Source organism: Malus domestica, chromosome 03 (assembly GCF_042453785.1).
Source record: "Malus domestica chromosome 03, GDT2T_hap1".
Taxonomy (NCBI): domain Eukaryota; kingdom Viridiplantae; phylum Streptophyta; class Magnoliopsida; order Rosales; family Rosaceae; genus Malus; species Malus domestica.
This window is the reverse complement of record NC_091663.1, coordinates 24,739,840-24,848,519: the sequence shown is the minus strand read 5'-3', so window position 1 is coordinate 24,848,519 and position 108,680 is coordinate 24,739,840. Positions and strand designations below refer to the sequence as shown.

At 37.4% G+C, this 108,680-nt stretch overlaps 10 protein-coding genes and 2 long non-coding RNA genes across 17 annotated transcripts; 3 read left to right on the top strand and 9 right to left on the bottom strand.

The window, feature by feature from the left end:
• Positions 1–9,917: 9,917 nt before the first annotated feature.
• On the bottom strand, positions 9,918–11,973 carry LOC139194488 (zinc transporter 11-like). The gene is made up of 3 exons (XM_070819190.1): positions 11,401–11,973; positions 10,819–10,859; positions 9,918–10,689 (listed from the first exon to the last, which is right to left on the bottom strand). Exons 1-3 carry the CDS (start codon positions 11,879–11,881, stop codon positions 10,180–10,182), a joined length of 1,032 nt encoding a protein of 343 aa, XP_070675291.1. The 5' UTR covers positions 11,882–11,973; the 3' UTR covers positions 9,918–10,179.
• Positions 11,974–29,473: 17,500 nt separating this feature from the next.
• On the bottom strand, positions 29,474–33,115 carry LOC139194487 (uncharacterized). 2 transcript variants are annotated; one of them, XR_011579379.1, is made up of 4 exons: positions 32,132–33,115; positions 31,359–32,049; positions 30,599–30,668; positions 29,474–29,866 (listed from the first exon to the last, which is right to left on the bottom strand). It is a non-coding gene; the product is annotated as an uncharacterized lncRNA (long non-coding RNA). The 2 variants fall into 2 exon arrangements; XR_011579378.1 differs by having other exon boundaries at positions 31,359–33,115.
• A 1,578-nt stretch (positions 33,116–34,693) lies between these two features.
• On the bottom strand, positions 34,694–37,532 carry LOC103427585 (zinc transporter 11). Its single transcript, XM_029100081.2, has 4 exons — positions 36,785–37,532; positions 36,205–36,245; positions 35,229–36,066; positions 34,694–35,019 (listed from the first exon to the last, which is right to left on the bottom strand). The coding sequence occupies exons 1-3, from the start codon at positions 37,263–37,265 to the stop codon at positions 35,551–35,553; spliced, it is 1,038 nt and encodes a 345-aa protein (XP_028955914.2). The 5' UTR covers positions 37,266–37,532; the 3' UTR covers positions 34,694–35,019; positions 35,229–35,550.
• Positions 37,533–53,410: 15,878 nt separating this feature from the next.
• On the bottom strand, positions 53,411–59,023 carry LOC103407919 (mitochondrial import inner membrane translocase subunit TIM50). The gene is made up of 10 exons (XM_008346794.4): positions 58,598–59,023; positions 58,116–58,207; positions 57,209–57,245; positions 56,080–56,141; positions 55,849–55,962; positions 55,368–55,472; positions 55,182–55,280; positions 54,690–54,846; positions 54,463–54,565; positions 53,411–53,687 (listed from the first exon to the last, which is right to left on the bottom strand). Exons 1-10 carry the CDS (start codon positions 58,872–58,874, stop codon positions 53,642–53,644), a joined length of 1,092 nt encoding a protein of 363 aa, XP_008345016.3. The 5' UTR covers positions 58,875–59,023; the 3' UTR covers positions 53,411–53,641.
• Positions 59,024–63,782: 4,759 nt separating this feature from the next.
• Positions 63,783–64,825, top strand: LOC103427693 (uncharacterized). Its single transcript, XM_008365769.4, has one exon. The coding sequence runs from the start codon at positions 63,906–63,908 to the stop codon at positions 64,629–64,631; it is 726 nt and encodes a 241-aa protein (XP_008363991.3). The 5' UTR covers positions 63,783–63,905; the 3' UTR covers positions 64,632–64,825.
• A 2,676-nt stretch (positions 64,826–67,501) lies between these two features.
• Positions 67,502–69,375, top strand: LOC139194246 (uncharacterized). The gene is made up of 3 exons (XR_011579004.1): positions 67,502–67,793; positions 67,894–67,995; positions 69,149–69,375. It is a non-coding gene; the product is annotated as an uncharacterized lncRNA (long non-coding RNA).
• Positions 69,376–73,990: 4,615 nt separating this feature from the next.
• Positions 73,991–75,236, bottom strand: LOC114824199 (heavy metal-associated isoprenylated plant protein 33). The gene is made up of 3 exons (XM_029100622.2): positions 75,086–75,236; positions 74,778–74,853; positions 73,991–74,684 (listed from the first exon to the last, which is right to left on the bottom strand). The coding sequence occupies exons 1-3, from the start codon at positions 75,107–75,109 to the stop codon at positions 74,146–74,148; spliced, it is 639 nt and encodes a 212-aa protein (XP_028956455.1). The 5' UTR covers positions 75,110–75,236; the 3' UTR covers positions 73,991–74,145.
• A 1,455-nt stretch (positions 75,237–76,691) lies between these two features.
• Positions 76,692–80,241, bottom strand: LOC103418968 (meiotic recombination protein SPO11-1). 4 transcript variants are annotated; one of them, XM_070819187.1, is made up of 12 exons: positions 80,106–80,241; positions 79,893–79,992; positions 79,648–79,721; positions 79,273–79,361; positions 78,915–78,988; positions 78,746–78,762; positions 78,054–78,101; positions 77,727–77,789; positions 77,533–77,638; positions 77,216–77,338; positions 77,076–77,142; positions 76,692–76,988 (listed from the first exon to the last, which is right to left on the bottom strand). In XM_070819187.1, the coding sequence occupies exons 4-12, from the start codon at positions 79,292–79,294 to the stop codon at positions 76,972–76,974; spliced, it is 537 nt and encodes a 178-aa protein (XP_070675288.1). In that variant the 5' UTR covers positions 79,295–79,361; positions 79,648–79,721; positions 79,893–79,992; positions 80,106–80,241; the 3' UTR covers positions 76,692–76,971. The 4 variants fall into 4 exon arrangements, with proteins under 4 accessions (XP_070675288.1, XP_070675286.1, XP_070675287.1 ...); XM_070819185.1 differs by having other exon boundaries at positions 77,224–77,338; XM_070819186.1 differs by lacking the exon at positions 78,915–78,988 and having other exon boundaries at positions 77,224–77,338.
• Positions 80,242–81,543: 1,302 nt separating this feature from the next.
• On the bottom strand, positions 81,544–82,828 carry LOC103427676 (uncharacterized). Its single transcript, XM_029100077.2, has one exon. It carries the CDS (start codon positions 82,303–82,305, stop codon positions 81,613–81,615), a length of 693 nt encoding a protein of 230 aa, XP_028955910.2. The 5' UTR covers positions 82,306–82,828; the 3' UTR covers positions 81,544–81,612.
• A 5,847-nt stretch (positions 82,829–88,675) lies between these two features.
• On the top strand, positions 88,676–90,979 carry LOC103427541 (uncharacterized). Its single transcript, XM_008365599.4, has 3 exons — positions 88,676–89,099; positions 90,322–90,422; positions 90,553–90,979. Exons 1-3 carry the CDS (start codon positions 89,045–89,047, stop codon positions 90,832–90,834), a joined length of 438 nt encoding a protein of 145 aa, XP_008363821.2. The 5' UTR covers positions 88,676–89,044; the 3' UTR covers positions 90,835–90,979.
• On the bottom strand, positions 90,963–93,747 carry LOC103427551 (cysteine synthase 2). Its single transcript, XM_008365611.4, has 6 exons — positions 93,423–93,747; positions 93,259–93,333; positions 92,714–92,857; positions 92,111–92,494; positions 91,785–92,020; positions 90,963–91,475 (listed from the first exon to the last, which is right to left on the bottom strand). Exons 1-6 carry the CDS (start codon positions 93,633–93,635, stop codon positions 91,253–91,255), a joined length of 1,275 nt encoding a protein of 424 aa, XP_008363833.3. The 5' UTR covers positions 93,636–93,747; the 3' UTR covers positions 90,963–91,252.
• A 660-nt stretch (positions 93,748–94,407) lies between these two features.
• Positions 94,408–98,827, bottom strand: LOC103427666 (WEB family protein At3g02930, chloroplastic-like). 2 transcript variants are annotated; one of them, XM_029100075.2, is made up of 2 exons: positions 98,578–98,827; positions 94,408–97,404 (listed from the first exon to the last, which is right to left on the bottom strand). In XM_029100075.2, exon 2 carries the CDS (start codon positions 97,365–97,367, stop codon positions 94,542–94,544), a length of 2,826 nt encoding a protein of 941 aa, XP_028955908.2. In that variant the 5' UTR covers positions 97,368–97,404; positions 98,578–98,827; the 3' UTR covers positions 94,408–94,541. The 2 variants fall into 2 exon arrangements, with proteins under 2 accessions (XP_028955908.2, XP_028955907.2); XM_029100074.2 differs by having other exon boundaries at positions 94,408–97,369.
• Between the last annotated feature and the right edge of the window lie 9,853 nt (positions 98,828–108,680).

Genomic DNA, 108,680 nt, shown 5'->3' with positions numbered 1-108,680 from the left:
TGATGATGATTTGGTTTTTAATTGCATGACTGTTAAAGAAAGTTACAAACATGGGTGGAAGTTTGATATGCTCTTTGGTTTATGCTTGGTTTTAGTTGTCGTTTACGAATTCACATGTAATCACAAAGAAAAAAAATCAGTTTTTGTAACATGCTTGAAGGAAGTAACTCAAACTAACGCTACAACCCTGTGAGACTTGAGCCTAAACATTCTTTGGAGAGTTAATAATCTGTGAATTTGTTGTTTTCTAAAGTCGTTGCATGATCTCATCATTCTTTGCTCGGTTGCTACTTAGAAGGCGTTTCATCATTATAGATCCAAATATTAGAACTCATACCCATTTCATTTAAAGCATAAAATTGATTAGCATAACATATAACAAGATGAAGTTGTTTAGTAGTTACCACCAGAGCCAAAAAGCCTTCATACCATGCATTTGTTTTGTAGGTTCACCCCTTTGAGCCTTATTTAGCCTATTTTTGTTGTTAGCCACATTATCCGTACCTAGCCTAGAGTAGGACTATCCATACCCTTGTTCTTAAAGGATAATAAAGCATGACTTAGAGGGAATTCCTTTTGATCAATGTGTGCAGAAACCTAAGTGTGGGGGAAGGAAAAGTTTGTGTGCCAAAAGAAGTAAGGAGGGCACGGGTTAGACAAAGAAAAACAAAAGAAAAGAAAAAAAAAGAAAGAAAATTCGTAGAAAAAGAAAGAAAAAAAGAAAAAAGTGTGAAAAGTATGAAAAGGAGTTGAAAGAGCATAAAATGAGCTCTAAGTTGTTGGTTGTTGAAGCAAGGGTCCAAAAAGTTGAATTAGACCCTAAGTGTTGCATGAATCTTCCCCTTGAGTTTAAACATTGTTTTCGCATGCAAAAGTGAATTCTAAGTATCAATTTCATTACTTTGCTTATTATTCTTTAAGAATATTTGTTTATCCTTACCTTTCTTTGTTAGCCAATACCTTAGCCCCGTTACAACCCTTTGCTTCTATCTTGATTGTTATGTGTTTCAATATGTGGAGTTTGGAGTTGGTATGAGCATATGATATCCCTGGATCTCGCATCTAAGTAGTAGCATTCCATTCATGAGATCGTATACATACATTCATAATTCCAGAAAATGCTTTTATTGTCATAACATATGTGAGCATTAGTTTTCATATTTACATCAATCTTCTCACATATAACTAGTGTAGGGTGTGTAGTCAGAAAATCTAAGTGAAAAAAGAGTGTATATCTAGTGAGGAATTGAGGGATTCTCTAAGGCATGTTACTACATTCAAAACATTGTTGTAATTGATTAAATGTGAGCTAGTAAGTGATGACTATGATTAAGTATGTGCTTAAGTGTAAAGATGGCTAAAATCTATGTGAGTAGTAATCTTTGGCGTGTCGTGTACCATTGGAAATCCCTGAGGCGATTGTTGGAAGGTTTAGGTTATGTTTTGTTTCGTTGTTTTGCTCGAGGACTAGCAAAAGCTAAGTGTGGGGGAATTTGATAGGAGCATATTTATGCGCCTTAGTTAGTTAGTTCTTATGCATTTATGTTGTGTTTTCTTAGTTAAGTTAGTCTTTTAAGCTATTTTCATGTGTTTTCAGGTTTTAGAGACAAAGTGAGCAAAAGGATGCAATTTGGAGCATTTTGGAGCAAAATTGGGCTAAAATGGAGTTCATGCACATGAAGCACAAGGGATGGACGAATTTGAGGAATTGGTGAAGCTAGGAAGGCGTTTCAAAGTTGAAGAATTGAAGATACAAAGTTTCCTAGTTGAAGAAGGAAATGACTTGAATGAAGGATTCCTAAATGAATTGGGATTCCTAATCACTAAAGGAGTCCTAATTGAAGGTGGATTCCTAGATATATGAAGTTTCCTACTCAAGCAAGGTTTCCTACATGAAGAAGAAGAATTAAAGCCAAAGAATCAGCTCAAGATAAGGAGTATTATCCAAAACCTCATCCATAACCTTATCTTAGCTTATCTTATCCAATCAAACCTTATCCTATCCTATCTTATCCTAATCCTAATCTACCTATATTTCAGCTACAAAAGGGATTTCTTTTCCTATTTGGAGACTTAAAACCTGATTTCTAGAAGCCTTATCCCTTCCTACAAAGGTGTCACACCTTATCCCTTGTTTTTTCTAGAAATCAGCCACAAAACAACCTTTCTAGAAGGCCTTATCCCTTGTCCTACAAAAGTGACGCCCCAAACCTTTCTAGAACTTCTAGAAACCTGATTATTCCTTTCCCCCTTGGTTTCTAAAAGCCTTAGCCTTTTCCTTCAAGGATTGTGTGTTATTATCCTATACAAATTAGGCCTTTAAATCCTTTTCCTTTGCTACATAGGGGCTGCGAATTTCAGCCTATAAATACCATCCCTTGCTGCACAAATCATTCACCACCCTCTACCATATTTTCACTACACCATTCACCAATCATCCCTCATTGTGCCGTGAATTTGCAAGGAGAAGAAGGAAGACAACTTGGAGCCGTGCATGCCATTCAAGACGTTGGATTGTCGGAGCGTTTCTAGGTGTTTTCTATCTTTGTTTCAATGTTTAAATTTATTTATCTTTGTTTGTTTGCGAACATGAGGAACTAATTTCTTTATAGTTAGAGGGGAATTCAAAGCCATGATCATATGTTTTATATGACTTGATTTCTTCCAATTATGATTTCATGAATCGTGAATGTGGTTTACTTATCTATTTGATTGATAACATGTTTATGTATGTTGATTGAGGGTCGACACTTAGTTTGCATGCATGAATTTGATGCTAGAGTATAAGGGAATTTCACCTAATCGTTATTAACTTATATTCATAAGTAGTAAAAGTCGCTAGTCACGATTGTGTTAAGTAAATCCTAGGCAAGAGTAACATGCGTATCCCATAGTTATGAATGCCTCGTCAATGCTTATGATTTCCATTGAACTTAATGATCTTTGATATGTGTCTCTATCATGCGTATTCCATAGTTAGGGTCCTTGATAAGAATAATTTGGTTGTAATGCGTATCCCATTCAATTCAATGAATCTAGGGAAATCTGAGAATTAATTGGTCAATCTAGTTAATTTGGGGCATTGTCATTTAAGGTTTATTGAAAGAGTAATTGGAAATCGAGTCGTATGCATATGTTTCATGTGTGGAGAAGGAACCCTCTAACTAGCCTTTCACCATCTTAATTTCCATCAAATCGTTTTTGTCAAGTTTGTTTTCAAAGTTTCTGTTTTAAAAGTTAAATTCGTCAAAACCTAACCCCTTGCTTTTAAATCTTGTTTTTAGAGTCAAAACTTGTTTCTTTTAAGTCTTTTGAGTCTTTGAAGTTCTATTTTCGTCCAAATCACTTGTTAGGTCTAGAATTGATCTTTTTGATTGTTTCTTGCTGTTTTTAGTGTTTTAAAGTTAGTTTTGAGTCTATAGAGTCTAGTTTAGTGTTTTTGAGTCTTATTTGTGTTGATTAGCATCCCTAGTTAATCCCCGGTCTAGAACGATCCCTACTTGCTTAAATACTACAATTGTCATCAATAGGGTTTAATTTGTGTGTCAATATAATTTTCACACCAATGGTTTATGGATACGTATATGAACACGTCGCATGCCAGACCTATCGAAACGGCGGAGATCCAATCCGCCTTCTACCTTGAGTCGTGCCCAACTCCAATACCAGTTGGACTGGAAGTGGAGGCAGAAAGCCATATGCCGGGCATGATAAGAATGGACGGTCCGGATTCATTGAACTTGAGGGTCACTGTCCTGCTTAGTATACATACGAAACCACAGAAAGTGTTGTTTGAATCAATCTGAAAAGTGCATGAGAGATGTTCCCAGAAAAATACCACTAGCAAACTGTGAACCTAGAACCAGAAACCCCTCATTCCACTTTAAGAAGTAGGGTGACATTCGGGCTGCAAATGTCCCCAAAAAGAAAACCGTGCATGAAATCTTTACGAGTATTAGAGGCTTGTTGCGAAGGCTGCGAATGCCATTGTTCTTGCTGGTTTCACTTCGATCATCGTCGTGGCTGCTGTATACCAATGTGGAGAAGGTGAGGAAGAGGAAGAGGAAGAGAGAGAGAGCTTGAGAAGATTGTAGCAAGCCATGTTCTAGTGGCGCATGAGAAAAAGTTAAAGGTTTGGATTGTAAGCATATAAAAACATAGCATAGGATCACAGTTATTGACATGCATCAAGAAGTGAATGAACACAATACTTAACTTGCAAATAAACCAGAAAAGAAAGCAAAGAAGTCAAGTTCATTTGGCCGAATCGAAGTCTTTCTCCTCACGCTTTCTACTAGGATAACAGCTTCCGCATTAACACCAAAAGCCGGAAATGCTATATCCCTTTGATCATGGTACTATTACAAGGGTGCAACCTCCGTGCCCATTCAGAGGTAGACATGATGTTAGAGATTAGAGAAGGCAGTCTTCTCCACACACAACTAATATATTCTTACTAGTGAATAGGGTTTTAGCACACGAAGAGAATGAATGTCGTGAGTGCAGGGACAACCTTAATATAGTGCTAGGGTTCCCTACTAATCTGCCTACATATTATAGATACCTAGGTTGAAATCTTCTTGTCGCAATATATTTTCAGTGGCCTTTCAATAGAATCAACAACCCTTAGACATTTGGTGAAATTATTGATCCAAAAGGCTTGCTTAGTGGAAAGTCTTGTTTGAATCGTTAAGAAAGTGCACGAGAACTGTTCCCAAAAATACACCCCCGGTGCAAACTACGTGCCAAGAACCAAGAACTCCTTGTTATTTTAAAGAAGTAGGGCGACATTCTGGCTACAAATGTCCAAACAAACACCAAAATCAAGCACCAAATCTTTAACAGTATCAGAATCTTAGAGGAAAGGGTGTGAACGTTGTCGTTCTTGTTGCTTTCATCGTCGTCTTGGGCACTGTTGGCCCAGGATGAGGCAGAGGAGGAGAGAGAGCTTGAACATATTATAGCAAGCCTTTTTGTGGTGCATGAAAAAATTGAAGGGTTCAAGGTGTTATTATACAACTTGTGTTTTGGACAGAATCCTAGGAATGAATCTAAAGATTCTAACAAATGAATCTTCATGATGCGAAAGATTCTGAGAAGTGAATCTTGTGCGAATCAAATAGAAGAAATAAAATACACAAGAAGATGGCATTTGGCTGTAGTTCAATGGCATTAGGATACGCTGCTTGACCTGGAAAGCCCGAGGGACTTGTCTTAAGTGGTTAAGGATGTTTACTCCTGCACCCTGTTAACTTTTCTAAAGAACAGAGAACAAAGAACAAAGAATAAAAGAAAGAGCTATCGAAGAGAAGAAGAGAGAAAGAATGAGATTTTTCATATATGTTTTTGTTAACCATCAATGGCTGTTTACATTTGGTTTTATAGAGCTAGATTGATGAGTTCAATTACACTAATACCCTCTAACAACTCTTAACCAATATTATCCTTATAACAACCTAACAAAACATTTCAACTACCTCTAACAACACTATCAAGAGATCAGCCATGTCATCACTAATGACTATGGTTAATACTCCCCCCTCAAGCTAAGCAGCTATAGCTTAGATTGCTTGACAGACATCTTCGAACACGTCTAAGTCTCGGAACTAGGTGTAGCAGCTTGAGAAAGAGCACCAAGATTGAGATTGTGACAATGTTTGCTGAAAATTGGACTGTGGAGGCCTTTAGTGAAAACATTAGCAACCTGTTCTTCAGTAGGATTGTACTGCACTGTGATATCTCATTTCTGTACTCGTTCTCGCACAAAATGATAATATGTGTCAAGGTGTTTAATTTCAAAGTGAAACACTGGATTCGAACACAATGCAAGTGTTGACAGATTATCACAATGTAAATGTGGTGGTACTGGAAGAAACTGAAAGAGGTCTTTTAGTAAAGAACGAATCCGAAACACATCAGCTATACAATGAGCTAATGCCTTATACTCGGCCTCTGTAGAACTTCTAGATACAGTGGATTGTCGTTTAGACTGCCATGAAATTAGATTAGCACCAATATAAACCACATAACCTGTTATAGACTGACGTGTATTGATGTCAGCCGCCCAATCCGAATCAAAGTAAGCTGAAATGATAAAGTCAGGTAACTTTGTATACTTTAAACCATAATGGATTGTACCCTTCAAATACCGCATAATTCTTTTGACTAAATGCATATGAAGGTCAGATGGTTGAGTCATACACTGACACGCAACATTAACAACATGAGCTATATCGGGTCGTGTGAAAGTCAGATACTGAAGTGCCCCCACGATGCTTCTGTAATGAGTGGGATCAGCCATAGGACTTCCTTCAAATATGAGAACTTGAGAATGAGGTTTGGAAGGGGTTGAAGTAAGTTTGCAAGACTCCATACCTGCTCTCTTTAATAACTCGGTGGTATACTTGGATTGATTGACAAATATAGACCCATCTACTTGATAATGAATCTGAAGGCCTAAAAAATATGTCAACTGCCCCATATCTTTTAAGTCAAATACTTCTGCAAGTTGAGAGATAACATATTCGACCTTTCTTGTACTTGACCCTGTCAATATTATGTCATCAACGTATAAGAGCATGATAACCACATCACCATCATCTTCTTTTACAAATAAACTTGTGTCAGCCATTGATGTTTTAAACCCCAAAGAAGGTAAGAAGCTAGTGAACTTTGAATTCCAAGCTCGTGGAGCTTGTTTAAGACGATAAAGAGATTTTACATGTCTGCAAACATGTGTTGGGTGTTTGGGATCCACAAAACCTTGTGGTTGTGTCATATAGACCTCCTCCTCCAATTCTCCATGTAAAAATGCATTTTTCACGTCTAACTGTCTTAAACTCCAATTATTTTGAACAGCCAGTGCAAGAATCAGTCGCACTGTAGTGTGTCGAACTACTGGACTGAAAGTCTCGGAATAATCCAAACCCTGTTCTTGACTATAACCTTGAGCAACCAACCTCGCTTTATACCGTGCAACTGTCCCATCCAGATTTCTTTTAACCTTATAGACCCATTTACTACCAATAACAGCCCGTTGATCAAGAGGTGGAACTAATCTCCAAGTTCCTTGAACTCGTAATGCATCAAACTCTTCTTGCATGGCATTCTGCCATTGCACCATTGTAGAAGCTGCCCTAAAATTCTTAGGTTCTGTCACTTCAGTTACATCAGCAATAAAAGAGAATCCACCACTTATACAATTGAAGTCTATAGAACCATACGAATCATGGAAATTTAATGATTGTAACTCTGGGAATGCAGCAACAAAAGATGAGTAATCCTTTCTTGTAATAGCTCCTGTCTTTAACCGAGTTTGAATACTATCATGTATATGTGGAAAGGTATTATGAGAATGAGGTGGAGAAATAGGAAGAATTACCTGGAGTTGTGCAGAATCAAGGACAGGAAGCAAAGAAGGTGTATCAGGTGAGGAGGAAAGAGTATAGCCTATTACAGGAGCTGAACCTTGAATCTGATCACTGATATCTTGATGAACTGTAGTTGGAGATTCAGCAGAATTAAGATGTGTGCTAGTAGATTCCTCAGTATGGACAGAAACACTACCAGGCTAACTATATGAAGAGGCTGAATGGGAATAGTCACTTGAAGTATCTACATTCTCATGATGATCACTTTGTAGTGGAACCGGAACTGGAACAATAACTGGCCTAATCATAGGAGAATGTACATCCACATCATAAGAAGAAGCATCATGTCTTTTGGAATCTTGACTGTAGGGAAAAACTATTTCATCAAATAAAACATGCCTTGAAATAACACATTTCCTGGTTTTAGGATTAAAGCAAATGACCCCTTTATATCCCAATGAATATCCCAAGAAAACATATCACTCAGACCGTGATTGAAGTTTATTGTTGTTATATGGTCGCAACCATGGATATACAGCAGTACCAAAAATCCGCAGAGACTTCAAATCAGGTGGTTTAGTATACAACACTTGATAAGGAGATTCAAAGGACAAATATTTACAAACCATCCTATTTATCAGAAAGACGGAGTGTGCACATGCATAATACCAGAATTCAGTAGATAACCCAGCAGCAATGAGCAAAGTAATACCTGTATCCACTACATGCCTGTGTTTCCTTTCAACTAATCCATTCTGATGTGGTGTGTATGGACAAGCAATCATGTGTTCTATCCCTTTGGAATCAAGAAACCCTTTAAAAGCAAAACTGGTGTATTCAACTCCTCCATTAGTTTGCAAACATTTAATTGCAGTGCCAAACTGAGTGTGAACAAAATTATAAAACCTCATAAACACAGCAAGTATATCAGATTTATTGCACAATGGGAAGATCCAAGTATACTTTGTATATTCATCAACAAACAGTACATAGTATCTATGCTCTTCAATGGATTTTACAGGAGATGGTCCCCAAATATCTGAGTGAACCTTTTGAAATGGCACAGAACACTTATCATTTCTAATCGAAAATGGAACTCTGGACATTTTTCCTTTTATACACTTAGAACATATACTATGTGTACTATCAGTATCTATACTAATATTTGCCTTTTTCAACATAACACCCAATATTTCATGTGTGGGATGCCCCAATCTCTGATGCCACAGATTTGACTTGACCAATTTTCCCAAGAAAGCTGAACTCTGCACTGTAGACTGTACTCCTTTTGCTCCTTTCACAACTGGAATTTGAAACAACTCCTTAGGCTTACTCTTTCCTTGATACAAAACCTCCTTTGTCTTCTTGTCCTGCACAAAGAACTCACTTTCATCACAAATAAACCAACTATGGTTATCAACATAGAGTTGTTTTAAAGACAGAAGATTTCTTGCAATTTTAGGGACATGTAATACATTATTAAGAATCAATTCATGAGATCTATGTTTAAGAGTAGTAGAGCCAATATTATCAATGGTTAAACCTGTTCCATTACCAATAGTAATTTTATCAGAACCAGCAAAGGGAGTGACGTGACTCAGGGCATTCACATCGACAGTGATATGGTGAGAAGCCCCGGTGTCAACAATCCAGGAATCTTGTTGACCATAGTGAGATGTTTGTTGTGCAGCCATAGTAGTCATTGGTGATGGTGGAGAAGCCCCTTGGAAAGCATAATTTGCCCTGTGAAAGCATTCAAGTGCCGAATGCCCTCTTTTCCCACAAATCTGACACTCAATCAAGAACCCTGTGGATGGTGTACTTGAATTTCGATGGAAACAATTGACAGCCGTATGACCCCTTTTATTGCAAATTTGACATTCTATAACCACAGTATGCCTGGTTTTAGTGTTACCGGTCCACCCATTCTGCCTTGAATTCCCAGACTGAAAACCAGAGGAACTACCTGAGTTATAATTTTTACCTCTATACCCACCATTTTGTTTTCTGGCATTTGAACCATTGAATGACTTCTGACCATAATTCTGTCGTGATCCTCCAGAGTTGGAACCATTCCCCATGAAACCAAAACCATAAGACTGTGACTCAAAATTTGGTGGCTGCAGGAACAAAGGTAATTGCTGCTGTTGATACTGAGACATAGGAAATTGTTGTTGTTGCTCTGATACCATGTTAACTTTTCTAAAGAACAGAGAACAAAGAACAAAGAATAAAAGAAAGAGCTATCGAAGAGAAGAAGAGAGAAAGAATGAGATTTTTCATATATGCTTTTGTTAACCATCAATGGCTGTTTACATTAGGTTTTATAGAGCTAGATTGATGAGTTCAATTACACTAATACCCTCTAACAACTCTTAACCAATCTTATCCTTATAACAACCTAACAACACATTTCAACTACCTCTAACAACATTATCAAGAGATCAGCCATGTCATCACTAATGACTATGGTTAATACACCCGAGGTACTGAGTTCGATCTTCTTCCCCAAATATTGCTTGTATATATAAACCGCAAAGCTATCTGTTTATAACTGTATCAATACACTTACACTTTTATATATTTGTATGTAAGATGATCATCATCCAGATGATTGCCAAGCCACATAAGCTATAAAAACATTCTTGGAGATCATTACAACACTGCTCTCTATCCTGAACTGATAACATATGATAGCAAATATCTAAATAAAACCAAAATCACATCTATCAATCCTTTGCCTTGCTACTTACAAATCTATACTTCCGAACGCAATCTTCCACAAACAAATCGTGCACGAACAATGACTTCAAGTGTCCCAAATCATCACAACAGCTATTACCCCAATACCCAACAAAACTGCCAGCAACTTGTACTGGGGTTTGTCGACTGAAACTGCTTTGTCGGGTGCATAACCCTTCCCCATTAAATGGTTTATTGCTACGTAGATGAACACTCCACATGCTAGACCCATTGAAATCGCAAATATCCAATCAGCCACAGCTCCTTGGGTTGTCGCATCTATTAGGATTCCAATTGCCACACCAATAGGACTTGAAATAGCAAATGCAAAAGCGCAGGCAGCGCATGACAAGAAGGGACGGTTAGGCATCATTCGAAGGAGAGCAATGCCCATGGCAATGGCAGCAAATACCTTGTGAAGAGAAATTGTCCATAAGGCTTTCCAAGCATCGGCTTTAGTCTCAGCGACTCCAATTGCAATGCCCTCAAACACAGAGTGGAAACACAAGGCTACTATCAACAAGATGCTGTCCCCAAGTGAAGTAGCGCTTGCAACCACAGTGTTTTGGGTATGGCTCTGTCAGGTCAATCGAAAATAAGTTTCGAGTCAGTCTCAGAACCACCACCGAGTAATCCCCCAATACGTATGGAAATCCTGATATGATTACCACCAGAAGATTATGAATTTAGCAAGTATATATCTTACCTGAGTGCCATATTGACCACCTTTTCCCTGCTCAATATTACCTGCAGTGATAATAAACTATCACTTGATTGCCCTAGTTTTACAGTCAACCTCAAGCCTAGTTTTGCTTCATAAATTATGGTTGCAATCACAACTCTCAGCAAAAACACACATACAGTCCGTTTAGTGGCACCCCCGTGTCCACTTATTTAAGTTTGAAAAGGTCCGAGTTCAAATCTCATAGACGACAATTGTCACTAAAGAAACAAAAATCCAACACCAAACAGTTGTTTATTCAAGGACTGAGATTTTCAACACACTTTTAGTCCCTTTATATTTTTATATTTTTGATCGTCGAACTGAATAAATAAAACGGAAACAGGTAGGAATGTGATTTTCACACACCCTTTTAGTTACTCACACAACCCTGTAATTTTTTTTATTTTTAGCTATAGGATTGAGTAAATCAAACAGAATGAACGAAAATGATTAAAAAGAAGTGTGTGTGAGGCTAAAAAGCATGTGTTTTTAATTTCCCATTCAAGGAATTTCACTCACTCAGCAAGCATAGAGAACAAAATCTAGAAGACCAAAAGCACTTACCCCGAACCTGAAGATCAGCAGCAGACACAACACTCTTGTTCTTGAGGAACACATAGGAAATGACACAATCAGCAAGCATTGTAAGCAAGAAGCCCCCACAAGCCAACATAAACGCAAAAGGGTATTTTTCTTGGGTCAAGTCCTTGAAAGTCTCAACGGAATCACTCAGAAAGTGCATCATAGCCGTACCCAAAAACACACCCCCAGCAAACTGGATACCCAAAACCAAGAACCCTTCATTCCACTTGAAGAAATAAGGCGAAACTCCGGGTACGAACGTCCCAAAAAATATTATGATGAGGCACCAAATCTTGACTAGTATTAGAGGCCTCGGACGAATGTCATGCGGGGTTTCTCTGTCGTTGGTGTCGGGTTCGGTTTCATCGTCGTGGTGGTGGCCACTGTGGGCTAAGGAGGGGATGGTGAGGCAGAGGAGGAGGAGAGAAGAGAGGAGGAGTAAGCGAGGGAGAGGTGGAGCCATAGTTGTTGACTTATGGGTTTGGAGAGAAGGGAGAGAGGGGCATTGGTTTTAACGGGTTTGGTTGTAGTACGTACTTTTTGGGGGGAAGAAAAACAGAGATAGTTTAATATGGGAATAGGATTGGTACTACAATTTACAATACAGTTGTATGATATTGATAGGATTTAATATGGTTATCTGAATTGTCGGATACTTCCAACTTTTAAACGCCAAGTTTTTAGTTAGAACGTATAAAAATTAAGATTTAACGACTATATTTCGGAGGACTATTAGAATATTTGATGACATAGAAGAAGAGAAAATGGGTGGTGGATTTTGGTTTTCAAACATCCATCGACGACTTACTTGGAGTGAAAGTACGCAATCGCTTTCTGTATTTTGTGTGGGGTTGTAGATTTGCCATGAATTATTTATTTTTAATTTTTTGGTTTTCTCAAAAGAATATTCCACAAACCCCATTTATTGTTAAGCATCAGTCTTTAATCAAGAAATGATGAAACTTAGAGAGAGAGAGGGAGCTCGGGGAGAGAAATGAAAGCTTTATGTAAATTATATTACTATGAGAACTATTATTAGCACTCCAAAAATCTTATTCTACACTCTTCATATGTGTAATTTTCTTTCTAATTATAGAAAGTTTGGAGTGCAAAATGAGATTTTTAGAGTACGAATAACAATTCTGATTACTATTACTGAACTAAGAAGTTATTACATCACAACTATTATTTATAGTAAAGCCATACATCATAACTGCTTTACCAACAATCGTAACTAACTACTCCTACATTGAGTTGACAAGTGGCACTATATCTACCATTATTCTACTCTAACATCCCCCCGCAATCTCATGTTTGGATAAGCCAAGCATGAGATTGTTACAATGAGTTTGATATAAAGGTGCACTGAGACCCTTAGTGAAGATATCTGCAAATTGTTCTCGAGAAGACACAAACTGAACTCCAAGCTGCTTTTGCAATCCTCTCCCTAACAAAGTGAACATCCATCTTGATATGTTTTGTCTTTTGATGCTAGATAGGATTAAAAGATAATGCTATAGCAGGCAAGTTGTCACAAAAGAGAACAGGATGAAAAGGTATTTTAACCTATAGAAATGCAAGAAGTTGTAATATCCAATCAATCTCAGCAGATGTAGTCGACATAGCCTTATACTCAGCCTTTGTGGAAGAATAAGGGACAATTTGCTATTTCTTGGAAGACCAAGACATAGGATTTGAACCAAGAAACAACACCAATCCAGTGGTTAACCTTCGATCTTTTGGATCGCCTGCCCAATCAGCATCACTAAAAGCTCTTATGGTCAGATCACTCTTTGGATAAGTAAGTCCAAGTTGCATTGTGCCTTTCAAATACCTTAATATTCTTTTCACTGCAGTAAAATGAGACACCATAGGATTCTACATAAATTGGCAAACTTGGTGCACATAAAATGAGATATCTGGACGGGTGAATGTAAGGTATTGTAAGGCACTCACAATACTTCGATAGGTAGTGGGATTGTTGTATGGAATGCCATCATCCTTCAAAAGTTTGTCATAAGGTAAGCAAGGAGTGTCACAAGGCTTGGATTCAAGCATTTCTATTTTTTGCAACAAGTCTTGAATATACTTGGACTGTCAGAAGTTGTTCTAGTGATTTGTATGCCAAGGAAATAATGCAAATCCCCAAGATCCTTAAGGTCAAACTCAAAAGTAAGAGAATGAATAACATGTTGAATCACAGCCATGAACTTCCAGTAATGATAATATCATCAACATATAATAATAGAATCACAACATCACTGCCAATTGTGTGTATGAATAAAGAAGTATCAGAATATGTTGATTTGAACCCAAGTTTTAGAAGAAATGCAATGAACTATTCATTCCATGCTCGAAAGGCCTATTTGAAGCCATAAAGAGACTTATGAAGTTTACAAACAAGATGTGGATGATTAGAATCTTCAAACCCCAAAGGCTGTGACATATAAGCCTCATCTTGCAAAAAAACCATGTAAAAAGGCATTATTCACATCTAATTGCCTAAGAGGCCAACCAAAATGAGCAACAAGGGACAAAACTAATCTAATTGTTGTTGGCTTAACCACAAGGCTAAAGGTCTCACCAAAGTCTAAACCAGGTTCTTGACTAAAACCTTTTACAACCAAACGAGTCTTGTGTCATGCAATTGAGCCATCAAAGTTCCTCTTGAGTTTAAAAACTCACTTGCAACCTACAAGGTTCTTCTGAGATGGTAATGATACTAATGACCAGGTCCCTTGAGAATGAAGAGCATCTATTTCCTCCTGCATAGCCTTGTACCAAACTAGAACCTTAAAAGCATTTTTATAACGTGTAGGTTTAATAACTGACAGATCCAATTCACTAGATTCAACCAAAGTAGTAAGTAATGCCTTTCTTTTGCTAATACCACTTTTGCTCCTAGTTTGCATAGGATGCAAATTAATGGGAGCAATAGGAAGAACCACTTGCAGATTCTCAGGACTAAATGATGAGCTCACAGAATCCTCAGGACTATGTATGGAATCCACAAGGAGTGTAGAGGAAGAATTGTTACTAGCAGTAATGGACTATGGTTGTGACTGTCGTTAAGAAACAATGGGACTTTGAGGGGAATGTGAAAAAGAAACTGCAGGAGAAATGGGGACAAGTGGCAAGGACTATTGAGTAACAGAGACAGGATGTGTATGGTGTGAAATAGAACCTCTAGATGATGAAGAAACCAAAATATTATCAAGTGTGGGAATTAATGTGTGGAAATTGTTGTTAGAGGGCACAGGTATAAAAGAATGATGACCCTGAGAAACCAACTCTTTATATGGAAAATCCAACTCATTGAATACCATATGCCTAGATATGTAATATTTACATCAAAACAAATATAACCCTTGCACTGAGAGGCATATCCAAGAAAGACACATTTGGTGGTCTTTGGTTGTAATTTAGATGCATTGTAAAGTCTGAGAAAAGGAAAGCATGAGTAGCCAAATATCTTAAGATGTGAAATTACAGGGGGTTTTCCATACAAAGCTTCAAAAAGGGATATATTTTGTAAAATAGGAGTAGGCATTTTGTTTATGAGATAAATAGCAGTTTGACAACCAAAAGACCAAAAATTGGATGGTAGAGAAGCATGTTGAAGTAATGTGATTATGGTTTCAATAATATGACTATGTTTACGCTCAGCCAAACCATTTGTTGAGGTGTATATGGGTAGGATTTATGGTGTATAATTCCTTGTTGTTGTAAAAAGGATTGCAATTTGTGAATAACCTACTCACCACCACCATCAGTTTGTAGTATCTTGACAGTAGTAGAAAATTGAGTATGTACATATGAACAGAAATGCACAAAAGTGGCGAAGAAATTTGATTTATTTATGAGAGGGAATATCCAACAAAACCGAGTACACTCATTAATAAGGGTGACATAGTATTTGAAACCATCTCTGGAAGTATAAGGCGCAGGACCCCAAAGGTCAATGTGTACAATTTCAAATGGAGTAGAAGATTGATGAGTTCTAGATGGAAAAGGTAACCTAGTAAAATTTCCCTCTAAACAGCTTTGGCACATAGTAGGAACAACATCTTTATCACAAGTAATACTAGCATTATTTAGCATCAATGAGGTGGTAGTATTAGAAGGATGACCTAAACGTTTGTGCCAAGCACTGGAATTGACAAGTTGTCCAAGACAAGCAATAGCTTGATGAATGTGAGATTGAGATTGAGCAAGAGTTGGTATGGGATAGAGTCCATTACTGCAAAGGCCTTTGTATAGTATCCTCCCTTTGGCTTTGTCCTGAATCAAAAAACAATAGGCATAAAAAATGAGCCAACAATTGTTATCAAGACATGTTTTGTGAACTAATAATAGATTATGAGTCAACTTAGGCACATATAAGATGGAATTCAACATAATGGGATGAGCAGAAGACTTTATAATACTGCTGCCAATATGGGACACAGTCAAACCTTTGCCCTCAGCAGTGGTTGGATATGGAGAAGCCAGAGACAGATTTTGAAGATCAACTGTCATATGGTTTGAGGCCCCTAAATCCGCAAGCCAAAACTAAGGAGAATTTGTTGGAAATGTGCCTTAAAGCCAATAATATGATGATACTTTACGGACATTTCACATGCTAAACTAATCTAGTTTAATGTAAAGGGCAAAAATTATTGTTTAAAGTCGGCTCATGTAAATATTATATGCTTAAATGATAAGTCCAAGGAATATGTAATTGGCAAAATGTGATCTAAAAAAGTTAGATTCATGAGACCATTGTCTTTCATATACATATCCTACACGTTCCTGATCATATGATTGCCAATTGGGCATTGACAGTCCGTTAAGATCAGTACGTGATATGTCTTCTCTTAGAGAGAGTGACTGGTCGCAAGTCGTTGGTGTGACTGACACTAAGACAAGCATGTAGGTGCTCAATAGAGAATGAGTCCATTGAATGCGATCAACAAGGAGTTCTCATACTCATGTCACATGAAAACTCATGGTTGGGATAATACAAAGTAGTCATTTGGCCTGAGGCATCATAGTTGTCTTATGGTCAGGTCCTTGATCATTGACTATGTCAAAGTCACTCATTCAAAGGGTGTCCACAGCATAGTTGGGGTTAAGCCACTTAGCCATGGAGGCAAGTGAATGCACAATAAGGGATCTCTAACCTTTAAACTGTTTGAGGGAGAATACTCTATGATATGATTAAGAATCTCTGGCCAGAGTAAGAATGAGATTTAGGAATTTGTTCCAAATCACATTCAAGGTAATCATATAAGTAAGAGAATCACATTGGATAGTAGACATGAATAAACTATCAAATTAAACAATATGGTCAAAAGTATTGTATTAGAGAAAGACCGTATGGTATTGTAATCCCAAACTAAAAAGGTTATCCACCTCTTCTGATTAGCTTGGGTAGCCATGACATACTGTTAGGTGTCACTCATGGTTTGTGGAAGCCCTAAAGGTGTATAATCACTAAAGGAAGAATTGAAAAGTAAGTTTCAATTCACAATCGATTTGAAGAGTTCTAATCGCTCACTGCCTCGCTAAAAGGAACATAATGGATCATACACCGTGTAAGGTAAAGATTGAAGAAACAACGGATATGAGTAAGGATAATTAAATGGTTAATTATTTATGGTTAGGATTAATTAATATGTTAATTAATCAAACGAATAAGTTCGTTTTAGACCTCGGGTTAGTTGTGGGCCTCAAGGCCCAATGGGCTTCAAGGCCCAATGGGCTTCGAATGTCAAGTCCAATAACTCAAGTTGTATGACAACTTGAAAACACAAAGGGCATGAAAGTCCAATGAACCCACATGGCCAGCCATAGAGAGTGTGAGGGAGAATTGGTTTTAATTTCAATTATGCCACTCAACGTAAGTGGCTATAGAAAGGAAATTATAACTCATTCCCTCAAAGGGGTTTTCAAGAGAGAAAAGAGAAAAATACAAAAAAGCTTTCTCTTCTCTTAGGAGGCCGGCCACCCTAGGAAGAATGGACTAGCATCCATTTCTTCTTAGGTCACTCATCTCTTCCTCAATGCTCTATTTGGTGTGGAAACTTTGAGTTTCCCTTTCTTGGGAACTTGGAGAATCCATTCCTTCATCCATTTCCAAGAAGTCATGGAGCCAAGAAGCAAAGTTCCTCCATCCATATCCATGGAGCCAAGGAGCAAGGAGACTAAGGAAAGAAGGCCCTTACATGGGTGAATATCCTTTGCTAAGCAAAGAGGTGCTTCAAAGCTATAAAAGTTTCTCAACTCTTTTCTTTAAGATTTGAGTTGAGTCTTGGTTTACCACAACTACTAGGCCTTGAATTTCATGGGTAAAGTTTTGTTTTTGAGTGCATACAAGCATGATTCCTCCTTTAATTGTTAATTGCATGCATAGATGTTGCTCAAATGAACTTGTTTTCACAAATTTTTCCTTCAAGTGATATCAGAGCCTAGGTCTAGTAGTTGGTGAATCCTTTTGGGTTTATAGTTTATGATTTGAATGTTGTAATTGTTACAAGCTTTATTCTTGCTTCTTTGAATGTAAATTTTGTTAGAAAATTTGCCATCTCCAAAGTTGTAGATGTAGTTCATTTAAGCATGAATTTTGGAGCTAAAATTTGGTGCCATGTTTATAAGGAAACTCGGCCAAATCCAAGGGGTGAATTTTTGGGTTGTTTGTGTTGTTAAAAATGTTTTAAAGTGACATTAGGAACCCCTAAGTACCCTGGGATGCTAACCCTCTTTTGAGTAGTGATAATTTGAGTTTTATTGAGTGAAAACATTCATGGAGCTCCTATGGGTTTTTAGGGATGTTCTTCAATGTTCTTGCTTTGTTCCTATTGTTCATACCAAGAACAAAAAGTTTGTTGTTTATTCAAAAAGGGTGTATGATTTTTCAAACAACACCCATACCTTTTTTACGATTCATACTATACCAATCACATACAACTTTCAATCACCTTTCAAACACACAAATCAACTCACACACACCATCACTACTCACCATGACCAGCCATCCCTATAATGGGGGTACTATTGAAGCTTTTATGCAATTACATAAAGTTTTGATATTTTTGTGTATTTGCACTTTGACCCGAAAGTTTACGTTTTTACGTAAAGGCCCAAAATCACTAAAGGACAAATTGTTTGCTCCTTTAATGAAGTTTTTGTATTTGTTAAAATTTTTGGGTTCTAGTTATAATTACATGAACTAGTGGACTTTTGTGTTTTTACAAAGTAACCTTAAAAAGTTTCTATTTTGCAATATAGCCCAAAAGTTGAGGTTATTGCATTTTGGCCTAAATTAGTTGAGAACAAAATAGTTTTGTCTCTTTAAATGAGAATTGGATTTTCATTCATTTAGCTCCATTTAAAATGTTCTATGGATATAAAAACCAAATGACAATGTTGCATTCAAGTTTACTTAGTTAAAGCGTTAAAAGAAATGGTGATTATGAACCTAAGCCTATGATAATTAAGCTATGTGAAAGGCCGTCTCTCAAATTTGTTTGAACCATGGGAATGTGTAGATTAGTTTTTTGTTGTAATTTGATATGATCAAATGTTGTAAAAGAGCATAAGCTTTTCTTTACTTTGAAGTACTCATCTCTTGTTTTATTTGATATGCATGAAATTAGAGTAGTTAGGTCCAACGCCCAATAAGAAAACATGCCTTAATGTGATTAAATGCGTAAGCAAAATCAATCACCATCCCTAGACCGAGATCCAACACTAGGTTTATGTTGGATCGAATCAAAGGTTCATATGACATCCTAAGGCCCTAAGGCAACTATATAGTCCATCAATGAATGTAAAGCTTATGTTAGTAGTACCATATACTCTTGCTTTAAAAATCGTTTTACAAGCATAGTGGGAGTATCATATACTACTAAATCAATCACATGGACCAATAGTTGTAATAGGACCATATTGTTTTAATGAGATTAAAATGCATGCTTATACGTGATAAGACCCAAAAACCCTCAACTAAACCGTTATTAAGTTGACAAGCATGATAGTGCTTTGAACACTCTTTCGTGGCCTTCCACTGTGGTAGGCTCTGATCGTTTATGACTCATACATTGACTTCACCCTATCATGGGGGAGTACAAAGTATGTGCTTACACACCATCATATCATTGTGAGGTTGTTCTTGAACCCTTACCCGAACTTGCATGGTGGGAATGACTTAACTAAGTGCAATGGAGCCAACATCATATCATTGTTAGACATCATTCTCTAGAGGCCAAATAAGATGGGTACTTACATGAGATGTAAATGAGTAAGCATACTCTCTCATTATTATTAATGCTAGCCAACATCATATCATTGTGAGGTGGGTTTGGTAATAGTGAGCCTCTCATACCTTACTAAGAATTTCCTCCAAAATTCTCAAATTCCAATAAGGGATATGGAATTTGCCAAAAATAGTGGGTGGTGCTATTTGATTTAAAAACCTATATCAAATAGCTTAAAATCAATCAATTTATATTTGTTATGTATTTGTTTACCGATATATTTACAAACGCTATCCAAAACTTGCCAAAGAAAAGCGGAAGACTTTAGTTCCTGGACTTGGTACCACAATCCCATAAATTGTCTTGAATGGATTGCATATGTACCTAAGTAGTCTCATCCTCACAATCTTCCTATTGATAATGTATCATTGGAAGAACATGTTAGATAAGTCTATCATAAATAAGACAACACAAACAACACTAGTGCTTGTTTCTTTGTTAAATGAACAAGGAACTTGAGAAGTAAGCACAAGGGCATGGACCATTTATGTGCCATGATTCTTCACTTACAAATTGTTGTATAAAGAAATGAGAGTTGTCTTGAACAACTCTTGAAAGTTTGTAATCATGATTAGAACATAATGGTTGATTGACAAAAATAGTCCATCAACATGGACTTATGATGATTTTGAATCATTCAGTATTGATGTGTTAAACCACTTCAGGAGATGTAAACTAGGGAAGGACTTCACCTTTGAGCCAAATGGTTCACTAAGTTTATTGTAAATTATATAGTGAACAGTAACTGCACGCTCTCCAAATCGTTTGATGTGTATAACACAATTGAAATAAGTTTCAAGAGAGATAGTGGGAGTTTAAGGGACCATGACTATTGTAGTCAATGGAGAAGTCAAATGAAGAAGGCGAAATAACTCCAAGGGAACAAACTTTCTTTATGAAATGAGGGGCATTGGAAGGGGTGTTTGCAAGAAATGCCTTGCAAGTGTCAAGAACACACCTTTTGAAGGTATTGTAAATTGTTCTTGAATAGTTCAAAACAGTTGGTTCTTCTACTTGAATGCTTGATTCTGTATTAGTAACTATGTTTTACAATCGTTGAAAAAGTGTGGCTAATAAGAAGTAGAAAATTAATGAGAGAAGAGAAAGTACTTCATATTTGGAACGTGAATAAAATATAGATCTATGCGAAAGCAGATAGTACTTACTTCTTCATATGAACTACCAAAGAAATTGAAAAAACAAAGATTGTCTTTACATTCCAATTTGAATAAGGAACTTAATTCCATCACTATAATTTTAAAAGATGGATGAATGTTTTATTTGACAAAACATTGTTCTTTATTAATGAATGATTGGATTATTGTAATTTGATTGATTGTCTTTATAGTAGAGATGATGTGGTAGTGTTAACTGTTTAGAATATAACGATGCTTAAAACCCAAAAGGTTGCAAGGTAATGACTAATCCAACTAAGTTGTGATACCTCTAAAGCATAAATTACAAGTTGGTCATAGATGGATGCTTTGCATCGTTAAATCCAGATCCAATGCCTTCTTGTTAAAATTGTATAGAGGCAAAATGTTCGAATCTTTATTCTTTTGAAAAGAAGACAGAATCACAAAGTTGTTGAGGTTAATTCACTTAGATGTTAGTGGCACTTGTCCACAACATAATACTACTCATGTTGTTTGACATTCACCAAAGATTGCTATCGGTTGGACTATCGTTTATTTTGAATAAACACAAGTCCGAATACTTTGCAAAAGGTTTCAAAGAATTCAAGAATGTAAGTTGATGAATAAGACGTCTAAAGTATTTACCTCCTTAGATTTGATCCAAGGAAAAATAACACTTTAGAAGAGTTTCCTTGAAAGATATCAAGGAAAATAGCATCATAAGATAATGGATTTCTCCATTGGGAGAAGAACGAAGTCAAATAAGATGTAGTTCGTTGGACGTTATCAATTACCCATATATAGGCTATATACTTCTAAGACAATATGATTGTCAATTAGAAGATCTTCCAAAATTTTCATGACTCCATAGGATGTAGTTGGAAAGAAAAACAAGTCTTAATCGTGTTAAGATTTGGGGTTGTGTGCTAATAAGCAATATTTGTTTGAGAACAATCTTGTGGGACATCCTTAAATTAACCTTTGGATATCACTTCTATAAACCAACTAACAAATGTTATTTGTTGGGTAGATCATTGTAATCCTACAATAGGATTTGCCTAAGATAGAGCAAATGAACGAGAGATAGAACTCAAAGAATAGGTTATTTGAGAGACAAGATGATAATTAACAAATATAACAACCTAGTTCCTACACCACTAGCTCCAAGGTAGTCGAGAAGGATCTATAAACCGTCTCAGTTGAATGGTTTGAACTTTATGACTATGTCATAGAGTTACACCTCTTAATTCGAAAGAAATAAGAATGAAAATCCTTATGACTACATTAAGTGTATATACGACTGTAAACATGAATATTCCTGCAATGAATGAGACAAGAACACGTGTACAAAATAATATTTGTATTAATGATTTAAGGGTTACAATCTCTTCTACAAATTTAGCCTTTGATTCGATCTTCGTAATGTGTAAATTTGTGGATTGTGCTGTTAATCCAAGGGTCTTCGAGGCTTGATCTTAGGATGAACAGGTGATGAACAATGAACGCTTTCTTCAAGGGGCCGTCGAGGCTTGATCTTGAATTGTGGAAGTTCTTCAAGGGTCGTTGGGGCTTGATCTTGAAAGAGGATTTGGTGAAAGTTCCTCAAGGGCCGTTGGGGCTTGATCTTGAAGGAGGATTTGACAGAGAACGAAGAGGGCTTTCTTGATCCCCTGGGATTTGCTTGGGAGCTTTAGAGTTTCAAAGCTTCAAGGCTTTGGTGTGATGTGAATTGGTTTTCCTCCTTGATCCTTTGATGGAGGAGCCTATTTATAGGCTTTGAGAATGAATCACCACCATCCTTTTTTTTTTGGTGAAGTAAGTGGGTGATGTAGGTGAAATGAGTGCAGGTTGTAGGTGAAGTAAGTGTATGATGTAGGTGAAATGAATGAAGGTTGTAATTTTAATGCATTGGTCAACATTTATTTCACCGAAATTTCGATGTCTACAACGACATATACTCAAGGAAATGGTATAGTACCATTTGACCCAAAATAGTGAAACCTTCATAGCTAATTGGTAGCTTAAGGTGACTACAATCAACGAGATTGGTTAACTTGGAAGAAACCATCTTTGACGTTAAATTCGAAGATTGCTAGCTATAACTAAACGGTGATTCAATGCTCGGACATAATATGGGTTTCCGAAACCATTATCAAGATAGTCCTGATAATATGTGTCTAAGACTAGGAATCACAAGACATGTAAGTTGTAGAGATCGATCCATCATGAATCTTAGCAAGCTTGTGGGAGCTATAAACGTCTTATGAGAGAAAGATCAAATCGTTTGATTTCTCATAAAGATGTAAATGAATCTTTTGTTTACTAGGTTTACAAAAGATTAGTGGCAGTTAATCATATTCCTAAATTTGAACATATATATTATATATTAATTTTGGAAATAAAAGGAATTCTTCTTCGTTAAAGTTATGACTTTAAACATTCTATAATGATAGAATGTATATGGGAGACATAGTCTATATACATGGGATGGAAATCTATAATGATAGATTTCAAGATGTAATTGGATTATCTCAATCTAGGGCTGGGTTCGGTTTGAAACGGTTCGGTTTTTTGCTAAAACCGAAACCAAACCGAAATTTCGATTCGGTTCGGTTCGGTCTGATTTTTTTTCGGTTTTGATTTTTTTCGGTTCGGTTTCGGTTTTTTTTTTTTAATATCTGGAGCTTGAAGCACATTTTTTTTCGGCATTCGGCTGCAAATTTACCCTTTCTCTCCATTAACCCTCGTCGAAACAGTAACGATTTGAGGCATGCAACAACTGTTTCTTGTTCCTGTGATCTGAGGAGGAAAAGGATTTCATCCACCCAACTTCAGTGCCCACTGCAAAACGAAAAGATTAAAACTTTAGTCATAAAAAATCCACCGAAAAATATAAAGATTACAAAAATAATTGGAAACATTACCCAGAAAAAAATTGAACTTCAAACGGAATTTAAAAATCAACATTGACAAAAAAAAATCATCAAAAACAAACAAAAAAGGTCAATTGAGAAAGGAGTATGCAAAAATGAAGAAAAGAATTGCGAAAAAAGGGGATAAGCAAATAATGATATCAAGGGAGAAAAAAAGAAAGGGAAAGAAATGGGTGAGACTCTCACAACACAAAAATCAAACAAATCTACAATACAAAACAAAACAACAACCCATAAATTTACACCAAAATTTCAGATTCCCTCCATGGAATTTACTCTAAAAAAACCCATAAATCGACAAAATAAATAAGAGAGATTGGAGATCTTACCCTGGAGTGAGAAGATCGAGAAACGGAGAGAGAAGAATGGAGAAGAATGGAGAAATTGGAAGCATGGACAAGGAGGGAGTTTGGAGGCGCAGGGACGAGAGAGAGAGAAGAGGGGAATGAAAAAAGAAAAGGTATGGCTGCTACTACTAGTGGCTAGGGTTTTGTTGATTTCTAATTGCACAAAAGGCTATAGATTTATATCTTTATAAATAGTTTAGTTATACAACTATAACAAAACAAAACCAGTTGCCATGTTGGTTTCGTTGAAACCTCTCAATTAGAGCGCACGGGTTCAAACCCACATGCCTCCAGAACTTTAGAGATTTTTTAATTTTTATAATTAAAATATTATAAAAAAAATAATTAAATATATATTCTGTTCGGTTTGGTTCGGTTCGGTTTCCGAACCTCAAAAACCGAAACCGAACCAGCCATATTCGGTTCGGTTCGGTTTGACAGTTTTCGGTTCCGTTTTTTTTCGGTTCCGTTTTTTTCGGTCTCGGTTCGGTATGGTTCTCGGTTTTTTTCGGTTTTCGGTTTTTTGAACCCACCCCTATCTCAATCCCTATTGATAGACGATAGATGTAGGAAGTTTCTCGAATGATAAACTTCAAATGAAAGTACAATTTCAATCAGACTGGGAAATTGCTCTTCTAAAAGAGAGTGTACCCTTTTGACTCCCAAAGAAGCATAATGCGTAAATAGAATCCTTTATGCATACGCAGAATGGTGATTTATGTATTTCATATTGTAGGAAAAACGTTGATATGAGTTGTCCCAAAAACGGTACAAGACGATATCAGTGCAAGCCTAGGATCAAAACCATGGCAACTGTCAAGTGAGTCCTTAAGTATTTAAGAAATACTAAAGGATAGAGTCCTCAAGAATGAGGAAGAACTAGAGTAACGCAATGGAGGCGTAAATGTATTAGATTATGAATCTAATATTGTATCTATCATTGGACGTCTCTTCATTATGAATGAAGATATAATTGGATATCTCTTTATTATGACTAAAGAGATATTTGGGTGGAAACGTTATAAGTAATGACTTTAGTGTGTTCCATCATGCATGCAAAATATATCGCCATATAGAAGCTTACAACAATGTTGTTTGGATTGGAAAGTTCATTTATGAACTCTCCATTCGGTTCCAACCAAAAAATGTCTCTAGTGTACCCACACTACGACACTAATGAGGCGATAGCTCAAGCCAGGGAATCAAGGTCTCATCAAGATTCAAACTCAAATGAGAGACTGAACCACATGATTGAGAATCATGTATAATGGTGACATCGTTATTCTCAAGGTTGCTTATATGGATAACATATAGATATCCATTGTCTGGGCCTACTACTTAGCCATTTTTGAAATGAATTCAGAAAAGGTATCATCATTGATGACCAAGCTGATTAGCTCTAGTGCAAGTGGGAGATTGTTGGAAATGTGCCCTAAAGCCAATAGTATGATGATACTTTATGAACATTTCACATGTTAAACTAATCTAGTTTAATATAAAGGGCAAAGATTATTGTTTAAAGCCGTCTCATATAAATGTTATATGCTTAAACGATAAGTCCAAGGAATATGTAATTGGGAGAATATGATCTAAAGAAGTTAGATTCATGAGACCATTCTCTTTCGTATACATATCTTAAATATTCCTGATCATAGGATTGCCAATTGGGCATTGACAGTCCGTTAAGATCAGTACGTGCTATGTCTTCTCTTAAAAAGAGTGACTGGTCTCAAGTCATTAGTGTGACTGACACTAAGACAAGCATGTAGGTACTCAATAGAGAATGAGTCCACTGAACACAATCAACAAGGAGTTCTCATACTCATGTCACATGAAAACTCATGGTTGGGATACTACAAAGTAGTCATTTGACCTGAGGCATCATAGTTGTCTTATGGTTAGGTCCTTAATCTTTGACTATGTCAATGTCACTCCGTCAAAAGGTGTCCATGGCATAGTTGGGGTTAAGCCACTTAGACATGGAGGTAAGTGAATGCACAACACGGGATCTCTAACCTTCAAACTGTTTGAGGGAGAATACTCTATGATATGATTAAGAATCTTTGGCCAGAGTAAGAATGAGATTTAGGAATTCGTTCCAAATCATATTCAAGGTAATCATGTAAGTAAGAGAATCACATTGGATAGTAGACATGAATAAACTATCAAATCAAACAATATGGTTAAGAGTATTGTATTAGAGAAAGACCATATTGCTTTGTAATCCCAAACTGAATAGGTTATCCACCTCTTCTGATTAGCTGGGTAGCCATGACATATTACTTGGTGTCACTCATGGTTTGTGGAAGCCCTAAAGGTGTATAATCACTAAAGGAAGAATTGAAAAGTAAGTTTCAATTCACAATCTATTTTAAGAGTTCTAATCGCCCACTGCCTCGCTAAAAGGAACCTAATGAATCGTACACCGTGTAAGGTAAAGATTGAAGAAACAAAGGAGATGAGTAAGGATAATTAAATGGTTTGATTATTTATGGCTAGGATTAATTAATATGTTAATTAATCAAACGAATAAGTTCGTTTTAGACCTCGGGTTAGTTTTGGGCCTCAAGGCCCAATAGGCTTCGAAGGTCAAGTCTAATAACTCAAGTTGTATGACAACTTGAAAACACAAAGGGCATGAAAGCCCAATGAACCCACATGGCCGGCCATAGAGAGTGTAAGGGAGAATTGGTTTTAATTTCAATTATGCCACTCAATGTAAGTGGCTATAGAAAGAAAATTATAACCCATTCCCTCAAAAGGGTTTTCAAGAGAGAAAAGAGAAAAATACAAAAATGCTCTCTTCTTTTAGGAGGCAGGTGATGCGAAAATTAACTTAACACACAAATTAAACCCTCTTGTTGTCAAATTGTAGTAAAGATGCAAGTAGGGATCGTTCTAGACCGGGGATTAGGAAGGCTTGCTAATAACATCTAAACTCACTCAAAAACATAAAACTAAACTTAAAAACACTTAACAAGACTCACAAGACTCAAAACAAACTTAAAATACTCAAAACAGCTTAAAACAACCAAATAGACTTAAACTAGACACTAGGAATGACTTTGGACGAAAATTGACTTTTACTTGAATCAAAACACTTAAAAACACAAACTAAAATAGATTCTCACTAATTAGACAAACTAAAGTAAAGGGGGATTGGGTTTTGGACGAAAATAAAGTAAAAACAAAACAAAAACTAGAACTAGACAGATTTGCACGAAATTGAGGATTTGAATGGATGATGGGATAGCTAGAAGGTCCTTCTCCACACATGACACACTTGTACATGAATCGATTTCCAATTGCTTTTCAATAAATTATGAAGCTCAACACCCCAGATTAACCGTGATGCACTAATTAACCCTCAGATTTTCCTTTACTCATCGAATTGGATGAATGCATGCGACAACCCAAATCATTCTCCAAAGGTCCCCTACATGAATGCATAATAGAGATACAATCAGAGATCATTACGTTCTATGAAAATCATAAGTGTTGACGAGACATTCGTAACTATGAATGCATGATACGTTTGCCAAGAATTCAATTAACGTGATTGTGACTAGCAACCTTCACTACTCATGAATATAAGATCATAACGATTAGGTGAAACTCCCTTATATCCTAGCATCAAATTCATGCATGCAAACTAAGTGTCGACCCTCAATCAATATACAAGAATAAGTTTTGAAGTAAACAGTTAATTGAATTGCATTCACAACTTATCAAATCACAATTAGAAGTAATCAATTCATATTGCAAATATGTTCATGGCTTTGAAATTGTTCCTCATACTTGCAATTAAAAAGAAACAATTGAAATTAAACATTGAAAACCAAAGTAGAATACACCTAGAATGCTCCAGCAATCCAAATTGAATGGCTAGCACAACTCCAAGCAATCCTTATTCCTTGCAAATATGTGGCACAAGGGTGTGAGTGGTGAATGGATGGTTTAAGGGTTACAGCAGATTATGTAGACAGGTTTAGGGATGTGTAGAGAATCTGTGGTGATGGGTGATAGAGGATGGATAGGTAGATAGGTGGATGGAATGGCTAAGGAGAAGAGAAGAGTAGAGTGGATCCTAGATAGGTGCGGCAAGGCTTTATTTTATAGGGGAAGGAAAGGTATTCTTGTAAGTTAATTTAATTAAATTTGGAAAGATTTTAATGCTCCAAATCCTCCAAGAAAAGGGTAATAAATCAGATTCCCAAGAGAAAAGGGTAATGGGATATGCAGCAACAAGGAAAAAGGGAAGGAAAAATGGATGCCTTGCACGGCAAGGGAAAAGGAAAGGGAAGGATGTGCGGTATCCCTCTTTAGCTGGGTTTGACCTTCTAGAAACATGTAATTAAGTGTCCTAAAGTGTTTAGAACACCTCTGTGAAGCTGGAAATTAAGTGGTGAAGGATTAGGAAAGGTTAGGACCAAAATAAGGTAACTTTGGCTAACATTCCTTCTTTCTTGATTGCATCTTTAACTTCCTTTTCTTTGAATTAATAACTTCAGCATAATCCTAGCCTCTTTTGGTCTTCAATTTCATCCATCCACCTTGCTCCAAGCATGTGTTATCCATTCAAAGCCCAAAACTACTCCAAAAAGCTCCAAAATGCACTTTCTTGCTACTTTGGCCCTTTAGACCTACAAACACACGAAAATGGCTTGAAATACTAAATTAACTAAGAAATAACAACATAATTGCACAAGAACAAGCTAACTAAGTCGCATAAATATGCTCCTATTAGCCGGCCACCCTAGGAAGAATGGACTAGCATCCATTTCTTCCTAGGTCACTCATCTCTTTCTCAATGCTCTCCTTGGAATGGAAACTTAGAGGTTCCCTTTCTTGGGAACTTGGAGAATCCATTCCTTCATTTATATCCAAGAAGTCATGGAGCCAAGAAGCAAAGTTCCTCCATCCATATCCATGGAGCCAAGGATCAAGGAGACTAAGGAAAGAAGGCCCTCACATGGGTGAATATCCTTTGCTAAGCAAATAAGTGCTTCAAAGGTATAAAAGTTTCTCAACTTTTTTCTTTAAGATTTGAGTTGAGTCTTAGTTCACCACAACTACTAGGCCTCGAATTTCATGGGTAAAGCTTTATTTTTGAGTGCATACAAGCATGATTCCTCCTTTAATTGTTAATTGCATACATAGATGTTGCTCAAATGAACTTGTTTTCACAAATTTTTCCTTCAGAATTATGTGGAGAAGAGCCTTGTGTTTGATGAGAGACCATAGTATTCATAGCATGCAATTGAGAGTGATTTGGAGATTTAGAATGAGGCATTGGTACTTGAGAGTGATATCAAGAAGGTGCATAAGAAGCAGTGGATTAAGGAAACTAAAAAGCACCAATGTAAATCGGCCATTTGTCATTATGAAAGCAAAACCAAGTAGAATGGTTAGTCTTCCCACAAATATGACAGCCATGTTTTGATAGAGGTCTTGATCCACAAAAAGAAGCAGAATGACCATATGTGTTGCACAATTGACAGAGAGTCACCATTATATGCAATTGGAGGGGATCCAAGAACTCCTGAGGTGGAATTAGGATACACATTGTAAGACTATCTGTTAAACTTTGCTCCTTGATTAAACTTGCCCCTGCCCTTTTACTTGTTGTAATTAAATTGTATGTTCCCTCATGAGAAAAAAACTGGATTGACTAGAAGATTGACCATAATCGGTATGTAACTGAGAGGTTGAACCTTTGGTAGCTGAGGAACTATCTGCAACCATAGCAAACAAAAGTGGAGTGTGAACATTATTTTCAACAATATGTTCCTCAGCAAGAAGTTGGGATCTGAACTCCTTGAGAGAGATAACATTCTCACGGCCCCTAATCACACATTGAAATGTATTATACTCGGGAGGTAATCCATTTAATGCAAGAATCAAAATATCCTCATCTCCCTAGCAGCAGAAAGATAATCTCGAGCTTCTTTAATCTTTTGTAAGTATTAAGACACATTATCAGACCCTTTCTTGATTGTTTGCAGATTATACTTCATTTGAAAGATACTAGTCTAAGAAATAGTGGAGAATTGTTCCTTTAGTCTGGTCCACAAATCTTGAGAGCTAACACTGCTAAAAGCACAGGAAATAGCTACTGGAGAAAGAGTTGCAGTAAGCAACTGCATTAAAGCACAATCATGCATTTTCTAGACAATATATTCCTTATTTTCAACAACAAATGAACAATCCACATTGCTATTATCAACACTAGAGGTTGTGACACGCCCGACCATGATATTCTCCCAAACACCAAGGTAGGCACGTGCTGGGCGTCACCCGGAAGTGACAAAGCTATTCTAACATGCATGAGAACAATGAATATGAATAAAATAATAGAAATTTAAATATGAAGAATATGCAATTAAGGAACATGTTCAGAGCATACAACTAACTAGAACACTAAAAGAAATAATGTAAAATTGAATGAGCATAAGAATGGGCCCTACACCGAGAGGACTCGAAGATGCCGATGCGAAAATGCCCTGACACCAGGATTGTACACCTCAAATCTAAGTCCTGAGGAAGGGCAAAACAAACATGAGTGGACCAAGTTATATATATATATATATATATATATATATATATATATATATATATATATATATATATGTATATATATATATAATGCTGAAATAGTTATTCAATAACGTACTAACCCCCAAAGTTTTATGAAAACTAATAGCATAATATGTGATAGGTTTTCCGAAAACCCTAGCATGCCATAAAACCTTTCATAAAACATATGTCATATATAGTGTGCTAACTAGTGGTATCAGTATTGCTCGAAGGCATATAGAACTCTTCCTTCAGAACACTTCCTTCACAAGTATCAATCGCCCGTAGGCTCCTACAACACCCAACCCGTAGGTCAATATAAGTATCATCGCTTGTAGGCTCCTACAACACCCAACTCGTAGGTCAATATAAGTATCATCCCCCATAGGCAGAACAGTGACCACTAGATAAGCACAAAAACATTGAATATAATCTTTCCAAAATATATCTCAAAACCACTTCATAGTATATAGTCATCCATCATATATACTATAAAGAGTGTAAAAACATGTTCATAAATAGTATATAGTCATCCATCATATATACTACAAAGAACATTAACTCGATAAAGTATGCTATTCCAAAATAGCATACTTTTTCATGTATGCATTTCTACTATTAAAGCATTCATTTTAGAAGGGGTCCACTCACAAATACTTCACCGTCGAAGAGCCACGTAAACTAGCGAAGACGGAAATGTCACAATAAAAGCACCTAAGCACATAAAAGGTCCAATTAATAAAGTTATACTCAAACGATTGAATTTCGAAAAACAGACTTTAGAAACGGATTCAAGACGTCGAATTACCTTAAGAAATGTCCTGGGTAAATTTTGAAAAAGTCAACAAAAAGCCAATATTCCTCTGAATGTTCCAACTGGGTCGAGTCAAAGGGTTGGGTCAAATCTCTCTTGGGTTTGGGCTGGTTTCTCTTTTAGGTTTGGGCTTGTTTCTCAGTGGGTTTGGTAGCCCAGCCCAAAGGTTTGGGCTCCTGGGTTAGGACTAATGGGTTAAGGACTTGGGTTGGGCTCAACTTAAAGGGCCAAGGTCTGGCCCGAGGCCCATGGCCCAATGACCTGGGCCAGTTCAGGGTAAAAGGGTTTTGGGTTGGCATGGCCCAACAGTCTGGTTTCGACGGAAAAAGGAAGACGATGCTTCCAAGCTCCGATCAACCCCAAAACGTGACCAAAACATGTCGAACAAAATACCAAAATGAAGCCCAAAAAACAAGGAAAAGATCTATACCAATTTTACGATGTGTGGTGGTCGAAGTTGGCCGGAAATTGGTCTCGAACCCACGGGTACTCATCAGAAAATATGGAGAATGCTTCCCCGAGTTGTTCCTGCATTCAAACGTTACCAAGGTTCTCAAAACTACCCTAAACTAACCTCAAACATGATCTAAAGGGATCCTAGGAGGCTTACCTTAGTTCCACTATTGAAAACTCGCCGGTGAGATGCCAGCACAGTGACTGTGCTCCAATGTAGGCCAGGAAGAGAGGGAGAGTGATCGGGGGACGGGTGAGGGATAAAAGGATGGTCCAAGGGGTGGTGGCTATGTGTGAGTGTCTCGGAGTGGGGAGGCCGGTGGTGTGAAGGTTGTTTCTGTGTGTGTTTGAAGAAGGGAAATGAGGGAGTGACAGAGAGAGGTGAGAGAAAGAGAGTGATGAGGGAGGTTACGGGTAAGGGAGAGGAGAAGGAGAGTTGGGCCGGGGGGGGGGACAAAACCTAACAGAAGTGGCCCTACCAGGCACACAAATTAAGACCCAAAAACACTTTTCAAAAATATCTAGCTCACTCCAGAGGAATTTACCAAAAACACCCTTCTGTTCTATAAAATCCGGGACGGGTTGTCACAAGTTGTAGAATGTTGAATAAAACGAACAGGGCAAAGGGTAGATCCATCAACAAATCCCATAATACCATGACCTTCCAACAACAATTATATTTGAAATTGCCAATTTAGGTAATTGGAATCATCCAATTTCACAAGAACAGAGGTAGAAACAGTGGAAATAAGAGAGGTTATGGGAGATTGAACAATCTGGAGTTCAAAAAGAGTCACCATAATTGTGTATAGCAATTGGAGAATAACAGAAGCAAGCAACAATATCACAAACACCTTGCGTGCAGAAAATACCAATCTTTGAGAGAATCAAAGATTACTGTCATAGAAACCCTAGAAATCGAATTAGAAAATACCAATCTTTGAAGAAGCACAGCACCAATAGCAGGAATCGCTGTGAGAAGAAGACGAAGTACTCTGCGATCAAATCGTAGCAGAAGCAATTAGAGGATCGAAGATGCGCGAGCAACACCGGCGATGGATACTATGTTAAGCATCAGCCATTAATCAAGAAATGATGAAATTTAGAGAGAGAAAGAGAGAGCTGGGAGAGAGAAACGAAAGGTTTCTGTAAATTGTATTACTATTGCTTAACTAAGAAGTTATTACATCACAACTGTTATTTATAGTAAAGCCATACATCATAACCAGAATCGTAACTAACTACTCCTACATTGAGTTGACAAGTGGCACTATATCTACCATTGATCTACCATTGATTATAGGGAACTTTAACGAAAAGCACCCGGTACTGTTCACTTTAACGAAAAACCATATTTTTACACTAAAAAGTCAATCATGGTACTATTCACTTTACCCTTTATTTTGTCCTTATCATTAAAACTCAAAGTTTTCAAGCCCTTTTCATTAGTTTTCCTTTGATATACTCTAACATTTCTTACTATTTTTATAAGAACATATCACAAGGTAGAATCTCTCATTCGGAGCGTCATTTTTTTGAATGGCTAAAGGAGACAGTTTGTACAATACGATGATAGAGTTCTTAACAGCAATACCACCTGCTTGAAATCAGTTAAAACATGTGTTGAAGGAGAAGTTTCGCAACAGTTGGGAGTTTCTCCTTTTCTGAAATTATGTCTTTCCGTTTGTTTACGGTGAAGCTTTTCAAATAGACTGTTTCACTTTGGTGTTAATAATCATGATTTGTGTGATTAGCTGAAGAACAGACTGCATTGATTGTCTGTACTGCATATATATGCCACTTTTTCCATTCTGAATCTGTGCTTTTGTGGGAACCTTTTAAATTACACAGTTTGGTCCCTGAATCTAGTTATGAATCAAGGTGAACGGGATTGTCAATATTTAGCATTATTTTTATTCATTTTTCAAGCGTTATTGAGGATAGAATCAAATAGACATCGAGTACAGGGTGAATGCAGTTAACTACTTAAACGGCAAGCTCCTTGCTTGGCACGATTATATCGTGTCCCAGATCGTGACAACCAATACTACTACTACAATCCCAAACAACACAACCAGAAACTTGTAATGGGGTGTGTCAACGGAGACAGCCATGTGAGCTGTATCGCCCTTTAAAAGCAGATGGTTTATGGATACGTATATGAACACGCCGAATGCCAGACCTATCGAAATGGCAGAGATCCAATCCGCCTTCTACCTTGAGTTGTGCCCAACTCCGATACCAGTTGGACTGGAAATGGAGGCAGAAAACCATATGCCGGGCATGATAAGAAGGGACGGTCCAGAATCATTGAACTGGAGGGTCACTGTCCTGCTTAGTATACACATACGAAACCACAGAAAGTCTTGTTTGAATCAATCAGAAAAGTGCATTAGAGCTGTTCCCAGAAAAATACCACCAGCAAACTGTGAGCCTAGAACCAGAAACCCCTCGTTCCACTTTAAGAAGTAGGACTACATTCCGGCTGCAAATGTCCCCAAAAAAAAAAAAACCGTGCACGAATCTTTACGAATATTAGAGGCTTGGTGCAAAGGCTGCGAATGTCGTTGTTCTTGTTGGTTTCACTTTCAACATCGCCGTGGCTGCCACAGGCGAATGTGGAGAGGGTGAGGAAGAGGAAGAGGAAGAGAGAGAGAGAGAGAGCTTGAGGAAATTGTAGCAAGCCATGTTCTACTGGTGCATGAGAAAAAGTTGAAGGTTTGGATTGTAAGCATAAAATAACATAGCATAGGATCACAGTTATTGACATGCATCAAGAAGTGAATGAACACAATACACCCCCGGCAAACTGCGTGCTAAGAACCAAGAACCCTTGGTTCCATTTAAAGAAGTAGAGCAACGTTCTGGCTCCAAAAGTCCGTACAAACACCAAAACCAAGCACCAAATCTTCACCAATATTAGAGGCTTGGAGGGAAGGGTGTGAACGTTGTCGCTCTTGTTGCTTTCATCGTCGTCTTGCCCACTGTTGGCCCAGGATGAGGCAGAGGAGGAGAGAGAGCTTAAGAAGATTGTAGCAAGCCATTCTGCAGTGGTGCATGAAAAATGATCAGTTCAGTGTGTTATTATACAGCATGTGTTTTGGACAGAATCTTAGGAATGAATCAATACGATCTGAAGATTCTAATCAAAGGATTTTGAGAAGTGAATCTTGTGCGAATCAAACAGAAGAAATGAGTACACAAGACGATGGCATTAGGCTGTAGTTCAATGGCATTAGGATACGCTGCTTTACCTGGAAAGGCCAAGGGACTTGTCAAAAATGGTTAAGGATGTTTACTCCTGCGCCTGAGGTACTGAGCTCGAATCCTCTTCCCCAAATATTGCTTATATATATAAACCCGGAAAGCATCTGTTTATAACTGTATCCATATGCATACAAAATAAAAACATTTGGAGATCATTACAACACTGCTCTCTATCCTGAACTAATAACTTATGATAGCAAAAAACTAAATAAAACCAAAATCACATCTACCAACCCCTTGCCTTGCTACTAACAAATCTATACTTCCGAACGCTTTCTTCCACAAACAAATCGTGCACGAACAATGACTTCAAGTGTCCCAAATCATCACAACAGCTATTACCCCAATACCCAACAAAACTGCCAGAAACTTGTACTGGGGTTTGTCGACTGAAACTGCTCTGTCGGGTCTATAGCCCTTCGCCAATAAATGGTTTATTGCTACGTATATGAACACTCCACATGCTAGACCCATTGAAATCGCGAATATCCAATCAGCCACAGCTCCTTGGGTCGTCGCATCTATTAGGATTCCGATTGCCACACCAATAGGGCTTGAAATAGCAAATGCAAAAGCGTAGGCAGCGCATGATAAGAAGGGACGGTTAGGCATCATTCGAAGGAGAGCAATGCCCATGGCAATGGCCGCAAATACCTTGTGAAGAGAAATTGTCCATAAGGCTTTCCAAGCATCGGCTTTGGTCTCAGCGACTCCAATTGCAATGCCCTCAAACACAGAGTGGAAACACAAGGCTACTATCAACAAGATGCTGTCCCCAAGTGAAGTAGCGCTTGCAACCACTGCATTTGCAAAGTGGTTATGGCTCTGCCGGGTCAACCAAAAACAAGTTTCGAGTTAGTCGCAGAACCGCCACCAAGTAATCCCCCAATGGGGCAATGCGTATGGAAATCCTGATACGATTACCACCAGAAGATATATGAAATTAGCAAGTATATATCTTACCTGAGTGCCATATTGACCACCCTTTCCCTGCTCAATATTACCTGTAGTGAAAAATAAACCATCACTTGACTGTCTTAGTTTTACAGTCAATATTACCTGCCTAGTTTTGCTTCATAAATTATTGTCGCAATCACAAATCTCAGCAAAAACACACATACAGTTCGTTTAGTGGCACCCCCGTCTCCAGTTTGTTAAGTTTGAGGAGGTCGGAGTTCAAATGTCATAGACTACATTTGTTACTAAAAAACAAAAATCCAACATCAAACGGTTGTTTATTCAAGGACTGATTTTCAACACACTTTTAGTCCCTTTATAATTTTATATTTCTGGTCATCGAACTGAATAATTCAAACGAAAACAGGCAGAAGGTGATTTTCACATTTTTTTAGCTACTCGCACACCCTATATTTCTCTATACTTGTAGCCATCGGATTTCAAAGAATCAAACAAAATCAACGGAAATGATTAAAGAGGGTGTGTGAAAGGCTGAAAAGTGTGCGTGTTTATCATTTCCCGTTCAAGAAATTTCACACACTGAGCAAGCAAAGAGAAGAAAATATAAAATACCAAAAGCACTTACCCTGAACCTGAAGATCAGCAGCCGACACACCACTCTTATTCTTGAGGAACACATAGGAAATGACACAATCAGCAAGCATTGTAAGCAAGAATCCCCCACAAGCCAACATAAATGCAAAAGGGTATTCTTTTTCGGTCAAGTCCTTGAAAGTCTCATTGGAATCACTCAGAAAGTGCATCATCGCCGTACCAAAAAACACACCTCCAGCAAACTGCGTACCCAAAACCAAGAACCCTTCATTCCACTTGAAAAAATAAGGCGAAACTCCGGGTACGAACGTCCCAAAAAATATTATGATGAGGCAACAAATCTTGACTAGTATTAGACGCCTCGAACGGAGGTCATGCGGGGTTTTGCTGTCGTTGGTGGCGGGTTCAGTTTCGTCGTCGTCGTCGTGGCCGCTGTGGGCTAAGGCGGGGATGGTGAGGCAAAGGAGGAGGAGAGAACAGAAGAGGAGTAAGCGAGGGAGAGGTGGAGCCATCGTTGTTGACTTGCGGGTTTGGAGAGGAGGGAGAGAGGGGGATTGGGCTTAATGGATTTACATGTGGGTGTGGTTATAAATGGTGGGGGTTGAAATCTGAAGGTTTGGTTGTAGTACAAATTTTTGGGTGAAAAAAAAAAAAGTGTTGTACGAAGAAGATGAAAGTGGTAAATATGGGAAGAGGGGTTTGTACTACAATCCATACAATACGTTGTTGTATGATAACGACTCAAACAGTTGTTATTTCTTGAGAATTTTTTGTGACATAGGATTTGAGAAATGGGTGGTGGATTTTGGTTTTCAAACGTCTATCCACAACTTGACTTGGAGTCAACGTAAGCAATCGCTTTCTGTTTCTTGTGTGGGGTTGGAGAGTTTCATGAATTACTTATTTTTATTTATTTTTTTGGTTTTGTTGGGGAAGATTCCATGAACCTTATTTTGTAAAACAAAAATGCTACTTTAACCATCAAATTATATCATTATTTGTATCATCTCTAATAGAAAGAAGATTCATATGCGTTGGTGAACTCTACCTCGATTAGAAAGAGAGTACAACTGATGGTATTACCAGGTGGTTAGTATAGCATTACTTTTTATAAAATGACAAATATCTTGTCACACACACATAGAAATTCACAAGAGCATCAAACAAAAAAAAATCACAAGAACCAGTCTTGTTTTCTATAATTCGATGGAACATTTCTTACCACTTCTATAAGAATATTATCATAAGGTAACATCTTTTATTGAAAGCGTCATTTTTTTCAAGTTCTTTAGAAAGTGATGTAAGTTTTGTCTTTATGAGCGTTATTTTTTTGTTGCTTGGATGTTATGTAGTTAGGTTTGTATTGTTTTTATATTGCATTTGTTATTATGAATTTGTATTCCTTATCAATGATGTTCACTTTTTTTTTTTAATTAATCAAATGTTTTTTACCTTCGAGAAAACTGGTTGACAAACCCAATCTCCTTTATTTTTATTTTTTACGTACAATGATATATATTATTTATTCAAAAAAGTGGAGTATAAATTGCAATCTACTATATTAAAACATAATATCTACCATAGTTACAAATTACGATGAATATCACAGCTTACACCTATAAGCTATGGGATGATCCACAAGAAATATGACAGGATTTGAACCTATGGCCTGGCTCAAGCCACACCGACAATGTTTATAATATTTTCTTTTTTCAATTTAATAATGGTTTATTTTTCTAAGAATGTAGACACACACCCGACTTTTCCTAGGGTCGGGACACAACACACAATTTCTATAATTTTTCAGTCATTTTTGTCCGAACATGTGCCCCTTATCTATGATTTTCATATGTTTAATCATTGTTGAATACACACTTGGTTGTTTGACGTTTAATATACGTATCACTAATAACGTTAAGATGGCAATTGAAAAGTATGCATCATGTCAATGTCCAAAAAACTGATGGAGTACCAATTGGACGTTGGCTCAACGGCACAACTGTGAAAATGCATTGCTTGACGGCAAAGCTAATTCCTTGTGTGGAATTCTTCAAGGAACAAATCGACAAGAACAAAGTCTACCATTAACTATGGTTCCATGTATTTGTTTTTAAGAATAAACGCGTTTTTAGTTTTGGTTTCTGTATAAATAGTCTGAACTAATGGATACAAAAAACTGACCTTGTGTTTCTATGCTTAGTTTCATGCCCTGAATTCACTTATGTTGTTCGTTTGGCATGATTCTGTTGTATGATCATAGTTTCGTAAATGGCCACCACTTGACCTTTGTAGTAGACGAGGATCCGATTGTTGGATCATTATGAAAATATAGTATGTTGTTTATATGTATTATGAGAGGACCTTAGAAATTTACAGGTCATAAATCCGATGTATGTATCTTCCGGATTGAATAATCTTAGATTAATAACCTTTGTAGTATACGAGGATCTGACCGTTGGATCATTATGAAATTATAGTATGTTGCTATACGCATTATATGAGGACCTTAGAAATTTACATAACGGAAATCTAACGTTCCAATCCTCCGAATTAGATTACTAGGGTTGTTGACCATACCGTTAACCCCGTTGACTAAGGATTGACTTCTGGTCAAAATGTTCTGAATCGTTCTTAAATACTGAAATGAACCTTACTAGATATCTCATAGAGCCTAGTGGGTCTACCTTGGCCAGCGAGCCATCCTAAGGGATGTATGCTTCGGTTTGCATGTGATTGGCACCTTACTGAAATTTATGTGATTATTGAACTTCTAGATGATATAATGATATGTGTGATTGCTAGTATGAAAGACGAGCATGAAACCATATTAGAAGTATTATGTAGAACTTATATGTTTGTATGACAATATATTTGGTTAGTCACGTGGGATTGATAGTGTATTTACTCACATGTAAATCATAGGTGTTGAGTTGAAGTAGGAGGTGTGATGTGTGATGATGTGACTGCACCATGTAGCAATGTGGTACATGGATGGTCCTTCTTGGTATATTCGTGACGAGGGACTATACATTCTTTAAGGGTGATCATGCTTGGTATATCTGCGATGAGTGATCACTACCTACGCTGTTAGACTATTCTATACCTATGGTTCTGCTTCCACTGGCAAAGCTACAGAGGAGCAAGGAGGGCTTGCCACCCCTATCCTCACCGGAAATCAAGCCTATGAGTCGTGGTTTCTACCCCTCTGGTCATGTCAGAAGTGATAGTTACTCAGCCTGCTCTCTGGTTTTCTGCTGCTACAACAGAGTGTGTTAATTTTTTATTTTTTTTAAATCCTTAAGCAAAATGACGCTGTTTCATTTTGTGATCTAAAAAAAGTAAGTGGGATGACGTGTGAGCCTTTAGCCTGTTACCTTTTCACCTCGTTCCCCTATTTCCAGAACAAATCAAAGCACATAACGCTCAGAGGTTCATTCTTTTCTAATTCAATTAGTTTTTGCACAAATGGGTTTTCTGGGTATTTGAATTTTGTGTTTCATGAGCAATTTCGGGTTGAAAGATTTGATATTTTTTTTTCATTTGGGATTCCCAATTGCATAATTGATCAGTTAATATTGAAACTCTAGGCGTCTGATGTTTCGTCGTCAAACAACGAAATTAGGAGTGGGTCACCAGCAGAGTTTGATAGTCTTCCTCCACCTATCTCCAGGTGTTTGATAATCTTCCTCCATCTATCTCTCATACTGCTTTTTGCTAAACTTTATACACATTCCACGTGTTTGATTTAATGCCTCAAAGAATTATCTGACGAATCAATTTCCAGGGGCAATGTGAATCAAAATGGGAATGAACATGGTGGTAATTATGAGTATACCGTTGTTGATGTTGAGGTAGTGAATGAGGAAAGTGAGGGTAATAGAGATGAAGGGGAGGTAGCAAAATGTTCAATACAAAGGTATTGAACTTGGTCTAGGGGATTTCGTTTTCTACAGTGTTATCTTGCCATTATTTCGGGACTCGAGTGCGCTCTTATTTTGTGGTCAGTGTAACATCGAGCTTTGCCAGCTCTACCCATATCTATCATCTTGGGTGTCGTTTTTTGCTTCTCAACTCGGTTACTAATGGAGCCTTTTGTTATTGGGATAGTTACAACTTGTTGATATTTTGATAGTCCATTTGTTTTTTGTAAGAGAGAGATTATATTTGAGCGGAAGTTGATATCCGAGCTAATTTTTGTTGCTACTGAATTCTCTATTAAATGGGTTTTGAAATTATAAGTTCATCGATAATGTCTATTGGTTTGTAATGGTGGATCAGAGTATATAAAAAGGATTCGGTAGTCTAAATTTGTGTTGAACGAAATTAATATTGTCCATTATCTAAAAGGATTTAGTTGTCAAAATTTTTTTTCTAACGACCCGTCCCCAAAAATTACAGTTTTTATAATTTTAATATGTAAATTTACGAAAATGCCCTCCGAGGCAAAACGTTGACTTTTGTTGACCACCTTGTCGTGTCATGTAAGATCCATTTTCTTGGCGTATCCTTGTAGTACTCGTCGTTACAAACACGTGAGCGCAAACAAAACGTAATTTGGAGTTATAACGAAGGATTTATTAACAAACGAAGTCGAGGGCAAAATTGTCATTTGACCATAAATCTGGAAGGCTCCAGATTTTGTTGGAGCTGTGAGATAATGCCACGTTTGTGGCTGGGATGGAAAGAAATGAAGAGAAATAAGAAAGATGGACAAATGGGAGAGAAGAGAAATAAAAGAAAGAAGGGGGTGCTGCCTAATCAGGAAGGAGGAAAGGAGATAGTCACCAATGAGGAAAGAAAGAAAGGAGGGAAGGGAGAAAGAATGAGAAGCACCAGATCCCTCGACCCGGCTCCATGTCGCGACTCGGTTCTTGATTACCGTTTCCGTTGATTTTTCCGTCATTTTTCCGGTGATCCAAGGCTTGCCACCACCTGCACTCGACTCCACGACCCTTATTCTTCAAGTTCCACTACAAACCCAATAGTTTTTTGTCTTGGTTTCATGGGGATAGCACCGGTAGCACCGTGGGGAGATCGGCGACACTTCGCCGTTTTTGCAAGTACCACCACCCATTAGTTTTGGGGCGTCGGAGTTCGATTTGAGGACGAATTAGAAAGTACCCATTTATAGGGTTCTAGCGGATCGAGGGTGATTTGAGGTGTTTCCTGACCGAATTGGACTTCGGCCCAGGTATGAAAGTTGTTCCTCTCATTGAGATCTACTTGCTTGTAAATTTGGTAATTTTTAGAGTTAGTCGAAAAATTAGGTTTCCATTCGCCGGAAACCGCCACATGCGGCGGCGCGTGCCTTCCGGCCGCCTCCCCGTGGTGGCGCATGGGGTGAACCCGAGGTCCCTCCTTAGGTTTCTCGACATGCCGAGTCCGAATCCGCCGTCTGTTTTCCCAAATTCGACCATTTTAGTAGAGTTTTACTAAATGGTCTCTATGTGCATTTAGGTGCATCGGTGGAAGTGATCCCGTTCAAGCTAATTCGAGCGGCTATCGGGCAATAAAATATCTGTGAGTGATAGCCTAGCATGCATTGCATATTTTATGAATGGAGCATGATTTATAATATGTTTTACGGATTTTCATACTTATAATTTATTTAGATTGCTTTTACGGAATAATTATGATTTATCGGATTTATATATTACTAAAGGTTATGAATCATTGGATTTTTAGTTATGAAATTCTATGGATTCACGTATATGTTTATTATGGATTTATGATTATGGTTTATCATGGATTTCTGAGATGTGGTTTGAGCTTTTGAGCTCTGATGTTTGATACGAGATTTTGAGATATGTTTTTGGTACTTACCTAGTGGGTTATCATATGGCACATCCGCACACCATGGGTATAGATGTCTATGGCCATAGGACACATTTGATGAGGAGGAGTGAGATATGATATATGACATACCCCCAGCTTCACTGCCGAAAGCAGTGTCAGACAGTTTCACTAGCCACGGCTAGTGTCGGTGTGGATGTATGCTATTTTATATAGCTTCACCTTCGGGTGATGGACAAGTACTGCCTTCGAGCGACTATGATACCCCTAGTTGAGTACATCATCGATGAGATTTACGGATTTGCCTTCGCGCGGCGTTTTCAGCATTATTGAGCATGATTTTACACGTACATGTTTTATAAATGTTTTGTATGGCATGCTAGGGTTTTTCATAAAACCTATATGTAGTATTATATATGTGTTTTCAAAACAGGGGGTTACTATGTTCAGAAATAGAAATGGTTTTCCTATTATTAGTATTATTATAAACTTTCGTCAACTCACCTTTTCTATTTTTGTGCCCCCTCAGGAGTTATGATTGAGGTATATAATCCTGGCGTCAGGACTCTATAGCATAGGTATCCTCGAATCTTCTCGGTATCGATATCATTCCCTTGTTCGTATATTTTCCTGGAGTCTCCTTAACTTTGAGTGATGAACAGGTGTATGCTCTGAACACATTCCTGCTTTGGCATGATCGTTCTAATTACTTATTCTTTACTGGCATGCATGTTTAAAATGGCTTCATCACCCTCGAGTGTCGGCCAGCACATGCCTACCCTGGTATGTAGGGATATCAGGGTTGGGACATGTCATTTTTGGAATCTTTTACCCTTTTAAATTCAGCCCCTTTGATAAGAGCATATTTATGCAACTTTGTTAGCTTATTTCTTTCCATTTACTTAGTTAGTTTCTATTTATTATAGTGATTTAAGATATTTTCGTGCATTTGTAGGTCCAATTGGCAAAGGTGACAAAAAAGGGCAAAATGGAGCAATTTAGAGTAGTTTTGGACTTGGATTGGATAGCATGCATATGGAGCACTTCGGAGGGACGTTTTTTACGTTTAAATAATGCTAGAAATGTGCTACAATCTGGAGGAATTAAGAGTGAGGCTTGGAGATAATGAATCAGAAATTAAAGGGGAACCTTATCCTTAACAAACTTTATCTAATCCTATCATATCCTTATCCAAACTTACCTTATCTTATCCAGTCCTGTTTTATCTCAACCTTATTCTATCTTACCTTATCTCTAGCTGCAAGGGGGATTTCTTATCACATTCAACCACTTCTAATCTGATTTAAGGAGTCCTAAAACACTGCAAACAACTCAATCCTTTTCCACCACAAAGTAGGCCATGCCCTAGCCCTATAAATACAAGTTATTGCCGCAGCTTTCGGGGGGGGGAGTTTTAGAGAGAAAATTGGTGAGAGTGCCACAGGTTTCTGGAGGAGAGAAGGAGATTTTGAGTCGTGCCTGCAAGGAGAAGATGAGCCAATTTTGCCATCTAAAGGAGAAGCCGAATTTGCCATTACTGCAGTGTCTCATAGTTCTTTCTATCCTTATTTGATTTCAATGTTTAATTTAGATTGTTTTTATTTAGTTATGACAAACATGTGGAACTAATTTTGTTTTAGCTAGAAGTGAATTCGAAGCCATGATCATATGTTTTATATAAATTGATTACATCCAGTTATTGTTTCATAATTCGTGAATGCTATTTACTTATCTGTTTTATTGAGAACTTGTTCTTATGTGTTGATTAAGGATGCATACTTAGTTTGCATGCAAGGATTTGATGCTAGAATATAAATGAATTTCACCTAATCGTTATGAACTTATATTTGCAAGTAGTAAAAGTCACTAGTCATGATTGTGTTAAGTAAATTCCTAGCAGGAGTATCATACAGTTCATAGTTATGAATGCCTTATCAATGCTTATGATTTTCACATAACTTAATGATCTTTGATATATATATCTCTATCAAATTGTTCATATAGGGAACTTGATAAGAATAATTTGGTTGCGTCGTTGAGTCCAATTCAATGAATCTAGGAAAATTTGAAAGTTAATTTGTGCTTTTCACTATTAATTTGGGGCATTGTCATTCATGGTTTATAGGAATAATAACTGGAAATCGATTTGTATGCATATGTGTCATGTGTGGAGAAGGACCCTCTAGCTAGTCTTTCACCCCTTAAGTTACCTTAGTTCGTACCACCCTCACTTTGTTTCTGTAACCTACTTAATTTTAGTTTAAAATTCGTCCAAACAAATCCCCCTTTAGTATTTCGTGTCATTTTACTTCAATTTTCGTCCAGAACACCCCTTAGTGCTTGTTTTGTGTTATTTGAGTCAATAGCTTAGTTTTGTTTATTTGAGTCAGTAGCTTAGTTTTGTGTATTTAAGTCTAGTTTTCAGTTTTTGAGTCAAGTTAGTGTAGAATGGCATCCCTCCTAATACCCGGCCTATAACGATCCCTACTTACGCATATTACAATTATCTAAAAGAGGGTTTAATTTGTGTGTTAGTTTTTATCACATCAAATTTTGGTGCCGTTGTCGGGGATTAGCAAAATTGCTAATCTTCCCCTTTGTTTCTGTTCGTGTTTTCTTTTCTTTAGTTTTTTATTTTATTTTGTTTTCTTTTCTTTGTTTTAGGTAGTAGTTTATGACTCGAAGTTCTCAACCTGATTGTGAGCATATATTGGAAATTGACGACGATTTTGAACGAACTTTGAGAAGGAAAGGGAAGCAACCAGAATCCAATCCACCTAGTTCTAGTTCTGAATCCGAATTTGAAGAAGAGGAACAGGAACAAGACATGGCTATAGACAATCTAACAATTAAGGAACTTTCAGCCTCGGGATTGGACAATGTCGTCCCTCTTTGCATTCAATACCCTATAGGAGCTCAAGGCAAGACCGATGAGTTTGAATTGAAGTCCAGTTTGCTGCATCACATTCTCAAATACCATGGGTTGTCCATGGAAGATCCAAACAAGCATTTGAAGGAATTTGAAGTGGTGTGCTCGAGCATGACACCAATCAACGCGGATGGCAATATTTTGAAGATGAAAGCCTTTCCATTCTCTCTTTTGGAAAAGGCTAAGGATTGGCTCTTTAAATTAGCACCTGGAACCGTCACTTCTTGGGAAAGTATGAAGAAAGCATTTTTAGAGCAATTCTTCCCAACGTCAAGAGTCATTCTTTTGAGGAAGAGAATTAGTGGAATCCAACAAGGCCAAGGAGAATCATTTCCAGCGTATTATGATCGTTTCAAGACTTTAGTTGCATCTTGTCCCCAACATCAAAGGAAGGAACAGCTTTTAATTCAATATTTCTATGAAGGACTACTTCCAATTGAGAGACAAATGCTAGATGCCTCGGCAAGTGGTGCTTTGGTTGATAAAACACCAGTTGCTGCAAAGATCTTGATAGCAAATCAAGCCTTAAATGCACAACAATATGAAGGAGTTGAACAAAGAGACCCCCCCCGCGGCAAACTCAAGTTAATGAGGTAAGTGTTATTTCAAAACTTCAATCTCAAATGGCTAATCTTTCTATTCTTCTATCACAGGTTGTTGAAGGATCCAAGGTGCAAGAAACAAGTGCTTGTGGCGTGTACTCTATGCAAGGACACCCCACTGATCAATGTCCTCAATTGGTAGAGAATGGAAGATGGGAAAGTGTCAATGCTATAGGTTATCAAGGCTAAAATCAACCAAGGAATGACCCATTCTCCAATACCTACAATCCGGGCTGAAGAGATCATCCAAATATGAAGTGGAGGGAACCTCAAACTTAACAACAAGGCGGATATAGACAGCCACCTCCTGGGCTCTATCAAAGGCCGTTTGCACTACCACAGCCTCACCCACCATCTGCCCAACCAAATTTAGGTTCGTTAATGGATAATGATAAAATTCTTCAAGTACTAACTTCTTTGACACAGGGCTTACAAAATCAAGCCAATGAGGTGGGCGAATTGAAGAATCAAATAGGGCAGATGGCAGAATTCATGGGACAATTCAGAGAACAAGGCAAGCTTCCTAGTTCAACCATTGTAAATCCAAAGAGAGGTTTTGAAACTACTAAGGCTATTACCTTGAGAAGTCGCAAGGAGATTGGAACTAACCCAAAATCATCCAAACAAAGCCAAATAGAGGACAAAAAGCTGCAGCAAGAAGAAGATGAGGAGGATAGAGTCACGGCAAGGGAAGAACAACCCTTGTTGCAGCCCCCTAAGAATACCACATCAAATTTTGGCACATTTGATTGCATAAACCTGCTAGTAAAAGGCACATTTGGTGGAATAGGGTTAGAAGGACATGAATTTGAACGAATTTTACCTGCATTGGACGGCATAGGGTTCTTAAGCATTTTATCAAAGACTGCTCGAAAATTTCAACACCCATTTGCCGACTCTTATAAAAGGATGTGCTATTTGTGTTCGATGATGAATGTGAGAAGGCATTCAATCACCTCAAGAAGATGCTCACTTTGGCACCTATCATTGTTCCACCAGATTGGAGCCTTCCTTTTGAGCTTATATGCGATGCTTCAGACTATGCATTAGGGGCCGTTTTGGGACAAAGAAATGACAAGCAGCCGCATGTCATCTACTATGCTTCTCGAACCTTGAATGATGCTCAATTGAACTACTCCACCACTGAAAAAGAACTCCTTATTGTTGTGTTTTCTTTAGATAAGTTTCGTTCTTATTTACTTGGAACTAAAGTTATAATCTATTCTGATCATGCAGCTTTGAAATACTTACTCACAAAGAAAGAAGCTAAGCCAAGGCTTATTCGCTGGATGCTTCTCCTCCAAGAGTTTAACGTGGAAATCCGGGACAAGAAAGGAAGCGAGAATGTAGTAGCTGACCGCTTGAGTCGTTTGGTACATGATGAAGATCCATTACCTATCCCAGAGGCATTCCCAGACAAACAGCTGCTGGTCATCAAGGTAAGTGAGCCATGGTATGCTGATATTGTGAATTATTTAGTGTCTAAACAAGTTCCAAATACCCTACACAAGCACCAACATGACAAACTTAAGAAGGATGCACGGTTTTATGTATGGGATGACCCTTATTTGTGGAAATATTGCCCTGATTAAATTCTTCATAGGTATGTGCATTATTCTAAATTCAATTCAATTTTAACTTTCTGTCACACTTATGCGTGTGGGGGTCATTTTGGTACTCAAAGGACAGCACTTAAAGTTTTAGAATGTGGATTTTATTTGCCTACTATATTTAAGGATGCTAGAATTTTTTGCATAACATATGATCATTGTCAAAGAACAGGGAACATAGGTTCAAAAGATCAAATGTCGCAGATCCCTATCTTTTCTGTTGAGATTTTTTATGTTTGGGGCATCAATTTCATGGTTCCTTTTCCTTTATCTCATGGTTTCAATTATATTTTACTTGCGGTTGATTATGTTTCGCAATAGGTGGAAGCAAAAGCCACCCGTACTAATGATTCCAAATTGGTTGCAGATTTTGTCAAAACTAACATATTTGCCATATTTGGAATGCCAGGAGTACTTATAAGTGATGGAGGTTCCCATTTTTGCAATCGAACCATAGAGGCGCTGCTCAAGAAGTGTAATGTCACACATAAGGTTTCGACACCTTATCATCCTTAACAAGTGGGCAAGCCAAAGTTTCTAACCGAGAAATCAAGCAAATCTTGGAGAAGACAGTTGGACCAACTTGAAAGGATTGGAGCTTGCGTTTGAATGATGCATTGTGGGCATATCGTACAGCCTACAAAACACCAATTGGAATGTCTCATTTTCGGCTCATTTATGGGAAACCATGTCATCTTCCAGTTGAGTTGGAGCATCGTGCACATTGGGCAGTCAAGATTTTCAACATGAACATTGATACCGTTGGACTTCATAGGAAGTTGCAATTGAATGAGCTTGAGGAAATTTGGAATGAGGCTTATGAGAACACTCACATTTACAAAGAGAAAACAAAGGTTGCCCATGACAAGATGATTCGAAGTAAAACGTTTTCTGTATGGCAGAAAGTGCTACTTTTCAACTCCCGCCTTCGATTGTTTCCAGGTAAGTTACGTTCTAAATGGATTGGTCATTTTGTTGTTACTAATGTCTTTCCCTATGGTGCAGTCCAAATTCAAAGTTTCAAAGACAGAACACGAATTCAAAGTGAATGGACACCGTTTGAAGCTGTACTATGAGTATTTTGAGGAGCGTGTCATGGAGGATGTACCCCTCCATGCCGTAGGCCCTATTAAAGCTTAAATGGAGGTATCGTCCAGTTGGAAGACGTTAAAGCAAGCGTTTCTTGGGAGGCAACCCATGGGTTCGAATAAAGAGACCTTGGACTCTCCGGCTCCTACAACTAGATTTGCGTTCCTTTACCCTTCTCTTTATATTTTTTTACTTTGCCATGCTTGTCTTGTTTGCTAGTCGTCTTTTGTTGCTTTCTTGTTTAAGTTTTATTTTGAAACATTGAGGACAATATTTGGTTTAAGCATGGGGGGTAAACAGATTGCTTTTCATGAATTTTCTTTGAATTTCATCACCTATCACTGCTAATGTTGTTACTCACTTTTGTTTTTTAGTGTGTGTGTGTGTGTGTGTGTTTTGAAAATTTTCGAAAATTTGAAAAAAAAATCAAAAAATTTTGAGAAAAATACCAAAAGGAGTCGTTTTTGTTTGTTTGTGTCTTAGGGTATCTTCCAACACAATAATGAGGATTTGGTTTTTAATTGCATGACTGTTAAAGAAAGTTACAAACATGGATGGAAGTTTGATATGCTCTTTGGTTAATACTTGGTTGTAGTTGTCATTAACGAATTCACATGTAATCACAAAAGAAAAAAATCAGTTTTTGTAACATGCTTGAAAGAAGGAGCTCAAACTAACACTACAACCCTGAGAGACTTGAGCCTATGCTTTGTTTCGAGAGTTATTAATCCGTGATATTCTTGTTTTCTAAAGTCCTCGCATGATCTCATTATTTCTTTGCTTGCTACTTAGAATGCTTTTTCATCATTTAGTTCCAAATACTAGAACTCATGTCCGTTTCATTCAAATCTTAAAATTGATTGCATAACAAAGAAAAGAAAAAAGTTGTTTAGTTACCACCAGAGCCAAAAAGTCTTATCCCTTGCATATGTATTGTAGGTTTAACCCTTTTGAGCCTTATTTAGCCTATTTTCTTTGTTAGCCTGCATTATCCCTACCTAGCCTAGTATAGGAATATCCATACCCTTGTTCTTAGAGAATAGTGAAGCATGACTTATTGGGAATTCCTTTTGATCTACGATTTGCAGAGAAATAAGTGTGGGGGAAGGATTTGTTCTTTTGAATCTGGTGAAGTAGTGTGTATGTTTTATGTTTCAAAAAAAAAACGGAAAAGAAAGAAAAAAAGAATTCAAAATAAGTGAAAATGAGCTCACAAGTATTGGTTGTTGAAGAAAGGGTCCAAAAGTGTGAATCTGACCCTAAATGTTGTACGAATCTCCCCTTTGTGTTTAAAGTTGGTTTCTGCAATCAAAAAGTTGAACTCTAAGTGTTGATTTCATTATTTTGCTTACTATCACTTTAAGAACCTTTGTTTATCTTTAACTTTTCTTTGTTAGCCAATATCTTAGCCCCATTATAACCCTTAGACTTTTATCTTGATTGTTATGTTATTCAATATGCGGTGTTTCAAATTGGTACGAGCATATGGAATCCTTGGTTCTCGCTTCTAAGTAGTGGCATTCCGTTCATGAGATCATATACATGTTTGTAGTAATAATTCCAATAGGTGCCTTCTTTGATATAACATATGTGAGTGCTAGTCTACATGTTTACATCAATCTTCTCACATATACTTAGTATAAGGAGTGTAGTCAGAAAATCTGTGTGAAAATAGAGAGTATATCCGTTAAGGAATTGAGTGAATTCTCTAAGGCATGTTACTACATTCAAAATGTTGTTTTAATTGATTAAATGCGAGCTAGTGAGTGGTTACTGCGGTTAAGTATAAGCTCGAGGGTAAAGATGGCTAAAATCTATGTGGGTAATGATTTTTAACATGTCTATTTCATTGGAAATCCCTGAGGCAATTGTTGGAAGGTTTAGGTTGTGTTTTTTTTTTTTTTTTTCGTGTGTGTTTTGCTTGGAGACTAACAAAAGCTAAGTGTGGGGAATTTGATAGGAGCATATTTATGCGACTTTGTTAGCTTATTTCTTTCCATTTGCTTAGTTAGTTTCTATTTATTATAGTGATTTAAGCTATTTTCGTGCGTTTGTAGGTCCAATTGGCAAAGGTGACAAAAAATGGCAAAATGGAGCAATTTGGAGCAGTTTTGGACTTGGATTGGATAGCATGCGTATGGAGCACTTTGGATGGACTTTTTGGTGTTTAAATAATGCTAGAAATGTGCTACAATCTGGAAGAATTAAGAGTGAGGCTTGGAGACAAGGAATCGGAAATTAAAGGGAAACCTTATCCTTAACAAACCTTATCTAATCATATCTTATCCTTATCCAAACTTACCTTATCTTATCCAGTCCTGTTTTATCTCAACCTTATCTTATCTTATCTTATCATATCCTTATTCTATCTTACCTTATCTCCAGCTGCAAGGGGGATTCCTTATCACATTCAACCACTTCTAATCTGATTTAAGGAGTCCTAAAACACTGCAAACAACTCAATCCTTTTCCACCACAAAGTAGGTCGTGCCCTAGCCCTATAAATACAAGTTATTGCCGCAGCTTTCAAGGGGGGAGTTTTAGAGAGAAAATTGGTGAGAGTGCCGCAAGTTTCTGGATGAGAGAAAGAGATTTTGAGCCATGCTTGCAAGGAGAAAATGAGCCAATTCTGCCATCTAGAGGAGGAGCCGAATTTTCCATTGCTGGAGTATCTCATAGCTCTTTCTATCCTTATTTGATTTCAATGTTTAATTTAGATTGTTTTTATTTAGTTATGACGAACATGTGGAACTAATTTCATTTTAGCTAGAGGTGAATTCAAAGCCATGATCATATGTTTCATATAAATTGATTACATCCAGTTATTGTTTCATAATTTGTAAATGCGATTTACTTATCTGTTTTATTAAGAACATGTTCTTGTGTGTTGATTAAGGATGCATACTTAGTTTGCATGCAAGGATTTGATGCTAGAATATAAGGGAATTTCACCTAATCGTTATGAACTTATATTTGCAAGTAGTAAAAGTCACTAGTCATGATTGTGTTAAGTAAAATTCCTGGCAGAAGTATCATGCAGTTCATAATTATGAATGCCTTGTCGATGCTTATGATTTTCACATAACTTAATGATCTTTGATATGTATCTCTATCATGTTGTTCATATAGGGAACTTGATAAGAATAATCTGGTTGCGTCACTGAGTCCAATTCAATGAATCTAGGAAAATCTGAAAGTTAATTTGTGCTTTTCACGATTAATTTGGGGCATTGTCATTCATGGTTTATAGGAATAATAACTGGAAATCGATTTGTATGTATATGTGTCATGTGTGGAGAATGACCCTCTAGCTAGCCTTTCACCCCTTAAGTTACCTTAGTTTCGTACCACCCTCACTTTGTTTCTGCAACCTACTTAGTTTTAGTTTAAAATTCGTCCAAACAAATCCCCCTTTAGTATCCCCCTTTAGTATTTCGTGTCAATTTACTTCAATTTTCGTCCAGAACACCCCTTAGTGCTTGTTTTGTGTTATTTGAGTCAGTCTAGCTTAGTTTTGTGTATTTGAGTCTAGTTTTCAGTTTTTGAGTCAAGTTAGTGTAGATTAGCATCCATCCCTAGAACGATCCCTACTTACGCATACTACAATTATCTAAAAGAGGGTTTAATTTGTGTGTCAGTTTTTACCACATCACCTTTCCCCATATAATTCATGGCTTCGCCACTATCTGCTTGGTATATCCATGATGAGGAACCATGCGCATTATAAGGTGGTCATGCTTAATATATCCGTAATGAGTGATCACTACCTAGTATTATAGATTACAGTCATGCGTGGTATATCCACGATGGGGGACCACACATATTTTATGGGTGATCATGCTTGATATATCCGCGATGAAGGACTATACGCATTCTAGGGGTGATCATGTTTGGTATATCCGTGATGAGGGACTATACGCATTATAGGGGTGATCATGCTTGGTATATCCGCGATAGGTGATCACTACCTAGTATTATAGATTACTATTCTGCTCGGTATATCCACGATGGCTGACCATATGTATTTTAAGGGTGGTCATACTTGGTATGTCTGCAATAAGTAGTCACTGCCTACACTATTAAACTATGTATATGGTTCTGCTTGGTATATCTACAATGAGGGACCATACACATCCTATGAGTGATCATGCTTGGTATATCTGTGATGGGTGATCACCACCTAGTACTATAGGATATGATCTTACTTGGTTAATCCGGATTAGGGGACCATACACATTCTAGGGGTGACTACTTGTTTAATCTGCATTGGGGGCCACTACCTACTTGGTTACATGGTGCTCATGAGTGATCTTGCTTGGTTAATCGGCATTGGGGGCCAATCCATTTGATGCATGCCTATGATTTTGCTTGGTAATTCTGCAATGGACGAGTATGTTGAGTTAGTCTAAAACCCTAGATTAGTGTGAACATAAATTGTTAGTTATTGGGGAATGGGAAGCGGCGAGGATGAAACCCGCACCAGAGTTGCATAAGCATAACTGATTTCCGTCACTACAACAAAGTCCCATCTGGCACAACGTATAAGCTTGAGTGACTAAATTGAGCAGATGCTGGAAACGACGAAAATAGACGAGTTGCAAATCCTTTGTTCCCAGGGCATTACAAAATATCAATTGCTGTGAGCCAAAATTCTGCTGTCCATAGAAATTTTACGCCAAAATATCATTTCTCCGGAACTTTGTAATGTCAAATACATGCCGCAAAAGAATTATGATCGATTCAAAATTTCATTTCTCCGGAACTTTCTCGATAGCTACTTTAACACTGACTCGAAAATCCGTTAGCCGGTTGTACTTGAAAACATCACCTAGTCTTTACAATACTCTTGACTCGGCCTCCTGATCTCAACGTCGCCAAAATCGACCCTGCTGCTTCGATTCTTGCATTCGCCTGCAATGTCATAGATTGAGACAGATTCTCACATCACACAATAGTAAAATCAGTAGTATAAGAATTAGGGTGAATTGCCAATTTAGTTCCTAAATTATCACTTCAGTAAAAATTATTAGGTCCTTAAAACTGTTTTTTCAGAAAAATTAGTCCTTGGATTATAAAAATCTGCCAATTACATGCCTAATATTATATTCGAAGCTACTATATTCAATTTTCCATCAATTTAAGTCACGTTACTTGCATGTGATACACATTAGAGGGTAGATTGGTAGTTTTTCGTAAAGAAATAGTGTATGGAGTTAACTTTGGAGGGTAAATTGGTAGTTTTAAATAAGAAATAGTGTAAGTTAACTTTGGAGGGTAAATTAGATGTTAGATTCGCAACCTATATGAAATGAGAAGGGCTTATAGGCGAAAAAATGACGGTATTTCACTCTAAAGTGTGTCAAGTGACTTGAGTTGAAGAAAAATTGGATAAAATGGCTTTGAATATATTAGTAGGGATGAAATTAGCAATTTTTAATGAATTTAAGGACTTATTTTACCGAAAAATAAATTCAGGGACCTAATTTTCACTGAGGCAATAGTTCAGTGACTAAATCGGCACTTCACCCTAATATTGAGGATGCTAGGATTTCTAAGTACAAATAGGAGAGGATTAACAACAGCTATTGTGTTAGTGACTTGTTAATGTAGCATTAAGTGAATAAACATGAAAATGACACAGTTGACCTTTTTATTCACAAAATTAAATACAAACACTAAGACTTACTTTTGATGCTCTTTGGATCGCCTAATGAACTCTGCAGGAATATCACGCCCTTCATACGATGCTAGTACTTGCCTAATATCTGCTGGAGGATTGCGGGCAACAACTGCACATAAACCAAGCACAATGAGGCGGTAACACATTTCTCACAAGCTTCAGGAGTTGATTTAACATAGAAATAATGTGAAGTCCACTGGTGCTACAAGAAATGAAAATCACAGATGACTTACATTCAAGAAATGGTATGAAATCCACAAGAGCTGTGTCATCCAACTCATTCTTATATGGCTTTATTACGGCACCATTTTCAGGCTGAAGACTATTTTCTCGTGCGTGTGCACTCAGATAGATGATCTTTTTTGGATCTCTGTTAAGTTTTGAAAGGTCCTGCCAAGAGGAACTACATCTCATATCTTTACTAATCACATATGTCAAAATCAGATATAGAATATGAATTAACCAAGTAAGAGAGGAAACTGGTTTCAAATGAATGCACATTGGAGTTCATCAATTATTTCATGGTTTGACATGGCACACAAGTAAGCTTATTGGTTGCAGGAGACAGTTAATAGCAATTTTCTTAGAGAGATACTGCATTGGCAAATGCTAGAGCCACAAAACATACAAAATAAATACCATGTTCAAAGCTGTAAATCAACAAAAAGGTACAGAAAAGATGAAATTGAACATCATGTAATGAAACAAGTGCCCAACAAACTTACCCTATAATGTTTTCCATTCTGATACCTAGTGGCAGCCTTTCCCAGCCTATATCGTACACAATGCTTGGTGTCCAGTCTCTCCATTACAGGATCTACATACTACATTTACCAAAAAAACAGTACAACTGTCAGTAATTTCCAAGAGAACAAAAAGTAACGACAACGTACAAGTGAAATACTGAATACCATATTTGAATAGTCTGAATACACGATGATTTCATAAAACTGAGCAAGATGTTCCAAAAAAGCATCAACTCCAGGTCTTTTGATAGTCTGCCAGCCCTTTTCTCGCTTTATATGCCAAAAAGAAACATGAGTGTCATTAACCAAAACAAAACAATAAAATAAAAATAAAAAAACCCTTCATGGCTCTGAAGTCTGAACTGTAATGCAGAACACTTTAAGAAGACATGAACAAATATGGAAAAAAATCGTTCTTAGAAATCATGAGATCGCATAAACATGAACATAAGACTACCAAACTGCAATGCAGAACACTTTACAAAGACATGAACAAATGTGGAAAAAATTCATTGCTTAGAAATCATGAGATGCATAAACATGTACATAAGACTACCAAATAAATCTTCTAAGAACATGCCAAATCTTGCCAGCATAAGAGTGCAATGTCTTATGTTGGAGATAAAAATGCCTCAACCAGCCTTACCGTCCAATAAGAGTATAGTAATGTCTCCTGGAGATCCAGAACAAGGGTAAAAACATGTTTCTCCATGGGATGCAAATCTGGAAGAAGCTTCTCCGCATATGGTTCAGTATATCCCTATATGAGAGTACGAAACATTTGAGTCAAACAACCATAAGCTCTTTAGACAAGAGTTACAATCAAAATCACAACGCGGAAGCAGAGAAAAAAGGTTAAAAGAAAATAAAAACATACTCGAATTTGTTCTTCAATCGTCCTCCTTGCATCAATGTAAGCTTCAACTGCTTTAGCAGGAACTGAAATATAAAACAAAAAACAATCATCATACTGTGAGCAACAATATGAGAATTAATTTGTCTGCTTCTTAACGTCAGGCTCATCCCATGAGAAGTTAAACCAAATGAGCTCTGTCAAACTTTATAGCGTGGAGTAGGCACTAAAGAATGTGTACAATCAATATACTTTTTTGAAAATATATCATCAAAATATATAAAGACATTATGCTTCGGTAAACAATTCACTACTCTGTGATAAAGAGTTGGATCAAAGGATTAATGACTAGTTCTATCATTCATTTTCTAATGTTGGTCATAATGAAATAGGTAACTATATGCTCAAGAGATAACATATGTATACTACAATACAAAAGTAAAAGAAAAAGAGGTTGCAGTTAACTCAATGCATCATCTACATAACAGGACCCAAAATAAAGAAAATTAACAAAAGTCTGTTGTACTTTTATGAGCAAACGGAAATGAATTATAACAAAGTACCAAATATCAACGTCGTAGGTGAAAGCTAAAACAAACAATCTCAAACTAACACAAGAGATTTACGTGGTTCGGCGTAAAGCCTACTCCACGGACGAAGCACGGCAAGGAATTTCACTAAACAAACGGAGATTACAAAAGAATGTTTAAACTCTCACAACCCAAATCCCACAAATTACAAACCCTAAACCAAACAAGTAGAGAACTCAAACAAACGGAGAAGATTCTCCTAAATTGCTCTCAAACTCACAAACTCACAAATTGACTCTCACCAAATTGCCACACAAATGAGCCACTCCAAACACACTAACCCTAAGGTCCTATTTATAGTGCATTGGACTTAGGTTACAGTAAGAATCCTAATAGGAAGTAAATCCAAATCCTAATCAAATAGGTAATTAACAAAATCTCTCCACCAAGGAAACCAACTAAGAAGTCAAAATCCAAACTCAAATAGGACACCAAAACCAAATAGGTAACACAAACCTAATTTATTGCATCATCCTAATTTTGAGCCAAAAACCCAACAAAGTCAACATTGATAGAAAAAAATACTGGAAAAGGTTCTCAGACTGCATAGTTAAGGACCTCACCTGTAATTGTAGAAGAGTATACCCGACTTTTAAATTTCTGCAGAAGAAATAGATCGCTAAATGTTAGTCTATTGAAGACTCATCAAATTGTGGAGGTAATAATGATAATATAATGTATAATAAAAAGCACGGCCCAACAACCTATACAACGCAAGCTAAATGCAACCTACTACTTATCTGTCTTCTGTAGCAGACAGATTAGAACACATAAACTAACAACTGTTAAAAGATTTAGTAATAAGCAACCCAGTTCATGCAAACTACAGCATAGAATAGGTGCATATAGAGTTACCAAAACTGGATAGGTGGTTTTGACTCCTTGAAAAACAGTCCTAAATAAAGGCTTGGACCATTTTTTAACAAAATACTTTCCTTCATGGTTCAAGCCCTCCCACTGGACTGACCAAAGTCAGCTCAGATGACCGGGCCAAAAGTAGTTGACCAAACACCAATGCCAGTTGAAAGACATCCCCTGTACAGGTCAAGAATTTTCAAGTCCTATGCGTCTGACAATCACATGATGCACATTAAACCCACTAGAATGGATTCAATATTAAGAAAATGACGGGATATTGCTTCCAAACCATGTCAATCAAATGCTTTAGACTACTTTCACTCTTCTCAGAAACTCATCTAAAACATGTTTTAAATTTATCTAAATTTGCAGGCAATTTTCCATTTTCATATCAAACATGTTTTGAAGTATTAATAATTGTAAAAACTACAACCAAAGTAATCATCTAAAAACTTGTTCCACATCACGATACAAATGAATCCTGACATTCTTTCTCTTCCTCATCTCTTTTTCAGGTTAAGTTACTTGAATAAAATTGTTATTCTGCACTATTAAATCAAGCGGACAGCTAAGTAATTGCGTTCCTAAAACAAAGTTCTATGTCATACTTACTTCAAGAGCAGACGCATCATCTGCCACCTTGTTAGTTGAAGGTGCTGCTCGGAGAGCCTTGGTCTTTTCGTCAATTTCATCCAAAGAGTATGCTGCAAAATGAATGCAAATCCAAGATTCACTCTATCTTTCACCAAGAAACATAAGACCCACCACATTAACCCAATATTACAAACACAGAGAATACCTGTTTAGCAGAAACCCACATCAAATTTCTCTTCCACAAACCAAAAAGTAAAAGAAAAAAAAAGAGAAACCCAAATATCACGACCAAATCAAATCCCAAATCTTGCAATTCAACATTGTTCAATCAATTCGCCGATATATACAAATTCCTTATCACGAAATAATCTAAAACACCGAAAACCAAGCCTTTCTTAATCTTTGCAGCCAAAATCCACATCAAGTTTCACTTCAAAACCCTTAAAAAACAGCAAGCAGACAAAAATGAACCAACATTTCCAGACCAGCATAGCTCATACCATACGAGACATAACCAACAGCAGCAGTGGCTCCAGTGATCGCGCCAATGAGGGAGTACTTGAGGAAGTTCCAGGATTTGCTACTTGAAGCGTTCGGAGCCGGAGCGCTTGGTGGTGGCGGTGGAGGCGGAGGTGGAGATGTGGGATCGGAGATTAGGGATTGGGTTCCGATAAGTGGTTCTTTGGGAGGCGTTGAAGGCACATCGGAGCTCAATAGGCGTCCATTGGCCTTTAATAGCCGGGAGATTGAACGGGAACGAAGCAGTATCGAGGACATGGCTAGGGTTTTAGAGAGGTTTTGGTTGTGATCGCTGTGTGGGGGTTTGGGATTGGAGTAGGGTTTTGAGGAGAGAGAGACTGAAAGTGAAAGAGAGAGAAAGAAGGGGCTGTTTGGGTATTGGAATGGAATTTGTTATGAACATTTCCAGGGGTATTTGTACGTCGGTTATCCTGTAGTTGTTTCTAGTTTCGTCAAGAGACTCTCTGTTTGGTTCCCGACTTGTAGGTTTTTTCAATGTGTCCGAAATACGGTCCAATATGTTAAATATAATAATATAAATAATTGAACACTGAAAAAAATTTCCAATTCCACAAAAATGTTAGGACTGAGAGGAAGTAATTTATCTTTAAGAAATGCTAGCAGGACTCGTCTAAAAAACGAGTCTACTAGTAGGGGTGGGCCTAAAAATCGTGGAACTGCTAAACCGAATTGAACTGCGACAAAATAATCTTTAAAATCCCTTGTTGACTAAAGAAAGTCAACTTAGGTTCAAGAACCAGACCGAACCGTTCATATCGGTTTTGATTTTCATATTGGTAGAACCGTTTAGAACCGGACCAAACAGTAAATATAAATAATTAATTAAATTAAATAGTTGAATTGGGTGTTTATCATTTCATATAGTTTATGTTAGCTCAAATTTGTTGAATTTTGGTTTACTTTGTGTGTTTAGGAAGGTTTGGGTTCTCTCTTGTTTTCACAAAAGACTCATTGATCGTATGATTTGGGTCTTTTGGGTTTGCTTGATCTTTGAATGGTTAATGTATTTTTACTTAAAAGCTCGGTACCTAAAAAGATAAACAAGGGGAATGAACAAATAGAGTAGGCATCACACCAAAGGACTACATATTTTTAAGATATTTGCTACAAAACAATAGCATGTTTCAATTTATTAAACTGTAAACCGTATTTTATAAAACGTATTTAAATGCAAGCATGCAAAACAAGAAAGAAACAAAACAAATAAACTTTGAATACCAATTTGATTTGGTATTCAAATGATTTAGTATTCAGAACCTTAAAATGGCAAGAACCGAATCGGAACTAATGTAAACTGAATCATACGATTCTATTAATAAATTTAAGCGGAACTGCACCAAACGAAACCGTTAATATTTCTTGGTTTCGGTTCCAGTTTGAGGATTAAACCACACCGAACCGCACCGTACCGTCCCCATCCTTATCTGCTAGGACTTGCTACCCACATTGACTTCTAGCTTAAATAATGCACAAAAGAATCTGGCATTATCGTAATTAAATTAAAATTTGGTTGCATCGATAACTATTTCTCAAGACGCTACTAATTGTTCTTATGAAACAATTGATTATGAAGAAATAGATGGGCACAAACGTGAAACTTATTTACGATACTGTCTAAACTTCAACTCTTTTACGATACTACCACATCCTCCAAACTTTAACTTTTTCACAATATTGCAACCAAAGTTCAACTTATTTATAATAGTTCTATCACTTTTAACTTATTTACAATATTGTCATGGCCTCTTATTTTTGTTCTTATTATTAACAAAAAAAAATTATCAAGTGTTTTTTTATTAAAAATATGTTGTGGAAAACCATTTTCATGAGAAGTTCCAATTAATAAATAGATAATTCCAAGCCCAAATACATTGAACTCAACATTTTAATTGCCGAATAAATAAAAATCATACTACAAAATTATCAGTCAAAACATCCAACTAGAAAAGAATAAATTGTTCTACAATAATCTTCCCCAACAAAGCATGTGCAACATGTAACTTTAATTGGGACTTATAATAACTAAGTTTTTTTTTTAGTAAAACTAATGAAAAAAGCTTGAAACTTTGAGTTTTAACCAAAATGACAAAAATGTGTTGTAAGTGAATAGTATCAGGAGTGACTTTTTAGAGTAAAAATGTCATTAACGTCAAAAGTGAACAGTACCATGAGTGTTTCGTTAAGACTCCTTTTTTTTTCAGATTTATTGATGTGAAATTAGCATTATTGCAATTCTGAAGTAAAATTGTACATGAAAGATTAAACACCCTTATAGATCCATCATATTATCCTTGTAAACTCATCATTTTACTCTTATGGACCCTTTTTATTTAAAGGGAACTTTAACAAAAAAACTCCTGGTACTGTTCACTTTAACGAAAAACCATATTTTTACACTAAAAAGTCAATCCTGGCACTATTCACTTTACCCTTTATTTTGTCCTTATCATTAAAACTCAAAGTTTTCAAATCATTTTTATTAGTTTTCCTTTATTTAAATAGTTAGTTTAGCACTTAGACGCGGTAGAATTATTAAGACAACTAATTCTCCAAAATTATTATATGCCAAACACGTACGCGACTCAAACGTGGGCATGGTCAAACTTAAAAAAGAGCAGTGATTTAGAGCAATTCCACCCCTAAAAAAATGCGCCAGCACCCAGCCCATTTAATCTACTCAATGAAAAGTGATAGACCCCAATGAACAGTAATAGGCTAAATGCATCTCCACCTCTAAAACTAAATAGCCTAGTTAATTTTATTAAAATATTATTAATTTTTATTATAAAATAATAATTTGATTTTTAATTTCCTCCTTCTTCTTCCCTTCTTCTTCTTCTCTCTGGACTCCCTTCTTCTTCTTCCCACTTTTCCCATTTTCCTCCCTGATTTTCCAACTATGCGATCAAGCACAGTTTCTCCAATTCCACGGATTCTGTAAGATTCTTTGGACTCCCTTCTTCTTCTCCTCTCTGGAACCCAACCCACACTCCGAAACGACATCGTCGAATCCACCAAACTCTAAACACGGGCACCCACCACCTTCTTCCCGACACGTCTCGCAATCATACCCAACCGATTTCACCTGCCGAGTTTGGTCCCTGCGCGGAGCAACCGGAGCCCCAGGATTGGCAAGGGATCAAATGGGGTTCCAGGGTTTGGGAGGCGTCGGAGGTGAGGCGGAGAATGATGGAGGTGGAGATCAACGGAGTTATATGGAATGGGATCGGATGGGGTTCCGCGGAGGGCAGTGCATGTGAGAGAGACGGTAGCCATGACGTTAGCATGGTGTCAGATGGGCCATCTCCTTCCTCTGTCGATTCTGGGCTGGCATGTGGCCTGGCTTAGGCTGGGGTGGAGCAAATTTCATGGATGCCGGTCCATTTTTTGGCCTGGGTGCCGGGCTAAGAGCAGCGGTGGAACTACTCTTAGGGTAAATCCTAATTTAAAAATGAGAAGATTTGGTTTGGTGTATATTAATGAAGCTTGGAAACTTAAAAGAGCTTATCTGGAAGATAATAATAGGGAGACTAAATTTATAGATAAAATTTGCAAACCAAATTATGTATTACTAATAAGAAATGAGCACGTTTATCAACACTTAAGCAATAATTCAATCGTTAACTTTTATATCATTTAGTTTACAAAAATTTATCTACAAATTTTATTTCCCAGCATTTCTGAATGTAAATTGCATGATATTTGCTTAGAGTTGAAGGATTGAACACGATACAAATTCAAAACCAACCACAACTATAACCTGTTCATTCCAACAACCGCAAAAACCAATATTTTTCACCAACTATCACCTTTTGCTCTGGGTCACAGGAATAATGTTATTTGCACCAGTACAAATTGTATATTATCAATTATAAATTCAAGATAGTAGCTCTTAGCTTAATTGTATTTTTCTTTCCAATGTTAGAAGAGATTTCGAATCTTTGATTGGAAGAAAGAAAAAATATATATATTTCTAATTAAAATGATAACTAAACACATTTTTTCTTCTTTTTAACACTTCTTTATAATCTTGTTCTTTTTTTTTATATATTTGATTTATTCAAGATGATGTCAAATATAACAAAATATATATAAGAGGAAAAATTTGTCTGTAATTATCATTTTTTTTTTACCTATGACAATGATATATTTGTAATACATTCGATATTATTTACATTAAGAGTAGGGGAGTGGCTATAAAACCTCACAATGGACTAGTCATAATAATTTAGTTCGAATTTATCTTTCGCTAAAATCAAACTTAAGACCTTTAATTTACAAGTATTACTACATGACGTGACAATGATGTTAATTAGGTTAACTTCTGTCAATCTCGTATTAATTAAGCGATGGTGCTATCATGGGTTTGTTATAGAACACTTGATCAATATCTATTTTCTTTCGTGGTCCCGACTCTCAGGTCGTTGCCATCTATCTCAATCAAGTTTTATAAAGCAGTCGCACCTCAAATGGTGAACGTGAAGATTACTCTTACCTGATGCCTCAATGGGCTGACAGCTAGAAAGTTCCACATAGTCGAGTAAATAACATGTCAACATCCCTCCTCCCTCCAAATAGAAGAAAAATTAGTATGCACCCATTGTATAAGATGAAATTGTTTCACAATTGCTACATCATCATGTGAGTGCATGAATATGAATATGATGCAACCGCTTTATCCAACGGTTGCATGCAAGTTTTTATCTTTCAGAGAGATAGTTCTTGTGCAATGGATGAGCATTTAAAGAGAATGATTTATATAAAACAAATTTACCACGACGTTTTGTCTCTAAATTTATACATAACAATGAATTATTGTATCATAACACTACGGTAGTGATGAACTTGTTCCATGTAAGTTATCTCATTTATAACTCCTCAATATGTGAATTCACCGCTACATATACACGCTAACTAGGAAAATCTTAAAAGCAGACATGAACATAGCTAAGTTGATTAGAATAATATGTTTTCTTCACCATACCCAAATTTAAATTTCTCCTCTTAATAATTTATATTACATTAATTAAAATATCGCTCGAATCAACAACATCACGTGTTGAAAAACCGCCCACTCAACCTAAAATTTCTTTAAGCCTAGACTACTATATATAACTCTCCATATTCCTTAACTTCCACATATAGCATATGTACACCTTTGGAAAGACGACTCCAACAATTGAAAGTTCAAACTCATCTCCACCACCCCATTATCTCTCTCAATTTTCCAAAGACCTCTTTAGCAATTAAAACTAGCTAAAGAGAAAAATGGATGATCAAAACCAACAAACCTTGATAAACTACTACTACAACTCCATAGATAATCAGCTTCTGAAAAAAGTTGCCAAGTTTTTGCTTTCAGCTTCTGTGTTTTCATTCTGCTTTTCCCGCTCATCCATGCTCTCATTCCTCCATTCCTTCAACTTCTACTTCTCAACATTCCCTTACCAACTTTTCACCCACACCATTGACAAGAACTTCATATTCCTCATATGCAACCTGCTCTTCGTTTTCCTTGCAAAACACTCTGGCTTAACCCGATCTCCGGCGCAGTCATCTTATCCTAGCCATGAAGAAACAAGCTTGAAGACTAGAGAAGGTGGTTTGGAATTCGGTTCGCCAATGTTAGAGACAGAAGAGCCAGTTTCGCCAAAGGAAGATGCAAAAGCGGGAAGTATGGACTCACTAGAAAATGTTGCTGCAGAAGAAGAACATGAAAGTGAGCCTTTGATCAACCAAGTAGAAAAACATGCAGAGAAGGAGGTTATTGAAGATTATGAAGAACAAAAAGAACAAGAACCAGAAAGTATGTTGTTAGTTTCAGAAGAAGAAGAAGAGGAAGAAGAAGATGGAAAACTTGCCGAGGAAGATGAAGACGGAACAGGAAGGTTTGGTAATAGCACTGAAGAATTGAACAAGAAATTTGAAGACTTCATTAGAAGAATGAAGGAAGAATTAAGGATTGAAGCACAAAGACAATTAATTATGGTTTAAGTGGTAGTAATTATAGTTTCCAGGGCAGGATATGATGTTTTACATTATGTTTTCTGAAAATTATTCCAGTTTGCTACATAATTAGTTGTAAGTTTAGGTGTTATTAGCAGAGCCTTAATTGTTTTTTCCTTACTCTTCTACCTAATGTGTCTGGGAGTTGGCTTCGTTTGTAATGAATCTGAATTGTTTACATACTTAGTTGTGTAACATTTTGAATTTTGGATGCAATGAATATGTTCTTCTATTTAAAATAGAAACTAAAATGGAGAGAACGAGGAAACAAAGAGAAATTCTCAAGTGGAAAGGTGAATGCTCTTAAATTATGTAATGAAATTGGTGGTGGTCTCCTATATTGAGAATGAACTTCACATTGGATAATCAAAGGATCTTGCATAAGCTTACAAACGGTGGAATCGCTCCCTCTATTTTCAATTAGCTTTTAATTGGAATCTTAACTTCTTTCGTTATATCAAATGAGGTTATCTCCATATATTGAACCCAATGATCTAGGTGCTCCATGTCATTAAATATGAGTTGTCCACGCACTCTAATTAAAGCGACTCCTGCGGCTTTTAGAAACATTATATATTATATATATAATGACAATTAACTAAACTTGTCTTGTACTGTGGTGTTTTAGGTTTCGGTATTGGACTATTCATGTATTGTTGGCCCCATTGACCTAAAATCTTTCTATTTGGTGCAAATTGACAAAGAAAATGGTTTTCGTACACAAAGGAGTTTAAGTATATTCAATGATTATATTAAAAGAGAACCAACAGAAGCAAACACAACAACTGCAATAAAGGCCAAGTTAAAAACAAAAAAATGCAGGAAGGTTGAAAACAACAGCAACCAACAATCCAACCTAACAACCAGCACCAAGGGGAGAACAACTATATAGGGGTTCTCCATTCTTGAAAAATAGGCCTATTAATTTGAAGTCGAGTGCGGACTTTACAAAGAACATAACCATAAGCGTATAGAGTTCTTATTGTGGATCAATTAGTCATTATTGAGAAGTACAAGACTCTGTAGAGACTTCGTGTCATCCCTAAAAGACACTTGCTAGGTTTCAAATGATTTTCTAATGGATGCGGTTACTAGGCTACGCCACAAAATTCAAGGTAATTCTATACATGTTGAGATAATTGGATTTACCACTTAATCACCTTAAATGAAAAATTAGTGAAAAGGTAAATATAGCACATAAAGGCAGTACTGAAGTGGCCCAAAAGAAAAAGAAAGAATATAGCATATAGAATTTAGGAATGTTGGGTAACCCATCCCATTAAGAAATTGTGTTGCAATCCAATATACTCAGAGACATGGAAGTTTCCATCGACAGAATAATTCTTTACACGTGCTATTGACTCATGCAGCCAAACAAAATAAATCATCAAAATACAAGATTCGCTTCCCAAAAATTGAATGATCCATTTCAGAACCGTAATCATCTTGCAGGAACTATATGTGGACAAAATGAAGACTAACACATGTCGACATTGAATCTCTCTCTTGTTTTTTTTATTTTCTTCTTCTTTAAGAAACCTCGGTAATAGGAGAAATTTTTTATTAATATAAAAAAATTAACCTATTTAGAGGGATATGAAATATTTCATTAAAGTCATTTATATGATGAGAAAGATAAATAGAAATACAATAAAGGATATGTGAGTATTTACCCGTTAAAATGGGAATAACTTACGTTGCTCGTCAAGCAATGAAAGCAATAACATAAAAAAAAGATTATATTCACACCACTTGATAGAAAATATTAAAAAAATTAAAAGAGTGTTGGGGAAGTAATTTGGAGTATATGAATATAGGACAAGGATTGTCTGCCCTCCTTGTTCCCGTGCCCTCCTGTTTTGTGTGGTTACGGTTAAGCCACGTCAACATTTTATATTGTTTGTTGACGTGGCTTAACCGTGACCACACAAAACAGGAGGGCATGGGAGGGCACGGGAACAAGGAGGGCAGACAATCCTTGTCCATGAATATAATCTCCCTAACATAGTTTTCCACATCTGATCACCGGTTTCTCATAATTTCCCATATTTTTAGATATTTTAAACTTTGAGGGTTTAGATTTAGGTGCCTCAAATATTTATTTTTTAGATACATTTATGTGTTTTAGAATTTTAATTAAAATGCTTTCTATTATTGTGGTGCCAACCTATAATCTAAGAAATTAATTCATGTCAGGAAAAAATCTTAATAGATAATGCTCAGTTGATTAAGACTGTTCTCTTGCACTTGAGATCTTGTTTTCGAATTCCTTCTATGTATTTTAGATAAACTGCTAGAAAAAAAAAAAAAAAAAAAGGGAACCAAAAAGTGTGTACTACTAAACCTTAAACGCACTCACGTTATAGAAAACTAAATGTACAATATAACCAAATAACTATACAAACGCACCTCCATTAATTATTGAAAACTTACCCATATAATTTAGATTGAACGGAATTCCTTAAATATTGAATAGCATTCCTTAAATAAATAAATTAATAATCATGAGGTGTATTTTAGATATACAATCTAACCAAATCTGTGACAATCCGTCCCGAAATATAATTTATCAATGGTGTGAATTGACTAATTTACCCTTGGACGTTGAGTTGTGTTGTGTGTTGAGCTTAATATTTTGACCAATTATTTCCTTTCCTAAAGATTTGGACCCAATTGGAACTTAAGATTTTATTTGTTTTTGGCTTGGTTGGCCAAACCTGGACCACACATACACACCAACCAATCCCGTTGACCCTCTCTCTCTCCTTCCCTCTTGGATTTTCTTCCATTTCCGTACAACCGTACGGACAACCTCAAACCTAGCTCTCTAATCGCAGATCGAGGTTTTGGTAGTTGTTTTCGTGCTCCTTTCAAGCTCAGGAGTCGAATAGTGGTTTTGGTTGGACGTGAAACTCTCGAAAACCCGAGAACCAAGAAGCTTCAAGGAAGTGCACAATGGCCTCGACGTGATCGCGAGTGTTTCTTGAAGTTTTGAGCTTTTTGGAAGCCTTAGATAGTCCTCACGAAGCTTTTAGAAGAATTTTGAAGGATTTTGGACGTCGGGAAATCCCAGTTCGCGGAGTTGTAGAGGTGGCCGGATTATCGTGGGTTTTTCCGGCTAATTTCTGGTGGATTTAAGACTTGAAAGTGGTAAGGAATTGTTCCTCTCATCACAAGCTTCATTTTGGTATATAATTCATGAATTTTGGTTGAGAACCGAAGAAGTATTGAAGTTTAAAGATTTTTCCAGTTTCCGGCGATAGCAGCGGCACCGGCACCGGACTCAGGCGAACCAAGGAAGAAGGAGGAGAATATTCCCGTCAAAGTTGACGGAATATTCTAACGTCGTCAGGTAATTATAACGGTATATACTTATTTTTAACAAAATATTCCCTAATGCCGTTAGGAAATCTGTTTGGTGTGCCAGGCACGTGCCTGCTCATGGGCCGCGCGTCTGGCCGTGCCTTGGCCGGCGCGTGAGGGTGTGTGGGTGCTCGGAACATTTTTCTAAAAATATGGAGGTGTTCCTGAGGTTGAGTAGGCCATGGTGATATATTCAAATACCCCATTTGAGCAATGTATGAGAAGTTATTTCCTAGTTTTGTGTATGTGCTTTAAATAATGTTTATATAGTTGTTTCGCATATAGGTGAGACCTATCCTAAGGATGAGCGTAGTCAAGTAAGGCTCGGGGGTTATGACCCTTCCACATATCAATGAGTGGGCTTTTGGTTTTCAATATATACTTATATACTTGATATTTTTCCCAGAAAATGCGTTTAAATGAAATTATGTTTTGAAATACCATGCATATTTATTTATACTTAGAATATGAATTAGTATAGTATGCATAAATATGATTTGATGCTGTGGACGCTCAGGTAAGTACCAGGTAAGTTGTAGACTGCTTATGTGTGATTTGATGATGATGTGAAATGTGTTGAGAATTTATAAACCTGCATCCCGGTGTTAATGCTTCCGCCCATGGCCAGGGCACAGGCCTTCACGTGATGTTCACCTCCCGCACCATACGCTCACCTTGGATCCAAGTTAGGTGCACAGTCCTGTCATACAGACCACTATAGGTGGTTCCGACTCGTAGGTGACCCGCGATTATTCGCACAGTCTTCACATGATCGTAGCAGTAGAGCGTATTTATTTATTTACACCCAGTCTTGTCGTACAAATCACTTTAGGAGGTTCTTATTCGTGTGCAATCATACTTGTTGAGCTATGGATTCAGCCGTACAGGCCACTTTAGATGGATCCGGCTGATATGTTATTTCACCTGAGTTACTTATTCTGTTATTTTGAGATATTCGGCATGGCATACTTATGAATATCGTTTTCTGAGCATGGTTTTGAGATATATATCTATATATATGCATTCTATTTTCTGGGAAACTATACAGATTTTACGGCGAGAGGTTAGAACTTTTGATAATGAAATGGTTTTGAAAAGCTTTGTTTTTGCCCACTCACACTTTCTGTTTTGCGCCCCTCCAGGTTCTAGTTAGGAGTGCTTATCGGTGGCTTATGAGGAATTCACGGCAACTCTGACAGATTATTACCAATGTAGGATTATCTTTGGTGTTGTATAATTAGTATTTGTCCTGCTGGACTACACTTAGGCTACTTATGCTCTGATTATGATCTCACTCTTAATGTCGCACTTGCACCTTACCTTATCTAGTGCTCTAGTTAGTTGGTTTTTATTTATTCGCATTTCCTTATATCTTCATTGCTTCCGCACAGTGCATATGGCTACGTCACCCTCACGTGACGGCCATCATGCCTCAATCTAGGTCGGGGTGTGTCAAAATCAAATGAGAAAAAAATAAAATGCTAAGACCATCCCTAAAGGAGATGTTAAATTTTAAACACAACATTTAAATTTGAAGGCTTATGTGGCATGTTAATATTTTTGTAAATTTTGTTCTCCACCCGATATGTCAAATTTAAACTATTATTAATTGCAATATTTACTTTTCATAATTGTAATTAGTATTTTTTTTAAACAAAAGATAATAACAAAAATTATAAAAAGTATTTATTATCCACTAAAAATAGATTTGAAGCTGCTATCTATCAAATTTGACATCAACTTCCTCTGCTACCATTCCATGTCATGGCACATACAAATTGACATTTTGGTTGGAAACATGCGTGCTTTCTTTTTTTACCATAATTACTTATGTGAAATTTTTGATATCTCCTTTGAAAATACTCTAACACTTAATATGATTAGAGATAAATAACTAATGTGGACATAAGTTAAAGCACTTAAAATCGAAAATATAATGCTTAATAAGAAATAGAAAGCCTACAAATATTTAGTCTAAAAATTAAGAGAACGGAACGGCTAACTATAATTTTTCCTTAAACTTTCTCACGTGTCAAAAGACACAAATTTTGTTTTGATTTTTAAAAGGGATTGAATTTGTCTCACACTGTCGAATGGTATTGGTACATAGGTGGATGAAGTCTTTACATTTGTGTGGATGGAAACCTGGAGCTTTCATTTTCAACCCTTATCTGGGAATATTTACATCACAGAGCATGTAGTTTGTCCATATATGATGATTGGTCCTCTCCTCCTTCCTTCAAAGTGAAGTTAATTTGCAATGGATTTGACTACTTGCATTGTCAAGTTCCATTTGCCATTCAATGAAGAGACCCCTTGGTGGGTGGGGATAACGAAAGAATATACAGGAATAAGTGAATTCCAATTCCAATTTCTATCTGAGATTGCTTCATATGTTTCTAAAAGCAGTTCGACCCATTTTAGGAGGGCTAGGACATGGGCATGTAAGTTGTTTTTAGGGGATTTTAACGAAAAGCTTATGGTACTGTTCATTTTAACGAAAAACCACATTTTTACACTAAAAAGTCAATCCTGTTACTATTCACTTTATTCTTTATTTTGTCATTTTCGTGAAAACTCAAAGTTTTCAAGTCCTTTTCATTAGTTTTCCTTTGTTTTTATTGTTTATTCTGAATAATACTTGTTTTTGTCACGCCCAGATTCCAAGATGCGTCTAGAATCAACACATGCCGTATCGAAATGACCACATAAAATTAAGCTAGATTCAATACTTCAGTAAAATACACACATAAAGCACCTATAAACAAATAGTCCCACAAAGTGAAGTACCGAAAATAATCATTAATTCAACAATATAGTAGATTTTCATCTTATTTTACGGTTGCACCTAACTTTAGGGTTACACTGCCTATGTATCCTGGGAAAGATCAAGCCAATCGTAGTTTACAATTTCGTTAAGCTAAAAAAACTTGTATTTGCAATGACTTCCACAATTTCTCATGGAATTATCTAGCAGGAAAACGTAGAGTTCTATAACCACTTAATGGAACTCAACGAGCACGACTCATTAGATTCCAGACTACTTAACTAACCATCTAACAACTAGGATTCCAGGCCAACTCAATGGAATCCCAAGAATATGGGGTTCCATACCACTCAACTGAACCATGCACGAAGTATGATTCCAGACCAACTAAATGGATTCCCTCGGATATAGGGTTCCGAACCAACTCAATGGAACCATAGAGGAAGTTGGATTCTAGACCAACTCAACGAAATCCATCAGATATAGGATTACAGACCAACTCAACGGAATCACCATGATAATGTGTATAATCTGCCAATGTGGATTAACTAAGCATGACCAATTCATATAACATTAGGTAGTGATCACCTATCACGGATATATCAAGTACAATTTGACATGCCCCAACCCCGATATTCCCCGAACACCATGATAGGTACGTGATGGCCAACACCCGAATGTGACACAAGCCATTTAGAATGCATGAGAACAAGAATAAATAAGACTTATCAATTTCAATATAATTAATATATGAATGAAGAACGTGTTCAGAGCATACAACTAACTAGAAATACTAAAAGAAATAATATAAAATTAAATGAATAAAAGAATGGGTCCTACACCAAGAGAACTCGAAGATGCCAATGCGGAAGTACCTTGACGCCAGGATTATACGCCTTGCTTCTAAGTCATGAGGGGGCGCAAAACAACATAAGTGGATCAAGTTGATATATATATATATATATATATATATATATATAATAATAATAATAACAGTTATCAGCATACTAACCCCCAAAGTTTTATGGAAATTCAATAGTATAATATGTAATAGGTTTTCCGAAAACCCTAGCATACCATAAAACCTTTCATAAAACGAATCTCATTTATAATGTGCTAACTAGTGGTATCATAATCGACCCGTAGGCCCCTACATCACCTATGAATCTTCAATCGTCCCGAAGGTCCCTACATCACCCGACCCGAAGGCCAATATAATATCTCCCGACCCGAAGGCCAATATAATAATCTTCAATCGACCCGAAGGCAGAATAGTGATCACTAGATACACACAAAAACATTGAATATAGTCTTTCCAGACATAGGTACATATATCTCAAAATCATCTTCATAGTATAAAGACATCCATCATCTATACTATAAAGAAGTATGTGAAAACATGTTCTAAATAGTATATCGTCATCCATCAAATATCCTACAAAGAACATGGATTCGATAGAAAATATGGTATTCCAAAATATTCTAAGTAAGCATAATATCTCATAAAACGTAATCATTAAATCATGATTTTCATGTATGCATTTCTACTATTAAAACATGCATTTTAGAAGGGGTCCAGTCACAGGTACTCTGTCATCGTAGAGCCACGTAAACTAACGAAGACGGAAACGCCACAATAAATGCACATAAGCACATAAAGGGTCCAATTAATAAAATCATATTCAAACGATTGAATTTGGAAAAACGGATGTTAAAAACGGATTCAGGACGTCGAATTACTGTAAGAAGTGTCCCACGTAAATATCGAAAAGTCAACAAAAAGTCAACAAAAAAAATATTTCAGGAATATTCCCTGACGGACAGAACATTCCCTGAGGATGGAATATTCCCTAACGAAATATTCCATTTAGGTCAAAGGGTTAGATTCGTTTAAGGCTTAGGGTTTGGACCTTAAAAGGTGTTGGGTTAGATTTAGATGATGTCAGTTGTATCTTCAATTCTCTCAACGATGCTGGTGTCATTCGATACGGTGCTAAGAAAATAGGGTTTGTTCTTGAAAGCAAATCGATGGTGAATTCGATCTCCGTCGCTGGTGGCAACGCTGACAAATCCTCAGGAAATACATCGGTGAGGTTTTTCACCACTGGCACATCTTCAGGACGCAAAGAAGGTTCATCCCTCGTCACTACGTGGGCTAAGAATCCCACACATCCCTTATGCAACAACTTAGTCGCTTGGATAGCATAAATAATACTATTAGGAAGGATTCGTCGCTCACCCTGAAATATGACTAACGGTCGTCCAGGCTGATTGAACGTCACAAACTTCTCCCTACAACCGACATAAGCATGGTGCCTAGATAACCAATCCATTCCGAAGATAACATCGAACTTCGCTAGTTTGAAGGGAATTAAATTAGGCTCCATGAGTTCCCCTTCAACTACCACTGGGCAATTCCTATATTCCCACTGCGCATAGAAGAGATCTCCATGTGCCACTTGTACTAGCATATCAAAACCAAGCGGTGTAGGTTGCGAATTTATAATTTGTGCAAATGATGGAGATACAAATGAAAATGTAGCACCCGAATCAATCAGAACTCTAGCCGGATTACCACAAATAAGTAACGTACTAGCAATGACTCGGGGATCCTGAGAACAATGTAACCAAGTAGGTAGTGAATCCCAATGCGGATTAACCAAGCAGAGTCACCCCTAAAATATGTATGGTCCCCAATGTGGATTAACCAAGTATGATCATCTATGTATAACACTGCTACATGATTTAGTCTTATTCTCATACATCCTGCATCATACATTATACCATAGCGATGTTTTGTGAGTAGACTACCTATGCATCCTTCTGTTTGTTTTGAGACTCGCATTTGTCACTTGTGCCGAATAGACGAGGTGACTTGATCAATTGGTTCTACATTTGCCGGAAGATCTAATGGGCCATCTACTTGAGTATTTACACATTCAAGGGGGAGTGTTGTGATATACATTCTCATACATATGTGATTGTGTAAATCCTAAGTAGAAATAAGTTAGGAATTCTTCGGGATCGAAAAGATCTTTCCTATTAAACTTTTTATGACTTGGAAAACAAGTTTTCCCTCCTCATTATTACTGTAAATAAAAGCATGAGGTATGGAGAATAACACACATTTCTTCAAGCCTATTTTGCATCTTTCTTTCTCTACATATCGTGCCTCTTCTCTTTCTCTCATTATATATAGGCCACAACACACATGTAATTTCTTAAACATTTAGACCAAAATTCTTTCGACATGAAATGTCAAGGGGAGAGAAAAAAAATGAGTTCCGAATTTACATGGTATAATTATCAGGGAAATCCTCGTATGATGAATGAACAATAAGCCGTCTAGCTATCCTAGACCTATTTCAGCACTTACATGATACAACACTTAGATTTCTTATCCGATTTGGCCGCTGGTTTCGCTATTGTCTGTGCAGCATTGGCTGCCGGTGGCGGTGGTCGTGGCGCCTGATTTGGTGGTGCCGGTGTTTTTGGTGGTTGTGGTGGCACTGATTGTGATTGTAATTGTAGTGGCAGTGGTGGTTGAGACTGCTGTGGTACCGGTGGCGATGACGAAGGTAACGCCAATGGTGGTGGGGGCAGCGCTGGCAATGGCATCATTTTGAGACGACCGGGATCATACCAGTGGTAGTCATACCCTCCATACGGCGGATAGGGATAAAATGGCGGTGGCGCCACTCCATAAGGGTTATAACCATAACCATATCCAGCCTCTCCAAAATAATCGTATCCCCCACCCCAATCGTTCTTGACCTCACCGTCGAACGTAACACTTTTTACTTCTGCATGTTTCCCTGACCCTTCCAACACCATTAGAAGTGTACTTGGATTTACTTTCCCTGAAACTTTTACCGTTCCTCCCTCTGCATCTATGTTAATTTTATACACACCTAAGTTTCACATAAGCAAAATAAAATAAATAAATTCATATTAGTGAAAAATAAAAGGGTAAATCAAGGAGGGGGAAAATGAAAAATATATACCATAAATATTCTGCAAGACTTCGTAGATCTTTTTCCTGCATGCTTCACAATTGATGCTTACTTTCAGAACACAACTCTGCAAAAGAACGAATTCATATCAAATTAAGATAAGATAAAATAAAATAAAATAAATTACAATTAAAAACAAACGAAGATAACATATGCGAGTTAGGTCAGTTGTCCAACAACACTGTGCCCACTGCCAGCACCCAGTTCAAACCTTTGTTTCATAAATTAGAGTAATTCAAAATATCGCCTCGTTAACCAAAAATACAAAGACAGAAGTATTAAAAGTGTTATAATCTTACCATTTGTGCAACAGAAGAATCCATCAGAGCTTCTGATAGAATTTCTTGGTAGCTCTTCCGAATGGTGTTTTCTTGCACAGCTTACTGTTGTCTGAACCGCTTGCATAGTGTGACCTATTTTTATGTCGTTTATATATTATTTTTAAAAAGATAATTACTCATGAATTTCCATGTTTTATAGTTGTATTTTGGCTGTTACATTCTGGATCAATTCCTAAAATCTCTGGTCTCGGATATTTCCATATAAGTTTGATTCGAGCAGGAATATTAGTGTTTCAACAATTTCACTCTGTAAAACCTTGCAGAAGAGGTAATAAAACCACGTGATATTATTGGATGAATTGCCTAATACAAGTCACGTAATTTTTCATATTCGAATTTACTTCTTAATTCGGATTGAGAGATATAAGTGTGAATGTGGACATTCAGTCGTCATAGTACATTCAAAAAGAAAAAAATAGATCAAATTCAAATTGATTAAGAAGAAATTAATATCGACAAGATACCAACAGTTAATTTGATATCTTCTTAGTTGGTTAAAAGAAATTTTTCCAAGGCTCATTAGCTGATATGGGGTTCCACCAACCATAACATGACACCTGTACATTTGGAGAAAAGCTTTTAGGTTCCAGGCTCATTAGCTGACTTAGAGTTCCATCAACCATGACTTGACACATGTACAATTTTAACACAGACCCACCATTTAAAGAAGAGAGCATTTTTGCTCACCACCATATACTATAGTATATGTTTACCGTACACCTAATCATCTGTCACGTGTTCTTTCACTTAACTTTGATCTTGGTGGTGGCCACTGTTCTAAAATCCCCGCCTAGGCGCTAGCCACCGGCCCGATTAATATCTAGGCGTTTGAAAACTTAGAAATGACACCTAGACTAGCTTAGGGCGTCGCCTAGCCCGTCCAGACCCACCTAGACACTCGCCTAGGTCACGTCTCTTACTTAGATAGACACTTATTCATTCTATATATAATATAAAAGATATATAATCGAATTCTTTTATATCCCAATGAAATTATTAAGTATAATTAGACAATTATTTATACGATATATAATATACTTACTTAAATCCGCCTAGGTGCTAGGTCCCAACCTGCCACTGACTAACGCCTAATGTCTTTTAGAACCTTAGATGAAGGTGGTGGTGATGTTTTGGTCGGAAATTGCTTCGTTGTCGGTGTGGATAGAGACGGTGAAGGGAGAGTGAAGGGAGAAGGTTGGTGTTATATTAATAAAAGCCATCAAGTCATGATGTTAAAAATACACACGTGTCATGTCATAGTTGGTGGAACTCCACGTCAACAGTGTGCCCGGAACTTGGAAATATATAAGCAAAAGAGTCTTTTTACTTCTTTGTTTTTTCAAGCGATATTATAGAATCACAAGGCCTGATCCATATTAGGATGATTGAGTAATCCAATGGTATTCACCAGGGTCATCACATTTCACCAAATTAAACACAGTGCCTTGCAATATGTCAGAATTCTGTTTGTGCAGGATCGCGTTCAAAAGCGAAGCACGATTTTAGCCCACCGAGAAACAGAGACTTCGGATGCAAGTAAAAAGGTAAAAACGATAGCGCACCATAATCACAAAGGAATTACATCACTAATTATTGTGGCATTCCAGTTTTGTGTTTTCAGATCATTGTTTGTCCACTTAACAATGGTTTGCAAATGCAAATGTTGATTATGCTTTGCAGAAATCCGATAATTTCGTTTATCCTACAATCTAAGTAATACAGATTTAGATGGTGTTAGATGTGGACTCCACCTTGAAGTTTAGATGGTATGTACACCTCCGACAAATAGTTAAGTTCGTGCACAGACAACGCTTCTAACTCAAACTTCACTCCTCTTTCCAGCATCAACTGTAGCTCCAATCTGTCATTAGAAAGAGTAAAACTATGAAATGTAATTTAATCAATCCAGTCATATGAAGAATGAGATAAGAAACCTACAGAGTCTTACCTCCACTGTGGCGGCGCTTCATTCTGTAAGTAGCATCGAAGTAGCATGGCCTCCGTTTTCCTCTTGTCTGGCATGATTATAAGGAACCTCAGGAAGGTTACAAACAAAAAAATGCCAATGTAAAGCACCATATCTCTCACCTTCCTACCGTCAAAGGAAGGAGACACTGTTGTGGAAGACCGTACTTGTCTGAGTCCGAAAGGGAAGGCTCCAAGCCAGAGTACCTCGGGGACGCGTAGAAATTTTGCATCATAGGCCATTTGCTTACATAACAATGGGAGTGCGTTAAATTGATATAAACTTGAGCTTCGTTACAATGTAGGAGCAGTCTACAAAACAATTGACTTCTTCAGCACTTCTTAATCTTCAATATGTGCAGTTTTCCTAGGTAGTTCACATGCTAGTCAACTTTGCAAAAAGTAGATAACAATTTAACGGATTAATCAGCAAGCCTAACCATAGAACCAAACCGATACATCGAGAGGATGTCAAAACCATACGGATCACAATCTACCAAGCAATAGATAGGGAGATGCAGAGTATCAACAAGAAGCCCCAAAAACCTAGCAAATATAACGGAAAATTATAAGAACTAAATAGACAAAAAGGAAACAAACGTGCAAACAGCATATAAGGCAAGGCACTGCCTACTCCCATTTTAAGTTTGAAGGGGACTCTTTACCTTCTTGTGGGAATATCAGGATAGCCACGCCCCTGTGAAGAAAAACACCCATAAAAATAATAAAAGCTGTTGCAAGGATCCAAGAGAGTTAATATGGACAAAGCAAAAGGTGTATACTTACGGTGGTAACGATGCAATGGTTTTTGTTGCAAAAATGGTCATTTGCCAATCATTGAAAAATTGTACAAATATATAAACAAATGACGGTTTGTTGATGGAAGCACGTATCAAAATCAAGCTCTATCATGCTAAAGCGTCAGAGTTACAAACAAAAAAATAAATAAAAAATGGTATACCTGATTCTTTCTCCACAACAAGTATGTACTGAGCTACACTGACAATATCTGCATGTTAGAAATAAAGGTTTGAGTTTTCTTTCTTTGGACACTTAGGGTTGGTCTATAAGGATTAGCAATGCGTTTATAACATTTAAATTATCAAAATTGAATAACATTGTTTCTAAACACGGAAATTTAATTATTCTCTCTTAATCATCTGGATACCTTTAACCTCTTCAACATGAATAGGACAGGGAAGGCCTGTATGTGAACCAGATGCAAAGTTTTAAGTTCAGACACAATAAGGTGACAATGAAGAAGATATCATCAAATCATTTTAAAAAATCAAATTAGATCCATTCTTACTGTGTTAGGCCTATTTATGCAATCAAATACATTTCCAGCTTCTGAGAACCTTAACCAGCCCATTACCAACCTATAAAGCATGTCAATTAACATTCTGGTTTGACAATATGTGAATTGTTATCATTGTTATCATTGTTATCATTGTTATCAACGCAACGAAAATCTAATGCTACCACAGGGAGGAAGTTGATCAACTCAAGATTAACAAAGTATTCAATAAAACCAGGAATGCGCGCATTTAAAGGTGTAAGTATTGGCATTAGTCATTTTCATACAAAATCAAACAGGAAAGTACACCATTATCTTCTTTTCTTTGAAAATCAAGTGAAATTTTTCATACGTACCCCTTTCCTACAGACACCTGTCAAAAGGAGGGAACATGAAATAAATACCACAAAATTATGAGCAGGCTTATCAAAATGCTACTATACTAATCGTACATAACAGGCTCGAGTACAATAATATAAATAAAATAGCAATGTAATTAAATGAGGAAAAAATCGGAGTACCCACAACATTCAAATTGTGGCGACTACAATGCAGAAGGATGCATATGTCATTGATTGCACGGTCTACGACTGACTGATCTGCATTGTAATTTAAGCAGAAAATATTACTACTCACATGGAGAGACCGTGAACATACCACATCAAGAACTTCAAATTATTAAAGATCATGTCTAAACAGAAATCCTGTGTTCTCCATGATGATATGAAAAATATAAGGCCCAAAATATATTGCATTTGTCAAGGTTTACTAAATTTACAAAGAATACAATTTATCATAATCCAAGTTCAAGGTCCCTTAACGAACTATATCATATAGTAAGGATTATGCTTTGACACTGGAAATGAAAGATAACTCAGATCACCTGAAAATATAGAAGGATGCATGTAATAGATATCCCTCTTAGACCCATGTCTGTTTTCTTGCAGAAGTTGCTGAACAATCAACAAAACCCTGAGAAAAACATATGAAACAGATTACGCGAACCAGTTAACCATCAATAACAAATGCACTTCACAAAATCTCTTAAACGTTTCCGATAACGTTCTATTGTCTGTTATATTGTAAGACTCAGTCATGATCACATATACATTGACATTGATAGTCTGACAAAAATACATGCACGGCTCTACGGCATGCTATGCCTCTGATAAGTTGTTTGCACATTAATAAAGACAAATAACGAAATGCATTTCGAAGCCAAAAAAATCATGTTCCATAGCAAGCACAACAATCCTACCTAATCTACGCACATGGCTTGTTCTTCGAAGCGTGAGAATCTCCTGCCCTTTCGGTGAATCAAAACTACAGTAGCTGCGCAGAGCATAACAATTTCGATAACTAAAATTTAAAACGTAGTAATAATGCATTAACAAGTAGTGAATCATAAACGTAAGAATTCTGTGGCGCTTGTTTGGTTGCTGAGAATATAGAGGAAAATCTGAACAATCAACTAAAATCGAGAAAGAAAGCTTAGGATCTAACCAATTTGAATCGGGATTCGTGCAGTAATTTCTGAAGCGATCGATGAAAATCTCCGGAGACCATCCATTGCTGAGATCTTCAACCATAGCTAGAGCAAATTCTGGGCACCCAAATAAATTCACAAAAAATAGGAAATGGAAAATGAGAAATTAGTGTCTACTCGAACAAATTGAATTTCAAATTCGAAATTTTGATAAAATTGGGAAATCTGACCTCTGATTTTTCTTAGCAGATCGCGGGGCCGTGGCTGTGAGCTCCATCTCGAGTGCCTTCCCTCCATAATAATGGATTGGAAATATCGGTTGCTGTTGGGCCAGGTCACTTGGGTTCGGTTCAAAGGCCCCGTTTGGTGCACCGTATTAAACTTTAGTAAGATTTTAGCTTACAGTTTCGTCATGTGGTGTATATCGAGTTATTGAATTGCATCACAAGTCCATGAAACATTGACTATGTCGTAACTTTTATTATAAAACGTGGTTTAGTACTATCACATATTAGTGTTTTTGTCGAGAAATTCTTGGGTTCGGTACCCGAACCACTTCAACAACACGGCAAAAACACAAAAAATCACATCTTTCCCCTCCCCCCTCCCATTTTCAGGTAACCAAACTCCCTTCTCTAGTCCCCCCTCCTCTCTTGGGCCATAGTTTGAGTGTTGTATAGAAGAATCTCTCGTGTTTACCACATTTAAAGATTTCTCTAAACTTATCCAAAATACCATGTGTTTGATTACAAGACTTGCTTAATGAGTTAGTTTCTTATTTTCTTAAGCCTTCAAGTAAAATTTGAGTGTCGTACAGAAGATATCTCGAATATTGTCATCTAGAACAATAAGGGCTTAGAACTTCACTAAGTTCTCGGATTTGATTCTATCTTGGTGATAGAACAATCAAATTTTAATGAAACACCATCAAGCTTGCCCCACTAGCTCGAATGTCATTCCATTGCCTGAAGCCAATTAGAATGTATTTGAGGCCAAAACCACCATAAATGTGTGGGGGACGCAGCAAGGATTCCAACCCCTAACATGCGCCTCAGGGGAGACATAATAGAGGCCCACTTTAGGGTGGCAATCATCCTTGAAGCATAATTCTCTAGCTCTCAAGGCCTTCAGCTTCAAGAATTAGGACAAAGTCCACACAAATCAAGATCCTGTAGACCTTGAGACGTACTTCCACCATAATACAATTGACCATTGGTTCCACTTTGCTTTGCATTACCTATAGTTGTTGCGGAAATCATTCATGTCATAAAAGCATCAAAAGTCAAACTTTGCTCAAGAAGGTGATCCTAAGTATACCAAATTGAAGATTTCTAAATTCCAAGAGGCATCAGCACCTAGGGAAGCTTATAATTGTTAGACATGGGGCCTAAATTGGCCGAAATTTTACCCTTCTAATTTAATTTTTGAACAATTTTCTCACGTTTTTTGGAATAAATATTGGTGTTTGTTTTTGTCTATTGGATATTTTCGACATATTCTCGAATCTGAGTTAACTGAATTAAATATATATATATATATATATATATCCGTGTGTGTGACCCAATTCATTAATTCATAATTAAGTATATGTTGTATAAAAGTTAGTAGTCTGGTTCTACTTGCTAAATACCTAATCAGCTTTCTAAAAACAGAAAATTACCATCGATCAAAACTTGAAACATGAATTAAATTGACCTGTAGAATAAAAATAAGTTACAAGTGATATGATACGATACATCATGCTTGAATAATCTCTCTCTGAAACCTTGGAAACTTGATGGAGCCCATTGAAATGTCAATCTCAATCAGATTTTCTTCTTCATTCATCTCACTCATATCTCCCAACACCTCTTTCACACCTTGTTGCAAATTTGACTGCAGCGGAATCTCAATGAGGCTATCTTCTTCTTCATCATCAGAGACTGAACAATCATCAGAAACTTCAAACTTTTCATCCAAATTATCACTTATTTCTGATGGTGAATCCAAAATTTCAACTTGGTCACTTTGTTGGGCAGTTTCTGTGAGAGTCTCCACCAGTTGATGAAGCCCTTTTACAACGTCTTTTTCACCTTCTGCTTCTTGTGCTAGAGAATACAACAATTCCATGTCGACGTTGGAAGAACTAGTAGTGAGTTGCTGGTCCGACTTTGAAATCTTGACATCTTTACGAACTAGCAGCTGCTCTCTAACTTGCTCCGCATCCGGCAGGTTTTCTTGGCCGCCGGGGAGATTCCCAGTCCCGACTGGTTTCTCGTCCAAAATAACCAGCCTTTTATTTGTGTTGGCGAGGAGCAAAATAGTTGAGAGGATAGAAATTGTAACAAGGAAAGCGAAGAACAAGTCAAAGTTCACCAAGAAAATGAGACCTAGGCAAGAAATTAGGACAGCAAAACACAATGAGGAACTGACTAATGAAGTCCTAGCCATTTCACAGAGAGCACCAAAAGCTCACAGAAAGAAAGCAAACGACATGCGTAAGCAGTTGGGTAAAAACATTCACTCTTTTTGTATCCCGACACGATTCTGGCAAACAAAGAAAAAAGAAGTTAATGTTGAAGATAAATTACAAACTTTCACTTGCTGTAGTGCTGCTGATGTTCTGCAAATTTGACGAGTTTCAGAAGAGAGAGTGTGCTCTTATCTGAAGTCGATTCTCCTGAGAACTGCCATTTATATTTTTCACATCGTCAACACTTTGGAATTGACGAGTCATGTCGTGTGCGACTCAGCTCTGCTCCCCACATGGCGCCTCTCTCAAGTAGAATACAAAACAATGCATGTAAACCCTAGCTAATATCAATATAAGCCTAGGCTTGCCGAAGAGACTTTTCACTCCATTTTCTAGGCAACCAAACAAAACCCATCAACAAAAAGTGAGCATACTAAGAAAAGCGTGACTTGAAAGTGTTTCCTAGAAGACCACCCCTTTTTGTTTTTGGTATCAATTTTCAAAGTAACAAATAAACAAATGATCAACTAGCTAGGAAATTTTTATAGTTTTCTCTTGTTCGTCTAGTTAATTTATATGAAAAACACTTACATTTAACTGTTTTTATTACTTAGCATTTCTGAGTGACTTAATATTTTACTTGTGTTTTGTAATTTTAAACTGCCTCTCAATACTTGTCACATTATAGAAACAACCTCGTATAATTTAGTTGTAACATTACCCTATATTTATATTGAAATGCAAGTTTCTACTTACCTAACTTTCTTCATCCAAAAAAAAATTTACCTAACAATTTTGAGGAGAATTAAGGGATTTTCTATGACGCTCCTAATATCAGACACTCCGAGCTTTTTATTAGATATCTAGTTTAAAACAAGAAAAAAAAAATTAACGGTTAAAAATTCAAAATATTCACTATAGAATTTTTTAAGAGTGAAAATATACTTTTTAACGGTTAGATATTAAACCTTTTACTTTTGAACAAAAAATTAATTGTTAAAAAATTCAAAATATCTTATATACTGAATCACTATAAGAAATTTCTATATACCACTCTTGCTAAAATTTGACAGTACTCCAAAATTAAAGGAAAGATACATGAGTATTAGTATGTAATTATAATGCCCCATTTTATATTGTCTGCTATGAATGATGAATCTCACAGATAAATAATGTTATTAAAACTTTGGTCCATTTGGTTGTAATGGAAACCCATTTCATGTCTCGGGACCATTTTGCTGGCTGCACTGCACTTGTCAGGTATCCATTACCTTCAAGTTCACACCAGGAATACATGCATGTATATAGATTTAATACAAGTACCTACATGCATTTGGTTTCATCTAAAGAAGAAAAAAAACAAAAAGTTACATGCTTTTTGGTTGCCATTTTAATCGTATATTTTACTTGTTTCTTTGTTTTCTTTTTTCCTTTCAACAATTTTTTTTAATCTAATGATTGTTCGATAAATTTGAAGTAATATCTTTTTAGAGAAAATGAAATTAGAGTCAATGATCATGAAATTATTTTAAACTTAGTTTTATAGATAGATTGGTTCAAAATTTAACCAAATTATAAAAATCGTGATTTTGTTTTTTAATTTTTGACATTCGTTAGTGTCACAGCCTATCCCAAATTTTTTTTTTTTATCGATGGCGTGAAATGACTAAATTGCCTTTGAGCGTGTTGGTGGTGGTTTGTGTTATTGGGCTACGGATTTGGACCAATTAAAATCTTTCCTAAGTGTTTGGACCTATTTAGAACTTAAGCTTTTGTTTGTTTTGGTTGGTAGCCCAAACTAGGACCACACACACACACCCAGACAACCCCGTTGACCCTTCTCTCTCTCCTTCTCTCTGATTTTTCTGAAAGTCTGTACAACTGTACGGACAACCCTCAAACCAGACCATTTCTTCACGGATCGACGTCGAGGAGCCTGCTTTCGTGTCCTTGTGAGCTTAGAAACCTATCCATACCTTTCATTGGACGTGAAGCCTTTGTTTTCCCGAGAAACCAAGAACCTCAATTTTGAGCACTGTTCATGTGATCATAATTGTGGACTTTTCAAGGAGTTTTGAGGTCCTAAGAAGCTTTAAAACATCTTCACGAAGCTCGGGGCAGAAAGTTGGAGTGTTTTGGACGTTGGGAAGCTTAGTTTGACAAGTTTCAAATTTTGGCCGGATTATCGAGGTTTCTTCGGCGAGATCCCGTGGATTTCAAGGCTTGAAAGTGGTAAGAATGTGTTCTACTCACTCTAAGCTTCATTTTAAGACAAATTTCATGGATTTTGGTGCAAAAATGAGTGAGAAATGAAGGTTTGAATATTTTCCAAAAACCAGCGATCACAGCAGCGCTGGCAACGGTCTCCGGCGAACCAAGGAAGACGAAGGAGAATATTCCGTCAAGTCTGACGGAATATTCTAACGATGTTAGGTAACACCGTTAACTTTTATTAAGGTTTTAACGGAATATTCCTAACTGCCGTTAGGCTTAGTTAGGGTTTGGCAATGCGTGGAGGCGCGTCTAGCCACACCTTGGCCGGCACGTGGGATGTCCAAAAATTATTTTAAAAATATGGGGATGTTCATGAGGTTGAGTAGATCACATTGGTATATTCAGACACCCTATTTGAGCATTGTATGAGAAGTTATTAGCTAGTTTTGGTTGTGTGCTTTAAATAACATTTATATAGTTGTTTTGCATATAGGTGAGACCTATCATGAGGACGAGCGCAATCAAGCAAGGCTCGGGGGTTACGACCCTTCCACATATCAGTTAGTGGGCTTTTGGTTTTCAGTATATACTTATATACTTGGTATTTTTCCCATAAAATGCGTTTAAATGAAATTATGTTTTGAAATGCCATGCATATTGAGTTATATTTAGAGTATGAATTACTATAGTATGCATAATGTGATTTGACGCTGTGGACGCTCAGGTAAGTACCAGGTAAGTTGTAGATCGTTTATATGTGAATTGATGATTATGTGAGATGTGTTGATAATTTATAAACCTGCACCCCAGTGTTAGTGCTCCTGCCCGTAGCCAGGGCACAGGCCTTCACGTGATGTTCACCTTCCGCACCATACGCTCACCTTGGATCCAAGTTAGGTGCACATTCTTGTCGTACAGACCACTATAGGTGGTTTCGACTCGTAGGTGACCCGCGATTATTCGCACAGTCTTCATGTAACCGTAGCACTTAAGCATATTTATTTTACACCTAGTCTTGTTGTACAGACCACTTTAGGTGGTTTCGACTCATGTGCAGGATTTGATATGATTGAAATTGATTGTGAGCTATAGACTCAGCCGTGCAGGTCACGTTAGGTGGATCCGGCTGATATAATATTTGGCATTGATATATTTTAACTGGATTACTTATGGCATTTCATTGAGATACTTTGGCATGGTATATTTCTATGGATTTTTCATCTTGAGCATGATTTCTGATATAGCATATATTATTTTTCTGAGAAATTATACAGGTTTTACGGCGAAGGGTTAGAACTTTTGTTAAATGAAATGGTTTTGAAAAACTTTCTTTTTGCCCACTCACTTTCTGTTTTGCGCCCCTCTAGGTTCTAGTTAGGAGTGCTTGTCGGTGGCTTACGAGGAATTCACGGCAACTCTGACAGATTATCACCAATGTAGGATTATCTTTGTGGTTGTATAATTAGTATTCATCATGTTGGACTGCACTTAGGCTACTTATGCTCTGATTGTGAACTTACACTTAATATCGCACTTGCACCTTATATTATCTAGTGCTCTAGTTGGTTTGGTTTTTAGTTATTCGTATTTCCTTATATCTCTATTGCTTCCGCATTGTGCACATGGCTACGCCACCCTTACGTGACGGCCAGCATGCCTCGATCTAGGTTGGGATGTGTCAGTTAGAATATTTACAAACATAGGTTTAAGCGCCATTTAGTACTACAGTTTAGTGGCATTCTTCTTCACTTTATGAGAGGTCTTAGGTTCGATTCTTGCCAAACGAATTTGAACCACATTATTGCTAGCTCATTGTGAGGCTAAGTCCACCTCTTTAGTGTAAGTAATATCATTTGTTTAAAAAAAAAACATAGGTTTAAGCATGTGCAAATCTACGTAGAGACTTGGGACCCTCCTAAAGCCAAGTAAACGCATGTGAAGGTCATTCGGTGACCCTTTGAATGTTAGATAAGAGACCTTTTAGTGCCTATTAAATGTTTGATAAAATGCCTTCTATGAATATTTCGACAACATTTGGCAAGATGTGTTGCAACACTTGGTACAAAGTCTCGACATCACTCGGTAGATTGCTTTGGCATTTTTTTCGACACGAACATAGATGACGATAGACTCAACCTAGTGCTCGACAAATTTTCTCACTAAAAAAATTTGCACGCTATGTGCACAGTTTTCATTTAGATAAAACTTGGATGTTTTACACTAGCCCTTTCCTTTATTTTATTTTATTTTATTTTATTTTTTTATTTTTTTTGGGTTTAGAGTAGCCCAAACAAGTAAAAATTTTCAAGATTAGAATGAGTTAGACACTAAAATATGTAGTTATTATATTCAAGTGAGTTGAAGTGGAAAACTCATTCAACAAAAAAAAACAGTTACCGGTAATCAATTGCTAGTTGATTTTTGGCGCGCGCGCGCGCACAAAAAAAAAAAAAAAAAAAAAAAAAAAAACCCATTGCTAGTTGATAAATTCAGAAGTTGATTGATTAGTTTAGATTATGCAGCAAGATAAGATCGTGATTCCGAATTTCTAATGGGACAACAAAATATTATCACAAGTCACATAAAGTTTATTTGAATAATGAGAAGATAAATCAAACTTTCTTTTTTATTAACCGTTGAGTACATCTCTATGGTAATTAGGTCAATACACAAATGCTTTATAAAAAGTTAATTGCAATTAGCAATCATCCCTACTATTTTCCCCACTTTGAGTGCACTTTAATAATTTCCTCGTGCACGAATGCAATCATGTATAAAGACATTCAATATGTCTTGAATTCAAAGTGTTGTGTCATTTTCTTGTTACTTTTGATTCTGCGAATAATGAAAATAGTACAAGTGGTTGATTTTTATTAATTTAAGGTTTATTTTTTATAAAGTACTTTGAACTTGATTTTAGTTTCAACTCTTTCTTTAGAATTCAATACGTTTCTCTTTAACACTCTAAAACTCAACTAAATATCCCACATTACTTTAATTTTGTTAACATGCTTATGTGGAGTCCATGTGGCAGAGAAAGAAAGGGAATTATGGAAAATTTTGTCTTATTTCAGATAATTTGAGTATAACATATGATTTATTAACAATTAAAAGCGGAAGCTTGCTTACATAAACTAAAAAATCGAATCTTTAACGCAAGCACTCCACACTTACTGCCTTCTGCAACCGCTTACAACTCGCATCCTAGCTTGCCCGAACACATATATATGTCTCGACGAAGTGTCGCAACTTGCCAACATAGCTTGCCCTGCACCTTTCGAATGAAGCTAGCATTGCTCTTTTAAGCCAACATCGCATTGTCTTTCCTTCCATGTTGGTAAGGTGCAAGGTCAAGCCATGCCATGCCATGATCCATGTCCAATGTCAAGACTTATGGAGTCGGTCAATCTAATGGAGAGACTAAAGACAACATATTGACCACAATTTTGTATTTCGCTTCAAAGAGTATTGCTAGCATCAGTCGTCCATAATCTGAACACTCCTAATATTTTTCTCTTGGCTTCAATACCATTTAACAGACGTGCCATGTGTCCATATTCTAGCCAACATTATTTCTCAACAAACCTCCGTTGCTTAGGGCGCATTTTTGTTCACTACCCTCAAGAAGTAGTAATGCTTAATACCTTATTTATTACCGTTATATGAGTTTAATTTTGATATTTGTGTCTATCCATTATATAGATCTCGAAATTTAAACTCATTTAACGGTATTAAAGGCTTTTTAACCAAAATGGTCTCTGAGATTGACATAACTCCTCACTTTGGTCCATGAGATTTAAAATCGATAGAACGGGTTGTTGAGTTTGTCCACCATCAATCATTTTGGTCATTTCATGAAAAATTTCCGTTAAATAAGTTAAAGTGACAAAAATACCCTCATTTTTTTGTAAAATCATTTTGATCAATTGTTGATTGAATGAAGAGCATTTTTGTCATTTGGTTATTATTTAACAAAGATTTTTCATATAATGATCAAAATGATTAATAATGGACAAACTAAGAAACTAATTTTATCAATTTTAAATCTCATAAACTAAAATTATGCTAATTTTAAAGATAATTTTAATTAAAAATTCGATAATAAATAGAATAATAAGTATTACCATCACTTTTGAGAGATGAGCCAAAATATTATCGCCGTTGCTGAAGCCTAAGGAATAATAAAAGTCATCCGAGAATCAACTTCCCGTCAAATGACGAAAACATCATTTTACCCAAAGCTGCCAACCAACCAAAGAAAACAATTTTAGTTAAAATTTTTTTTGAAGAATTTTGGCAAAAGAGGGTTAGGGTTTTAAAACGTTTGGGCATTGCTTATGTTTTTCTGAAAACAATAAGCTGGTTTTGCGATTCATCAGATTTGCGGAAGACTCTCATTTGGGAGTTGTGTTGCTGTTGGTGATTGGATTTGAGCCGTTCTATTGATCTTGATCTGGGCTTTTGCGCCCTGTGGCTTGTCAAATCCATGATCATCAGCGTCCCATGGACCCCTCTCCAGTGCGAACCACTCCACCTCTCGAAGAAGAAGATGAGTGGGGTATGATATGTATCGCTTTTCCCATCTGTGGTTTCATCTTCTTTTCATATAATCTCCTTGTTTGGTTACTGAGAAAATTTGGTGGAAAGTTTAATAGATAGATTGTGATATTTTTGCATAATCTCTATGGGTTTCATTTAGTTTTGGAAAAAATCAGTTTATCCTCAGCCACTTATTGTGTTATGCACATTGTGCTGCATCTGGGAATTGGTTGCTTCTATTGAAATTGGGTTATGCTTACACATTTTGGTTTCTAATTATTTGGTGTTAGATGTTGTTTTGGCATTGCAACGTAGTCTGTTAGCTACATTCTTGGCTACAGGATCAGTAACTTGTGGTATTTAGTACGTGGATTTTGCGTTGTGCGCGAGTTTTAGTGTAAATGGGCACCAAAGTTCTGAATGTGTATTCGAAACTTAGGGTCCGTCTGATAATCATTTTGTTTTTATTTGATTTCAGTTTTTGTTCTTGAGATATGAGGAAAACATATGAGGGTAAGGAGGGATGATGAAGAAGGGAGATGGGAGAGAGGGGAAGAAATAAAAGATGAATGATTGAAAACAAAATCTTAGAAGTAAAAACAATTTAAAATAGCTTTTGGTTTTTAGTTTGTGTGCCTTTCTTTATGCATTTCTTCTACATTACTCCGACCATCCTTCATCCACTCTTCATCCCCTCATTTCCCTTGTATTTCCCGTCTAACACAAACACAAAAGGTGAACCAAAAATGAAAAACGAAATGGTTATCGAATTGGCCCCTATACACATGTACTTTTAGGATTTTAAATCTTTTTTACTCAATTATTGTTGATTTGTATAATCAATGTTTACTATTTCTACATCTGGAAAGTGTGAGCCATAAACTGATCATAGTTTCTATTATCTAGAGGCATATAGGTTAGGGAAACTCTTTGTGGCGCAAGTTTCTCTCCCTTGTGTGGCACATTATGGTTGATTGGTACCGATTTTTTTATGGCAAATGATTTCCGCACACCCTTTTCTTCCCCTGCACACCTTCTTTTCTTTCTCTGCCCTTTATTTTGAATATATCAATGGAGTCAAAGGCACATAGAAATAAACAGAGGATTGTAGAAGGAGAAACGGGGTCTGCTGAAATCACCTTCCTTCATTTAGTGGTTTCAGCAATATAACATACCTTCTGAATTCGTTTGATGTGCATTTAACTGTTTCGAGATTAATGTTTGACTGCTTTTTGCATTAGACACTGATGGGTTCGTGATTCCGAGCTTGGTGGTTGAAGAGCAAGATAAACAAAATCAGGATGCTCCAACAGTGGAAGCTTCAAAACCTCCATCTCCGAAGGTCAGTTGCAAGTGCTCTAGTTCCTTGTATGGAGTAAAGGGAAATATACATTTGCATCTGATGGCCCTAAGTCTTGAATTCGGTGACCATGGAAATGGTTATTTGCTGAAGATATATGCTTTTTGTGCAGGCGGAAAAAGAAGAGAAGATCTACTTAGGACCGCACGGGGCTCCTCCTTCGCAATCAAAGCAGCAAGAGGTAAACCCTGGTGGTCGTAAGCAGAAGTTCAAGCAGAAACTGAAGGAAGCGGATAGGAAAAGTACCGGGGCAGGCCGAGAGAATAAGTTGGAGAATCTGAGAGAGCTTGTGGGCGATGGGAAAGGAAGCAGCAGCATTGCAAAGGGTTCTAACAGGGATTGGTTAGACCCACACTGCCATGAGTCTGAGTTCGAGAAGTGGAACAGCCGGTGATCCGATGTTATAAATTGCTCGAGACATTTGAAATTTGCATCCCGTGTTAGGTTTCGATCCTTTGTATCTCCGAGACATTGGAGGCCATGTATCTTGACAATAACATTCCAGAATTTATCGCAATAGAATTTGGTCATTTAAACAAGTGATTTGCGTCGTATTAACTTACTTGGATGCCCGGAGAAACATTCAAAGAGAAGCATTCATTTCAATACAGAACTCAACGCCCTAAAATCGACAATGTAGATGAAAAATCGAAGAGATGCAAACTTTTTGCCAGTACAAAATTATCTAAACTTCGAGAATTTAATCGAACAGAATTGTCTTGTTAATCTCTTGAGTGTGACTGCTAAAGTGTTGCTGCTCTTTGGATGGAACTGCAGAGAGAGAAATGGATCCTCTTGGCCGATGCAGAACCTCATCCAACACCCAGGAACTCTAATCCGCTAGCCGAGGGTGTCAAACCATATTGAAACAGATACTCAGCGCTGAAAAATTTGCTCAAATGTCTCATCCCACTATCGCATAAAATGGTCACAATTGTGTGACCGGGACCAAGTGCCTGTGCCGCTCGGACTGCTCCAACACAATTCATGGCTGAAGAACTCCCCAAAAAGAGCCCATCGTTCTTCATAAGAAACCTGAACAAGTTTTAACCAATACAAGCTCAAGGCCAAGAAAAACAACTAAATATTCTTGGTTTAACGTTGCCAAGTGAATGGAAGAAATTGGGACTTTTTATCTTACATGAATGGGAATATGATTGAACATACTAAGAATACCGTTTGACCAATTTCGAAATGACAAATATACTAGACAGCACAGGAATCATAGATGACGTTGAGAAAAATTCAATCCCAACTGCTTCCATTTTCTCAACTTCTCGGCATATTAGAAAGCACGACGAAAAGGTGGTGACTAAGAATAACAAAACAAGTCTATGGACTGACCTGGACATTTCAACAGCTTCTTTATCTGTGCCTCGGAAAGCCCCGTCAAGTTTTGCCATCATAAAGTTCTTTGTTATTCTATTGATTCCAATTCCTTCAGTTATCGTGTCAAATGGATTTTTTAGCCTTCGTCCTTCAGCCTCCTCTCTAGTGTACATCACTCCCCTTGTAACTTTATTGTATAAACCGGAACCAGGGGGATCTATCAGGAAGCACTTGACATTAGACTTCTTTTCCTGTTGAACAAAAGGAAATGCCGTTAACACAACTACATTTCCGCATAAGTTGAGTAAAATAAAACAATTTAAGTGGTTTCAGTAGTGGACCTGGAGAAACCTGGACACACCAGCCACTGTACCACCTGTTCCTGCTGCCGCCACAAATGCATCTACATTTCCTCCAGTCTGTTCCCAAATTTCAGGCCCAGTACCCTCATAGTGGGCCCGGAAGTTTGCCATATTTTCAAACTGATCAGCAAAGAAACCACCAGTGTAACTTGAGACCACACTTTGTTTCTCTCCATCACATTGGAAACCATTAGTCTGCTCAAGGGCTTGGCCATTCATTTGTTCATCTTTCCTATGCTTCATTGCTAATTCATTTGCTTCCGTTGCCCGTCGCCTAGCAACATTCACAAAGTGGTCTCTGTGCGTAATTGACACTGGTCTTACCCTTTCAACAGTCGCTCCCAGGGCTTCAAGTATTTGAGACTAAAAAAAGGTTGGCACCACAGAAGCAAATTTCAGCACATCACAGAACCTAATTTTTTTATTTTGAAGGAAAAATGAAACTGGGGAGAGGGAGATCATGGTTTCTGGTACCGCGGGGTTTCTGTTGTTTGCTCATATCAGATACACCCCAACAGTACCTGTAACTTATAAACAGTTCATGAATCAATGTTGCCAATCCGAAATGCATTCTCTAAATACCTTCTCAATAGCAGCGTCATCAGGTATAACCACGTGACATTTGCAACCATAAGCAGGAGCGACCGTAGCAAGGCTTATAGCTGTGCTTCCTGCACTCCCCTCAGTGACTACTCCACCTGGAGCAAGGTCTCCAGATTCCAAAGCCTGTACAGAACCAAAAATCAGAACATTTGCGCGACTCAGTAAGCCAATCAATCACAGTCAGCCAACAACTCATTACAACTGATTTTAGTATAAATAAATTTACAAAGTTCATTTAACCGAACGAAAATTCAGAAGCTATACTCTTTAAGTCGACTTAAGCTTAAACAACAATGTTCAAGTATCACTAACAACGATAAAAGGAGCAATACCGAACTTATGAGCCATTGAATATATTTAGGGGCCGTTTGATGTTCGAAAAACTCTACTTTCCAGAAGAATTACTCTAATGACCACTGGTGCCAGTTATATTTTCCACGAGTTTTAACTTACAAATACAAGAAATGCATAATTTTAATTTCTTTTCAATCAAATTTGTCAGCCAGATAAAAGAAGCTTTTTACCTCTTCAATAATTTTGACAGCAACTCTGTCTTTCACACTCCCTCCCGGGTTCAAAAACTCGCACTTCCCAAGAACCTGAAAAAACCAAAAATTCAAAACAAAAATTATTGAAGAAACAAATGAAAACCCAGAAAAAATAACTGGAGAAAACCCCAATTGCTCACTTCACAGCCGGTGGCGTCTGAGAGGCTGTTGATGCGGATCAGAGGGGTGTTGCCGATGGCACCAACGAGGCCATTCGTGTGATTTTTCTTCGAGGGCAGGGTTAGTTTGGTCTTTTTGGAGGAGAGTTTGGACTTGTAGAGGAAGAGAGAGAGCAACGCCATTGACACTGAGACTGCCGCCACAATAGCGCCTGTGCTTCTCACAGGCGCCATTTTTGGCGGTTCGAACCGTGACAGCTTTTGTTACCGAAAAAGGAAGAAAAAGAAAGAAGGTTATGGAAGGTCCCTACCACCCACGTGGGCCGGGTTGTGGTATTTCACGTTCCCGGGCTAAGGCCTGCCTCACCCACTACTTAAATAGAGAACAATCTACGCGACACGAGTACATCGTCATATAACATCTTATTCTAATTAAAGAAGAACATGTGGACAAAAACTTTACGTATATCTTTATTTCTTTGGTAGGAAACGTCACCATGGCGATGTATTGTTTTACGTAAGTCCTTAAGGGCCCAAAGTATTTGAGTAACTTATGTTGAAGATATTGGTTTAATTAAAATATGGCTTAATTTGGGCACGAAGAATGGGACTGCAACTGCATCTATACTTTTCGAATATAGGTTGCAGATTAATCTCTCTCTATGCAGTATCAGAAAAGGCGACGACTTTGTGTCCTCTGAGTGAAACAGTATATGTTAAAGTAGAGTAGGTAGGCTCAAGGAATGTATATGTGCAATTTCAAACTTGACTTGACGATTTCAAACATTTACTCGCTTTTCACTAGACCAACCCAAGGGTTCCTAGCTAGATATTTAGGAAGAAATCAATATGTATGAGAAGGAAAGATGTGTGGAATAAGTAAATTAATTAATGAATTGGATCATTGGTATAATATTGTGAAAAAATACTTGGTGCAATTCCTATAAGAAACAACGATGACTTGTATGTATAATCGCACAATGCACATCAAGTTATAATATTGTGGTGAGAAAGAGAAAATTATGTTGTATATACGTACGTTATAACTACAACAAAGTACGTACAAATCATACAAAGTAGATGAATATGTACGGAAAATCTAACTGAAAACTAGAAGAACAATGCAAAAGTACAGCTTGACTATTCTGGTGAAGGCTCCTTTTTGGTTGGTGATGTTTCTTCTTTGGTATCCGGTGATGGTTCCTTTTTCGGATCCGGCGATGGTTCCTTTTTGGTACTATAAGTAGTGCTTCTCTTTATAAGATCTCCGAATCTTCGTAGCAATGCTTTCTTTTTCCTTGAATTTTCACCTGGAGTTCCATCTAGATGATCATAATCATCCGATTGGAACCCATCTCCATCGTCTGTGAACGTAGAAGAAGAATTTCTTCGGTGATCAGCTGACCCTGGAGAGTCTACCTCAAATATCGAGTCTTTCAGAGCCTCGTCTAGTTCAATCTCATCATCGTCATGATCAACAACTTCTTCATGCGTGTTTGAAACTTTGAGCTCCTTAAGGTTGAAACTGAAAACCTTGCCAAATATGCTTCCGTTTTGAGATGTTGTAGTGTCCTTGTCATCCTTTGACGATGTTTTCTCTTTATCTTCCTTCTTTGCGTCCCCTGATAATGGCGGTTTCTCTTTACCTGTATCCTCCTTTTTCACATCCTTTGGCGGTTTTTTCTCCTTAACCTCCTTCTTCAATTCCTTTGATTGTGTTTTCTCTTTAGCCTCCTTCTTCGAATCCTTTTCTTTTGATGGCGTTTTCTCTTTCTCCTCTTTCTTGCAGTCTTTCTCCTTTGATGACGTTTTCTCTTTCTCCTCTTTCTTGCAATCATTCTCCTTTGTTGGTATTTTCTCTTTTTCCTCATTCTTTGACGATTCGATAAGCAACCGTTTTAACTCCTTAATATTTTCATGAGCTGCTATTTCATTTACCCTGTAATTTTCGTTCTCTCGAGTAAGGAAATTCAAGGCCTCCTCTTTTCCAGCCAGGGTATCTTTGAGTTGAGAATTTTCGGCTTGAGCAATGGCGGTAGCTTCTTTTGCAACATTTGCTTCATTTAAGGCCTGCTTAAGTATATCGCGCAACTTGCTATTTTCTTCCTTTGATAACATGGCTCTATTATCCGTCTCTAGAAGCAACTCGTGCAATCTAAAGTTCTCTTGTTGTGCAGCATGTCGATCCTCCTCGGCTCCTCTAATACAATTAACAAAGCCGGTTTCTTTCCCGCTCCATGCCAAAACCGACTCTTCATGTTCTATTTTCAACCTGGCAGCAATGTTTTTGTGTCTTTCGGCTTCTCTCCTTGCTTCATCCAGTAGCGTTTTGTAACTTTCCTCGTTGCTCTTTGAGATTGCATTCAGACGCTCTTCTTGTGCTCTTGAGTGCTCTAACTCTGCTTGGCTCACGCAAAGTTTATCTTTCAACTGGTTGGCTTCTGTCGCAACTTCTTTCAATGCGAAAGCCAGATCATCCATCGCCCTTCCTCCATTTTCTTCAGCTTCGGTTGCCAACTTCAGTTCATGTTTAAGTACTTTAATCTCCTCAAGTAATTTCTCAACCATCGACGTAGCAAGTTGCTCCTTTTTTTGGACATCAACCAGATTCTCCTTTGTCAATTGAAGCTCAGACTTGAGACTCTCTAATTCCTCCTTCATGGAAATATTACTTTCGGGTTGATCATGATCATGAGATGCACTACTATCTTGACTACTTTCAGCGGATTCATCTTCGTTCTCCAATTTATTGCGAAAAGAGGCACTCTCAAACTTTGCCTCTTCAAGTAAAACCTTGGTCTGTTCAAGTTGGTTGGTTTGGGTGATCAATGAATCAAGAATTCTTGCTTCTGATTGCTTCCTTTTCTCTATTTCCATTTCCAATTCTCGAGTTCTCTTGTCACTTTCAGACAATAAAGCCTTCGTTTCAGCCTCAGAGGATTCCACCTTCTCTGCCAGTTTGAGCTTCAATTCCTGAATCCTTCCTTCACTTTCAGACAATAAAGACTTTGCGCGAGCCTCGGAGGTGCTAACATTCTCTGCTAGTTTAAGCTCCAAGTCTCGAATTTTTCCTTCACGTTCTGACAATAAAGCTTTTGTATGAGCCTCAGAGGTTTCCACATTCTCTGCCAGTTTGAGCTCCAATTCCTGAATTTTTTCGTCACTTTTGAGCAATAAAGTCTTCGTTTGAGCCTCGGAGGTTTCTGCATTCTCTGCCATTTTGACCTCAAGTTCCCCAACCTTTGTTTCATTTTCGGACAGTAAAGCCTTTGTGTCTGCCCCTACGTTAGTGGACTTCATATACTCTGCCAGTTCGAACTCCAATTCCCGAATTCTTTCCTCACTTTTGAGCAATAAAGCCTTCATGTGAGGCTCGGAGATTTCCGCTTTTTCTGCCAGTTTGAGCTCCAAATCCCGAATTCTTTTTTCCTTTGTGAATAATAAAGCCTTTGTGTGAGCCTCTGCCTCAGTGGACTTCATATTCTCTGCCAGTTTCATCTCCAATTCGCGAATTCTTTTTTTACTTTCCGACAATAAGGCCTTTGCATGAGCATCCGAGGTTTTTGCATTGTCCGCTTTGATCACCAATTCCCGGATCCTTTCTTCGTTTTGCGACAATAAAGTCTTCGCTTGAGCTTCAAAGGTTTTTACATTCTCAGTCAACTTGAGCTCCAAACCTTTGGCCTTTCCCAACTCAAGTTTCAAAGACTCAATATTCTCCGCTCTACTCTTCAGTTCTTGCCTTGCATTCGACAGCAGCTCCTTCGTGAAACTTAATTCTGAGAGCATCCCGACATCATTCTGCGTTGCCAATTCTTCACTAAGCCTCATGTTGGCCTCTTCTGCCACTTTTTTCGTCTCTTGATGCTCATCGACAGCTCGATCTCTTTCTACCTCCACTGCTTGCAATTGCTCCTTCACATTCTTCAACTCCTCTTCGGGTTGCTCCATTTTTTGTTGCTGCATCTCTGAAAGCTCCAACGGTTTGTTTCACAAAAACATCCTTCATCAATTAAAATTAATTTCAACGAAACCAAGCAAATAAAAGTACAGAAAAAATTGCATAGGTCGATCCCTTAGAATCCTTCAAAACAGTTATCTATATGAATGTGGTGTTAAAAAATTCTAACTCTAAAATAGTACTTTTGATAAAAATTCAACAAAACTTTGTTCACCCTTTTAATTACTGCACTAACGTTTTCGTTGTGGTTTATTGCTGTTGTGTTAAACATTTTAATCCTAAGACAACTAATTAAAAGTAAAATGGATAAACAGCAGCCAATTGGCTTTGTTTTCGCAGTATAAATTATGACGCACTGGTATTGCCGTAATTGTTTTTGCAGTATTTCCACACTCCATTAACGTTGTATCTAATACCAAATAAGGTACGCCTTGAAGAGCATTTACGGCGTATTTTGCTTAAATTATTGACAACTACTAGAGTACGTCGCATTTGACAAAACATCTCTTACGACAAGGGCTTTTACTGCTTGGGGGTTCACGCTGTGAATAACCATTTACGGTGTTCTTTGTGCGCCATAAAAGATCAGTTCTGTTGTAGTGCAAATGATAACAATTATATTTTGTTAATCAAGCTTATGGTACTGTACTGTAAACAGGCTATCGACTGCTCTTGGACTCCTCTTTTCTGGTAAATAGCTAGTAATCATTTTTAATCTTTGTTTCTCAATTCTTCCTTGCCATTGCCCACGTTTCTTGTACAATTGAATGTATATTTGTTTGATAAATTGATCCAATATTATGGAAATATAGAATGATACATATTGTGTAAATTATGTTCCTTGTACCTTAGCGTATCATACTTACCATATTAAGTTGCCTATATAAATTTTCAAATCATCTTTGTAATAGGGAAAACCAAAGTTCGTAATCCATGAAAATATTCATGTACGTGAGAGCCTCAATCTTTAAAATCTCAGGGCCGGCTTTGGAGACAATCTTAGATATGAACAAAGAAGACCAAGTTATATCTCATAGATTCAACGTCGAGAGCCATGAATTAATACACATTTTTTTATAAAAAGAACTAGCAATGAAATAGTGGAGAAAAAACATAACCCAAAAACGGTAAAAGCCTAATGAATCATGAGATGAACAGAAAAGAAAACATTGAAAATGTGGAGGAGAATACAAGAAAATTAATTAAACAAAGTACCTCAGCCTCGAATTGCCATGGTTGATGCTGGTGATGGAGGTTGTTGGAGCTATGGATTTCGATATATTTTGAAAGCTACTAAAATGCAAGTATAAAATGCTGAGAGAGAGAGAGAGAGAGAGAGAGAGAGAGAGAGAGAGAGAGAGAGAGAGAGAGAGAGAGAGAGAGAGGGAGAGAGAGATTTTTGGTGAAGAAGAAGTTGGGAGGTTGGCGGGTTTTCCAGAGAAGCTATTTGGCGGGTTTTGGAAGTGTTTTCTTAATTATAACTAATCACATTGTAATCCTCTTCACAAGGCCGTTTTATCTCCAGCATCAAACACTTGTGCGTGGCATGGCAGCCATCACTAACCCTCTCACTATTTATTCACACCGAAAAATAAGAAATACCTCTCACTGCTTCACAACTTTTGCCCCTCCCTATACCATTCGATATATCAATATCAATATGTCTCTAGCTCTAAGACTTTCGGCATATAATTATGAAAATTTTACAATGTTCCATTGTATCTCTTACATGACAGAAGTTTTAGCCGTTAAATCTTGGTGTTTATACCTTAGAACACGAATCTAACGGCTAAACTAAAATCTCAGTGTATAATATACAACTTGACTAGTGATGGTAATTGATTGGACGTACAAACAATTGATTGCTAGACAAAGTGTTTTTGGTGTTTTAACTTGGGCTTTTATCACAAATAATCTTTGAAGTTTAGCTAACTCATCATTTTGGTTCTTTACATTTGAAATTGAAAAACGGTGTTTATGTTTATCTCCATATACACGGTTCAATTCTATCAAGTTTTCCATTATTATACATGTGTTTATACGACAAATGGTCCGTAAATTTAAGTAGCTAACTCATCATTTTTGTTTTTTGTTTTCTAGGTCAAGTTGTGTAAACAAGGATTTGGATCCTCTCCTGAGCTCAGAGGGTTGAGCCTAATGCAAAGCACGTGGGCTGTTGGATCAAAATCCAACGGCTACAAATAGGATGCCCCTCTAAAAGTTATAATAATTGTAGTTGTTGGATTAAAATCCAATAGCCCATGTGTTTTGTTCAGGAGGCTCAGCCCCCTGAGCTCAGGAGATCCAAATCCATGCACATTAATTCTTGCCACCCCTTCTTTTGGTGGCTATATGGCCTAGGTACGTAGTTCACGTTAAAGTTTATTGTGACAAATGACAATCGTCGTCTGTGATCCACTGTGTGTCGTTAACATCGCTAATATCCTTGTGAAGTATACTCATTGACGACAAAAAAAAAAGAGTGGATAAATTAGTGATAATCTTGTGGTGTAAGATTGTTATTATTATTTAGCTGATGAAATAAGACCTTAAAAATCTTCACAGAAGTCTCAAACTTTGTTACATAAGAAGCTTAATTTGCTATCTAGGTTGTCTCCTCTCATATTTTGTCATGATCGACTGGCTAGATAGGTTTGTCTACAAGACTCGATGCATAATGCATTTGGATCTAGAATGGTATATCCACAAATCCCCTCGCACGTCTCCTTTAGAATCAAGTCACCTTCTTCAGGGTTTACACATCTAATTTGCACTCGATGCATAATGCATTTTGCATCCTTCACATTTATTGAATGGCTTATCCATTTTCTGCACTCTCCTTCTCCTAGATTTACATCATGGTTCAAGAAAATTGCGGCCCCTATTGTTCGATCTTAATTCAAAACATTTATTTTTATCAACTATTGGATTAATATCATCGAATGGTAAGTGATCACAAATTTTTAGATCATGGGGTCTAGAAGAACAAGAATGACATTTTCTTCTCACTACACTAATCCTTTTTTGTAACCAAAAAAAAAAAAAAAAAACTAAGAGAGAGAAGTTATGTGTAGGCCTTGAAAATGGTACCCTACACACCTGTGGAGACATAAATTAGAGTAATGCTATTCATACCATGTTTTTGTACCACATTTTCATACCACCTTAGGTGACATTTGATGTGGACAGCCACATCATTTGAATTAATCAAATTTTTAATTTTTGTTCATTATTTAATAAACTAATAATTAAGAAAAACTAGTTAATTAAATTATGATTGTGATGTACGAGAAGTCTTTCTCTTTTCTTTCCTTGGGTTTTGCAAATTTTTCAAATGATGTGGCTGTCCACATCAGATGCCACCTAAGGTGGTATTGAATTGTGGTATAAAAACATGATATGAATAACATTACTCCATAAATTAACCATATTTAAGAAGAGACGAACACGTTAACTTTAGGCCCTCTATGACAATTTTACTCTTATCTTCTTGAGCAGACCACAACATACCTCAAGGGATGTGGCATTTGCCTTCCCTGGTACAAGGCTTTCGAGTCGCCATGTTGCTCATTGGGCCTATGGTGTCCACCCACCTAGGCATACCCGACCCAAAGTGGTAGGAAGCCGATCCGTTGGAGTCCCCCTTTGAGTGTCCGACGTTCCTGCGCTCCTAGAAACATGGCTTTTGGGACTACTCGTGAGCGACATGCGGAGACTAGTCTATGCCATCACTAGCAGAACATAACAGTCTGTCTAGTGTAGCCCGCAACCTCCCACCTCAGCTGCCTGTGAGGGCTTGGGTCTATAAGGGTGCGTTTGGTACGCCAAAAATGGGTGGAACGTGCTGTTCCACAGGACAGAAATTGGGTGTTTTTGTGTCCCGCCTCCTCCCCCCGGAACGGGTTGTTCCACGTATGTGGAACACAAAAATTCCACTGTCTACCCTCTCTCTCTCTCCCGCAGCCTCCCTCTCCCGTACCTTCGTTACCCTCCCTCTCTCCTATAGCCTCATCCTCCACCATAAACCCAGCAACCCAAATGCTTCGTTACCCAGCAACCCAGATGAATTCGAGCTCGATTTCGGGCTTTCCGGGCTGAGTCGGCTCTCTCTTCCTTTTCTCTTCTATTTCTTTCGCCGGCTCTCTCTCTCTTAACTGAACAAAAATGGACAAGAAGCTCAGGAGCTTACCTCACGTGCCAAGGAAACATATTTTACAGGAACCCCATCAAGCATGCCCGTAGAAATCAAGCTCCTAACATTCAACGGGAAGCTGAAAGCCTGAAAGCCTGAAAGCAGCAGCTCCACGTCCACCTTCCAATGGCTTCCGTCAACCCCTGTTGCTCCTCAATGGCTCTTTCCCCTTCTCCGTAAGCCCCCACCTCCTCTCTCTTTGGGTTTAAAATTTGTATTATCCGTTTGTTGATTTGAATAATCACAGTGATCTGAAATGTTAATCTTGAAATTGTGAGAGATAAATCGAGGTTTTTCATGTTTTGGAATTGAGGCATTGTGTGTGTAATGTGTGTTTAATGTTAAATCTTCAAATGGATGAGGTAAATTGATATTACGCTAAACCAGGTAGTGGATGGAAATTGGGAATCCACACTCGCCTCCCTTAGCCTTTTCATATCGTTGGTTTTAAATTGGGGAAAATAGTTTGATTTATTGGAATTGAAGAGAAAGATAATGAAATGAAGAGAAAGTATGGGTTTGATTTACTGGGTTTGATTTTTACTGGGAGATCTGAGCATGCGGGAGAGAGAGAGAGAGAGAGAGTCAAATGGAAGAAGAGAAAGCAGAGAAACGAGAGAGAGAGAGAGAGTCAAATAAAAAGGGTAAGTTAGTCATTTAATCCAGTTTCGTTCTGTTCCATCTTGCCAGTACCAAACATGACATGAATCTTTGTTCCGTTCCGTCCCGTCTCGTCCCGTCCCGTTCCGTCCCGTCCCGTCCCATCCCATACCAAACGCTACCTAAATGACCAAGTCACACAAAAAAATCGGTAATCGTCACTTACTACTGAAAATTCTCTTTGTTTAGTATCTCTCAAACTATTTTTTTTATTTAGGCATTGGAGGTCCTTTTTTTTTTTTATGTTCATCAACTAGGCTAATGATGTTTTTTTATAGGTAGAATTTCGTCAATTCAACCTTAAACAAAATTTGTATCCATAACAACACACATATATATTTCATGGAATGAAGACAAAAATAAAGAAGAGAAAATAAAACGAACTTTCCTTTAGCCTTTTTTGTTTGACGCAACAAGCATGATAAGAAAGAAGAGAATGTTGTGTTGCTTTGAATTTCCTAATATTTAATGCCTGCTATTAGTTAACACTATACCGGAACTACTTATATTAAGAAACAAAAATGTTATTCTTACCGTATTTTTTAGGAAAATTTTATTTAAACTCATGTAACCTCTTTTTACACCAAACTTAAATTTTAAATGTTAATTGTCTATTTTACCCTATTGCATAATTACTATTAAGTACAAAATGAAATTTGTTGATGCACAAAATCAGTGAAGACTTTGGTACAACAGAAAATGTTAAGTTTGTGACCTTCGCTAGATTGCTCCGGTCACTAGTGTGGATAAGTATGTAAATGGATAGAGACAGGGAAGCAAACACAAGATGTACGTGGTTCACCTAGATTGGCTACGTCCACGGAGTAAAGGAGTTCTCATTAATTGTGAAGGGTTTACACAAGTACATAGGTTCAAGCTCTCCTTTAGTGAGTACTAGTGAATGATTTAGTACAAATGACATTAGGAAATATTGTGAGAGAATGATCTCTATTTATAGAAGAGAGTTTCTAGTTTCATTATGACATTGACATGTGTCGTGTTGTGATTGGCTTCTGATGTTGACACGTGTCGCGCTATGATTGTTTCTGATGTCGACACGTGTCGTGCTGTGATTGGCCTTCTGGTTGGAGGGAAACTCTTCTGGATCCTTGATGGTATAACGTTAACCGATGCTCAATAGTTTCGGGATTGGTCAAGTATAGTACAAACAGTGCTCCCTTAAGTTCCCGAGTGAGGGAAGCTCCTCGGTTGGGGACTTGCAAGATCCAAGCCATTGAGTAATCACGAAACTTCTAAGTACCGAAGTGTGGTATCATTTTCACTTACCTTATCTGTCTCATATGTAGATGTGGCATCTTCTCTGGAAGTACTTTTCCTTCATCCAGGGGTGATATCTTTAACCGATGAAGATGCACAAGGTAACGTATCAATTTCACTTGAAGCTTACTTGTAGTTTCGGGCTTGGTCAAGTGCAATACAAACCCTATAGTATGAGTCTCCCAAGTCGTCGAGCTAGGAGATTTACCGAAAGAGGTAACAAACAAGGTAAGCAATCAGACTTCCAAGCAAGCAACCTGGATCGGAGGTTCGACTTCGGCTTCCGGTTGATTGTTCTCTTTCTCCTTGTGTCGTAAACAGCAATAACGATAAGGAGAAGCAAATGGAGAAGAGATGATATGAGATACTTTTGCTTTTGAAGAAGTAATTTTCCACAAGCTTATTCTAAAAACTGGGCTGAAGGATTTTCTGGTTTCCTCTAGAGTATAAGGCTGACTCAAGAATTTAAGGGTCAAGACAAGTCCATCAAATCTAGAGTACGTTCGACCCGGATGATATGGGATACTTTTGTTGTTGACAAAGTAGTGGATGTATCAGCATGTGTTCTGTTACGCTTGTCTCCACATGCTTCCTTATATCATTCTCACTTGCCCTATCTGTTCCTCAGGCAGATGTGGTATCTTTTTTGGAAGCATAAGATGTTGAAGATGAGTACTCGAGAGTAATGCCAGGTAAGTAATCAGGCAAGGGGTTCCAAGCAGTCAGTTCCTAATTGAAAGCTTGATTCAAATTGCTGACTGATTGCTCTCTTTCTCATTGTCTTGCAGGTAAGAACAAGGCCAAAGGAAAAGACAGGGAAAAAGCATGATATGGGATACTCTTGCTTTTAACCCTGATAATATGAGATACTTTTGCTCTGGTGTGGCTTGTTTGCAGAGGTATTATCGGGGGGAAAAGAAGCTGAGTATTTCGAGAGACTCTGTTGAAAGTGCCCTCTCGGATGTGAAGAAAAGTTGAGCATTTTTTTTATTTGTAGGTTTGCCTGGCTATGGAGGATGAAGGTCGACATATATAGGAGTTTCCCTAACAACAAGTAGTAGTGTTATTCATTTACCCTTCTTGGTCATAGCAATGTAGTGGGAGCTGCAAGCTTCACATGTTTTAACTTTGTCATAGCACTTTGAAAAAGTGGTCTGTGGTATCTGGAAAGCTGATGTTGCGTGTGAAGATTGCAGACAAGCTTTATCCAAGGAAATCTGGCTCTCGAAGTTCGGAGAGCGGTGCCTCTTCGGTTTTCGAACAAGCAATCATGTCGGGGATCTGGCTTTCGAGATTCAGAGAACGGTGCCTCTTCGATTTTTTAGAAAGAAATCATGTTGGGAGTCTGACTCTTGAGATTCGGAGAGCAGTGTCTCTTCGATTTTTGAGAAAGTAATCCTATTGGGAGTCTGACTCTCTAGATTCGAAGGGCGGTGCGTCTTCGATTTTTGAGCACGTAATCCTATTGGGAGTCTGGCTCTCGAGATTCGGAGAGCGGTGCCTCTTCGATTTTTGAGCAAGCAATCTTGTTGGGAGTGTTTTCTCGAATGTGAGTAAAGGTTGGGCATTTTTGCCAGTCTGCCTTGCCACGGAGCACGGAGGTTGACACACATTAAGACTTTCTAGTTATCAAGTAGTTGTGCTGTTCCTTTACCCTTGTGTGTAATAATAGGGTAGCTGGACCTTCAAAATTTATGTGCCTAAACTTTGTCAGAGATCTTTGGCAAAGTTATTTGTGATACCTGAGGAGCTGATGTTGCGTGTGGAAAGTGGTGCCTCTTCGGAATCTAGAGAGTGGTGCCTCTTCGATTTTTGAACCAACGGCCATGTTGCCCTTTCTTTTTTAAGGGCACCAATTGTGTGCAAGAAATACATTCACAGAGTTATTACTTGTAGGAATTTTCCCCTTACTTCAAAGATTTATTGCACCTCATTTCTCCTTCATCATTTCTGAGAATGTCTGGCCCATCCGACCGTCGTTTTGACTTGAACTTTGGTGAAGAGACAGCCATGCCTTCTCAAGACAACATATGGCGCCCATCCTTCTTATCCCCTACTGGTCATCTTACCGTTGGGGACTCTGTGATGAAGAATGATATGACCGCTGCTGTGGTGGCCAAGAACCTTCTCACTCCCAAAGATAACAGACTATTTTCCAAACGGTCTGATGAGTTGGCTGTTAAGGATTCTCTGGCTCTCAGTATTCAGTGTACAGGTTCTGTGTCTAATATGGCCTAACGCCTATTTACTCGAACCCACCAAGTTGAATCATTGGCGGCTAAAGTGATAAGTCTCAAATAGGAGATCAGAGGGCTCAAGCATGAGAATAAACAGTTGCACAGGCTCGTACATGACTATGCTACAAACATGAAGAGGAAGCTCGACCAGCTGCAGGAATCTGATGGTCAAATTTTACTTGATCATCAGAGATTTATGGGTTTGTTCCAAAGGCATTTATTGCCTTGTCTTCTGGGGTTGTACCGTGTAATGAAGCTCCAAATGATCAACCTTCGGTGCCTCCTCCTTCTGGGGTTTTGCCTAGTACTGAGGCTTCGAATAATCACCCTCTGGTGCCTCCTCTTTCTGGGACTCTGCAGACTGCTGAGACTTCTTCTGAGCAACTTTTGTGAAGGCTCCCTCTTGTTTGTTTATTTTGATTCATGTATATGTACATATTTGTAACTTAGCAGAAATATCAATAAACAAGCTTTGCTTCATTTCAACGTATTGTGTTAAATACACCAAGACATTCTTCACTAATTCTTTGAATTTTTCCTTTTGTTGAAGCTTGTATGTTGAAGCTTTGTGAGTGAAGTATGTAGGTTGAGGTAGTGCTCCCTTAATTTTCCGAGTGAGGAAAACTTCTCGGTTTGAGACTTGAAAAAATTCAAGTCACTGAGTGGTCGTGAGACTTCCGAGTATCAAGGTGCAGTAGCATATGGTAGGAGTCCCCCAAATCTCCGGTCGAGGGAGTTAATGAATGAGGTGTCTTTCTAGTAGCTAAGTTTCCAAAGTAACAAAACTTCACCATTTTCCTTTCTAAGTGGTAGCCCAAAACTCCTCCTTCATATATATTTGTTATGAAAGTTGTTAAGCCCAAAGAAGAGGAGGCCTAGGTAATTTTTATTTTTTTATTTTTTTATTTTTTTTAATTTTTGAATTTTCGAATTTTCGAATTTCCAAATTTTTGAATTTTCGAATTTTCGAAAATATATATATATATATATATATATATATATTTTTTTTTTTTAAGATTTATAGGTGAAGCTTTGTAGGTTGAAGCTTTGTTGGGTACCATGAATTGATTTTGCTTCACACTATCTTGATCAAGATGGTGTGAAGCTTTTGAGAATTTGTAGTTGTCTTCCATTGATGAAGCTTTGTTGAATTTCCCTTCTTTTTTTTTTTTTTTTGGGAAACTAGAAATTTGAAAATGTGGGAGAGACAACATATACAAATTTTGCTTCCACACTGTTGAGCAAGAGATTATGATGCAAGCCACACCTTGTAGTAGTCGAAGGTTTGGATGAACCATATAAATTGAATTTGCTTCGAACAATCTTGAATTTGCTTCGAAGGTTTGAGAATTGTAGTTGCCCTCCATTGATGAAGCTTTTGTTGGCACCATAAATTGGTTTTGCTTCACATTGTCTTGATCAAGAGTATGTGAAGCTTTTGAGAATTGTGGTTGCCCTCCATTGATGAAGTTCTTGTTGGCACCATAAATTGGTTTTGCTTCACACTGTCTTGATCAAGAGTCTGTAAAACTTTTGAGAATTGTGGTTGAACTCCTTTGATGAAGCTTTTGTTGGCACCATAAATTGGTTTTGCTTCATACTGTCTTGATCAAGAGTGTGTGAAGCTTTTACGAATTGTGGTTGCCCTCCATTGATGAAGCTCTTGTTGGCACTATAAATTGGTTTTGCTTCACACTGTCTTGATCAAGAGTGTGTGAAGCTTTTGAGAATTGTGGTTGAACTCTTTTCATGAAGCTCTTGTTGGCACCATAAATTGGTTTTGCTTTACACTGTCTTGATCAATAGTGTGTGAAGCTTTCTACGAGTTATAGTGTTTGCATTGTTACAGAGGGGAAATGTCTGAAGCAGATGCAAGAGGGCTGAATAGCTTGATCTTCGTATGCCATGCACTGAAGTTATTGTTGGCTTGCAATAAGACTTTGTTGGTGACTATAACTCTTGTTGGGCATAAATGCTCCCCTAGTTGAGTTGTCAAGCTTGAGGGTTTTTGATTATTTGTGAATGCTAGAAGTTCACATGTACAAGTTGTACCACTCGTCTTCTGGTAGGTGGAATGAATGGTGATTTGCTTTCATCACTTGGTTGGTGGTACGAAGGTGAGTTCCTTCATCACCTTTCATTACAGTTCATTACCTGGTTGGTGGCACGAGGATGAGTTCCTTCTTCACCTGGTTGGTGGCATGAATGGCAAGTTGCCAAATGATATTAGAGTACGGGTTGTACATTTCATCACCTGGTTGGTGGCATGAAGGAGAGTACAGATTGTACATTTCATCACTTGGTTGGTGGCATGAAGACGAGTTTCTTCTTCACATTTCATCACCTGGTTGGTGAGAATAAGGGCAAGGTGTCTAGGCACATTGTAGCAAGTGTCAAATGACACAAAGTATGTTGAACCTTTTCAAAGCACAGTTGGCTTATGCATGAATGTGTTGGAATGTATGATTGAACAAATATACTGTGAAGCTGTTCATTTATTTGTATAGTCTTGTTAACATATACTTAGACTTTGTTTCATGTTGAAAACATTCATGTTGAAGCTTTGAACTTGAGCGCTCATTGTTAGGAATGTAAGAGGATTAGGACCGAGTTGTTTAAATCACCTCTTTATTGAATTCATGCCAAATAGTCTTCGTTACATAGGATGCCAAACGGCTAAAGCTTAACACTTGTACAATGTGAGTTTACTTGTAATAGTACTTCAAGTGATCAGCATTCCATGGATGGCCAAGGATCTTGCATTGGGCCGATCAAATCAAGTCCCCATTGGGTGAAGGGCCAAGAGCTGATCATAGGAGTGAGCAACTCGGGATGGGAGTGAGGAATAGTTGCGTAGCGTTAACACTTATCACATGAGCGGGATATTCTGATGGCATCTTGGTGGAGTGTTGGCCAGTAATATCCTTGGTGAAAAGCCTTGTGTGCTAGGG

What these genes read in the sequence shown, in the direction of transcription:
- LOC103427693 (XM_008365769.4), top strand. Translation starts at nt 63,906, where the DNA reads ATGGATGATCAAAACCAACAAACCTTGATAAACTACTACTACAACTCC.
- LOC114824199 (XM_029100622.2), bottom strand. Translation starts at nt 75,109, where the DNA reads ATGGATTCTTCTGTTGCACAAATG. An exon ending in ATTCTTCTGTTGCACAAATG is followed by an intron (nt 74,854 to 75,085) that starts GTAAGATTATAA and finishes GTTCTTTTGCAG; the next exon opens with AGTTGTGTTCTGAAAGTAAG. An exon ending in AGTCTTGCAGAATATTTATG is followed by an intron (nt 74,685 to 74,777) that starts GTATATATTTTT and finishes TGTGAAACTTAG; the next exon opens with GTGTGTATAAAATTAACATA.
- LOC103427541 (XM_008365599.4), top strand. Translation starts at nt 89,045, where the DNA reads ATGGACCCCTCTCCAGTGCGAACCACTCCACCTCTCGAAGAAGAAGAT. An exon ending in CGAAGAAGAAGATGAGTGGG is followed by an intron (nt 89,100 to 90,321) that starts GTATGATATGTA and finishes TTTTTGCATTAG; the next exon opens with ACACTGATGGGTTCGTGATT. An exon ending in CAAAACCTCCATCTCCGAAG is followed by an intron (nt 90,423 to 90,552) that starts GTCAGTTGCAAG and finishes CTTTTTGTGCAG; the next exon opens with GCGGAAAAAGAAGAGAAGAT.
- LOC103427585 (XM_029100081.2), bottom strand. Translation starts at nt 37,265, where the DNA reads ATGGCTCCACCTCTCCCTCGCTTACTCCTCTTCTGTTCTCTCCTCCTC. An exon ending in TGCTGATCTTCAGGTTCAGG is followed by an intron (nt 36,246 to 36,784) that starts GTAAGTGCTTTT and finishes TTTTCACTACAG; the next exon opens with GTAATATTGAGCAGGGAAAG. An exon ending in GTGGTCAATATGGCACTCAG is followed by an intron (nt 36,067 to 36,204) that starts GTAAGATATATA and finishes TTGACCCGGCAG; the next exon opens with AGCCATAACCACTTTGCAAA.
- LOC103407919 (XM_008346794.4), bottom strand. Translation starts at nt 58,874, where the DNA reads ATGTCCTCGATACTGCTTCGTTCCCGTTCAATCTCCCGGCTATTAAAG. An exon ending in TGTTGGTTATGTCTCGTATG is followed by an intron (nt 58,208 to 58,597) that starts GTATGAGCTATG and finishes TTCATTTTGCAG; the next exon opens with CATACTCTTTGGATGAAATT. An exon ending in ATACTCTTCTACAATTACAG is followed by an intron (nt 56,142 to 57,208) that starts GTGAGGTCCTTA and finishes TTTATATTTCAG; the next exon opens with TTCCTGCTAAAGCAGTTGAA.
- LOC103418968 (XM_070819185.1), bottom strand. Translation starts at nt 79,294, where the DNA reads ATGCATCCTTCTATATTTTCAG. An exon ending in GCATCCTTCTATATTTTCAG is followed by an intron (nt 78,989 to 79,272) that starts GTGATCTGAGTT and finishes ATTACAATGCAG; the next exon opens with ATCAGTCAGTCGTAGACCGT. An exon ending in CCTTCAAACTTAAAATGGGA is followed by an intron (nt 77,639 to 77,726) that starts GTAGGCAGTGCC and finishes TATATTTGCTAG; the next exon opens with GTTTTTGGGGCTTCTTGTTG.
- LOC103427676 (XM_029100077.2), bottom strand. Translation starts at nt 82,305, where the DNA reads ATGGCTAGGACTTCATTAGTCAGTTCCTCATTGTGTTTTGCTGTCCTA.
- LOC103427551 (XM_008365611.4), bottom strand. Translation starts at nt 93,635, where the DNA reads ATGGCGCCTGTGAGAAGCACAGGCGCTATTGTGGCGGCAGTCTCAGTG. An exon ending in CTGTCAAAATTATTGAAGAG is followed by an intron (nt 92,858 to 93,258) that starts GTAAAAAGCTTC and finishes GGTTCTGTACAG; the next exon opens with GCTTTGGAATCTGGAGACCT. An exon ending in ATGACGCTGCTATTGAGAAG is followed by an intron (nt 92,495 to 92,713) that starts GTATTTAGAGAA and finishes ACCTTTTTTTAG; the next exon opens with TCTCAAATACTTGAAGCCCT.
- LOC139194488 (XM_070819190.1), bottom strand. Translation starts at nt 11,881, where the DNA reads ATGGCTCCACCTCTCCCTCGCTTACTCCTCCTCTCTTCTCTCCTCCTC. An exon ending in TGCTGATCTTCAGGTTCGGG is followed by an intron (nt 10,860 to 11,400) that starts GTAAGTGCTTTT and finishes TTATCACTGCAG; the next exon opens with GTAATATTGAGCAGGGAAAA. An exon ending in GTGGTCAATATGGCACTCAG is followed by an intron (nt 10,690 to 10,818) that starts GTAAGATATATA and finishes TTGACCTGACAG; the next exon opens with AGCCATACCCAAAACACTGT.
- LOC103427666 (XM_029100075.2), bottom strand. Translation starts at nt 97,367, where the DNA reads ATGCAGCAACAAAAAATGGAGCAACCCGAAGAGGAGTTGAAGAATGTG.